The sequence below is a fragment of the Cucumis sativus genome, chromosome 4 (assembly GCF_000004075.3).
Source record: "Cucumis sativus cultivar 9930 chromosome 4, Cucumber_9930_V3, whole genome shotgun sequence".
NCBI classification, from domain to species: Eukaryota; Viridiplantae; Streptophyta; class Magnoliopsida; order Cucurbitales; family Cucurbitaceae; genus Cucumis; species Cucumis sativus.
The window spans coordinates 7,733,350-7,877,528 of record NC_026658.2 but is presented as its reverse complement, the minus strand read 5'-3'; the positions used below and the strand labels follow the sequence as shown (position 1 = coordinate 7,877,528).

Here is a 144,179-nt window from a genome sequence, read left to right as displayed (position 1 = left end):
TTCTCTTTCCAAATCCAACCACTTAACATCAGAATTAGCTAAAGCTTGCTTCATGAAATTTTGTAGAAAATGAGTTAACTTTCAAATTTAATAGGCCTCAGCTTCTGGTTCTCCTTATGTAGCGTGCAGTCAACAAAACATCAGAGATCTGTTTGTTTCCAATTTGGCAAAATTGTAACTTCAGCTTCAACTTCTCTTATCTTCTTCAACTTGATTCGCCCCAAAATCTTATCTTCTCCCTCTCACAATATTCTCCTAAAAATCTCTACCAAAATGGATGAGAAATGATAAAGAATGGTTCTTGGCAGAGGAGATCCCAAGTTTCTTTCTTTTTTCCCTTTGTATTCTCTTTTAAGTAAATAAATAAATAAGTATATATAGATAATTTACATAAATGCAAAAAATCCTAAAAATATTTACGCTCCCTATAACAATAAACAAAAGTCATGAAGCCGATAAAATATGTTTATAATGTTCAGATTTGTCCTTGAATATTATGGATGATTTGTCACTTCTCTTTCTTTTTCTTCCTTCTTTGTGATTTCTTCTCTTCCGATTTTTTTCACCTCATCTTCCATTTCTTTCTCATCTTTCAGATTTTATTTATCCTTTCTCTTATTCGAGAATATCATATGATCGTTTAAATATCATTTTAAATTATCAACACGATTGTTTGTCATTATTAACAAGATCATTTACCATGGTCAACACGACCGTTTAAATTTGAAGTCTTTTCCCATTGTTTAAAATGAACTACACGATCATGTTGACATGATCTAAATGATCGTTTACCATAGCCAACACGATCATTTAGCATGGTTAACATGATTCTTTACTATGATCAACACGATCATTAGATTTGAAGTTTTAACGATCATTTACATTGGACTACATGATTGTTTATCATAATCAACACGATCGTTTTTCATGATCAGCACAATCGTTTTTCATGGTCAACATGATCGTTTAAACTTGAAGTCTTTTTTCTTATCGTTAAAAAAAACTATACGGTCTTGTATTATGACCTAAACGATCATAGATAATTCATTTAGATTGTAATACACGATGGTTTAAAAGAATATGACTCGAGCGTGCATGAGGCTGAGTAATCGCATGTTAACTAGAGTATTTTTTGTATTTTCCATTGTGCGCCTGTGAGCTTTTTCTATTTTCGAAGTTGTTCTATATTGTGAAAATATTTTTTCGGTTTATTATATTTTTTAAAAACCTCTGCATATATGTGTGCATATGTGTGTATATTCATGCTATCAAAACCTCTTTTTCAGTAAATTCCTTTACTTTATTAGTCTAGCTTCCAAATACTTTTGCCGACCGAACTCTACGTACAAATAATAATAAGAAAATTAACTTGAAACCTATTTTGAATAACTTACTATTAAAGCTTAAATGAATCAAAGTTGGTAGGAAGGTTCCGGGTTTACAGTTTTGGTTTCTCATTTGGGTTTCGGTATTTGATTTTTAGTTTGAACTTTTGAAAATTTTGGTGCGATGGAATACATCTTCTTCTAAATTCGGAGATATCTTGGAGAGGAGCTTGAGTATGCGTGAGGCACCAAAGGTAGATTTAATGTGGAATATAATAACTGATAATCAAGTATACTAGAAAACTTTTGTCGATCTATTTGATTCTGATGATAATTGAGATTTCTATTCTATTTGTGCCAATTGCACATGAATATTACAATGCTAATATTAATTGTAATTTGCAGTTTATGGGTTTGAGCCAAAACAACTTTAAAATACTTTTCCTTTGATTGTGTAGGTCATAAGCAAACATGTCTGTGAATGCTAATGTTGCAAAGGCTAGCAGAAGAAGGTGGAATTGATATTCTTGTACGCCTTGCAAGATCCACGACAGCCTAGTTAAAGAAGAGGCTGCTGAAGAATTGTGGAATCTCTCTGTTGGCGAGGAATACAAAGTGATGTCTACACTTACTGTTTTTCTCTCTCTCTCAAAAGTAGCATTATTGGAGACTCTTAACCTCTAGTTTTGACGATGGATTTTAAAATTGAAATAGGGTGTGATTGTTGAGGCTTGTGGAGTTACAGCTTTAGTCGATTTCATATTTAAATGGTCTTCTAGTGAGGATGGAGTTGTTGTAAGTTTCACTATTTCATTATTTCTTTTCAATTTCCATATGTGTATGACTTGTATATTTCTGTCTTATCTTTTAGTTCCTTATTCTTCTTTAGCATTAACCTTTTATAAGTGATGAATTAAAATCTTCAGAAATCACGACTTTTAATTGTGTTTTACAAGTATTTTCAGGAAGGTGTAATAATTGGTGGTGTGCATGTTTTGGTGATGCTTGCTCGCACAACTTCAAATTTGAAGGAGCAAGGACAGGTGGCCACCTTGTTTCAATAACAAGGATTTTTTTTGCTCTAAAAAGATTTTGCACACTAAAACTTCGGTAGTTTGATAAATTCATATGAGCTAGATTGGGGATGGCTTCATGTCAAATAAATATTATCGGATCATACACGAACAACTATTCTTACGACAAGTTGGGTCGAACTCAGAAAGCACGCTAATTTCTTAAACAAACTAATTTTTCAATCGAGGTAACCGAGGAAGGGAGAGGTTTTGAAGTTGTTTAGAATTGCAAGAAGACTAAATTGCATTAAACAAAAGTGTGAATTGTAAAATTCATTGAATAAAAGATCCTAGCTTGGGTCTAAAGCCTAATTGGTTTTCTTTGATCACTTGTTTGCCTCGGTTGTTGTTGTTTGACTTTGTATTTTCTCGATTAAGCTCCAAAGTGGTGTTAACACTACATTTCATCCTCGAATTGCTCAAAACATAACTTATAAGTACATAAAATCATGGAATGATCTTGATATAAGCAGAATAAGATAACGTATTTCCAACGTTATCATCACCTCTAAGTTAAATCTTGATTGTCTCATGCAAGGTAGAATAAAGCACACAGTAACACACAATAGCTTGCCAATAGGTCAACATGATTTTCTCATGCCTTAGCAGTCAACAAGAATCAAACATGCGAACAATACAATCTGAAAACAAGCAATCAATTTATGCACAAACTAGAATTCTTTCTTCATATCTAATATGTATAAATAAGTCTTAGAACCCTTATACTTAAGCCTAAACAAATTTTGGAAGAGATTTTAAGAAAATCATCATTTTACTTTCTCCCTATTCTGGCAAAAGTAAGATTTAAATGCAACTCCCTTATGCAAAGTGGTAATGTCAAGTAATTAGGAAAACCAACTTCAAGTCCTATTCCCTTTTCGTTTTTTTATTGTTTTTGCTTCTTTTTTTTTTTTATTTTTCTTTTTGTATCAAGTAATATTTTCCTCATTTAGATTTCGAGTTAAGATTTTAGATAGGACCCATTCAAAGTCCAATTCATGCTAGGCTTGATTTCCTTGGCACTAACATAAAATTGGTTTATTTTCATATTTTTTTAAAAGGGTTTTTATGAAAGATGGAAAAAATGGTTAATTTAATCCTTACACATGCATTAATAAATTAACTCTAAGAAGGTATTTTTGAGTGACAACAAACATATGGATTCAATACACGACTCTACGCATGTTAGACCTAGGATAGTGAAGCTAACGACTCAAGCGTGCATGAGAGATGGAAGAATTTTTTTTTTTTAAATTATGCTTAAAATCATACTTATTTTTATCATGCAATGTTTCACACATGTTAGACTCTAAGAGTATATCATAGGCACATTATCAAAAAGCACAAAGCAACCAATCGAACTACAAAAGAATATGCAATAGCCTGAGCTCAGATGCTCAAGGGCTCCTACCAGAACACATACAACCTACCCCAAGCTTAAAATGATCCATAACCTCCAATGTAATAAAAACAAGAGACAAAAATGAAAGGGAAATAGAAAACTTTCCTGGAATTTAAGCACAAATGAGGATGAGTGTTTGGCTTGACAAAAATATATTCTCCCAAATTTTTCTGAAAGCCAAGAATGATAGGAAAAGCTAGATCCAATAAAATAAAAATAACTGAAAAATGAATCTATACTGAAAAAGCAACAAGTCATTGACAAAGAATTTGGAGAATTCAAGAAGCTGTCAACTGAATTTCAAGGACTTGGGACACAAGATTGTTGATGAAAACATTCATTTTGCTAAACTCACTTCTAGATGCATATAAAGAATTCAAAATGGCTCTCAAATATGGAAGACAAAATATCAGCACCGATGATTTCATTTCAGCAATAAAAACTAGAGAATTAGAGATAAATTCACAAAGTAGAGATCAATTCATTTGGTCAAGGACTGTTTTCAAAGTATAAGAACAAAAACAACTCTAACCAAGAACCAAAAGAACAAATCAAAACTCGAATGCACATTTTGCCACAAAAGAGGACATCTTCGACAATATTGTTTCTTTCTAAAGAAAAAGCAAAATCAAAAGAAGAAAAAAGAAAAACAACAAGAAGAACCATAGTCAGAAGCTTTAGTTGTAGATCAAGCACCTTTTATGTATTCAAATGCCTTAATTATCTCAAAAAATTCAATTAAAACAAAAGATAATAAAAATTTGCAAGATTGAAGGGGGGAGGGGGTTGTTGATTCAGGGTCTTCATTCCAATATGACACCATTAAAGGAATGATTTACAACGTACAAAGTTTGGGATTAAGGCCTAGTATATATGGGAAATGACAATGTTTGTACGATTGTAGGTATTGGATCTATTACACATAAATTCAAAATGGGACAACAAAACTTCTTAAAAATGTGAGGCATGTTCCATCCTTCAAAAGAAATCTATTTTTCCTTGGTATGCTAGACTTTATTGGCTGTGAATACAAAGGTTCTATAGGGAGGTTTGAAATATTGAAAGACTCGAAGATTGTCTTTGTTGGTATAAAAATTAAATCTATGGACTCTTTCTTGTCAAAGAAGTGTCCATGAACCATGTTGTCCTAATTGCTTCTAATGATAAGCTAATTACTGAAGAGGACTTGTGGCATAGAAGATTGTCCCGTATAACTGGAAAGATATTTAAAATACTGCCAGAATAGGGCATTGTACCTAAATAAGTGGCTGAAAAGCTCTCTTTTTATAAGCATTGTGTGGTTGGAAAGTCCACAAGGCAAAGTTTCCAAAAGGATGATCACAACACCAAAATTAATATTCTAGACTACATTCATTCTGATATGAGGACCCTCACAAACAATAGCTTTAAATAATTTCATTTATTTTCTAACTTTTACTAATGACTATTCTAGAAGAAGAATAATCAACACAAGAAATCTTTTAGATTCAATTTGTATTTTTAAACTAAATTTAAAAGAAATTCATCTGGAAAATTATTTGTAACAACTCAATATAATCTCTTCTATAATAGAGTTTCAGAGGATAAGAAATCTAACCTTCTATCGATTGCTAAAATTTCTCTTAATAAAATCTTGCTCCCAAGTACACTGGATGTAGGTCATTGTTTATAATCGAACCACTTTAAGATTTCATGTGTTGATACCTCCTCTTCTTCTTCTTCTTCTCCTCTTCCATCTTCCATCTTCATCATCATATTTATCGTCAATAAATAAAACTCTATCAAAAACCACAAAATAGACATAGGCAGTAGAGAGAGAAAGCTTGAGTATTTCTGTTAAATTTCTGGCGTAGACGTTTCCTTGAGACGCCAACTTTATCTCCTTGGAAAGCTAGACTCTTTAATCGCCTGACTCTCTCTCTCTTCTCGAGAAGCAACAAACATTTACTTTCCTCAGCGGGTTGTCTAGTCAGCTCAATAGGACACCTACTTCTTTGCCACACCATCTTAGGCTTAGGTATTTCTCTCCACATTACTATGTTAAATGCCTAGTTCTTAGCATCAAACACATGCTTCTTCCTCGCCAACTATTCTTATAACGTCGCTTTCCATAAGGCGATAGAACTTAGATTTAAAACATTTCTCTTTCCGTCACCTTTCCTCATCCCGCATCCTTCCCCATAGGATGCCCCATAACTTAAACTTATCCGAGATAGCTTCCCAGCAAGGCTCTTCTTCCACATGACTCTTTTTCTCCTTATCAGGATCTCACAAAAAGACGTCAAAGTCACCTTTCTTGATGGTCAAAACCATAAAAAAAAAAAAAAAAAAGTTTTTGATGACTTAGTTTAACCATAAAAAAATTTGTTATCTTGATGGACTTATCCATATTCTTGATGGGCAAAACGCGTCAAGATGATATGTTTTGTTCATCAAGAAAATCGCAAAAACATCAAAGTCCCTATTCTTAATGACCGATACTATCAAGAAATGGTTTTTAATGACATGTTGATGGTCGAGCTTTTTTGATGTCTACCTACTTGATGTACAAAGACCATGAAGGTAGACATTTTTTTACGTGCTTTGCATATCAAAGAAGTCCAAATGTGTAGTAGTGGTAACTCCCTCCACATTCAACACATTGGTCATATGTCTTAAAGATACCAATCTTTAGTGGCTATGTAATCCACCTTATCTTATAAATTTCCATACAAATGGTAGACATATAGAGAACTTTTTGTGCAAACAAACCAGCAATGTATTCTAGATTTCAATCCCCAGTGATAATTATGTGAAATATGACCCTTTATTTCAAGAAAATTAACAAAATGGAAAGGTTCATTAAGAATTTATTTTCTAATATTATTAATAATAAAATTAAATTTACATGAAAAGAAATATAGAGAGAGAATATTTAGAAAAATTAATATGATAATTAAATTGGAAAAAATAGTTTACAATAGAAAGAGAATGAAGTAACCATGGAGTTGAAATAGTAATAGGGTTTAGGAAGCCAAGGCTTGACCCCCAAATAAAAGTTTGGGCTTAAGATGCTAAGTCCATTCCAAAATTAAATTAAGTGATAAGTGGTAAACATAGTAATTAGAGTACATCAATTTATTAATTTATTAAAAAATTATAAATATAACAAAATTTATCTCTAACTTAAAATTAATATGTTACAAAAATAAATTTTTTTTTCACGTGTACATAATTAGGAAATTTTTGTTCTTATTTTCCTTTCATTCTATTTTTCTTTGTTTTGAGTATATATAGTATTAATAATTAGTCATGTTGTAAAATATACACATATACTTATGAATTTTTTGTTGTCTAATTTTTATTGGATCCATATGTTTAATTAATATTACAATTCTACTCTCTTGCCTTTAATTTAGTTTCTTAAAATTTTACACTTTTATCCTTTATTATTAGGTGATGATTAGTCATTTTTGTTAATTTTCTATCACTCACTTTCAAATTTTAAATAAATTTTCATTAATATATTTTTGTAAAATTATTGTAAACGATAAACCATTAAAAATTAATATTTACAAAATATAATATAGTAAAAATTCAAATTCTATTAATGATAGATATCAACAGACACTAATAGAAGTCTATTAGTGTTTATTAATATTAGTGATAGTATTTAGGAATGATAGATTTCAAATTTTGCTATATTTTGATTTATTCTTTAAGAAAGAGTTGTTCTGTTCTATAATCCTTTTGTGTTCTTCACTGTATTCTTGCTTGTTGTCTACTCTACTATGGTGCAAGTTTTTCTTCATTCATTGATTGCAACATTCTAAGATATATTACGTCGTATATCACCGAACTAAGTTATACTAACTTTTGTGTCTCTTTCACTTTTACTCGTTGTTAGTATTTTACTTGTTTTTGTTGTTTGTGCTTTCGGTGAGACATCCACGAGTATGTGAAATCATCTCTTGGTTTCTTTGACAAGCATTATTCAACAAATCAAATACTAATTACTACTAACTAAAAAATCAACGATTTGTTTCTTCTGATAGCTCGAAAAGTAAATATATAAGGACATGAACCGTATATAAATGTTTGGCCCAATCCTACAAAAAAAATTATCCCCCAAGTCCAAAGTTGATAAAGGATGGAATTAGGAACCCACAGATACTAATTTGGCCTAAAACTGTCCTTATCCTTTTAAATTTATGTTGTTGGAGGAGAAGCAAAGGAATAATGGAATATGGAAGCAAGTTGCTAATTAATAACAGCTTTTCTTCACTAGTTTAAAGGAATAAAATGATATTGGCTTTCATGAACCATTCATAATCCAAAGTATGAATATTATTATATTATATGTAAGAGAGATTCCCTTCAAACTTCTTCTCTTTCACTTTTTCCATATTGGGCAAATCATTTTCAAGACACATGAAGAAGAAAGTTACACCAACAGGGAATTTAGCAATAAAAAATATCAGGAAAGAATATATTTTCTTTTTTCTATTTACTTTTCCTTTTTATTTAATACTAAAACTTTATTATTTTCTTTTTGTTTGATTTGATGTTTCGACATTTATAGAAACTATGTAAATAGCCATTGCAAATCTACATCATAGCATAAGTTGACTGTAAATATATATAAAAAAACCATTCTCACTTGTTGAAGTTATGCATCATAAGAATTTATTCTACATTATTTCATGTGCTGGGCCAGTTTGATAATATATTTTAATGGTAGAGTTTCATATGTGAACCCAAACGAGATTATACAAGTCTCATGTCCATGTATACTAGCTTGTATATGTTTTCTGAATTTTTTGAATTCATTACCTATTTTTTCTAACATTAAAAAAAAAAACATTCTCTTATATTTTAACCAATCCAACTAGATAAAATATGTTAAAACATTAGTAAAATATAGATAACAAATTGAAAAATTCAAAGGTGGCAATGGTTTATAAATTGATTCTTAATTGAAAAACAAAAATGCATAGTCTTGGATAGTTGGTTCAAATCCTTCACCCTCAGCTGTCGTACTAAAAAAACTATCAACCTCGAGTTTTTGTATAACGTTTTGATATATAAAAGTGTGATAATATATTAAAGTAGTTATGGAAAGAGATACTACCAATATATGTATACATAATATTGTTTAAGACAACTCGCATGGGACCGAACCTACGAACACTCATGACTCAACTACAAGGAAACACATTAATTTGGAAAGGAGCGAGAGAACAGGCAAAGTAGGTGAAGAAAGAAAATTAGAAAGAGGGACCATTCAGAAAATATATTTAATTTACTATTACTCATCAAACCTCTACTACTAAACTTCTTTTATGCATTGTAGATGCCAATCTCCCACCTCTCACTCAAATATTTTCCGAGTTTCACAACTTCTCAATCAACTCAAATAGAACCAAAGTTTGAATTTTCTTTCATTAAGTTATTATTTTACCGTTGCATGAGCTATTTTTATGTGATACATAATATTTTAGTCACTACTAGTGATGATTTATTGCAATTTTATAATGATTTTTTTAAAAATCATAACAAACTAATAAAATATTTACACCATATACAACAATATAGAAAAAGAAAAATATCCACAGGTCTACAATGTGAAATACGAAAATTAATATCCCAGTCAACACACGATTAATCGATCATACGCGTGCGAGTAACCTTCTTCTAAACAATCATGTACCACACTCTAAACGATGATTTAGATCACGATTGGACAACTTGAATATTAAAAAAAATGGACAACTTAATGGGCCTTTTCAGTTTGTTACACGACTCTAAATATTTTTCCGGTTTGTTATATTTATGAAAATTAACCCTTTTAAAAGCTACTTTTTTTAATTTTCATTTTTTAGCTTGAAATTTCAAAGGATTGGTAAAAATGTAAATAATCAAGAAAAAGTTGAAGGTAGAAGTAGTGCCTAATACATTTATTTTTAAATAGAAAACAAAATAGTTATTAAAGGGGGCTATAGCTTTAATAAACTTGTTGTTTTTGGAATTTAACTAAGATTTCAACTCTTGCACTTAAAAATGATGCATATATTGGATTTTATATCCCTACAACTCGTGATATGTGAATGTTAAACTATTATATTATTTCATAAAATTGTTATTGAAATATGATTCAATAAGCTATTATTGAATAAGAGATTTGTTCGCTATAAACTCATAATTCAATAAAAAAAAAATAAAAGTTCTTTGACTATCGTATGTTGTACTTGAATTTTATGTAGTGGGATCAAGTTCAAGTCCATAGTATAAATGGCTTATAGTTTAAGAATAAGGTTAGAAGCCTTATTCTAAGGACACTATAGATAAGGTCCACTTTATATTTAGTAAAAGCGATGTGATCTTGAATCGTTCATGAAGAGACATGTTAATGGAGGCGTCCAATATAAAAGAGTTTACATAAGATCGAACCATGAAATAGTCAATTTTACATCATAACACCATTTACTATTTAAAAGTTACTACTTTGATTTTAATTACTTAGGTAACTTGAACTTAATCCTGAGCTAACTAGGAACTCTCATTTACTCCATATTATCTTTACATTTAAATAGATGAGGGCATCTCAACAACACCGATCAATAAACTTTCAATTTCAGAGGTAAAACCAAGTGGATCGCTGAGGACATAGGGTGTAAAATGGAATTCATCTCTACTTGCTTCTAGGGTTAGTAGAAAAGTTGTCCATTAAGTACTAACTTCAGGTCTTGAATAATGGGACCCACTCTTTTTGGCCCAAGAGAGATTTGGTTTATAGGTTGGACCATAAACCAAATATTCATTAGATGATTAGCTGAGGCTTTAGGAACAAGATATAATCCTTGAGGTAAAATGGTAATTTTACCCAGCCAAGATTACGAACAATTTGTAAAGGGTCATCAACTTACCAATTGTGGTTATATTATGTCGACACAAATATGTCTACAATGAGAAAAGTGCAAAAGGGCTATAGTGGATAGTTTCTATTAGTTAACAAATGTTTATTAACTCAGTTAAAAGAATTTAGCTAGTTAATTTCAGATTGTTAGATCTCATTATCTATAGGTTCATTAGATCCCTCTACTTGCTTGTTATGGATTTAAATTTATAATATTGTGATAAAAAAACATTAAAATGCTCAAATTAGTTGAGAAAATGTATAGTTGGTAATATTCGATATAATTAACGATTACAATTTGAGAGAGAAATGATATTTAAATAAGATTTAAATATAAAAATTCAAATAAGAATTTGAATTAGGTCAATCGTATATTAAGTGGTTTTTCAATTAATTAAATAGTTTGATTAATTTTTAATTTAAAATTAACACATCAAGGGAAAAAAGGGATTTTTTTTTTAGTCAAAAATCAAGAGTCAAAATGTATGACCCGTTCCTAAGTAAAAAGTGATTTGTTTAAACAATCGTATAAAAATGTAAACGGTCGTGTAAGAAAAATTAGATGATCGTGAAAGACAAGCTAGACGATCTTAGATGGTCGTCTCAACTTGAAGTCCTAACTTTAGGAGAGTTAAGAATATTGGACTTGAGCCTTGATGAAAGCCCATGGGTAGATAAGATTTATTTTGCCCAAATTAGACTCATGTTGTCTATAAAATTTTCCTCTTTTGTACCTTTATGATTATAAAAAAATAATAAGAAACATATATATATATATATATCTCGTGGTTTTTCTCCTTGTATTAAGATTTTCACGTAGATTTTATGTTTTTTTCTTCGTATTGATTTTTCAATAGTTTCATAGCATGTGACTAGAGTAGAATTTAAAATAATATAACTACGTCCTGGTCACGGTGCCATGCAAAAGGTGAAACTCCAAATTTGAAAAAAATAAAAATAAAATAAGAAGAAGAAGAACAATAATAATAGTAATGCTAATAATAATACTAACAATAAGAACGATAATAATAATAATGATAAGAAGGGTAATAATAATACAACAACAATAATCAGAAGAACAAGAATAAGAATAAGGATAATGCTAACAATAATAATACTAGAAATAATAATCGTAACAATAATACTAATGCTTAATACTAATACTAATAAAGTAATAAAATAATGAAAAGGTGTGTTTCCTAGAAGAAAAAAAAAGTTAAAAAACTTTTATTTGATAATTATAATTTTGTGCTGAAAAGTAATAAATTTATAGTGATGTCACATGTATTCCCTTCTCTAATATTTAATATTGAAGGGTATAATTTATTTATGAAACATATGTACAAAACCCACATAATTTTCTTTACATTTGATTTCAGTGTCTTAACATCACAAGTTTAATAAACCATTTTAGTCGTTTAAGTTCATAATCAATTATTTCAATGCGATAACAACCCTCTTTTTTTTATGTTGTAATGTAATAATATGTCCATATACATTTTTCTTGGAATAGTTAATTTATTTGATGTTAAAAAACAAATAATGATTATTTATGTGTATTTCTAAAAACTAAGGTCCAAAGAGAGAAAAAAAAGAAAAGAAAAAGAAAAAGACCTTGGATTACACGTAGTAGGGTAGGGACCATATTATGGGCCAAATTCGTTACAAATGGATTAGAAAGAGATCCAATATTGGAGTACAAAACCAAAAACACATTGGATTGATGGATATGAGAAAATGGTAGAAATCATTGTACTAAACTTTATTAAAAAGGAGAGAAAAAAATATTTGATTTATGCATCACACCACTATCATTCAAACTTTTGTCTTCTCATTTGAGTGTCAATAATTTTATGGATAAACTTTAGTCTCCTAAGTTTGAGACAACATCACAAATTTTGGGACGTATAAATGTTGGCCTACTATTCCATTAAACGATACAAAATCTTTTCTTTTCTTTTTATTATATTCTTAAAGTTATTCCTTTTTTTCATAAAAAAAAAAAGTGATTTTTCTCGTTATTGTAAAAAAAAAAAGGTTTTAAATGAATTTGAAAATAGTATAGTGGTACGAAAATTAATATTGTAATTCATTAGGATTCCATTTATGGTGGTCCAAGTTATAAATAATAAAAAAATGTAGAATATATTTATATAAAAAAGAATGATATTAGTAGTAGGATTTAAAAGGAGCACATTGTTAGAGAGGCTTCAACATAAATTAATTAATTACACTAATATCAACATCATTGAGAGCAAGATAATCCCATTAACCAAAGTCTTTTGAAAATGATCACGTAGGGGACGGTCTATATGGACCACAAAACGCACATGCTTTTTTTATATATCATTCACAAAGACAATAACTATTTTATTTTGTAAAATAAAAAGGAAAAAAGACAATTGTTTTTCTTTAGCTGTTTAATATTGATTTTTCTGCTTGAAAAAATCTACATTGCATCTAAATTTGACACTTAATTCATGAAATGAAGTGGGATTTGTGGTGACATTAGAGCCTAAAAAACTTTCACCATTCAACCACCTTATTCACCTTTGCTCTTTGGCCCAAGAAATCCACTAACTTTTGTATACTTTCACTTTCACGGTTAATTTTTCTTTTTCTTTTTTTCTCAAATTTCCAATTTTCTCATTTTTCTTATTTAATTAAATAAATTCATAATTAATCAAATCTATTTTAATTAAATAATATACAATAATAATAATTAATTGAAATCCTTGACTAATTAAAATTTCATATTGTATGTTAAATTATTATTTTAATCACTCATTTTCATCATTTAGATTTGAACTAATTTGAATCCGTGTTCCAATTTTTAATATTTAAATGTCATTTTCCCACAGTTTGTAATCAACGGTTGTATCGAATATTATCAATGTTTTTATCCTCAAATGAACCCAAACAATTTGAATTCTTTGACATACTGTTTTAGTTTAATTCTGTAGCGCGCTAGTGAGAGGACCTAATGAACTTCTCACCATGAGCTCCATGTGTCCGAGATTAACCAGCTAAACTCTTTAACCTAATTAACCAACATTCGTTAACTAACAGAATTGTCCACTATATAGCTCGTAGATGCACTCTCCTCACTATAGATATATTTGTGTCCATCACTACAAGAAATTGGGATTTTTCCGACGCAGACACATTAGCGTCGAAACTAGCTGTAATGGGTTTAGGGTTCCTCCGATGCGGTACGAGGTACGTCGGGAAATGGGTAGCTATTCCTTATGTGGAAAGTGTAGCGTCGGAAGAGGGTGGACAATTAATTGTATCGTTTGGCCTTCCTCTGATGTGGTGCCAAGTGCGTCGGGAAATGTGCACCTATTTTCGACGTCTACAGTATTGCATCGGAGGAAGGGCAGATCATTAATTGTACATTACGCCTTCCTCCGACGGGGTGTCAGCAACGTCAGAAATAGGTTTAGGGATTCCCGACGTGTCACTAATCGCATCGGGAATAGGTTTAGGGATTTCCAACGTGTCACTAATCACATCGGGAATAGGGCGCTATTCCTGACATTTTCGTTATGCGTCGGGAGTTCTCCGTATTTTTAACTTCATTCTTTACATAATGGAAACAAAAAAGAGAAAGAAAACTGAGAGAGGAGAGGGAGATCGAGAAGAAGAGGCATTCATCATGGTTGTCGTTCTCATTACCGTCGCCGTCGTCATTGTCGTCCCCGTCGTTGTCGTCGTCAGTAAGTGGTTTAGTTTAGGTATTGTTTTGTTTTAGTTAATTAGTTTTAGTATTTAGATTTCAAATTAGTTTTAGGTTTTAGATTTTAGGTTTCAAATTAGTTTGAGTATTTAGATTTTGAATTAGTTGTAGGTTTTAGGAATTTGAATTTGAAGTGTTGAAGTTGAGATTGAAGTGTTGAATGTTGAGATTGAAGTGTTAAAGTTTAGATTGAAGTGTTGAAATTGAAATTGAAACGAAGATGAGTTTGAATTTCAATTTCAATTTAGGAATTAATGGAAGGTACTTTTTAAAAAATATATATATATAGGAACTCCCGACTTGTATCCCAACATATATTTATGTATCGAAAAAGGCTTTTCTGATGCTTTTCATATATCTTCCAACAATTTTGTACGTCGAAGAGCCTCCTTTTCTTGTAGTGCTTCATGCTGTATAGATATTGTATACTACTTGAATGTAAACTCCGATTCTCGAGTCTTTAGAGAATTTTTATATTCTGTAAATTTCAAAATTTCCAAAGATCTTAAAAATACACGTTGGTGAAAAGGAGTAGAAAAAGGAATTTGTACTAAGATTTTTAGTACCTACAACTGAACTAGAGACAAATATAGTGATTTTGGACTAAAAACAATTTTTTTTTTCAAGATTTTGGTTAAAAAGGACATTTGAGTAATATTTTTCTAACATTATAAAAAGCATGTTGTTATAGGATTGAAGTGTCATGGAAAGTTAAGAGATAAAAAAGCCAAGGAAAGGGGCTAGATGAGAAGAATGGATGGGCATGGTATGGAAGGAAAGGAGAAAGTCAAGGAAAGAGGCTTGGACAAAGACAAGAAGGGATGGCCAATGAATAGAATGAAAGGATGTTTTGTTATTATTAATTAGGACTTGGAGAACATGAAAATAATCTAGGTAAGGGTGTCAAAACCAGGACATGCTAGCAAAAAGTAGGTGATAAATGTCAATCTCGAGCTATCTGTACAAGGTGCACTTCTGAAGGGTACATAGCACATCCTTTGGATTATGGAGTTCAAACTTTGAGGTAAGACACTTAAGATAATTCTAAGCAACTTTGTAGAAAGGAAGTTTTGTCATTTTAGTTCTTGATTATGAGATATTAGCCTCTAAAGTTGAAAGAAGGATACTAACCGAGAACCCAGTTTTTGCGCATGACACAAGAAGACCAAGCATCAGAGCATGCATGCGCTGCACCAGGCGCACGACACCATGCATGTGGCTTAGGGCCATGCACGCACGCCAGCAACCCCTACCGCTCATCAATGCGCACCAGCCCCCCATGGTGCCCATCAGCGCACGCTAGCACCCTTAACTACCCATCCTCGCATGAAGCTAATGCTTTAGGGCATTTTTTGGGCTATTTTTTTTATATGTTTGTCATTTCTAAGTAATATTGTGATGTTTTTATGATTAAAGGAAATTAAATGGAACTATTTCCTATTAGTTCAGTTTAAGAGGAGATTGGGCAAATTAACAAATTGATGGTTTATGCTACCATCTCTTAGTGACAAAATGATTTCTAAATATGTTTACAAGCTACCGTTTAAATATGTTTTAAAATGATTACTGAGTTTTAAGGATTATGATATTTGATTTGCAAAGCGTGTTATGAAGATTTGGCAAGATAGTAAGACCAAAGGTACGTTGCTATCTTGACCAAGATTTGGCAAGGTAGTAAGCAAAAGGTGGTCTGCTATTCAGACTGAAATTACTAAATTAGGCATAGTAGGTTGAGCTAGTTACTTCCATGACCGAGTTTTCTGGTATATAATAAATAGAGATAAAAGAGTATTTGAAAGATTAAAAGAATTTAACACAAGGAAGTTCTTACGATTTTATATATTCTTATGTCAAGCATTATGAATGACTTATGTAAAAGATTAAAGTTTGTTTGTTTTAATAGTGTGTTTTACAAAATTATCATTCACCGGTCAAATCTCACAGTTCTTAAACTTCCAAGAAACAATGAATGCGTCATAGCTCGAGCCACGAGTAGTCTTGTCAAGTTAATCACGCCACATTTAGTTAGACATGACCATTAACCTTTAGGTAACCAAACTCTAACCGTGGTTAAGAATGTCTATTTAAACTTTTCAAAACTCTAAGTCCCAGCTTTTAGCCAAACATAGCATGTCACAAAATCAAAGGTTTCCATCTCATTTGAAACACTACCCTCCTGAAATTTCTCATCATGTTTCTTCAAGTTATTTCTTCTATCTATCAACAACGAACACTTCCCTTACAAAACCTTTCTTACGCATATACAAAGTTCTAAGAATTAGTTAAACCAAATTCTCATCGCATTAGGTAACAACTATACGATAGATGAAGTATTCATGTCTACGAATACGGCTGTCATGCCATGCATTCATCTTTTCTTTGTAAATCTTGGCGTTCTCAAAGGCTTGAGAACACCACTCTTGAAGCTCATTCAACTGCAGTAATCTGGCCTCTCCTGTAGCGTGATGAACAAAGTTTAACTCTTTGCATGTCCATAACGTCTTGTGTTCCAACTCTCGAGGTAAGTGACAAACCTTTTCAAAGACTAACACGTAGGAAGGCATCCTAATAAGCATCTTGTACGAGGTGCGATATGCCCATAACACAAAATCCAGGTGATCCGCCCAGTCCTTGTGGGATGAGTTTACCACTTTTTCCAATATGTTCTTAATCTCTCCGTTGGATACTTCCGCCTGACCATTTGTCTAGGTGTGGTAGGTGATGGCAACTTTATAGGTTATATTATACATCGCGAGCAATTTAGCTATGTTGCGATTAATAAAGTGAGATCCCTCATCAGTGATAAGTGCTCTAGGTATCCCATATCGAATGAAGATGTTTCTCTTTAAGAATTTACCGATTGTAATCACATCATTCTTTGTGCAGGAGATGGCTTAAAGTCACTTGAAGACATAGTCCATAAAGAACAAGATATAGATATGACCACCAGACTAACGAAATGGTCTCCTAAAATATATTCCCCACACATCATAAAGTTCAATTTCTAAGATGGGATGATGAGGCTTTTTATCGCGATGAGACATATTTTTTGTCCTCTAGCATAGGTCACACTTGACCACAAAGTTTGTCACATCTTGAAAGAGAGTAGGTCAGAAATACCCACTCTGCAAATCTTTTACAATCATCTTTTGTCCACCAAAGTGCCCTCCATAGGGCGTTTCATGGCATTGAGCAAGTATCACAGTCGTTTCATATTCAGGGACAAACCATCTCAATAGCTAATATGGCCTCAATTTATAAATATCTTCTTTGTCTCCTGACTTTTGAAGTTTTGCGGCCATGTCTTACATACCAAATAATTGACTATGTTCTCATACAAAGGTTCCTTTACTTCAATGCGGAAGACCTGTTCATGAAGAAATCCATCTTCAATTTCTCTCTTCTCTCGTTGGAATGTTTCATTGTTATGATATGACAAGTGATTTGCCATCTAGTCTACAGTACCTTTGCAGTCTATAATCTCCAAATCACACTCCTTTAGCAATAATATCCACATAATTAATTGTGGTTTGGCATCTTTCTTCAACATAAGATATTTGATCAGAGTGTACCGTAACTTTGGAGCCCACAATATAGCTCCTAATGTTTTCAATCACAAACACTATCGCGAGCAACTCTTTCTTTGTAGTAGTGTAATTCTCTTGGACCTCATTGAAAGTCTTGCTCACGTAGTAGATACGGTAGATCACTTTGTCTTTCATTTGACTCAGCATAGCCCCTACTGCCACATCACTCGCGTCACACATGAGTTCAAACAGTTGTGACCAGTTTGGTGTGATAAGGATAGACGCTAAGGTCAATGCATCTCTTATTAAAGTTATAGGGTTGATCGGCGCAAAACAAATTAGTAAGAGGCTTGGTGATTTGGGAGAATTCTTTGATAAATCTTCTATAGAATTCCACGCGTCCTAAAGAGGTCCTTAATGGTTTTACAACTAAAGGTGGAGGCAACTTACTCACCACATCAATCTTTGTGAGGTCCACTTCTAATCCCACGTTGAAAATCTTGTGCCCAATCACAATTCCCTCTCTGACCATGAAGAGACACTTCTCCCAGTTTAATACGAGTTGTGTCTATTCAAATTTCAATAAAACTTCTTCCAAACTGCCCAGACATTCTCTGAAGGAGTCCCAAAATACTGAAAAAATCATTTATGAATATCTTAACTAAACTCTCCAAGAAGTCTGAGAAGATAGCCATCGTGTACCTCTGGAATGTCCCTGACACAATGTATAAACCAAAAGGTATGCGGCGAAATGCAAAAGTGTCGTGGGGACATGTGAACATTATCTTATGTTGATCTTTTGTTGCAATTTTGATATGGTTGTAGCCAGAATAATCATTCAAAAAGCAAAAGAATTTCTTTCCAGCAAGCCTATCCAACATTTGGTCTATGAGAGGCAGGGAGAAATGGTCTTTCTTCTTTGTCTCATTTAGCTTGTAGTAGTCCATACAAATCCTCCATACCCCGTGACTGTTCGCATTGGGATTAGTTCACCGTTTTCATTCTTAACAATAGTCATCCCACCTTTCTTAGGAATACATTGGACTGGGCTAGGCAATTCACTGTCCACGATTGGATGTATCACCACTCCTCAAGCCATTTGATGATTTCTTTCTTACAACTTCTTTCATCGTGAGGTTTGATCTCTTTGGAATTGAATGGTGCCCACTTGACCCCCTTCCAACTTGATCTTATACATGCAATAGGATGGGCTTATGCCTTGAATATTTGCCAGTGTCCATCCTATCGCCTTCTTGTGGCGTTTCAGCATTCTAAAAAATGCACGTTCTTTTGTAGAATTCAAGTAGGCAAAAATGATGATAGACAGAGTGTCGATCTCCCACAAATATGAATAGTTCAAATGGTTGGGTGAAGGCTTGAGCTCTAACTCTTGTGGTTCTTCAATTAATAGCTTTGTCTTCTTCTCGACTTTGGTTTACAATTCCAAAGACTCAAACATCATTTCACATGACACAACGTTTACTTCTTCCAGCATATAATTTGGGTCCTCGTCTTCAAAGAACTTTTCAGAGCTGGACAGTTTGTGATATGCTTCTTCCTCGCAATAGCTCATCCAAGGAACTTTATTGCATTGAAGTTCTCATCATCCGCGAGGAACTTTCTCGTGTTGACAACGTTGAACTTAATCTCTTTGTCACTAAAACGCATTGTCAACTTCCTTTAGTGGACATCTATAAGGGCATGACCAGTTGACAAGAATGGTTGCCCCAAAATGATTGAAAACTCCCGATCAGCTTCATAAGCCAAAATAACAAAGTTGATGGGGAACAAAATCTTGTCCACCTTCACAAAACACACATCTTCAATTTTTTCCCTCAGGTTTGGCAATGGATTCTATCAGCAAACTGGAGGATTGTGTGATTTGGTTGAACCTCCCCTATCTCTAATTTTTTAAAGATAGCAAAAGACATTAAATTGATGCTCGCCCCAAGATCGTATAGAGCACAACTCTGATCCATCCCGCCTATTGAATAAGGCACCATGAAGCTTCCAATGTTTGTCATTTTCTCGGGTACCCCATTTTTTAAAACGTCAATTGTCGCCTACGTTAGAGCTATTGTCTCACAATCATTCAACTTTTTTTCTTCGCCAAGATGTCTTTCACAAACTTGACATAATAAGGCATTTGCTCTAACATATCAATAAACGAGATATTGATGCAAAGCTGCTTCAGAATATCCAAAAAAAAAGTAGAATTGTTGTTCGTCACCTTTCTTCTTTAGGCGACCAAGAAATGGATGAGGAGGCAAAGGATTTGAGCTTGTTGCCTTAGTAGACGCTTCGTCACATTGTTCATCTCACCTCGTGCTCTCCACTTTCTTATTTGGTATGTTGTTATTATGCGAGGAAGAAACATCATTAGTTAAAGAGAAATTTAAAGGTTTAGAATTGTTACTTGAACTGTCGATCTCAGCAGTAGAGGTAGAAATGGGATTTCTATGTTTAGAGAGTTTGTGGATGGTCAAATTCCTTTTTCTTCGCAATGTCACTACTTGACACTTCTCTTTCTCGAATCCTCCAGTCTAATTATGGGTGTTGCATGGAAGTGTTCCTTTCGGTCTTCTAGAGAAATCGCTAGCTAGTTTCCCTAACTATAATTCCATATTTTTTATGGATGAGACCTGACTCTACAGAAGGGCATCATTCCTCTGCATGTAGTCGCGGAGTAGGGCTTCCATTGATGAGGATGGGGATGAAGTAGTAGTGTTGGATTATTGATGGTGTGGGGCTGAGTGATGTGGCTTATCATTGTAACCTTTGGCAATAGTCAGGTGCTTCGCTACGTAATTCCCTTGGCCACCTTGTTGCCTCCAACATTTTGCTCTTGATCCCACGATATGCATATCTAAACGCGTCTTCTCATGTAAATGTTATATCATTGAGCTTTGCTTGTTTTGCCTAAAAATCCTATGATTAGAGCACTAAAAGACAATAAAATAGGAATGAGGTTCTTTTGTATCAAATTATTCACATATTAATCAAATCGCCTGGTTTTTCCCTTGTTTTCTTATATTCTCATGCGATTAGACTTCATTATTTTACATAAAATGCTACAATAACTTATATTTTTACAAGTTATCATTAACGAATATTGATTAACATGGTTCATGACTTTACCCAATTAATCTCATATTGTGTAGCTTCTAATGTGTACGTCCATTAGGTCCTCTTGTTAGCTCATAAAGGGTAATAATGTTAATATAATCTTGGATCGATGAAATTTGAAATGTTTCATTTTTCTTGTATAATTAATATAAGGGGTCTTTTCAGAAATATAACAAAATAGCAAAATATTTACACCATATAGAATAATTTCAAAAAAGGAAAAAGTCCATAGGCTCACAATGGAAAATACCAAAAATGTCCCATGATTAATTGTCACCCAGCGAACGTAACATATTCGTTAAACAATCGTGTAGAACTATCCTTTAAATTTGGTTATTCTACACGATCATTAGATTTTGGTAGACAAATCTAAACGATTTTTTTTTCAAGATTCTTTGTTACAAGATCATTTAGATTTGGCTATTTTGGTCCATGATCATTTATATTTAATCATTTAAATTTGGGTAGCCAAATCTAAAGAATTTTTCAAGATTTTTTGATACACAATCATTTAGATTTGACCGTTTTAATTTGGTAGCCAAACCTAAACAATATTTTTCAAAACATTTTGGTACATGATCATTTATATTTGGTACATGATCGTTTATATTTGGTACACGATCATTTAGATTTGATCGTTTAAATTTGAAAAATCAAATATCAACTTTTCAAGATTTTTTGGTACACGATCGTTTATATTGTTTAAAAGAAAAATGATGAAGAGAGAAAAACAAATCTAAACGACATAATAGGAAGAGAAGAAAGAAAACGAAAATGAAGAACAAATCTAAAATATTTTTAAAAAAATGGTCAGCCTAATGGACTTTATCATTTTGTTACACGGGTCGTAAATATTTTGTCAATTTGTTATATTTATGAAAGTTAACCTTAATATAATGTATGTTATACATGATAATATAAAATATAAATTTTAATTAAACTTTATCGTATAAATTTAATTTTTGGATATGATTCAAAGTTAATTTATGAGAGAATAAAAATATGAGACATTTTTAAAAATAGCAAAATAAATTAAAATATTTACAAGCTATAACAAAATTTTGGATTCTATTCATGATAATATAAAACTTTTAAATTCTATCACTGATAGTCTCTGATATACTATAGTGATAGTAGTCTATTAGTGACTATCATTGACAGATACAAAATTTTGTTAATAACTTTAAATATTTTAATTTATTTTGCTATTTTTAAAAATGTTCCTTAATTAAATAAGAAAATTATTTTGGACATTGTATAGGCGTCAAGATAAATGTACTTGATATGTTATAAATATCAAGTTATCAATCAATTGACGTGTATTACGTGTGAAAATTTTGTTTAGTCTTAACATTTATTATTGGTCAAGGATATTTAATCTTGATACTTATTACTTGTCAAATGGACATTTTTCTCGAAAAATTGACAACTTAGTTAATACCTGACATGTTTTGCATGTCAAGATTTTTTTTCAAATAAAAAATTATATAATTTGAAATACCCATATAATTATATTGCACCTGTTTTGAAGTCCAACAATGGTATACAACATGATCAACTCAGACAACACATAAGCAAGAATTTATGCTTTCCATCAATTAAACTATTTAAGTTTCTTGAATCAACCCGAACTTTCAATAAATGAAATAACAAATTACATAACATACATATAGTTGATCATTACATATTTACAAATAGGAACATCATTTTTATTCATATTACATAATGAGTTATGATGATGTGTCATTGGATAAGGATCATTGCATGCAAAAAAAATTCCAATATTCTCTTCATCATGTGAGTGGACATGACCATTGCATGCAAAATGCTCCCATTGTCCCCATCACCTATTTCCAAGTCTGCGTTGTGCAAGGTTTCCTATTGCTTGCCCAAGTGTATTGCTTGTCCAAGTGTAAGCGAAACGGTTTTTCCAGATGAACCAGAGTTGAAAGTAGGAAATTGATATCATAGCTTAGTTCTAGGATCTACTTATAAGCTAGGCGTTATGACAAATGAGTTAAAAGAATATAAAATGAATCATAACTACCTAGTTCCACCTAGAGACTCATGCACAGAGGAATAAATTATGGCAAAATGGAGGAGTGAGCAAACTAACTTGTGTTAAGGAATGGGGTGAAGGAAGATCTAAAAATAATCAGGTGAATAAGCTATACGACCATCTCAATGCGATATAACTTGCTAGACTAGTTTATGATTAAGGTATGCTCTTCTCAGAGTCATCGAACGACACACTTGGTCTACTTTCGGGATCCAAATGACTAAGCCTATTTAAGCAAGATATATCTAGAAATATTTACTTATATTACTTATAGAGCTTCACGTTTAAGGACGACAACCTCTCGTCTCCTATTGTCCACACTTGTTCACCTTTTGAGATACAAATAAGCGAAGTCATCTCACCACGGTCAAGAAAACTCTTCCTTGTGTATGTTAGCCACATCCTTATTTGCTACTTATCCTCTCGGGCAGTTAGCGACATACACTGGCGAAGTGATGAATGTAGCTCGACTAACGCAATAAGTATTATAAGCAAAATTTCTTATCAAGTTTGAATCATAAAACTAAACTATAAATAACACAAAGATGGATGAACAGTACAGAGATGAATGGATTGAAAAAGATATAAATATACATTGTCTTAAAGAATATAGGCCTTTGGCCACTGTACAATACAAATCCAACAATGTAAAGAAAATATAAAAATGAAAAGAAAAGAAAAAATACTATAAGTTAAGGGGAGATAGGAATGGGGACTTCTTCACTCAGACTATAGACTTTCACTCAGACTATAGACTTTCACTCTACAAACTTATCGAAAAAGATGAAGAAATGCTTCACAAATGCTAGTAAGGCTAATCCTTGCTACCAACTCTCTAGGTTTTGGTCCATTAAGACCTTTATGACCTATATAGGCCTCTCATTTTTCTTGGTGTAGAAGGAGGCTTTTTATAAGTAGCTTTTAGGCGGAAAACTTCTATCCTTCTAAATATGTCAGCTCTCCACGCCAAAAGCAACCTCTGTAAGCAGGTCACATTGCTTCAACTACCACTTTCGTCTTTTAGCGAATGATCATTTGGTCTTTTCGCCTAGTCTTTTTGCGAGTTCCCTTGCGATTCACCAGCTTCATCTTTTTGGTTTTTTAGCTTGCTTTAAAACATTAAAAATACAATAAAACAAGCATGGGAACTATGTAAAGTGCATTTCTGTATAGTTATGGATTTTCAACATATTATACGCTTTTTAACACTTTTGCTATGCGTTTTGGCTGCATTGTTTACCTAAAAGACTATAATAACTTGTATTTCTACAAGTTATCAGTTGCTCACATAACTATCAAAAGAATAAGAGAGAATACATGGGATGTCATAGTTCTTAGATGCCTTTTTTAGAAGAAGAAAAGACTATTTTAAACAAAATCAACAACTTGTTTAAGAGAACATAGGCTAAAGCAAATACAAAAGCAAACACAAACTAGAAGAATAACTGTAAAATAAATGCAACAACAAACACAAATATAAGGAACTTTGCAAACCAATAAACAATAAACAAAGTCTAATAGAAGGAACCAGAATGACTACAAAAATCAATAAATGTAATAAGAGAACAAACCACGGGCTATAATGCTAAAATGGAATGAATTAAGTACCTATGGGATGTCATAGTTCTTAGATGCTTTTTTTTCGAAAAAAATATTGTAATGGAGGTTGGTCTTATAACAAAAGATATACATCATATAACTTCTTATGTTGCTTTCTGTACATTGTTGTCCATGTGAGCTTAGAAGGCTTCAGTCTGTTATGGAAGTGCCTCTTGCATTTCGAGTTTGCAAATAGGAAAACTTAGTGAATCCAAACAACATTACAATTTAAACAACAGGTAAAATGATACCAAAAGAAAAGAAAGAAATAAAAATTATCCAGTTACAGCTCCAACTTAATCAGTGGTTGCGCAGGTTAATACCTATGAATTAACAGAGTAAAATATGATTCCTTTACCGGGATATATCTTTACACCACTAAATCAACAAAGCTCGATCCTACTAAAGCAGATAACATCTTATAATCAATGAATAACAAAATACGTATATCTACCACCACAAGTCATCACATTCTCATAGTATAAGCCACTACTTCAGAAAACTCATTAATCGTAACAAGCCTATTGACCTACATATAAAATTCACCTAAGAAAAAACCTACAAGTTTCAAAGATAGTATCACCAATCCAACTCAATATACAAAATCAAAGTTCGGTTGTTTTTCATTAGAAGGGAAAAGAAGAAAAACAAAATAGAAAAATGTGAGGTTTAGATCCAAATAAAGAAATCCTATTGAAGAAGAGAGGTGTTGAGGAGTGGAATTATCCTTCTAAAATGTAAAGATTGATTATTTTGACGTTAAAATTCAAAATGAAAAGAAGGAAGATGCGTTGAAAGAAGGCGACGGAAGGAGATTTGTCACGACGAAGAAGTTATATCACGAGAAGAGTTAGGCAATCTAGTAAAGTAACGCAAAGCAAAGTCAGAAAAGAAGTGGACAGTTGTGGTCTGTCACGAGAAAGAGAAGGCAAGGAAGAAGAAGGTAGGAAAATGAGTTTAGTTTCTCAAGAAGGAGAAGGCGGGGAAGAGTTTAGCTTCTTGAGAAGATAAGGTTGACATCTTGGGGAATGTCTAATCTTGAGTTAATTGTTGGCTTACGCGTCGAGCTTGAATTTGGCTTCATGGTGTGGCAATGCGGTACGGCGACACGTGTAAAGTGATAATTTGAAAATTGTGAGTAAAGAAAGTAACCGAACTAAAGGATTAGTATCAATAGAGGTGAAGGCCCTAAGAAAAGTGCTGTTATTTGGAGGTTTTGCCTAGAGAGAGCAAGAAGTTTAGTTGCCTCTAAGGAAGTTCTAAGTAAGAAGAGGCATTTGGGGTAGAAAAGGATCAGACACTTGCGTGAGTGACTTTATAAACTAAACACTTCTGGGTGAGTGACTTTCTTAAGCTAGACACTTCTGCGTGAGTGACTTTCTTAAACTGAATGTTGTATAAATGATTTCTTAATAGATTATTTCTAAGTCTAAGTTATGCATAACATATTATATATCTCTGTGTGCTACTGTTGTTGTTGTTGTTGTTTGAAAAGAGAAAATTATTGTTTTCTATATGTTGATTGTGATGAATGTGTGCAAACCATTAGCCTTATTCCAACCAAGTGAGCAGTAATTATGTGGTGTGCACATAATGTGAATGGCATCATGTAGACGGTTGGTGTAACAAGAAATGAATTAGGAAACTTCCAGAATGTTGTGGTTCAAGTAAACATCACAATAGCTCAATCGCAAGATACTAAATGAATAACAGTATGCTTGGTGAGGGGAATGATTCATGTTCTTGGTGGAAAGGAATAAGAGAAGCTAATGTGTGATTTCTGTGATGTATGAAATGAGGTATTGAAAGATATGTCACACCCTACCCCGAGCACCTGTTTGTTTGGCCTGAGATGTGGCATGAAGTTAACTGATGTCGCTCACTTCAAGAACGACACCAACTGACCCTAAACGTAAACCCATAAACAGTAAACAATAGTGGAAACTAACACATAAAATCTAAACACAACTGGGTAAATCCCTTTTTGTCAAACAACTTTATACAAGTTTTACACGCAGAACATAGCCTTAATTACATAACCCAAAACAACCTTTCCAAAAATCTAAGTCTAACATCACAAAAGCTAAAATGAACAAAAGTACAAAATAACATGACACATACAATAACAAAATGAAACCCTTCAACAGATTGATAGCAGTGATTCAGGCTCCAAGGGCACAATCTCTTCTTGTAAAGTGGGAAAACTTGTTGAAAAGTGTAAGCTAAACGAGCCTAGTGAGGATAGTTTTCTAAATAACTTTCATAAACTTTAAGAAACAATAATTCATAAATCCTTGAAACAGTAAACGTTAAATCATAATATGAAAGCTTAAACCTTAAAGCATTTAGAAATAGTAACATAAAGTCTTATTTTTTCTGCTCAGAACCCAAGTATCTACTCCTGGGAGGTGGTAGAGATTACTCAATACCAACTCTAAACCTCAAAGATGGGAATCCCCAATCCCTGTTCCTTGAAGATAGGCGTCGCTAGCTCCAATCCTAGAAATAAGGGCCCTTACCTCAATTTCTCGATGCCCCTTAATCTTGCCCCATTTAAGGTTATTTTGAGACATTTGGTTTCGAGAAAACATTTATAAAACCTTTAACCTTAAACTTTAAATTCCTTCAAGAGTTCTCTTACATAACCTTTCAATTCATTTCTTAATCATTCCTTAGTAATCAATAATCTTGAATAAATACCTTTAACAATAACATGCTTGAAAAACTATTCTTTAAACATCTTTAACATTTAGTACAAATCATTCATAAATCATAGCTTAAGAACATGCTTGAAATCACTTTAAATAGATCATTTTTCACTCATAGAAACAAGCACAAATTCTTGATCTATAAATTTGTCCAATCTCTTTTTTACCTTAAAATTTATCTTCAGATTCCAAAGGATGAGCTCTACAGCCTTCTGGAAACCCACCTTGCTCAGATTCACCCAAAACTTTACCTTCCTCACTTTCTTCAACTCAAACTCAACCCTTCCTTGCTCAAATTTGTCCAACAACCCTAATCTGGAAACTAGACTCAAGTTATGATCTTTTGATAGTAATTTCAGCAAAAGCGTACAAGTGAAATGGAAGACATATTTATCTGAAGTGATCTACTTATACTGCATGAGCCTTTATTGACACCTCTTACTAACTGAAATCTAAATTAAGCATGCAAGGACACTTGTAAAACACTTTACCGACTCCACCTCTTTATAATCTTGCCCAACTAAAACGTCTAATGTCCAATGTCAACTTCAAACGCCTAGTGTCAAACCATTGCTAACCTCTAGACCTTCTCGAATGATATGCTCCTCGCCCAACATCTTGTTGCCTTGTCTTCTCAATTAACCTCTCAAGACCTAAAATAACCTCTAAGTGATAGCCTTCCTCACCTAGCCAAACATACTTAGCCACTCAGATACCCTTTTAGAGGTTTTCTCACTTAATGTCTTTCTATCATGCCTTAGCCATTTTGCCAAGCCTAAACGCCTAATGACACTCCTTTAGAGGTTATTTCTTTTCTTTGGCTGCCTACAAACCTCAAAATAACCTCTAAAAGCCTGATACTTCCTCCTTGACACTTTAACTAAATTTTCCTCTTTTTCCACCAATCATGACATACTTTGTATGAAACTTTTATCCTTAACTCCATTCAACACCTAAACTTCCCACCATTTCAAAGAACTTAATTTTTCTTCAAAGGTTTGAGGTTTACAAGACACGTTTGAAAAATGAAAATGTTTTTGTTTTACTTAGAGCATAGGTTTTACTTTTGTTCCTTACAAGAGAAAGAAAAAAAGTAAGGGTTTGTGTATGAAGTGGCTAGTAGGTCGAGGAGTGACAAAAAAGGAAAAAAAAGTTGATTTTGCTCAGTTGAGAGGAAAGGACAAAATACTTTTATGTAAGGTTCTCAAGCAGTCATATGAAACTGAAGGTTGTCTTTGGGGTAATGTCGGTGCTTGTTCGACCAAGATGAAAGATATAATGCCTAAGAAGTTGGGAACTCGGATAATCTCAAGGTTGAGTTCGACCGAGATTGAACGTAGAGAAGTAAGCCTAAGGATCTTGGACCATCTCAAGGACGAATCTAGCCAAGATTGAAGGTAAAAGAGAAAATTTGAAGAATCTTAGGGTTATCTCAAGGTTGTGTTTAGTTGAGATTGGAGGTAAAAGAAGTAGGTGTTTTGATGTAAAGTGATAAGAGAGAGTCGACGAAGATAAGGTTTACATTTCAAGAGAATTTCCAATCTTGAGTTGACATGTGTAAAAAGTAAGTAGGGTGTGGCAAGCTAAGAGAGGCTTAAGTGGTGACTAATCTAGTATAAATAAGATTGAAATGGTTAAAGAAGGTGTTGTTATTCTTTTAGTTATTAAGGTTGAGTTACTTGCTGAGGAAGTGCTAGGTGAGAAGAGAAAGTGAACTGGGTGTTCTAAGAATGATGGAATCAAGTATTTTCGTGAGTGACCTTTATAAGTAAAAGAAGTATTTGGTAAGTGACTTTCACAAAGAAAATATGTATTTTGAAAGTATTTTTTCTGAATCTGTAGTTATGCATAACACATTTTGTATATCTATATATTGTTGTTATTTGAAAAGAGAAAACTATTGATTTCTATGTGATGGTTTTAATGCTTGTGTGCAAGTAAACCATTAGTCTTATTCCTATCAAGTGAGCTGCTATTATCTAGTGTGTACATAATGTGTAAAGGCGTCTTGTGGACTACCTGTGCAATGAGAAATGAACCATGGAAATTTCTGGATGCTATTGATGGAGTGAACATTTGATAACTTGTAAAAATACAAGTTATTAGCCTTTTAGATAGAATAATGAGACCAAAATGTATAGTAAATGTGTCAAAACATGTAGCTTATGTTGTAAATTCATAAATATTCAGAAAATACATTATACATAAGCCTTTATGCCTTTTTCACCTTGTTTTTAGTGTACTCTTACCACAGGAAAAGAACAAAAGAAGGATCTGGTGAATCGCAGAGGAACTCACATTAATACTATGCGAGAAGACCTTACCTAGCAAATACAATTCCTAGGCGCGATCCACACAAGCATGCGAGAAAAGATTTGCTAAAAGACAAAAGTGGTAGATGGAGTTGATGTGACTTGACAATGGCTGCTTTCGTCGTTGACATGCTCAGAAGGATAGAAGTTTCCCGATAAAAAGCTACCTATAAAAAGGACTCCATCACCACCAAGAAAAGTAAGTCTGCAAAAGCCAAATAGAGGTCGATTTTGAGAGAAATCAGATGTTTGAATGAACTGGCCAATCCCTAGAGGAAGGTGAAAAGGAATAGCCTTTTCACCGTCTATAAAGTAGTTATTCTTCTTCTTCGTCAGTCTAATAGGTAAAAGCTTAGAGTCCGAATAGAGAAGAGACCATCTTTATATTTTTTCTCTAATTTGTAATGTCATTTCTATTCTTTCCATTTTTGTATTTGTTTGTAATATATTTGTCCATATTGTACAGTGGCCTAAGACCCACATTCTTTAATACATTGCATGTTTATACCTTTTCAATCCATCACATCTTTACTATTCATCTGTCAATTTTCTATTCTTAGTTTATGATCTTTGATACGTTTTCTATAAGAAGCCTAGCTTATAACTCTTATCGCATTAGCTGAGCTATATTCATCACTTGATCAATGTTCATCCCAAACTACTCGAGAGGGAAGTAGTAAGGATATGATTGACGCACGCAAGGAGGAGTTACACTTAAAAGAGAAGCTCTATAAGTCTTGTAAGTGAAATCTTCTAGATATAGCTTGCTTGACCAAACTTAGTCATTTGCATCCCGAGAGGCAAGCAAATGTGGCATTTAAAGACACCGAGAGGTGCTCGTCTTAATCATGAGCTAGTTAAGTAAGTTATGTCGCATCAAGGCTTTCATATAGCTTAATTTCCTTATAACGCGTAGACCTTCCTTCAACCTTTCTTATGTGCAAGTTAGTTCACACCTCCACTTTGTCTCCATCTTAATTTTCCTTTACAGATTCTCTAGTGTAGATAACTAGATATAGTATAAACTTACACTTTGTCATACTGTATAGATAATTCTTTTATACCGCCCAAATGAAGAGTAATCCTTAGAGCTAATGCTTTGATATCAATTTCCTGTATTCGACCCTGGATTATCCAGGAAACCTATTGTTTCGCTTAGACTTCGACAAGCAATAGAAAAACTTGTACTCAACAAGAACTTAGTCATTGTGCAATGAAGAGAGACATAGTGAACATTTTGCATTCAATGATCATGACCAATGACTCACAACATAGAATTAGATACATATATACACAACACACACCAACATTACCCCCTAAGTTCGTATCTTTAAAGCAACATCACAATAGTCTAAATGTAAAATGCCAATGAGAGTGAATACATATAGTCCTGGCGTAGAGAATGGTTTATGCTCCTTGTGGAAAAGAATACGATGAAGCTAATGTGATATTTATGTGATTTATCAAATGAGGCGTTTAGACCCTGTGTTTATCAAATGAAAATGAACTTATGTGATTTATTTGTATTCCCCAAAAGGTATTTCTAAACTCTCACTCACTAAGTCTTTGACTTACGTTTTAAGTTTTCCTTTCCCAGATTATCAAGCGTTGAGGCCAAGTAAAGAACAGTAAGGTGAGTTGCTATGTCTTGAGGTGAGCAAGCAAGGCATTTGATTGAAGAGTTGTGTTAGGCATGGGAGAGACTAAAGTCTTTATTATAAGTGTTGTCGTAGAGAAAGCATGAATTCTGTTTGTATTTGGTGTAAAGTGTTAAGTTAAGAAAGAGAAGTTGTTCGTTATTATTTTCGCTCCATTGTTCTATGCATATTGATTAGTAGTTAAAGAACTTGAGTAAATCTAAGTTAAGTGTAAGTTGGTTGTTTAAGTTATTTATGCTACGTTGTGTTGTAAAAGTCTATTGAGTTTAATGTTGAAGCTTTGAATTAAAACTAGTTTAAGAAGTCTTTTCGCTTACTATGTATTTAGTGTTATCTCACGAGGAGATGCGCGTTGAGTGTCTAGGAGACACACCTCTATGTCACGCCTTGCTCTAGATGCCCCTTCATGTGACCAAGTGGAGGTGTGTCACCTAGACATTTAACGCACCTCTCCCCTGAGATGGTACGCTAAATGCCTAGTAAGCGAAACAACTTCTTACAAGACAAAGTTGAATGCAGAACTTATACTTTAATGAAACAAGAAAACTTTATTGAGAGACAATTCACGAGAGTTCATAGACTCCTAGTACACAAATCATTTAAAAGAAATACATACTCAAATAACAACTTGACTTTTCCCACCTATCATCTATAGGTTACATAAGATAACAATTGCCACTACCAAGACAATGTGATCTAGGAGGCATAATAGGCAATCAAGATTTGGTACTACTAATAGTGGCCACTACCAATATCATTTAGATTTGGTACACAATCATGTACCAAGAGTTAAGCGATCATGTACTAAGAGCTAAACGCTCATGTACTCAAGATCGACTAAACAATTTTTGTTCAAGATTGTGTAGTACCAAGATCTTTTATATATATATTTGGTACACGAGCTTGAACCAAGATCATTTAGATCTTGATACATGAGCGTTTCGATCTTGAAGAGAAAATATATTTCGATCTTGAAGAGAAAATATATGAGAGATGACGAAGAATTAAGGATGAAATTCTTGAGGAAATGAAGAAATTACGAACAAGAACAAGTGGGAATATGAAGAGGAGATGAATAAATTTCAAAGAAATAGAAAAAAAACAAAAAGAAAAAATCGTCTGCAACATCAAATGTAAATCTAGAATTTATGAAAATATGTATTGGCTTTATTGACTTTTGTATCTTGTTACACGAGTCGTAAATATTTTGACATTTTATTGAATGGATGAAAATCAATCATTTAAAAACAAAAAATGGAAGATATAATTTTAAAAATAAGATGATTTTTTTTTTTTGAATTGGTCGTATTTATTTAGCTTACACTTAAAATATGATATAATAATAGTGAAAAGTAATGTTGTTGTTATTATTATTATTATTATTATTATTATTATTATTATTATTATTATTATTATTATTATTATTATTATTATTATTATTGAAAAAAAGTGTTATTATATTTATGTATAAAAATGAAAGAAAATAATATACTAATTATTTGAAAGATGATTTGAAATTAGGGTTTGTGAGATAACAAAACATGCATTTGACCAATTACCACTGTGCTCAAAGGATATTTATTGATTTTTGTGTAATGACTGTGATGTTAACGAGATGTATTCTGTCTTTTTCCCCAACTTTATCGTCAAAAATCTAAGTCATAAAAATAAATCATTTTGGAAATAATATATTAAATGCAATATTAACTTTAGTTCTTCTAATTTGTCTTCCTTTTTTAGGTACAAGAGTGTCCAAACCTTCTATTGTACAATAGAAATAAAATAAAAAATTAAGAATAACACAATAAAACTAACACCACAAACATTATCCTAAAAAACTCTAAATAGGAGAAAAAACTATCAAAAACAAAGATGGTACAATTGGATACAAATCTTTTTGAAACCTCTATCACAAAAGTAATCTTTTAAAACGTTTATATATTCACACTCTTTATTTTCAAATTTTCTTATTTTCAAATCTAACGAGAGTTAACTCATCAAAACTTAAAATGGTTATTTTATAGTATTTTTCATCTTATCATTTTCTTCAACTTTTTCCTTACAAAACAAATCACACTTGTAAGTTTGTAAAAGTTGAATATATAAGTAGTGAATTAGATTTGAATTAATTAACCACTAAAAATTCAAAACAAACCACTAGTTAGAAAGAAAGGAAAAAAAGAAATTTATAATTTAATTTGAAAAAGAAAGAATAGAAAACAAACAAAAGAGAAAATGTGAAATAGAGTTATTTGTTTAGGCCCCCACCACCACAAGAACACAAACTTTCAACTCTCAAAATCTCTGAAATTATAAATTTAGCTGACAAAAGATTTCAGATATTAACTACTCTTTGCTTCTTCACCCAACCATTTCTCGACAACTCAAATTGTACTATTCCCCCCTCCTATCTCTTTTCTTCTTTCTTCTTTCTTTCTCAAAATAATCTTTTTACTTTTATTTATTTATTATATTTTATTTCCCTCATTAGCAACAATCTCTCCTCCCAAACTCCAACAGAATCACTTCCTTCATCAGCAATTGTAGAAACAACAATAATAACAATTCTCTCTCAACAACACCCTCTTCTTCTTCTTCCTTTTCTTCTTTTCCCACTATTCCATTATTCTTTCCATAGATGCTCCTCTTCTTAAGAGAGAAAAAAAAGGTAGAGGTCTCCATTTTTGTTTAGGGTTTCGTTAGTTTTGTTTGATAAATCCCAAAAGGATGGGAAGAGGGAGAGTTCAGCTGAAGAGAATAGAGAACAAAATCAGCCGCCAAGTCACTTTCTCAAAGCGTAGAGCTGGTTTACTCAAAAAGGCTCATGAGATCTCTGTTCTTTGTGAAGCTGATGTTGCTTTGATTGTTTTCTCCACCAAAGGAAAACTCTTTGAGTACTCTTCTGATTCCAGGTTAATTCTCCTCTTTATCCCTTCTATCTCCACTTTTTCTCAATATGATACCGCAGCCAATAATCCAAACGTGTTAGCTTCAAATTAAAATTCTTACATAACTATTTATCTTTAAAGAAATTAAAAGTCAGATGAGGTTGATGATTTGTTGGGTTTTCATTTATCTGTTTTTGTTTTCCACTGTTTTTCTAAAATAATTACCCTACCTTTGCTTCCCTTTTTACATTACATCACATTAAGAAAATTAACTATTAATACAACATCTTACCAAATTAACAATGAAAAAATCCCCATCTTTTTTCCTCAGAGATTTCTTCTCTTCTTAGGTAAAATTCTAAAGTGGAACCACAATGAAAATAATGAAGATTTTCTTTTCTCTTCTGTTTTTTTATCCCTAGATCTTTTCATATGGGCATTTGTTAGTTTCCTTCTTTCTTGCAATCTTTTTACTGTACAATATATACTTATATAATCTGCATGTATTAGACAAGACACATAGACGACATACAGTACATATTACATTTATTTGATTTGCCTGAAACAAGGGAAAAAACATGGAGTGTTCCAGAATAATTTTGAGTGAGCTGAAAATATTGTATTTGCCACTTTTTGTTTGATTAACAATTTAATTGCTTCCTTTATTTATTTATTTATTTATTATTATTATTATTAAAAAATGAAAAAGAAAAAAAAAAAAAAAAGGGCATTCGATTGGGGCTTTGGACACAGGTGAAAAACCTAGAGCCACGTGTCGGGAGACCATGATTTTTTGTTTTTCTTCTTTTTCATGCTTCGTAGCACTAACCTAGTATTTGAATCTCTCTATGCTTGTTGTTAGTGACCTCGATTCAAGTGCTTTACCACTCTTTGAATCATATAACTTCATCAAAAGAGCTGCACTTAAAAACGAAAAAAAAAAAGAAAACAAGTACTCAAATTTTGATCCCTTCATGATGAAATTTGGTCTATGCTTAATTAATTTGTTTCAATTACTAGTACTGTTCATGAGATGAGATGTAAATGCATGTGGTAAGTATATGCATGGAAACAATTATTTATATCTTTTTTTCTTTCTTTTTTTTTAGTATTGAGATAGGGCTCATGAGATCTAATTAAGAAATGTGTAAGCATAGTAACCCTTCTTTCATCTTATAAGTCTTTTAGATTTGTTTTTAAAAAACAAAATTATAGGGTTTGAGATTATTGTATAAATCATTTTGATCTGGTTTGCTCTGTTTCTTAAACACATTGTCTGTTTCGACTTCACACATATAATAATTCTCCGACTGTGTATATCATTTAACTTCAGTACCATTTGACATATTGATATCAGTAACGGTAGATATCAACATCATTTGACTTACTCTTATTAGCTAGTATTAGTAGATAATAGTAACATTTGACTTAGTGATATTAGTATTAGTAGATATCAGTGTGATTTGACTTATTGATATTAGTTTAAGTAGATAGGTGACTTACAAAACATATAACTAATAACGTATTTAAGTTTATATAAATCAAACTGCAAATTGTTTGTTCTTCTAAGCTTTCATTTTTGCGAGTCATTTCATATTACTGCTTTAACTTTTTAACAATATTATTTGTTTCAACTTCACACATGAAATTTGTCCAAATGTATATTATTTTATTCACTTCAAATTATTATCGGATGATGCTATAGAAACTCATAACCTCGATAATTAATTTGTTTTATGCTTTAATTGTAAGTATCATTTATTGGAAATAAAGAAAATAGTTAATTTAGGCTTTGATTTGGTTTCCAAGAACAGCATGGAGAAGATCTTAGAGAAATATGAGAGATATTCTTATGCAGAGAGACCGTTGGCCCCAAATGGAGATTCTGAATTACAGGTAAATAAAAATATATCTAAGATTTATATTTGGGCTTTAATTACCTATTTGTATGTCTTGTCCTTCTATATTGACACCCAAGGTAGTTCAACCAATCCAAAGTTCATTTTATGTTAGAAAGTTTGTCTTTTAGATTTTTTAGAACATTCTTGCTGTTGACTGCAACAATTTTAATTTGTACAACAAAAGAAGGGTAGATTTACAAATGGTTTGAGGGTCTAAAATCTGTCTTGGATTTTGTTTGTAGTACAGTTTCCTAGCTGTCTTGTCTTGTCATTTCATTGATTGGAAGTTAAATCAAGATCTCCAGCATTTGCTAAAAGATAGAGATAGTTCAAAGTATCATATGTCTTAAATTTCTTTTTTATCTAATTTTTGTAGCTTGATATAAATAGGGATGGTTTGAATCATACTAAAGTTTTCATGTTGAGTTTTTTTTAGCATCATTAACTATTTTGTACTTATTCATAGTTCAAATCAAACGCTATATTGTGATTTATAAATTATACATCATTAGTTAAATTTTTCTTAGTCCCATTCACTCGATAAAGTATTAATATTTTCACTATTATTTAAACAAAAGAATTATTAAATAATCCAAATAATCAAAGATTGAGTATATCATTCAACCTTATATATTGATTAATAATGAAAGGAATGTGCCACCTCAAATGATTATGCAGTGTGTTTAGAGAACCTCTCTAACCCAACCTTTTAATACTGCTAGTTAAAATTGAGGTCAAGTTCCTCGAGTTATAATCAATAAAGCCATGATCTTAATTAGTAGATAATAACATCAAATATATAACGAGGATTAAAGGCTGACCTTTCATTATTTAATTGCATTTCATGTTATATTTATCTTTTTTCAAGTTCATCCAATTATTCATACTAAAAGACATAAATTTACTATGTTTGCATTACTTTATAGTATTACTGTAGCTTAGTTTGGCTGCAATTTTGGAAGTGTATAGTTTAACTTTTTAAACATGAAAAAATAAATCATTTTAGAATCTATATATATAGTCAGCGTGGTTGGCAACTATTTTAAAATAACTTTTAAAAAACTAAGTTTGTTTGAGACCCATTCAAAAGATATATTTTCTTTATTTATAGACCCTAATCATTTTCTCTCTTCTACTTCTTCTTTTAATTTAACTGCTTTGACAGACAAGTTGGTGTCAGGAGTATCCAAAACTTACAGCCAGATTGGAAATTGTACAGAAAAACTTAAGGTACGTATTTGAACTGTTCTTATTCAGTACTATTCATTTTTGAAAAATATTGTTTCAATATCAATGAACATTTTATATATATACATATAGCTCTTGTTATATCTATTTATAGAGTCAGAATCATCTATTAATAACAATGTCGAACATGATATTTAATTAATTAACTTTAACCAAAAATGTTTATTATTTGTATTAATTAAGATAGTAAAGGTACTTGAGCCTAAAATTATACTTCCTTCTCACATTTCGATTCTATTTAGTTGTGTTCACATATGAAGAATAATGTGATGTTGTATTTTAAATCAGAAATATTACCTTGTAAGAAGCTTTATCTTTCTGTAAAACTTTATATTTTTTTAATATAAATATACCTGTTTTTATCCCTAGCAATCTATTATTGTTGATTTTCAGCTTGATTAATATTAGAGAATGAAACTCATAGGCATGACTGACTATAAACTATGTTAGTCTCATTTTTGTAAGTTTAGTTTTATAACTTTGACATGAGAAATGGTACGTAATTAATGTAAAAAAAATTCAAGTATTAATAGTTAGATATGTTAAACAATTAATTAATACAAATTATACATGTTTATATATTATTATTATTGGTTTAGGCATTATTTGGGAGAAGATCTTGACCCTTTGAATTTGAGAGAACTTCAAAGCTTAGAGCAACAACTTGACACATCACTCAAGCGCATAAGATCTAGAAAGGTCTGCCTTAATTAATGCCCTAATTTTTTTCTTTTCATCTTTACTTCATTTCAATTCATCATCCTTTTTTAAAAAAATTTATTCACATTTGGATTGATTATTACTTCATTAAATGGCTATTGATATTCAAAGTTTGTATAATTTCCTACCTATCATTTGTTTCATACATCAATTTGGGACGAACTAACTTTACTCTCATTACATAGATGTAATCATCGATAATTCAAAAAAGTTATTTATTTAATACTTAAAGTTTCCACCCTGATTACTTCATGAATCTTCATTATTTAGGAATATCTATATATATTCATGTAAAATACTTCTTTGATATATTTATCATTTTCTTTATAAAGTTTTTTAGAGTTCTTTTATATATTGCATGCTCATATATAATAGATGCAAATGATCATTGTGGGGTTACATTGTTGCAGAACCAACTAATGCAAGAATCTATTTCAATATTGCACAAAAAGGTGAACAACTTAGTTTTAATATTAATGTTTTGGTATCATTATTTATGCATATAGGACTATGATTTCTTTCTTCCATTATGTGTAAAATTTGGTTCATAAAATGATTGTAGGAAAAGGACTTGCAAGAGGAGAATAGGCAGCTAGCGAATAAGGTATAAAATGAATGTCCTATATATTTTCAGTGCTATACATTGAAGTAATTTCATATTGTTGAATAGCCTCTAAGAATGTAATATGTTCTTATGATTTGAAAATTTTAGGTAAAGGAAAATGAGAAGGCTTTGGTTGAACGTGGACAGTGCGATGTTCCAAACTTGGTTCATAATAATCAGCCAATTTTTGGAATGACACCACCAATCCCTTCTTTATCATTTGGGTAAATTTCTCTTCTTTCTTTCTTTCAACTGAGAAATCTTTTTTCCGCACATTCATAGATACATACTTATTTGTGAGCCATTTCATTTCCTTAAGTTTGACCATATAGAAGAGTTTTTTCTTTTTAGTAAATGGAAAAATACTCGTGGCTAAGTTGATTTAGAAGTATTAAAATTTAAGAGATCAAAAGACACTCTGAAATATTAGATTCACGCATTCATAACATCTTCATCATATCTTTAACAAAGATGCATTCATAAGAAAAATATAACATCAAAAAACCTCGAGGAGAGCTCGAAAAAGCTCATAGAAAAGCTTGCTAATTGATTTAAAGTTATATGCAAAACGAATGAGTAGATTTGAATGTCTAACATTTAGGACAAAATGGGATGTACAAACACTTTTCACAAGAGTTTGTTTTGATTGGTTTGGTTGGTTTTTGTTGTGAATAATTAATTCAACCATTTAAATGTGTGAAGAAAATACATGTTTGATGTTCTATTGATTTTGAATAAAACTTCAATAAAACCCAAGTACCATTTTGATTTTGTTGTATTACAATGCTGGAGAGGTCATATAGTTATAGAAGACACATAAGCTAGATTCCTTAACGCCCCCTCCCTCCAGCAAAAAAAAACAAAACAACGAAAAAAAAAAAAACTATTGCCAACTTCATCAAGAGAATGTAGAAACCCTAGGGTTAAAACCAAAGATTACAATAATAATGATAATTATACATTTGAATGTAGAGCGAACTTGAATGGGAGAGGATCAAGAGGATCAGATGAAGATGAAACAAGGCCAACCAGCATCAACAACATCCAAATACCAGCGTGGATGCTTCGCCATGTGACTGAAAATTCTAATAACTAAAAAGCAACCGCATCGTGTCGTCTTCGCTGTTGCAGGGAGGCAGGCGCAAGTGGTTGCCACTGCCCAGCTCACTGGCACCATAATTGTCACAAATAAAAAGGCCATGGGGATGGGGGCAGAAAAAAGAGAAGACAACTACAAACGTTTGGTTTTTGACGATCATGTGGGAATAATGCAAACACCCCAAACATGCATTCTATATGACATCTCTTCTTTCACACCCAAATTGGGTCACCCCAATCCCAAAGCCTTTATTGTATTATGTAGATGATAATTTCTCAGAACTCCGAACCAACTAATTTAAACTTTTGGAAGAAAATTGAAATGTGGATACTTCCATTTCTCTGTTTTTACTGTTTGAACTAGTGGCGGTGTAAGTTAAATGTGTTTAATTTATTGCATGCATGCTTGTTTGTGTTGACTAACACTTCTTATATCACTGTATGAGGTTCTTGTAAGAAATATTAGGTGATCATTCAAGAACTAGAAGATGTGACGTAAAAAAGAAATCTAGACTTTTTTATTTAGAATCATATGTAAAGATCAAACAAAACAAAACATGATGGAAAGCAACAAAATTAAAGAGATGCCAATTAAGAGTAATGCATCCTAATTATGGAGAAAGCTTTAATTTTAGCTGACCATAAAACAATTGAAGACAATGGCAACATACATATCTTACCAAATGTTGAACAAGGAAATGCTTATAACATTGTGTCACACTCCGTCCCGAGCACCTGTCTGTTTGGCTCGAGACGTGACGTGAAGCCAACTAATGTCGCTCACTTCAAGAACAACACCAGCTAACCTTTAACCTTAATCTTTTTAACAATGAACAACAATGGAAGCTAACACGTGACTTATAAATAACATAACCGAAGAGACTCTTTTTATTTAACAAAACCTTAGGAAAGTTCATATACAAATAAAACATAACTTTACGTACGAACAACTGAGTTTTTTTATAACCTAAATCTTGACACAACAAAGAACTAACTAAACATAAATATAGCAAGACACATCAAATAATTAAAGAAAAATCCTTCAGCAGACAAATAGCATCGATTCAAGCTCCAAGTACCTGGTCTCTACCTGAAAAATAGGAAAACATTTTGGAAAGAATGAGTTAAACGAGTCCAGTAAACGTGATAGTTTTCTAACTACCTTTCTTAAATCTTTAAAATAATTAAATCCTTTAAACAATGAACAATAAATCTTTAACATGAAAACTTTAAAGCATTTGGAAAATAGAAACATAAAGTCTCACTTTTTTTACTTGGAAATTCAAGTATATTTGTTCCTACGAGATAGTAGAGATTACTCGATACCACCTCGTCCATAAATATCAGAGATGGACATCTCCAATCCTTTTTCCTACGAGGTAGGCGTCCCTAACTCGTCCCTACAAGATGAGCGTCCTTACTCATTCCTACAGATAAGTGTCCTTACCTGTCGTGACACGTTTAAATCCTGTCCATTTAGGGTAACTTTGAGATACTTGGTTCTAACCAAAACCTTTGTCAACCATAAACATTAAATCCTTTTCAATAAGAAATCTTAAACTTTTTTTTAATTCTTCGTAAACATACTTCAGTAAACAGTAATTATGAATAAATACTTGTGAATAAGAAGATCCTTTCAATAACTTTCTTAACTTAACTTCAAACATTTATTATAAATTATGATTGAAAACATGCTTTAAATTACTTTATCAAAATCGTTTTCCACTCACAGATCGTATATCAAACCTTGGTTGATATTCTTGTCCGATTTCTTCTTGTCCAAAAACCTCTTTGGTCCAACACGCCACGCTCAACAACCTCCATTGCCTAGAAACTCATTTTCGACTAGAACCTTTCTTCCAATTTAGAGCTTAATAACTATAAATTCATAACTCAAATGAAAATATTTTCTTCTATAAAGTTGTTGTCAATTGTCTTAATAGTCTTACCTCAAAATTTCAGCTTCAAAGTCCAACGGATTAACTCCACAACCATCTGGAAGTCCACCTTGCTTAGAATCACATGAATTCTGACATTCCTCTCTTTCTTCAACCCAAACGCAATCCTCCCTTACTCATACAGAAAATAAATTCAAAAAGAAACTTTTGGGAGTAATTTTACTCAAAACGCTCAAGTGGATTGTGAGAAAATCAATATTGAACCTGCCCTATTGATATAGTTCTTTGCATGAGTACAAGTTGACACCTCATCCTTGCTTAAATCCCCACCTTAAACCTTATTAAGACACCTCCTACTTACTTTACATCTTAAAATGCATGCTAACAAGGCTTTGACACTTCACTAAATCCTTAAATTGATTGCTTTAATCATGTCAAATAGTTATCCAAAACGCATAGCTAGCTTCCATGACCATCTCGCCTAATTTCTTGCCTAGACTACATAACCTGACTTAGAAAAGTTGTAACTTAAAATCTTTAACTCTTTTGACCAAACTTACTTCTACAAAGTTGCTCTAAAATGAGTTATCTTTCTTACCCCAAACTTTTAGAGTAAAACCCTAAACGATGCATTTTTTAGCCTTCTAGGAGTGCACTTTACTTAGATTCACTCGCGAACTGACCTTCTCACCTTCTCTTATCAAAAAACATCAATCTTCTCATATCTAAAACACCCAGCAACCTTCCACAATAAACTAGACTCAATTTTTGAGCTTTCAAGACCAATTTAATTGAAAATACCTAAGTGAGTTGTGAGAAACTCTTTTCTGAAGTCAGCTAAAACGCCCTTTTCTAACTTCTATAGCTATTTCACCAATCCAACCCAAAACGCCTGGACACTTCTTTAAATGCCTAAGGAGGTTTTCCATCTTCTTTTTGCTGCCCATGACACTCGTTTAGAGGTTATGTTGTCTTCCTTATCACCCATCCTAACCTTTAAATGTCTAAAACCATACATTTTGACATTTTGGAGCGATGCTAAGATGAACAAATTGAGAAAAAGAAAACAGAAGACGTTTATTGTTTTAAAATTTATTATTTTAAAATGTATTTTATTTATATATATATATATATATATATATATTATATATTTAAAAAATATATAAAAAATGTGTATATTTTTTATAATATTTTGAAATATCATTATTCATGTTATTTGCTTTTATTATTCTAAATGTTTTTTTAGGGGTGTTATCAAGCATCAATTTCACTAAGCATCAGGAACTCAAGCAAACAAAAGAAGTATGGGGAAAACATACTTTTTTCTGCAGAGGACGAAGATGGAATCTTTTTGATGAAGAAGTTGATCCTCCGCAAGAAGAAAAACCTAAATACTTCCATGACTTGTGCTGAATGTATAAAGAATTTGAAGAGGATGAAGCAGGAAGCTGAAATTGTTTCTGCAAAGGACAAAGTTGGGATCGTTTTGGGTTTGAAGAATTTTTTTCGGTGAACCTCTTTTTTGCTGAACATTTAAATGATTGAAGGGTTTGAAAGGTGTGAAAGATTTGAAGGGTTTGATAACGTTCTTTTGCACACGAGTTGAAGAAAATATGAAACGACTGCCTAAAATTTGTTTTGAATTTGGAGTCTTGATGAAGATGAATTTTGGCTTTTGGGGGGAAATTAGGATTTTGATAGGTTTTAATTGATTTGATTTTGTTGATAGGAAAAATTAGGAGATAGATGTTTTTTTGGAGTTTGAGTCAATTATGGAGTATATGTGGTTTGTGGAATAATTATATTTGGGATGCTAGTTTTTTCACTAGATTGAGGGCATTTAAGACATTGTTGCAGCAATTTTTTTTCATATTTTTCTTTCTATTTTATCAATTTAAATTAAATTTGGCTATTTATCCAAATTAGTAAATATTAGGTTTTGCTATTCTTCTAGCCAACCCTTAATTATTTTAGATGCAACTAAATATTTTTATTTGGGTTAAAATTCAATGGAGCCCAAAAACAAACTCAATTTGTTAAATAAAGCTCAAATCCATATAGTTGTACCCAAGGGTTACACCTACGAACCAATTAAGCCCAATTATACTTGAGAATTTTATAAATACAAGGGTTCTTTTCATGTATGGTATGAGAAAAGTTAACTCTAGAGAGCCTAGAGAGAATTTTCACAACCAGAAGACTACCCAACTCTTGAAAACTGAATTACCACACCTTGAAGTTTAAATTCATTGGAAAAATTCCAATATCCTTCCAAGATTTCAACTTCAAGAACAACACATGCTTCAATTTCTCAAATCAAGTATACACATTCAACTAAGAGGGAAACAAATGATCAAGTTTTAAAGATCGAACCACACATAACATTAAAATCTAAATAAACACACAAGTTCAACTTCACAAAACACATTTCTCCAAAAACCTTGTGCAAACAACTACACCATTGATGCACCTACAGTCACACACTCACACATGTCACAAAGATAACACAAACAACAATTGAAACAATTAAAGCACCAACAACAAGATTAGAAAGAAGAGGCATAGAAGTTGGTAACTCAGTTTGGCGTGATATACAATTACTTTCATAGAGCTTAACTACATGAACACCTAAACTCCCCTAGACGTGACTCTCCTATTGTATCTCAGTTATATAAGTTTCAAATTTCATGTAAATAACCTCATAGTTATTCAAATTTAAGACTTAATATAAACTAACAAATTATTTTACTAATAATTAGTATATTGTTTATTTATTTACAAACCACAACTTTAGGACATAAGACACCGCGGTTGTTGTTTTGAAATAATTCCAATGGCTAATGGCTAAGAGATTAAAATTAAAATTTTGAATGTAAGAATATGATTGAAATTTTCTCAATGTTCAAACGGTATAATTAAAACCTACCACGTATCACACCTCTACCACTATTTTATAATAGGTCATTGTCAATGCAACCTTTTCATTTTTATTTTAATGAAAAAGTTTACTATATATAAAAAAAAAAATGGAACTATCAAAAGTTCATGAACATTATTGAAGTTTACTCTAAAGTTGAATGGCATTTTCTAAATTTAGCAAATTTTAGGATTACATCTCAGTCTTTCAACCTTTAAAGAATAGTTAATTTTGGTTCATTAGTTTAAAAAATGCATATTATGACTTTTGAATCCTCCAAAACTTAACCATTTGAACTTAACTTTCAAATTTTCAAACTTAGTACAAATGTATAAATGCATACACTTCTTAAAATTTAATTGTTTTTGGTAGTATTCACTGTAAACAGCAAATGCTAATGCTTAGGATGAGGATTAACTTTTTGTTGTTATCTAAAAGAGGAGTATATATATTTTAATAGTTGATATATATTCATGTTAGTTTTCTAATATTCACTTGTTAATGTGTATTGTTTCATACTTTCTTTCATCAACTTTTCTAGTTATACCATAACTATAAAAAGGTGCATATCATCGTATCACTCACGTTAAAAGAAAATATCCTCAAGAACTAAAATGATTGTTTTTTAATATAAGATATAAAAACTAAAATATAAAATCAAATTTACTTGGAGAAAAATGAAAGCAACATAAAAATTGAACGATCCAATAAAATGTAGCAGTATCTAAATGTGAAGGTGAGCATATAACCTTGAAAAAATTATTAGTTTCAAATTCTTACATATCATCAAATACCAAGAAGAAATCAAAAGAACCTAAATATGATTTCTCTCTTAACCTTTGGAGTACTTAATAAACTTTTAAATTTTCAGTTTTGTATATAATAGGTCTCTCAAATTTTAAAAGTGTTTAATAGTAATCTTCTCAGATTTCAATTTTGTGTCCCAATTTCTTAAATTTTCATTACACAAAATTGGAAGTTATGAAAATTTATAAGGTTGTTTTTAAATATATCAAAATAAATTAAAATATTTATAAATATAACAAAATGTTATTATCCATTAGTGGTAGACAATAATATATATAGATAAACATTGATCGGTATCTATCTATACAAAAAGACATTTATTAATAAATATCTACTAATGTCTACCATTATCTATCATTAATAGATAATGACATTACCTAGTTTTGTGATTTGAAAAATGTGTCTTTTGAAAAATATAACAAAACGGTAAAATATTTACACTATTTAAAATAATTTCAAAAATAGGAAAAAAAAACCAGACTCATGATGAAAAATACCAAAAAAATGTCTCGCGATTAATTGATTCAGCACACGTAATATATTCGATAAACACTTGTTTAGATTTAGTTATTTTTTCCTACATGATCATATAGATTTTGCTACCAAAATCTAAACAATTTTATTTTATGATTGTTTGGTACAATCATTTAGATTTAGTTGTTTTTTTTTTTACATGATCATTTAGATTTAATTGTTTAAATTTGCGTAGTCATATCGAAACGATTTTTTTCAATATTTTACACACCATTGTTTAGATTTAGTTGTTTGAATTTGGGTAGCTAAATTTAAATTATTTTTTTCGATATTTTTGTACAAGATCGTTTAGATTTGACACACGATTGTTTAAATTTGGATAGTCAAATCTAAACGAGTTGTTTTAAAAAAAAAATGGTACACGATCATTTATGTTTGGTATATGATCGTTTAGATTTGAAACACGATCCTTTAAATTTGATCACCCAAATCTAAATGATTTTTTTTAAAGATTTTTTGGTACATGTCGTTTCAATTTGACTATTTTTTATACAAAATTATTTAGATTTGGCAATCTAATATCCAACTAAGAGAAAAAGACGATGGGTATGAAAAAATTGCAAAAGATGGAAAGGAATGGGAAACAAAAATATTTTTAAAAATTGTTTTAAATATTTGGTTGGTAGGTTATATTTTTGAAAAAAACTGGTTTACTTTTATATGAAATGATTTAAGTATAAGATAGAGATATTAAGTAGGGAGTAAACATTTAAATAGAAGACATTTATGAAATTTAAGAATTTTGTTGAGAGGAGAAGTTTGAAGTTGGAAAGATTGAATGTGTAATTTCATTTTTTTTTTCTTTTTCTTTAATCTTTTACTTATGGGGAGAGATGCAAAAGTCAAGTCGTAGGTGTTAGGTAGACATTGAAAATGGAGACGCTAAAAATATCGCCATTCTCCGTATTCAACTGCCACTGCGGTTCGTTTCTCCCAACAGACTCCCGATTCCATCCTCTCAATTTTTCCAGGTAAATTCCCTTTTCTTTCTCCACAAACCTTCAATTTTCCTTTTAATTCTGTCATATTTCCATCTTCTTCTCATTCATCCTATCAATTCAGTTTCCATATTTCAAAATTATAGATGAAATTTTGAAATATCAAATTTAGAGAAAAACCTTCATACAAATTCTGAAATTTAGAGCCACAATTCCTTTGATTTTGACTTTTCTAATGTAGGCAAACCCTTGAGGGTCGTCTAATTTCAATTGGGTTGAATTTAAAACAACGTGAATCTAATATTTTCATCACAAACTTGTCTCATTTACCAATTCCTTTAGACATTTTGATGATAGCTTTAACATTATTATGTTTTAGAAGAGTTTTAAATCTTCAATATAGAGTGTCTGAGAAGAGATAAATTAAGTGTTGTCCTCGCTTTTGAACCCAATTGATGACTGGTTGTATTTTCAGGGAGAGTGCAAATTTATCAGGATCATGGCTGAGTCAGTTGGGAGTAGGAACATGGATAAAAAGCTTATACAAATCGATATAAGCTCCGACACGGTTTGCCCATGGTGCTTTGTTGGCAAAAAAAATCTTGACAAAGCAATTTCTGCTTCTCAGGATCAATATGATTTTGAGGTTGGTTCTTACTCTCTCTAGTATTTGGTTCCCTCTTATCTAGTCTATTGTCATCATATGTATCAAGTTTTGGTGGCATTGACATATATTCATTGGAGCAATCCATTAAAGAAAGGTGTATTAACATATGTGTGATGGAATGCATCAATAAAAATATTCCTCTTCTAATCTATGTTTCTCTCTTTATAGAACAGAGAAAATGTGTATTCTTATGTATACATAATTAGAACTGCCCTCTATCATAGTTGTATTTTGTCTGGAAATGTCTTGAAAATGTTATTTAAGTTCCTTTTTCTGCAGTCTACAAAGTTTGGATATTAGGACAAGTATTAGCGCATGAATGTATAGTGTGAAATGGGGTGACATAATGTTGCAATTATTTGGACTTAAAGTTTTTCTATTAGAATAACATGTTGAATCATCATCAAATGTAAAGGTTTGAGTTATTGAGTAAGGTAATTTACTATTTTCATGGAAGATCCAATGACTGTAATCCTGACATGTATTGATTACTCTAATTGTCAACCTATGTCACTTCATAGAGTTAGACCAAGAATCAATGCTCATCCACCATATGATGAGAACTCTAATTCCCTCATAGTTTGTTGGTAGTGTTCTTATAACTGTTTAACATAATTTTGTAGTTGAATTGGCATCCTTTCCAGCTCAACCCTACTGCACCCAAAGAAGGTGTTGTTAAGACGGAATATTACAGGAGTAAGTTTGGAATTCAATCTGAACAGATGGAAGCTCGGATGGCAGAGGTTTTCCTAATGAACAATTATGAAAGCATCTCATTTGTGTTCTTTTCTAATCAGCTTGTCACCCTTGAATGCTAAGTTGCTATGAAATTTGGGTATCTTTCAGGTGTTTAGGGGTCTTGGACTGGATTATGATACTTCTGGGCTGACGTAAGTGTGAAGCATCTAAGAATAAACTTTGAAAGTATGACTTTTGCTAACACTTGCATTGTCTTTTCAGGGGAAATACTCTAGAAAGCCATAAGCTTATATATTTGGCAGGTCAACAAGGCTTAGGCAAACAACATGATCTTGTGGAGGAGTTATGCCTCGGATACTTCACTCAGGGAAAATACATTGGTGACCGGTATGTGGTAGGAATTTTGTCGACATATGTAGATTGTTGGCTAAAATTTTCTTCCCATATTAACTGTGGTGTAAAGAAGCTGATCACATTGTCTAATTGTTGTAGGGATTTTCTTTTGGAATGTGCCAGAAAGGCAGGGGTGGAAGGAGCAGCAGAGTTTCTCGAGACCGCTGATAATGGAGTTAAGGAGGTATTGATACAAGTCATAGACTCCCCACTTTCATCACTTTATTTGGTTTCCTAGACCTAGATGTGTTATTCTTATTCTACAAGCCTTAGCAATCTCCCCCACTTTCTTCACCTATGTCAACAGCTATTTTTTCGTTGCAAAATGAAGTTCTGTAGTAATTTTTTGGGCAATAGCCAAGGGGAGTGATAATCCTGTGGTAATTACTGTAATAATGTTTCTATTCTCTTATTTTCTGGAATTTATTGGCTATCAAGTTTTCGTGGGAGGATGAAGAACATATCAAGGAGTATAGTAGTAGTTTAGGGAATACTAAACAAATTTCTTCGATTGTGGATTCAGCAATATTTTGAGCCAAGTTGAATTTTCTAACTAAACGCCAATTCTATAAACTTGTCTTAAATCTATTCAATCATATATAATGAAATCAGTTCCAAGTTGAACCGCAAAAGCCAAGTTTCGAGTTTTCTGACATTCTTGTGTTTAACCACCAATACTACTATGATTCACTGTAGGTCAAGGAGGAGCTTGAGAAGTACTCGGGAAAAATTTCAGGAGTTCCCTTTTATGTTGTAAGTGAAATGCAATAAACTTTATCCATAAAGGTTGGGAAATTCTTTCCTGTTCTCATTTTTGTTTTTCTCAACACAATCGTATGGCAGATCAATGGGAAGCACAAATTGAGCGGTGCTCAACCCCCTGAGGTTTTTCTAAGAGCTTTTCAAGTGGCAGGGAAGTGACCATCAATAAGAATGTAACTTTATTTTGCTAAAATCAGTATACATACTCTTATTCCTGTATTTACTACCATAATGGAATGCATTTTCAGATCAAACTGCTAATTATAGTTAGAAATTTGTTTGCCAAGTAATGAAATACTTGGTTGTACACTATTAGTATTAATACATGTTTGAGATTTAATTATTTTCATCTTGATGACTCATTAAACAATCTAATATGATTTTCAATGTTTGGTCCAGCCTAAAATAGATTTGAAAATTGAAATATCCTTTCAACTATAATTTATCTGTCTGAAAATAGGACCAGAATTCGAATGTTACCAAAATATTGCAAAGCAATTATACGGTTGATTCATATTATCTGAAAATTGGTTGTCACGCCCCATCCTGAAGTCACTTTGTACGATCAAGGAAAGATGTGACCGCCTAGACATTCTGCGAAAACCTCTTCGAGAGATACCACATAGAACATCTAATCAGGACTTCATGAACATTTGATCAAAAGTACATTAAACATTAGTACAAATCTCTTCAAAACTTCAGAAGTACAATATTCTAAAACAACAGTGTGACTCTTTTCATCTAGCTCTATATGCTATCAAATTGAATTGACAGTCGCCACTATCAAGTGACGCGTTCGTAAAGGACACAACATGCAATTGAGGCTGCAAATTCAACGTTGAATGTTCTTCGTTACCTGTGAGGAAAAAAAAAACAAAATATCTAGAAAGGTTAGACAAAAACGTTTGGTTAGTGGGATACAAAAATGTTTGGTTAGTGGGATTTTTTATTAATACTTTTATAAATCAAATCTTTACCTTGACGTGTTACAATTATTTTACCAAATCATATTATATAAATATTTTGCATTTCAATTCTAGATTATTGAGTTCAAAGCAAGTCCTTTGAATGTGTTAGCCAAATAACATAATTCAAATCTTATTACAACATTTACAAATCACATGGAATATAATTTCCTTTTAAAATCAAGTTCAAGCTTATATCACATGGAAACACGTTCGTTCTTATAACATCATCATTATATTGTAGAATCATTCTACATATTAATTATATCTTTGTACCATTTTCTCAACTTAAGCATTTACCACACTCTTTTTGTCACACTCCGTTCTAGGTTTTCTCTCTTAACCTAGATCATGGTATAATATATTTTTTTAACCAACATTATTCAACTTAAACTTTTATAGAACAAGTAATATAAAATTCTGCAAAAATTTCACTGCACTTCCTCTAAAATATGGATTAGCCAAACCTGAAGGGGAAAGAAAACTTCACTTCTTTATGCATATATACAATCTTTAGATTCAACAACACCTAAAGTCTGTCTCACCACACACTAATCCAAACTAGTCCAGAGTCCCAATTAGAGTTTATATTCAACTACGAAATAGTTGAAAAAGAAATACGATCTAATAAGAGACCTCTTAAAACCCAAATACTCATAGTGACTCCGCTACTTCCAATCACCCAAATAACAATACAAAACTTAAGTATGTACATACACAAAAGAATAAGAATCTATAATTAATGACGGGAAGCTCAGCATAAGCTTAGTCCTTGACTGCTACCTGGGGGAAGAAAACCTTTAAAACATGAGCTAAAAACTAAGTGAGTAACAAGTTTTTAAAAGTAAATGCTCGTAAAACTTATTTTCAAACTGTTTAAATGTGACATTCATAACGAAATAATAATTAAAACGTTAAAATTATATATTACCATAATCCACAAGTGATACTAACAAACTTGTGCCAAAATCCAACTATGGCAAGGCATCTAAATATACGGCCAAGGATAGCTCGCACATGACCAAAAAATCATGCGGCCAAAACTAGCTCAGCATATTTAGTACTTGCCACGATAGCATCCTTCATCCAATCCGACCATGATAGAATACTAAATACATGGTTCGAAATAACTCACGCATGATCCATATCTACAAGGAAACATATGGCCAAACGGAGCTTACGAATACTTAGCATCTATCACAGTAACAATCTTCATCCAATCCAATCATGATAGCATACTAAATACATGACCGGGAATAGCTCACACGTGATCCATATCCACAAGAAAACACACGGTCAAACGGAGCTCACACATACGTAGCACCTACCACAGTAACAATCTCCATCTTCGCTTCTATGTGAACATAGAGCCACCCACCATGAGTTAAGCTAGGCTCGAAGCCATATCACAATCCCCCATCCATATCCTCACCTAGGCTCAGGTTCTCGAATCTTCGGTCACAACCTCTTTCAGCTTCAGAACCCCCTGATAACCATAGGTGGCGCTATGAAAACATATTCACGTAGCCTTTAGGGTAATCACCAACCATTTATAAAAATCACATATTTCATGCAGTCATTTCCAATCCTTAACGATCAACACATATCTTAAGAATAACCTTTCATTCAAACCATCCAAGTTTAATGACAGATCAATAGGTATTCTTTCAATTCAGTTTTCATCTAAATCATGATTAATAAATTATGGTTCAACCATGTTTCCAAAATATAAAAGTTCATGGAAACCATAAATCATATTTTGAAAACTTTTCTAACATATATTCACAAAACAATCATAGTGGAAATTTTCACAATCATTACATATTATAATAACATATATAGGTTTATAATGAAATACTTGAAATAAACCACTCACAGTTAATAACTCGATCCCCGTGATCATACGTTTTTTCCATTTCAATCTGGCTTGAAATAAAAATTAAGGCCTCTTGGTTATCTTCACTTAGCAAAACGACACAACAATCTTTAAGAACGCTCCATTATGAGCATTCAAGCTATTTTATATTTCTAGAGTCCTTAAATTCTCAAAACTCCTTAGACTATACTAAAAATCCACTTTCAAACCTTTAAACCTTAAATTTAAATCCTTAGTAAAATCAACGTCCAAACTTAAGTCGTCTTTTAAATTCATACGCTTTTATATCTAATATTCCTATCTTAGAGGTTTAGATACATTAACAATCCCAAAATCAATCTAACGAGTCAAATACTTTAGAACTTACCTAAACTTGTCTTAAACAACCTTAAATAGTCTTGTCTTTCTATAAAAACTTAAGATGACTCACAAACTGTGGAGCTCATGAATTCTACTACTAAATAAATAAAATCATAATTCATACTTTTCAAGAAACTTCCAGCTTAAGTAGGCTAACTTCAACTACTCATAACTTCTTCAATACTTAATAAAAATTAATGTACTTTATATCATACTCTTCATTTTGGAACCCTCTACAACGAGTTACATCGTTGCCAGCTTGTGTCGTGACCCATGTGCGAGGAAGATGGAAGAGCATCAGCGTGAGAAATCTCTATAGAAATGGAGGTGAGTTCCCATGTAGAAGGATAAAGAAGAAGACTTCTTTTATTATTTTATTTTATTCTTTAATATATATAAAGAAAAGATAAATAAAATTTACCATGTTGTCCTCACTTCAATTTTTACTTCCATTTTTGCCCTTAACTTCATTCTTTTCAAATGCTTAATAAAATTTCTAAATCTTTTTTTTCTTTTTGTACTAAATTTGTTTCAATTTCCTTATTAAAACACATCAACCTTAAAAGAATTTATTATTAGATTTACTTTTAGGAAATATTAATATAAAAGGAGAATGAAAGAGAACTTATACTTTTGCTAAGTTTCAGTTATGTGGAGTAATCGTGACGCATTTAGACGTATATTCCAATATTAAACCACACAAAAAGCAAAGGGTATCACATACCATATCATACAACAAGTATGAGATATTTTATTTCAGATCCCACAATAAGAATAGAGCATTTTATCTCATATTACACAACAAGGATAAGACATTCCACTCCAGAACACATAGCAGGTATGAGGTATCTCATTGCATAGGATACAAGGATCATCTCATTCATCATTTCAATTCACATCAAAATTTATATCACATGTCTTTGGAAAATGTAATGGAAATCATGTTTCTCAAGGTTTCAATAGAACGTACTGAAAGATCTAAACACATTAATTTTTTTTTTTTTTGATTTTTTAAAAACATTTTAAAGAAGATTCACTCACAAATAAGTTAGTTTCTTTTACCTACTCCTTAGTCCCGAACCCTCTTGCACTTCCTTATACTGCTCATCGGATTCAAGCTCCTGAAAATCTTTGGAAATTGTGGGAATTCTGTTAATTCTTTCATGGATGATCAAAATGTAAAAGCAGTTTCACAATGGCTAGATTTCACCTGTTTAGAAACGTTTCTGATGTCATTCAAAACTAATGGTTACAATTTTTGAACTCTCTTTTTTTTTTTTTAGTTTTAGTGTATTTTTGACGAAATCTAGAAGGTGGTATTTGTAATTTAACCTTATTTTAAACACCTAAAAGGAAGCCTATATTTAATATGTTATCACATTGGTTGTATCCATCTTTCAAAAGCAATTTCATATATGATACGAGCGGGACCTTTGATTTGAACCCTTCAACCGAAAAAGTGAGATTATTTTCTTGAAAAAGGAGGGTTAAAAATTGGGCTTCAACAGACTCCCCCAGTTCGTACTAGATTTGAAATTTGTTCTGTTTTGTCTTTGTTTGTTTAACTTCGTTAGCAATTGCTTCAAAACCCACTCTTAGTTTCTGAGACTGAGTATCACTGCATAGGGAATTCTTCGGGATTTTACTCCATTGGAGGTACCTTCTTCTCAGAATTGTCGAGTTTTTGGTTCGGACTAAAGGGTCGATCTGGTTTAGTTATTTCTCCTTAATACCACAAAAGCTATGAGCTTTACAGAGCTCAGTTTTTGTTAGTTGCCTCTCATATAGTCGGTCTGTTTCGCTGGAATGCCATGGGGTTTGCCTTACAGAATTGATTATTTCTCCATTTCTGCATAATGGGGTCAGCACAATTAGGATTTTGATGACTCAGTGAATGGCGATTTAGTTTGCAGAGTCGATTTGGAACCCTAGAAAGTTCCGTAATATGCAGGGTTCATCTAGCTCAATGGCCCAGCCGGAGGCCATTCTTGACTGGCTTCAGAAGGAAATGGGATATCGCCCACTAGGTTCATATAGCGCATCGAGCAAATCGCAGTTGCCATCAGTAGATGCCTTTCGCAAGGTTTGTCGAGGAAATATGATACCCATTTGGAATTTTTTTATCACTCGTGTTAAATCGGAGAAGACGGTGGATAATATTAGGAGAAACATAATGGTACATGGTGGTGGTGGTGGAGCAGGCGAGAGCAGTAGTGGAGGGTTAGCTAATTCAGGGAAAGAAGAGGGCAGGGTGGTGAAGGGCAGGAGGAAGGATAAAGTGGCTGCAGAGAGCCCAAGTGTGGTTGAGACTCGAGAAGTGGCATTGCAGGAGAGGGAATTGGCGGCCAAGGAGGTGGAGAGACTGAGGAATGCTGTTAAAAGGCAAAGGAAGGATTTGAAAGCCAGAATGTTGGAAGTATCTAGAGAGGAGGCTGAGCGAAAAAGGATGCTTGATGAGCGAGCAAATTACAGGTTTGGTTACTGCTTTTCTTTCTTTCTGCTTTAGGAACCATGGGACATTTATTTGTCCTTCTTTGTTGACATGCGTGTTTGGATTTCAAGAGCTTTCAAACGGTCTTGGTCTCATACAATCTAATTTCTGAGGCTGGGCGAGGAGACTTAATTTGTCCATTTTTGAGTATCTGGTCGTGTTCACTAAAATTCAGTGAAGTTTTTCTGAAGAACCTGATATTTCCTACCTTTCTTATTCTATGTAAAATGTGGCTAACTTACTTCAATCGATGTCTGATTAACCATTTCATGAATATGGATAAATGGAGTCCTCTTCTAACAAAATTGTAGCTCTTTATGCCATCTTTTTGGATGGGTTTCAACATATTATAACTTGTTGAGTCATTCAAATTTTATATCTTGGATTGGTCAATGGGGATCTCTTGAAGGTCTAAGTTATGGAAGTTGAGGTCCATCATTTTGGCTTGGCTTCATGAAGGGTTTGTTGATAGAGTCCTCCTTGTGACAGAAAATTTGTTGGTCATGTACACTGCAGCTCTGACCTTTTCACTCCTACAACTTGTCTCTCAAATTCATCAGCTAAATAATGGCACATTAACATGGTAGGTTTCTAAATAGTGTTTGGATCGGAACTTTTAGATAAGGTCCTCAATAAGGAAGGATTTGGATACAAATGAAGGTTGTTGATTTTGAGTTGCATCAGAACGGTTATAAGCATTTTGTACTCATGAATGGATGACCTAGGGGGGAGGATCCAAGCTAGGGGGAGGCCTTAGGCAGGGTGATTCTCTCGTTCCGTTCTCTCCTTGCTTGTGGTGAATACTCTTAGCAAGAATGTCTTGAGAGGGTGGAGGGAAGTATAATTGAGGGCTTTGAAGTGGAGAAGGATAGAAGACCTCTTTCTCATCTTTAATTCACTAATGATACTGTTTTATTTTGCGTTGGGAAGGAGAAGTCCTTCCTCATTTTGAACCATATCTTAGGCTTTTTTGAGTCCATGTATGGGCTTAAGATCAATAGTGAAATTGAAAAGTGTCCAATACTGGACTTAAATTTTGATTCGGTTAAGGTGGGTTGATGAGACAGTGAGATCGTGTATTTCCCTCAATCCTATTTATTTCTCTCTCGTAGCTATAATTCAAAAACTCTTCTTTTTTGAGTTCCTGTTGAGCGCAAGGTGTGTAAAATACTTGCTCCCTGGAAGATGGTTTTTTTTCCCAAGATTGGTAAATGATTCTCATTCAATAAATGATTATCTCTATTGATTTCTTCTCCCTCTTTATAGCCCCTTGAACAGTTATACTATTCATAAATATTATAGAAGCTTACGAGGGGCTTTTTGTGGGAAGGGGTTGAAGAGTGGAGAAGCACATTTGGTGAGTTGGGAGATATTGTGGGAAACTGAATCTTGGGGTCTTGAATTATGGAATTTAAGCACTCACAATAAAGTTTAGCTAAATTGCTCCACCAATTTTCTCTTGAGTCTAATACCCTTTGATGTAGGATTATAGTGAGGAAATACAATTGTAATCCATTTGAGTGGATGTCGAGTAAAGTCAAAGGCACTTATACAAATCCTTGCAGAGACATTTCCAATGAGCTTTCTTCCTTTCTTGATTTGGTCCATTATTTTGTGGGTGATGGGAAGGAGGTGTACTTTTTGGAAAGCAAGTGATTGGGGGATAAACCTTGTTGATCTGCCTTTCCCCGTTTATATTATTTAATCTTTATGAAAAAAAATGTTCAGTAGCTATTTTATTGATCATTCTAGGAGTTCTCCCTCTCTTTCACCTGGTTTTCGTCATCTATGTGTCATTATATGATAGAAAAATGCCAAACATCTCGGCTCTCTTATCTTTTATTGAGGAATTTGAGCCTAGACCAAGGAGATGAGATATTTGTTATTTGAAGTCGTAGCCCTACTAAGGTTTTTTCCTTTCTTTCTTGCTGTTCGTTCTGTCAACGTTTGTTGAATCCCTCTTTAGCCATTGATTTTGTTTTTCATCTTGATGGAAGGTTAAATTTCAAATAAGGTTAGTTTCTTCTTTTGTTAGGTCATACAGGAAAGTATTAACACTTTAGATCAATTTTTGAGAAAAGCTCAATTTTAAATGGGTTTTTTTGTAGATTGCACTTTTGAAGAGTTGAGGAAGATCTTAATCATATTCTTTGCAGCTGTGACTTTGCTCGGATGGTTTGGAGTCTCTTTTTTGGCATGTTTGGCTTTTAGTTTGTTAGATATGGATGCTATCGGGAGATAGTCGAGTAGTTATATGGAGAGGCAGTTTTTGTGACAAGCAAGAGTTTATGCTGTGTTGTGGAGTTTGTAGAGTGGGAGGAATAATGACTCTTAGAGGGATGAAGATGGATCTTAGTGATGTTTGGTCCTTTGTTAGATTCTATATTTCTCTTTTAGAGTTAGTGATGATTGACAGGCTTTTTGTAATTTTTCTTTAAATAATTTTTTTGTAATTTTTCTTTAAATAATTTTTTTTCTTGATTGGAGTCTCCTTTCTTCAATTGACGTTTCTTTTGTGGGCTTGATTTTCTGGATACCTATTTATTTTTTCATTTTTTTTCAATGATAGTTCTTTTTACTATGATAATTTAGAATTCAGAAACGTATATGTCTTATTCTCATTGAGTCAAAGCAATGTTACATATTTATATAGAGAATAAACTAAACCCTAGAGACTATGTAAAATTACAATAAAGGACATATGTATATATATATATATATATCATAACACTCCCCCTCAAGCTGGAGCAAATATGTCGATCATGCCCAGCTTGTTGCACAGATAGCTTATCCTTGTTCCATTTAAAGCTTTAGTTAGAATATCTCCCAATTGTTCTCCGGTCTTCACATATCCTGTGGACACCAACCCATCTTGGATTTTCTCACGAATGAAGTGACAATCCACCTCAATATGTTTAGTTCTTTCATGAAATACTGGATTAGATGCAATATGAAGTGCAGCTTGATTATCACACCATAATTTAGCTGGCACGGTAATACTGAAGCCTATCTCAGATAATAGTTGGTGAATCCATACTATTTCACACACAGATTGTGCCATAGCTCTATATTCTGACTCAGCACTCGAACGAGAAACAACATTTTGTTTCTTACTCTTCCATGAAACTAAGTTTCCACCTACAAAGACACAATATCCAGAAGTCGATCTCCTATCCTCACGAGACCCCGCCCAATCAGCATCAGAAAAACATTCAACTCTCGTATGTCCATGATCTTTGTATAGGATCCCACGTCCAGGAGCAGCTTTTAGATAACACAAAATCTGCTCTACTGCAGCCCAATGATCCACTGTAGGGGAAGACATGAATTGACTTACAACACTTACAGAATATGCAATGTCTGGTCGAGTCACTGTTAAGTAGTTCAACTTCCCAACTAATCTCCTATATCTCTCAGGATCTTTACATAATTCTCCTTCTTTAACAAGTTGCTGATTTGGCATCATTGGAGTGCCACTTGGTTTGGCGCCTAATTTTCCTGTTTCAGACAACAAATCAAGTACATATTTTCGTTGAGACAAATAAATACCTTTCTTGCTTCTCATCACTTCAATGCCCAAAAAATATTTCAATTGGCCCAAATCTTTTGTATAAAACTGACCCTGAAGGAAAGTTTTGAGAGACGAAATACCCAATGCATCATTTCCAGTAATAACAATATCATCAACATATACAACTAGTAGAACTATACCCTTCTCAGATCGGCGATAGAAAACTGAATGATCAGATGTACTCTTCTTCATACCAAAGCATACAAGGGCTTGACTAAACTTACCAAACCACGCACGAGGACTCTGTTTCAAACCATACAGAGATTTTCGAAGGCGACATACTTTATCACTCTCCCCCTGAGCAACAAACCCTGGTGGTTGTTCCATATAAACTTCCTCTTGAAGATCACCGTGAAGAAAAGCATTCTTAATGTCAAGTTGATGCAACGACCATTTATTGGTAGCAGCCATGGAAAGAAATAGGCGAATGGAAGTTAACTTGGCAACCGGAGAGAATGTATCTGAATAATCAGTGCCATAGATTTGAGCATAACCTTTGGCAACAAGGCGAGCCTTTAAACGAGCCACTGTTCCATCAGGATTCATCTTGACAGCAAACACCCATTTACAACCAATGGCCTTCTTTCCTGCAGGACGAGATACCAAATTTTTTATGTCGGCCATATTGAAGTCACACGTTGATTGTAGTCCACTCGAACAAAGAGAAAATCAATCCAAACAGCTGCAAAATTGGAAAAAGAGACAAAACCAATCGTGTAACCTTCGGTTTTCGTCAAACCCGAATGTTATTTGATAGACCCAATGGTACAGACTGGTAGGAAACAATGGTTCGAGATAAGCCCAGAAGACAGAAGACAAATCGGACTTCTCACGCGCTCTCACGCGCCGGCGCGTGGGTGAAGGTGACGATGATTCCGGCGGCGCGTGAAGGTCACGCGCGGTGTTTTCCGGCGATCGGCGAAGACAGACTTGGGCGGACGGAGGTGGTGCTTCTTATGGTATGGGCGGTGTCGACAAATGGTCACCGGAAGGTAACCCAAACTCCAAACCTAATGGAGGTTGACAAATGGTCACCGGAAGGTAACCCAAACTCCAAACCTAATGGAGAGCTCTGATACCATGTAATTTAGAATTCAGAAACGTATATGTCTTATTCTCATTGAGTCAAAGCAATGTTACATATTTATATAGAGAATAAACTAAACCCTAGAGACTAAGTAAAATTACAATAAAGGACATATGTATATATATATATATATCATAACACTTTTTACTATAAAAAGAGAAAAGGTATTCATTGTTCCTTGAATGAATTTCACTACCTTATATTCCCCTCTTGTTAATGCTGGGGACATTTGTAGAAGTAGAACTAGGGCCCTTATCTCGATAGGGATAAGGAAATGTTAAGGGCTCCTTCACACTAGAGGATACTGAAGCTAGTTTTTTAGCTTTGGAAACATTTATGTCCCCAATCCTGACAGTTTCACATTGGCTTTCTTTCAAGGACAAAGGGTGATTTAGGTAATGTTCAGGTAATGTGTTTCAATGATTCTGTGAGACATTATTCATTCCATCCTGCCATGAACGAGACTGTTTTAGCCTTGCCATTGGCCTGTATAAGGTCATTTCGAAAGATCTAGCTAAAAGATACAGGAAATTCTTCCATAGCACTATGTGGGAATATTAAGGAGCCTTCACTTCATGGAGACAAATTCTAGATTTTACTTTTATTGCAAATGAGGAATTCAATGATTATAAACTTTGCAAGTTGGAGGGTTTTGTATTTCAGATTGATTTTGAGTTTTTTAGGCTTATGATCATGTGGATTAGGGGTTCATGGATAAAGTTGTGGAATGAGACGTGTGCAAGGCATTGAAATCCCTTATCCACTCTCCTTGTGGTTGTTCATGTCCTTAGGGAGAATTGTGGCATTTGGAGTCGTTAAGGATTTGATTGAGGGGGGTTGGATATTTCAGATTCTAAATTTCTTTATGGTCTAAGATAATTGTTTAGCCAATGCCAACCATCTGAGAATCCCGTGTCATCTCTTCCCCTCCCATCATCTTTCTCAGTCCCTCTTCCGGCGCTCCTCCCTTTTGTCCCTAACCACATTCCAGCTCCCTTTTCCTCTTTCGCCGATTTCTCCTAATTCTCCAGTGAGTTCCTAGAAAGCTTCAATTTTTTGTCCATCCTTGTTAAGTCACATTCTGGATTTTGCAATAATGGAAGTAGAAAGTTGCAAAGTTGTGAACTCCTTTTATTGTATTTGGTTTGACAAAGAATACTTTCTTATTGAAGACGTTAAAGTATCAAAGATTCTACGTTATCAGACTTTCACATAAGATGGTTGTTGAAGGAGAATTTCATAATTCTTCTGTGGTTGGTGACCCAGAGAATGTATTTCCCCTTGGAAACGGTTATGATGAGAATGGAAGTAAAAGGCTTTTAAAACTTATGTCAAGCACAGGTTAGGGTAATGAGGTGTGTAGCTTGGAAGAGGAACAAAGAACAATCCTTCATATGTATTTGTTTGGGTGTCTCACAACAGGACTGGAAATCCTTTCAGGAAATGTTGGAAAGTTTTTTGATGAAGCACGATCATTTGAATTGGTACCAGAATCACCTCCATCGTATAAATTAGCCTAGGCAACAACTCCAGATCTCTACACAGCTTTCTTTTGAGTCGCAAAGGGCAATTTATGCTGACATGGTGAAGATTAAAAGTAATTATGGATCCTCTGTTCAGAAGATGGCAAAACAGAGCACTTCTTTCCCTTTTTTGGCCTCAATGAATCAAAGTGCAACTCAACATTAGGTGATAAAAAATTCGAAAGTTTTCAAAGAGGACTTCAATAATCTATGGATGATTTCAAGATTATTTGTGTTGAAACCAAAGAGTCTTTTATGATAAATCATCGACTTGGATGGAACGCTATGATTCTGCTCGTTTGAATGCATCTTCATGGTGCTCATTATCCAAATATTTTCAGGATTACTCTTTGCAGGAGATTGTTTTAAATTTGCCAGCCTTTATAGCCTCCCCACCTTGAAGTTCTAGATTATCATGCCTTTCAAATCAGCCTTCTGCTCCGATCAGTTTTTGCTCAATCAAGGATTATTATTTTTTGTTTTGTATTCGGCCCTTGCTTTATGATTCTGTTTTGGATAGATTTTTCTTTCAAGGGGGTGTCAACCTAGTTGAGATGCTTAGGTGCGCTTGCTGATCCTCCTCCCCTATTGCTCTATGTATAACCCTCATTTACATTGAACTTTGTCTCTCTATTTTCAATATTAATAATAGTGAGAGGCATATCCTTTTAAAAAAAATTATTGTTATTTTGGAATATTAACTGTAAGTTCTCTAAACTTGACAGGTGGGCTTTCCTCAGTGGTGTTGAAATTGGTTCTGTTTGTTTTAATTATTTGGGTCTTTCTTTGAGGAGCTATCCTAACTATTTGTCCGTTTGGAACTAGGAAAATGAAGGTTAAAAATGTCTTTAGTGTAGGAAGACTGCTTTCTTTCCAAAGGTTAAAAATGTCTTTAGTGTAGGAAATTATGAGGGATGATGAGAGTAAGTCGACTGTGGGGACCAACTGAGAGCTCTATGTGGGGGTTTGGAGCATTTCCTGTGGGTGTGGAAGAATTGAGTTGTGAAACATGAGGAAGGAGAGAATGGTGTTCTTGAATCCAGCCGGAGTGTTATCTTTGTTATTTCTGTATTTCCATATTACCGTTGTTGCTCTGTTTTATTTCTTTCTGTTTACGATATTACTTTGTTCTTCATTTCATGCTATATTCAAGAGTACCGAGAGGAGTATCCTCTCTGTTTCTTGACTTGTTGGGTTTTTCTGAGTGCACTGAGGTTACTTAGATAGATACCTAACAGAGATATCATTTCATTCCTCTCTTGTCGGGGGGTTGCCCTTTGGCTTGCAACATTGCTTTCAACCCAATCACATGAAATATTTGGCTTGAGAGACATATGAGGGTTTTTAGAGGTGGGAACGGTCTTAGACAGGCCTTTTCCCTGGGCTAGGTTCAACTCCTTCCATTTGGGTAGCTACTAACTAGGATTTTAGCAATTGTCCTTTACCTTTTATTCTTTTGAACTGGAAATTCCTGTAATTTCTTGATGTAAATTTTTTTCTCCTTTGTCTCGAGCTATCTTTTTTGTAGCACCCCCATGTGTACACTTTCATTATTCTCCCTGAAAGCTGTTTTTCCCCATAAAATTTTAGTTTATTTGAGTGCATTTGAAAAAGAAAAATCCTTTAGGTCGATTAGAAATTCAATTAGAAGCAATACTTGCTGAAATCAAGCCAACTTGCCTTGGAAGAATTGACTCAAATTTTGGAGTCCCTAATATGAATCAAATGCATGATTAATAAAACGGCATGGCTTCATTAACCTTAAAAATTAAGCTGGCATACTCAATACTCAGATACTGACAAAAATGAATTTTTTTGTTACGTTATTATATTCATTGATGTGACCTACCGATTGTGCAGGCATAAACAAGTAATGTTGGAAGCTTATGACCGACAGTGTGATGAAGCAGAAAAAATATTTGAAGAATACCACAAACGTCTACGTTTTTATGTGAATCAAGCAAGAGAAGCTCAAAGGTCAAGTGTGGATTCTTCCGGTGAAGTGATTAATAACTTTAGTGCAAATATTGAGAGGGAAGCTGTTTATTCAACTGTTAAAGGTAGTAAGTCAGCAGATGATGTGATTCTTATTGAGACTACTCGTGAGAGAAATATCAGAAAGGCTTGTGAATCTCTTGCATCCCTTATGATTGAAAAGATACGTTCTTCTTTTCCTGCCTACGAAGGCAGTGGTATTCATTTTAATTCACAATTAGAAGCTTCGAAATTGGGTATTGATTTTGATGGGGAAATACCTAATGAGGTTAGAACTGTTATTGTTAATTGTCTAAAGCATCCTCCTCAACTGCTTCAGGCAATTACATCGTACACTCTACGGCTTAAAACTCTAGTTTCTAGAGAGGTGGACAAATTCGATGTCAGAGCTGATGCTGAAACCTTGAGGTAAATATTTTCTTATTAGATTTCTATTATTTATTTTAGGCCGATAGGTTGGTCAGTTTGCATCCCACAGTTCCCTTCTTTTTTCATTAAGAGGTTACTGCTGAGTGTGTGGATGCTTTTAATTTAAATTTTACACAAAATGAAATGTGATTATTTTTTATAGATTGGATTAGGCTCTGTTTTATTTAAATCAAAACATTAGGTCAAGGTCGTTTTACTTTATGGTAACTTTGCAGACGTTATCACTAAACAGAGTATGATCTTAACAATTGGATTGTGTATATTGCTACTTATTCAAATTGGGTGTGAAGGTTTTATTAAAATGAGGAAAGATTACGATACATGTGGAAAGGGTTGGAGAGTTTTGCTTGCTCTCCCAATGCCAACCAACTCAGCTTTGTTTTGCTTGCGATGTTGCTTGAATAGCAGTAGAAAAGCTTACTTTTCTACTTCTTTCTGGTCTTAGCTTCAAAGATGTATTCCAGTTCTTGTTATCTAATATGGTTAAAGCTTTGCTTTGAGGGGATATGGGTGGAGAGAAACCCAAGAACTATGTAAAAGAAGTATGTAGGAAAGGAAAAAGTTTGGCTTTTAGCTAGATTTTTGGCTTCTAATTCTAGATTGTTATTTAATTACAGTGCCTTTCTGATTTTTAGTCAAAAGAAATCCTTTTATGTCAACTCATGTCTTTAAGTAGATAGCGTTAGTGTATTTTTCTTTTTATACAAACAACTTTCATTGAGGAAAAAATGAAAGAATACAAGAGCGTTCAAAAACACAAGTCACAGAAACACTCCCTACTAAAACTAAATAAAATGTTACCAAGAGAATTGTTACAAAAAAACTTAGAAACTGAAGTCCTAACCATCTGGTCGATCTTCTCTTCTTATGATATGCGTTTCTGATTTAAAAAATAACTATAATCATAAAATAGAGGTGGTTCTAACATCGACTTGACTTAACCTGAAGGCTGGTTGCAAAAATTCTTGGGCTCATCTTTCTAGGATTAAACTATTTCAGACCTTTGCAAACTATCATATACTGAGAAGTGATAAGTGAAGTACACTTTCAATTTTATGACCCAAAAAAATGGATGATCCCTAAGTATGACAAATAAACTTAGCTAAGGTTGAATTACATCTTTTGTCCCCATACTTTCAAGTTTGGGTAATTTTGTCACCAAAACAAGTTTAAAGCAGCTGACCGAGTACTGTGTTCATTAATGGGTTTTAGAATATTGTTGACCTAAGAAGCACCGATACTTCTAAGATGGCTAAGTGTTGGTGTTGAACACATGTCCAACACTGACACGCCCTCAACATGTGTCCGACAAGACAACTGGTCTGTCAATTATTTTCTTATTATTTTTTAATTTCGGACACGCCTAGACACGGTCGGGACACTTCTAGGACAACCTGAAGATTTGGGAAGAAAAATTTACTAAAACAAACCTTTTAAAAGCCCAAAGGCAGACCATCAATCCCACATTTTAGGGTTATTATTATTGTCCGTCCTTTCCTTTTCCTAAAAAACCGACCTCCCACAGCCACAATATCACTCATTTCTCCACGTCCAAATGGTCACAGCCAACATTCACGTACAAACCTTCACACATAAATTCATGAATTCTATGGTGTTTAACTTGTTATTTTGATGTTTTCAAATGAAATATTTCACAATATGTTTATATGCAAGTCATATGTAATTTTTTAATAAAAAAATAATGTGTCCCCAACGGTGTTCTAATTTTCAAAAAATTGGGTGTCCCGTGTTGGTGTCCATGCTTCCTAGTTGTTGACTACATCAATGTCATGTTTATTTACCATACTGTTACCCTACAACACTCATGCAAGGGTAAGGTGGTCTTCTCCCATTTTCATTTTGCTCTGGTAATGTTAATTTGTTTGTCTTTCTAAATCATATTTCTTGCCTTTTCTGAGGAGATGTCAGGTTGAAGATTCATGGGGTAAGTCTAATGTCCTGGGTGAAATCTGAGGAGGACTAGATTAAAAGATGTGCAGATTAGGTTGGGTGCAAGGTGGGGAGTCCTCTTCTTACCTGGGTCTTCCTCTTGTCTAGGATTTAGGAAGCACGAAGCATATGTACTTTTAGTTACGTAGAAAATCGGTATCAGATACATATCAGATATGGATACGTCCAGATATGTGGTAGATATGTGTAAGATGCGTTATTTGAAGTATATGATTTTTTTTTTAACTTTTAGATGCATGTATCTGCTTCTAGATACGTAAAGGGGATACTATGGGTCATTTTGTTTTCAAATTTTAGGCCAACCACTTTAAAAGCCCAACCCACAACCCATCTTATTCAAAAGACCACTTAAATCTAGCAATCCAAAACAAAATAGATTAAAAACGATAAAAATAATAAACAACAAAAACATAAAAAGACCCGAAACATAATTAAATCTTCATTATTCCCCTCTTTCTTACTATCTAAATCATGATTCACATTCCCCTCCATCCTCAACTTCATTCTTCAGTCTTCATGTTCTACTTCCTACTGTTTGCTCTAGTCGCTCAACCACCACTCGATGCTGCTAGATTTTGTTTTTTCTAAGTTTTCACTCTTCTTAATCTACTTTAATCTAACTTAAAATAAGCATTATAACCATTAATTGGGTGTATTTATATATGATAACGTATCTTCAACATATCCATATTTGTGTCTGTGCTTCTTATCCTTTGGCAATAACCCGAAAAATGTCTCCTTATGGGATCTCGTGATAGATAAATGTTGTAGTAGGTTGGATTCTTAAAAGAAGGTTTTTTCCCCTCTAAAACTGGCCGTCTTACTTTGATCAAGTCTGTCTTGAGTGACATTCTGGTTTATTTTTGCCTGGTGGAGGTGTGCAAGTGTTTGGAAAGAATGATGTGCGACTTCCTTTGGGAAGGGGTTGATGAAGGAAAAGGAAGGCTTGCACCTTATTAGATGGGAGGTTGTCGAAAAACCGGTTTGTTTGGGGGACTTAGAATTTGGGAACCTTAGGATTCGTAACAATACGCTTTTAGCCAAATGGCTGTGGCACTTTTCTGTTGAGCCCAATTCTCTTTGGTGTAGGATTATCTAGTAAACATGGCCCCATCCTTCTGAGTGGTTGGATAAAGGGACTAAAAACACCTATTAGAATCTTTGGAAAGATATCCAGAAAGAGCTCCCTGCCAATGCTCTTTAGGTTTGGTGTGTGGTGGGGGAAGGGAGGGAGACGTGCTTCTTGGAAGATTATTGAGTGGGGAAAAGAACTTTTTGTAAGCTATTTCCCTGGTTGTATCATCTGTCTTCTTATAAAAACCATCTTGTAACAGATGTTCTTGTGTGGCTTGAGATCTCTTGTTCGTTTTTGTTTTGGTTTCATTGTGCTCTTTCCTACAGGGAAACCATGGATGTGGTGGCTCTTCTCTCTTCTATGAGAGGCACCCTTTTTGTCGTGGGAGGAGAGATGTGAGCGTTTGGAGCCCTAGTCCTTTGGAATGGTTTTTGTGTAAGTCTTTCTTTTAGTGTTTGATTAACCATTCCTCCACCAGTGAGTCCGTCTTTTCTTCGTTATGGAGGATTATGGTTTCTAGAAAGGTCAGATTATTTACTTGGCAGGTTCTTCATGGTTGTCTTAGAACGTCGAACAAGTTTGTAAAGAAGTCGCCATCGATGGTTGGGCCTTTCTGCTGTATTCTGTTGAAAAGCGGCGGAAGACTTCGACTTCTTTGGCGTTGTGATTTTGTGAGCAATGTTTGGGATTTTTTTTCCTGACGTTCGGTATATTGTGTGCCTGCCAGGGATGTTGGACATATGATCGAAGAGTTCCTCCATCTGCCTTTTGGGAGAGAGGCCGGTTTCTTTGGCGTGTTTGTGTTTGTGAAATAATGTGGGTTATGTGGGATGAGAGGAATCGTAGGTTGTTTAGAGGGATTGACACACAGGGATGCTAGAGATATTTGCTCTCTTGTTCGTTTCATGTTTCTCATTAGGCCTCAATTTCAAAGGCTTTATGTAACTATGTTTTAGATATGCTTTTTTATAGTTGGGTTCATTTTTTATATGCTCATGTATTCTTTCATTTTTTTTCTCAATGAAAGATGTTTTCATCAAAGAGAAACAAAAAAGAACAGCAAGGGTAAGGATAATTAAGATTAATAGATAAAATTCTTAAAAAACAATGAAGTACAAAGAAGAAATTGAAACTCCTTCGGGATCCCCCTCTTTACCCTTGTTCTCTAATTTTTTACATCAATGACATTGTTTCTAATAATAATAGTGTTCAAAAGAAAAGATGGACTTTTTTAACATTCAAAGATGAAATACATGAAAATAGGAGATTTTATGGACAAAATATGGGTTTGCCATAACCTTAACGGTTTAACTGTGCTTGTACGACATTATGTATGAGGTACTTGTTTTTTTGCAATGTCTAATTAACATTTCTGTTTGAATAATTTGATCAGATACAAATATGAGAATAATAGAGTTACGGATGTCTCATCTTCTGATGCCAACTCTCCACTTCATTATGAACTGTACGGTAATGGCAAGATAGGAGTTGACGTACCTTCTAAAGGAACACAGAATCAACTTCTGGAAAGACAGGTCCTTTCCTTTATCCGTTAGCGCTTCCATACCGAATTAGTATAGTTTATAAAACCATCTAGTTGACTTTTGTTCATCAATTTTTCTGCGTACTTTTATTCAGACTGGTTTTTTCTTATTCGATATAATTTCATATTATTATAGTTTGTAGTCTCTCTTTTATGTGTCTTTAAGGTTTATTGATATCTCCAAACAAATTTCCATAGAAAGCACACGTGCAACAATTTTTGGCCACTGAAGATGCATTGAACAAATCTGCCGAAGCTAGGGACATGTGTCAAAAGCTATTAAATCGGTTACATGGAAGCAGTGATGTAATTTCTTCTCAATCGCTTGGTGTTGGAGGGACATCACAAAATGTCGGAGGTCTTAGACAATTTGAGGTAATTTATCTATCTGCTTGTCAAAACAATATCCTGTGAACCTAGAAATTGTAATTCTACTTCCGAGATTTTACCTGGCTGGCAATTGAAATTCTGAACTCCCTGTATTTTTCTATTTTGAATAATATTTGGTCGACAGCTATTTATACATTTTTTTGAAAACTTTGAATACTTGTTCTCAAAGCTGTTTTTCTTGGTGCAGTTGGAAGTTTGGGCTAAAGAGAGAGAACTTGCTGGTTTGAGGGCTAGTTTGAATACACTAATGTCAGAAATACAACGCTTGAATAAGTTATGTGCAGAAAGAAAAGAAGCTGAAGATTCTTTGAGAAAGAAGTGGAAGAAAATAGAGGAGTTTGATGCACGCAGATCTGAACTTGAAATTATATATACTGCTCTTCTGAAAGCTAATACAGTAAGGAGTCATATATTCTTTCTAAAGTTGCATATCATTCGATCTATTTTTTTGCTCCAATTTCTATTGTAAGACATATTGGTAACATCACTTGGCTTCTCTCTTAATCCTGTAGGATGCCGCAATATTCTGGAACCAGCAACCTTTAGCTGCAAGAGAGTATGCTTCAAGCACCATCATCCCTGCATGCGTTGTTGTCTCTGATATTTCAAATAGTGCAAAAGAGCTTATTGATAATGAAGTTTCAGCCTTTTATAGAAGTCCTGATAATACCATTTTCATGCTTCCATCAACACCACAGGTTCATCAACTAATTTAGTAGACTTTAGGATATGCTCTGTTTTTGCTAATTATTAGTTTGCAAATTTTATCTGTGAAATTCTATCATGCACCAACTACTTCGATTATTTCATATCAGGCACTGTTAGAATCCATGGGTGTAAATGTTACTTTAGGACCTGATGCAGTTGCTGCTGTGGAGAAGAATGCTGCTATATTGACTGCAAAAGCTGGCGCCAGGGATCCATCTGCAATACCTTCTATATGTCGTGTTTCTGCCGCCCTTCAATATCCAACTGGTGAGGGTCCTTTTAAGAAATAGAGCTACATAATCTAGCCTAGCTTTAAGGGTATTGAATTTGAGTTAGATATGTTACATTTTCGTTGATATTTGATATTTCCACATGCTCATTGGTTTGGTTTGTATCAACATAACAGATGAATAGGAATTTTCTTTATATCGCAAAAATATCAAACATAAAAAGGAAGCAACAAATGAGTGTTTAAGTGATTGTAATATAAATGATAAGAATTTTGATTTATTGAGAATCTGTAAATATTAATTTAGTAATTTCAATGAATAGAGTAGAATATTTTTTAGAAATATGCATCGGCATCGACATTTTATCAATACTTTCATGTAACATTTCCATGAAATCGAGACCTTGACATTGACATTTAAACCTTAAAATGAAAGTGCTACTTTTCCTCCTGCTTACTATCAGATTTTGTAAAACTTGTTGCCAAATATATATGATTAATATTCCTGTTGATGCTTGCCAATGGTGCATAACTTAATCCACACCCCAAAAATGTGTCGAGATGTAGGCATTGATCGTTCAGGCACCTTAATTAACTTCTTATGTTGCCTCTATCATTATCATTTTATCCCATCATTAAAGATGATGTATATGACTTGTAGCATTTGTAGTATATGCTTTCTAACTTCTTGGATGGTGTGATCTATTTGGTGTCTTATTCATCTTTACTTTACGTGAACTGAACTTGTGTTATTAGGTTTGGAGGGCTCAGACGCTAGTTTAGCATCAGTTTTGGAATCTCTGGAATTCTGCTTGAAACTTCGAGGTTCTGAGGCCAGTGTATTGGAAGAGTTAGCTAAAGCAATCAATTTGGTCCATATAAGGCAGGATCTAGTTGAAAGTGGCCATGCACTACTAAAACATGCTCATCGAGCTCAGACGGATTATGAAAGGTAACCAAATTATACTACCATGAGAAAATTCACCCAACTGTTAGCACTCACTCAGTGTTGGGCTTTTATCCCTTATTCTTATGGCTGTCAAAATTCTCTCCATCTTTCAAGCTAGTGCATTTTTGCCGTGGGAACTGCTCTACATTCAATATCTTCACGAATTAATTTCTGATTAGCTTGTTTCCTTTTTTTTTTCTTTCAAAACAGGATCATGTCTTCCTCAATAGCTTTGTCTTCCACGACTCACTTTTTCTCCTTTGAAATAGACTTTTTTTTCTCACTGTTAAGAAACAGGGAACGGAACTTGAATTCTTGTCATCTTCAACCATCATCTGGTTCTTTTTTGCAATAATTCTCTTCATGCAGTTTTCATGCAGTAAAACTGCATCAATTCTTGCAATTCTTTTCTGGATTCTATTTCTTTCTTTTTCATCTAGAGCTGATAAAATCCTTCAAGTCCTTCGGTCAGCTTTTCAAACTCCTTATTTTCATCCATTAGTTATTGAACCAAAATGGGGAAAGTCTCTAAGCTATACTGCTAGATTGATCAGAAAGTGATTCTATACCAATCCTCTCTCCAACATCATGGACTTTGAAAGCAACCAAACCATTCCGTAGAAACCAAAATGTATTCCACATGGATTCATTGGAGTATCACACATGTTGGAGCCCGTACATTTTTCACCAGCAAGAGGAATTTCTGGGGACCCAGATTTATCAAGTATCAACCAAGTAATTAAACATCATGCCCTAAGCATTTCCTCCTAGACATTGAATCTTCACTCGATCAAAATTATCTCCTAGATGATCAATAAAAGTTTAATTAGACATTTAACAATCATGAGTTTGTCTTGTGTTAAAAAGGAAGACATAGTCTCAATTACTAACTAAAAGGTCATGGGTTCAGTCCATGATGACCTCCTACCTAGAAATTAATTTCTTACAAGTTTTCTTAACACCCAATGTTGTAGGGTCATATAGGTTAGGTTATCCCGTGAGATTAGTCGAGCTGTATGTAAGTTGGCTCTGACACTCAAGGATATATAAAATAAAAAAATTAATTAAACATTTAACATTGAAATCATCATTAAACTTGGTCAATTCATTTTGTTAAACATTTTTTTTAATCTTCTATAACAGGACAACAAAATATTGCTTAAATTTAGCCATGGAGCAAGAGAAATGTGTCACAGAGAAGTGGTTACCTGAACTTAGAGCTGCAGTCTCGAGTGCGCAGAAGAACTTGGAAGATTGCAAATATGTCAGAGGATTGGTAAGTGACTCAAATGGTTATATAACTCTGCACATTCTGGTTACTTGTTCTTTTCTTTTTGTGCTGTTGCTGTACAACTCTTCCTTTTATTCTTTACTTTCAGCTTGAATTGTCTAGCTTTCTCTTTTTAGTATATAAACGTAGTTGTGTTTAGTTAGTTTCATTAAGATGCGATTAGCTCTATCTTTGTGATTTTTTATCTGTCTAAATTTGCTTTGGAGCATCTTTCTATTAAATCACGACTTTACCTTTAAATAAGTTTATAGAACCTGAACTATCTCAGCTGTGTTCATTAGCGTAAGCATTATATTTGGCTGTTTACTTTTATCATATGTCAATCTATTAGTTTTATGGAAAATAGCTATCACGGTCTTCCCCTTAAAATTAGAATGGCTGCACTCTCGAAGTTCATCGTCAAATTGGAACTTGAAATTTGGAACTTGAAATTCACTATGCTTTGCTCCATTTTTCTCACTTAATAGATCATAAAATTCAACACGTTTCTTTCTCTTTTTTTCCTTTTGCCAAATTGGAAATTGGTTTGTTTCATACTACACCATTTGAAATACCAGCCTTTGAAATTCTTTCTATTCTTATCAATTATTTGCTCAACTAATTTGAGTGCCTTCGTTAATTTGAAATGTGTAAAGCATCCTAGTTTGCTACTGAACATTTCTCACAATTTCTATCCGTTGAAATTTCATGTTGGTGCATGATTTTCCATTTTAATGATTGACTAGTAGATTAGAATGGATAATGGACCACATAAGTTCTTTATTTCTATCATCTTGTAATTATTTTTTTTTTTTTGAACTTTTAATTCTTTTAACCTTTTATAATATTTAAATCTTGAAACATGACATGGTTGGTGATGCAGCTTGATGAGTGGTGGGAACAGCCTGCATCAACTGTTGTTGATTGGGTTACTGTTGACGGGCAAAATGTTGCCGCTTGGCACAATCATGTCAAACAACTTCTTGCCTTTTATGACAAGGAGCTCTTGTAGTACAAAAGCATTGTTGATTCAATTGAAGCTGAATTGGTCAAATCATTCCCTTTGCTTGTATTTCTTTGTACCACTCACGTTAAAATTCATAACCACGTAAACGGCAAGCAGGGGGTCTGGTAATTGCGGTGGGAAATCTCTTGTGATCTTAGTAACGGAAAGGTGTATACCACCAGGGTGAAGAGTGCAATGGTCACTATTTTTAACCATTTTATGGTTGGCGTGCAGCTAGGACTCCCTCCTTTCGTTACAGAATCTGAATGTCATGTTTCTTCCAATATTGTGTTACAAGAGACATGTGCAGTCAATGTATGGCTTGAGTTTTTGCTGCTGGTGTTGTTTTGCCTGGTGCTTATGTTGTATGTAAGGTAGTGATTCTTTTTCATAACGATTCTGATTGTAATTCTACTCATTGTGTGATTAATGGTCGTATTTTAGAGCTGGTTGGCGGGAGAAAGTAGAAATCTCTATCTTCTGATTCCATTTTTTAACATGTTTAACACTGACTTCAAATACGCTCTTCCAAAAAACATCTACTTCAACAAAGATTTCTGATTACCTGTGAAGTTCTGTTGTGTTTTTGGATGTGGTTTCATGATGCAGGTTAGCAGCTTTACATTTTGGTCTCTACCATTATGAAGTGTGAGGACCGACTCGAATTATGTGGCAACTCTACAATATGCCCGAATCACGAAGGCTAACTTTAATGGGTGGTAGATGCAAGGTAACAATGGTTGTTGAAGCAGGTGATGCTGTGAATTTGAATTCTCTTTTTGGCACTTTATATTTGTGACGGCCATGACAAATATGCAGAACTTTTAAGTCTGACAATAAAGAACTACTTTGTTATTGGCTCTCTGATGAAATGTCAAATCTTTTGAATATTTGCAATGAGACGCTAACACGATTTTATTTATCAGAAATTTGGGAATTGGTTCTAAACTGTTTGATTATTTGCTTGCTCAACCTTGCAGCTCGGTTTTGGGGTGTTCTTGTAACTGTGTGGATGTAGTAAGTAAAACACAGAAAAATTAAGTGCAAGAATGTAAAAGTATGAAAAATGTTAAGGGCATAGACTAAGAGTTTGATTCACTCAATTGTTCGATTGATCATAGGACGTCTAAAATCAAATTCTCATTGATTCAAGTAATTATCCTACTTGCGCGAGAATATCATAAGAACCCAAATCATCAATTAAAAATTTAATTGAAATAGATGTTCGATTGATTAGGTTTGGTAACATTTCACAACATTCTCACATTTGCTTGGTTTCTAAGGATCTGTTTGGTAACGTTCTTATTTTCTGTTTTTCGTTTCTTGTTCCTTCTTCTTTTAAAAAAAAAAACAGAAATGTGTTTGATAATTGTTTCTTGTTTTTTGAAAAAAGAAACAGAAACAAAAAATGTGTTTGATAATTGTTTCTTGTTTCATAATTTTAAATTTTTTATTTTATTTTATTCACATTTAATTCAATAAAAATATATGTCTTCCATTAAACATAAAAAAATAAAATTATCAAACCTAGATAGGGAAGTTTTGTAATCTAATTGAGAACGAGATGAAGATTGAGATATGAAGAATAGAGTCGACGAGAGGAAGATGAAAACCCATGACGAAGAGGAGGATCGAAACCCACGACAAAGAGGAAAACAAAAATCCACAGCTAAAATACAGATATGACAAAAACCTACAAATTCGGTGAAAACCCACAGCAAAAACACAATTCACGCAAAGAGGAAGAGAAAAAACTCAGATCCAACGAAGAGGAAGGCGTCGTGTAGAGGTAGACGATGTGAAGCGAAGAGGAAGGCGACGGAGACGATGAGAGGAAGAGGAAGATGATTATTTAGGAATGACAGTGAAGATAAGAGGAAGAAAAAGGAAACCACGTGGAGAGTGGTTATTTGGGGAAGAAGATGGAAATAAGTGAAAGAAAAAGGAAATCATAAGAGGAAAATGGAAAAAGAAAATGAAATAGAAAAATAATTGAAAAGAAGGAAAAGGAAGCCAATAAAAAGAGTTGAGAATAAAAGAAAAGGAAATCAATAAAAAGAATTGAGAAAAAAGAAAATAAAATCAATAGAAACAATTGAGAAAAAGAAAAAACTAATAAAAATAATTGAGAAACGGGAACCAGAGAAACTACTTTTTTTGTTCCAATAATTCCTTATAAAATGAGAAATGTTTCTACTTTTATTGAGAACAAGAAACAAGAACGGTTACTAAATACCTTCGTTTCATAGAAAATGAAAACAGAAATAGAAAACATGAAACAAAAATGTTACTAAACGAGCCTTAACTGATTTTGTTCTTAATCCAATGAATCGTGCAATGCCGTAAGTTGGACTATTCTAAACAACTTAGTAATTAAAGTCAGATAGCTAGCATTAATAATTGACTACATGTTAGTCTACCAAAATGATTATATAGAGATGATCAAATCTAATATACCACATAACATAGAAACAAAAATATAACATAAAAACGAAAACAGGACAAGAACAAGTATTTATCAAGAAATTTAGAAATTTATTATTTTTTTTAAAAGGTTTTTTTAAGTACAAAATTGGGTGGTGCTTGAACGAAGCATTGCAATGTTGGCGTAACATTTCCAATGTTCGATAGTTTTTAGTGATGTTAGGTTTTTTTATATTGTAGCAACTTCAGGTAGCGTTTTAGCTTTTGCCTTCTAGTATTGTGAAAAATCAAACCTTGTCATTCTAATACTATTTTAGTATGATGCTTTGATCCAAAAGGGGGTCTTGTTGAAGAAGAGCTCCACTAAGGAAGATAAGTTTGACTAAGTGTAAGAGAGAGACGGCCTGTGAGGAGGGATACGATTGGACAAAGGACGATGCGAAAAGAAACGTGCAAGCCCAAGTGCTATCGCGATTAAGAAAGCGATGCGATGAGATTTAGTTGGCGATGGAAAGGCACACGACAAAAACTAAAGGTTAGGCATTGGGCGTTGTGATGTGAAGAGAAATACCTGCACCTAAGTCTAGTCGCGATGAGGTAGACGTACTATTGAAAAGACAGACTCACTAAGATGAAGTTAATGTTTTGTAGCTTCTCGAGAAGAGAGTCTGACGATGGGAAGTTTATCTTTCCAAGTAGATAAGATTGGCATCTCAAGGAAAGTGTCCATTCGTAATTGACGTTGGCTTACGTGTTGAGTTTGGGTAGGATGTGTAGTACGGTAAAATGAGAAGGTGACACGTGTAAAGCGTGAAAATGACCCATGGACGTGAAAGAACACTATAAACAGGACCAAAAAGATCGAAAAAAGGAGTGTAAGATATTATCATTATGATAATTCATTGAAAGGGAGTTCCGAGAGTTGAACGACAAAGAGAGTTGAAAGTAAAGAGGAAGGAGTGGAGTCTCCAGTATTGTGAGTGATTCTTATAAACAAATGATTGCTTACGAACAATCTTTTTAAATGGAATTATGTAAAAAATTCTCACTCATATACGTACCTGTTTTGCAGTAAATGGTTTTCAAATGAATGATGAATATCCTTGTGAATGATTTTCAAAATGTCGAAGTGTTATATTATGTTCCTTACATTTGTAAGAAGTATCTTCTGAGTATTTGTGTTATTATATTCTTTCATAATCTTGCGATCTGAATGATGTTGTGTTGATGTGCCATTATGTGTTATGGAGCTAACGTTTGTTATGAAATGATATTGGATATCCCCAAAGGTGAAAAATGATTTGTAAAATGTGTCCTAGGTCTAGGTGAGAGGAGAAACCCATTCACATGAGACGAAAAATTATTTGTGAAATGATAGTGGATATCTTAGAAAACTCGTAGGAAGCTGGTTGAGATGTGTCCTAGGTGTAGGCGAGGGAAAAATTCTGACCCATGAGGTGAGAAATGATTTGTGAGACACCAGTGGAAATCCCAGGAAACTCGCGAGACACTGATTGAGATGTGTCTCAAGTCCAAGTGAGGGGAGAATTTCAGGTCTCAGTGATGAGTAGTGATTGCACGATGATGTGAATCGTATGGAATCCTTTGTGATGCTTATGGTTGTACTTGATGCGATAAAAGTTGTGATTGTGAATTGATGAGTTGATATGTATATATATATATATATATATATGTATATATGTATATGTGTTTGCGTTTTGGCAGTGATATTATTACTTATATCTGATTTGGTGTATTCCATAAAAAAAAATGTGTTTTCTAAACTCATCACTCACTAAGTCTTTGACTTTCATTTGAAGTTTTTCTCTCCCCAGGTTGTTAGGCATTGAAGTCAAGTAAGGAATGAGAGTTAGGCGTAGAAGTCAAGTAAGTGAGAAGAAAGAGAATGGTTGTGTAGACTTGTGTGGTGTGCAAGTCATGTCATCCTATCTCGCGTTTAAGGAGTTGATTGAAAAGTGCATCGCTTCTTAACGTGGATGGCTTCAGCTCAGACCAAGGAAATTCGTTCAACACGTCACATTTGTGGGGCCAAAAGATGACGAGTGTGAAGGAACTGAACCAGAGAAATGAATCCCTAAAAAATGTCCTTGAGTTGGGTTGTTGGTGATTCAAGGAAAAGGATGAAATCAAAGGTCTTATACTCCTGAAAACCTCTCCACATAGAGCAATGCTAGGCGGTGGACGAGAAAAGGTGGACCAAAGTCAACTTTAGTTTTATGTTCCGCGAGAAAAAAGAATGTAACTTGTAATGCATAAACCTTATAAAGGTGTTAAAATAGTAAAGCGAAGTAGTTATGTACGGGGCGACAAAGCAAAGTTAAAAGTTATAAATTTCCGTTGCAATAAGAAAGTCTAGATTCGAGGCAAAGACTTTGCAAAAGAACAAGGTAAGTAAGATGTTCCACTTATTAGGCATTCAACACGTCATCTTGTGGAGAGCTGAGCGATGAATGTCTAGGCGACACGCTCTTATATGGCGATACACTCTTATCTGGTCGCAAAGAGTGATACTTGGGACAGAGTGTGACATCTAGGGTATTGCCTTTGCCTTTTAGTATTGCAAAACATCAAGCCTTGTTCGTTGCTGTTCTAGGGTATTTTGATAATTTTCTTTCTTGGATTCCAAACGATTCCAAACGATGCATTTAAAGCTCAATTTTCACCTCCGACACTTAATTCTATCTTTTAGATGCTCAAAACCAACAAAACCATAGAATACACATTAAACATTAGAACAAAGTTAAATTACAGTAAGTAACCAAATACATTTCAAATGCTACTAGTAACCAAAGTGTCTCTAAATTATGAATATCATAATAAATCAGAATTAAAAATATATTTTAATCTTCCAGCTGTTTCACCTCAATATTTTGGAGAATTAATACCTTTTTGATAACTCTTTAGAAGAAAGGAAAAGAGAAAAAGCATTACCAGAAACACATTGGCAAGTTATGACAAAAGAAAAAGGGTAAAAGAAACTTGAAAATATGAATACGAATCTATCTTACACACAGCAGAATTAGACTCAAAACATATAAGAGAGAAAATAATGACAGAATCTGGAATGCGATGGTCGGTTTGGTAGAAAGTAGCCATCTGTCATTCTAATTTCCAATAAGAAACCAAAAATGGATAAAGTTAACATTAAATGAAACCAAACAGAATTCAACAAAGCGACGCCGAGAAGGTTCGTATTAATCACATAGATATCTGTAAAGGAGCCCCGTGACGATGAGACAGTAACATACACCATTTGTGTTTCTTTGACATTGGCATTGCTACCCGTGAAACACTGAAATCAATATGATTTTGTTGTTTTCTACCTCTTTTCTTTTCTTTGTTTTTAATGCCTTCACATCATCTGCTAAAATATTCCCCTATCCTTTTTTTCTTTCTTGTGTCACTCACTCATTTATGTCAATTTGTAATGTAAATGCTTCTCTACTTCGGAATGCTCTTGATTCTTCTGTTATAATTGTTCTTTTTGTTTTACATTTGTCTTATATCCTTTAGCCCTTGCATTTTTTAATTTATGTAATAGGATTTTAATTGGAGTTGGAGCTGTGGATGCCAAAAAAAGAAAGAAAAAAAAAAACCAAAACCAATCAACTTGTTTTACAGAAAAAAAATGGTCAAAAACTGCTTGCAAGATGAAGAAAGATTAAGCACAGTTAGATATGTTTCTGAGTAGTTAGACAATAGTCAAATAGTAAGGTATTTTGATTAAATCGAGGTGGAAAGTATGTGGATTTAAGATTCCAAGACTATTTGATAGAGCACGGAATTCAGTTATAACTCTTTGTATATCTAGTATGGAACGATGTATTAGAAAGAAGAAACTGAGTTTTGTTGGACATGATTATCTTTATGATGAGCTTTGCTTGATGATCCTAAAGAAAATAAGAAATTTGTATCGACAAATACTACACTCTTGGAGAAAAATCAAATTAGGAATCTTCAAACGATGTAGTAAATTAGTATTATATAGGATTTCCAAAACCGTTATAAATAAACCTAGTTCATCCACTAAAATAGTTGATAAAACTAGAAAATTTGGTTAGTCACATCCTTCTCAAGAGTTCAAAGTGTCTTAAAGTAGTGGGAGGGTTGTTCATCAGCCTGACCGTTACCTGGCTTTATGGAAAACAAAATTGTCATACTTGATGATGGTTTAGAGGAATCCATTAACTAATAACATAGAAAATGAATGATGTAGATTGTCTAGCTAACTAACGTCAAGAAATTGCTAGCTATGCAATTTCAAATAAAAGATTTGGAAATGTGCAATGTGTTCTCAGAATCCAAATTGTTTGGAACCACAAGAACAAAATAATAGTCAGTCTCAAGCATCTTATATAGACAAAATATTGTCTAGATATATAAAATGTAGAATTTCAAAAGGGATGAGCGATTGTCTTTAAGTATATTCTAAAATAGTTTAGAAAATCAAAAGATTACTTGCTCGTGTATAATGCTAAGTATCTGGTCCTTATCAAATACATCGATTCTGATTTCTAAAGATGCTAGAAAGTGTATATCAGAATCAATATTCACTCTATAAGAAGGAGGAGTAATGTGAAGAAGTGTAAAGTAAAATTGTACTACCTTATCTGGGTAATTGTGCATTGTATGACGTTTTAGTAATCTCGATACTTGTGGAGCAAACAATGACTGTTTGGTTTACAAAGTCCTTCATGGATAAAGTGTTTGAAGGCCTAAAGAGTTTAAGTCTATGAAGTTCGTGCACTAGAATATGTGGGAGAATTCAAGTGTATGCCCTAGTTTATTGCATTCATATGCTTATTGTATTCATATGAATAAATTCTCTTATGGTTAAATTTAACATTCTTTTATTCCACTAGCACTACAACAAAAATGGTCTACGATGACAGTTATTTTCTGTCACGAATAAAATCAATGACAGTTATTTACAGTCATAATATCGGAAGTCATGGAAAGTCCTTCAATGACAGTTTACGAAAACTGTCACAATAAGTTTTTTCATGACATAAAATAAATGTTGTTAATTACTATTTTATGACAACAAATAACTATCATAATTTATATTATGACAACAAATAACTGTTATCATTTGCATATTAACGACAGTTAAAAAAATGTCACAAATTCGTTTATTGTGACATTTTTTAAATGTCAAGGATATGTCAATCGTGACAATTTTTTTAAAAATAAATTTCATCGTTTTGCTATTAACGACATTTTTTTCCCTGTCAAATATAGGACAATCATGACAGTTTTTTTTATAACAAAAATGTCATTGTTTTAATATTGACGACAATTATGGAGTGTAACGAATTCATATATTATGACATTTATTTTCTGTTGCAAATTCCTTAATTACTACCGTTTTTCCCTGTTCTCCTTTTCGCTTCGCCATTACACGAAGCATTTGAATGACAATAATGTTATAATACATAACACCTATATAGAAAAAAATGGTTGACACTTTAATATATACACACTATAATTTTGTAATATTCGTACATTTCCAATCAAGTTTGAACAATTTATAATTATGAAATTACAACTCTTAATCAAAACCAGTGTAAATACCATCATAATACATATAACATAATTTTTTGTACAATCATAAACAACCAACTGGTAATCCTTCACCTTTGAATTCTTTGTTGCTTGAACCATGGTCAAATCATTCATTTCTAAAAACAGTCAGTGTATTTTGATGACCCTGATTAGCTTTTTTAAAGGAAATTTCATGAACTTTGTCGACTCCATTAGAAACTACAAAGACAACATGAATATAAGGAGTTTTAGTCCAAGTAGGAGTTTGTTGGAATGTATATCATAAAACTCATAGTTTGTAGTTTAAATTATATTATATTCAATAAAGTGGTTATTGAGGACTTATTATTGTAAATTGAATACTATAATCTTGAATCCAATAAACTAACGTCCCGAGGCTATCTAATGTAGACTTGAACTTTATATAGAGACATAAACGTATATCAAGTTCAAATATATAGCCCAAACGGTCTATAGTGTATGAATAAGGTTGGGTGCCTTTTTCTGGGTGATGGAAAGCATACAAGCAGAATTATGGATAAAAAATTACTCTAAATACATCTAAAGTCTTTAGAGATTAACATGTATAAACTACCCTAATTATAAAAAAATTAGAGTTAATCGGAAACGTACCTTTGAAGCTTTATGAAATCTTCGATATCTCCTTACGAACTCAAACTGGGACCACCACTAGAGTTGACCCGCTATTCTTTGGACTTAGAACCGGGTGGTGAGACATGTTAAATGAAGGAAAAATGAGAGAATGATGGAAATTGGAGGTGAAGTATGGTTGAGATTTTAGAGGAAAAAGTTTGGTAAACTTTTTGTAAAAACCAAAATACAAAATTGGCAAAAGATCTTCAAAATAATGAAAAGTAGTCTTTATATAAGCTAATTATATATAATTAGTTTATTAAATCCACTAACTATTAGTGGAACTTAGTGGGCTAGGTGTTTATATCTCATGTAGCCACCTATCTTACTAAGTATTAGTGGGATTATCAAACAAAATTTTGTATTTTTTCACTAACTTTAGTCCAAGGGTAATATGGTTATTTGACTATTTAAATCAAAGTAAAAGTCAAAAGTCAACATTTTGACTTTTTACCATTTTGTTTATGTTGACTAATTTCGACCTCTTGAGCATGAATTTACATTTATTTTTCTGAAATTCAAATCACATTTGAATATCTCTGGTCAAATTTTTATTTTTTTCAAAGTCAAAAGTCAATATTTTAACCTTTTACAACTTTGACCATTTTCATCTATTACGAGCTTCCGAATATGAATTTGTATTCATATTTTTAATATTTAAATTACATTTAAACATAAAACTCTATTTCAAACTTGTAACCAATGACTATATCACATATGTTCGTCAGTTTCTCTCTCTTACCGAATTTGAACAATTCAAAATAGGTAGAAGTCTATCTCGTTGAATGATAAGACGATAATATAAGATTTACAAAAGAACGAATGATTATCAACATTTTTTTATTTTGCTACGAACGTGAAAAAATTCTCTTTCAATCATGTGTACTAAATTTATGAAATAATTTGTAAAAAGATGGAAGGAAAGTCACATCCATCCATGTATAAAAAATTATTGGCACCATGTGAAATTATGGGAATGCTTAAACATTAACTTGTTTATAGTTGTATAAGTCAACAATAATTTTAATCCAATTATTATAAAAAAAAATATTATCTTTGAAACTTTACTTTATTTCAATTTTTAGGCCTCTAAAGTTCTAAGTTTATTTTGGTAGTGAAACTTTTTAAAGATATGATAACTTCCACACAGAAAGTGAGGACTATAAATTTATTGGAGAAACATTTTGAACATTGTGGGGCAGTTTTAAAATGAAAGTTGTTGTCGTACAATATTAGGTTGTTTACACGAAAATGTAATTCGTAAAATTGAACTTTGTATACAAATCGACAATATTAGGTTGTTTACACGAAAATGTAATTCGTAAAATTGAACTTTGTATATTGATTTGTATAGTTGATACAGTCTCTAATATTTACTCATTTGATGTTTTCTCTCAGATATAATATAAAACTTTGAATTTTTTGATCTTCGATTTTGAAGATGTCATAGTTGCAAGTCTATTTAGGTTTCAGTTTTCTAGAATTCAAGGAAAGTTTGATATTTCAAGTATTCAATCTTTCAAAAGATAATCTCGAAGTTGATAAGAACTTATATGTGTTGAAAGCTTTACAGAAGTTTGAATCTTCAATTCTTTATAGTTGTATTTCAGGGCTTCAATTCTTTCCAAAACGAATGAGAATGTCTCTGTTTATAGAGAATCTCCATGGGTTTTAGATGGACTTAGACTCATTTTGCTTGGTAGCTTGGGCTTGGATCCATTTGCGTGTTGAGTTTGGACATGGGTCCATTTGGGTGTTGGATTCGGGCTTGGGTTTGGGCCCTTTGTTTCTTTGGCTTAATTTTTACGTTGGAGGCTTGAATTGGATTGAATAGAAGAAAACTTAACTACTCAAACTCAATCAATTTATAATTATTACAATGTTTGGTGTGATGATGTGACGAAATTTAATTACCAAAAATTTTTATTCAACCATATGAACACAATATATTTTCGAAGAGTAAATCTAACAAAAAAAAAAGTTTCTCTCTTCAATAAAAACTAAAGGAAAAACACACACACCAAAATTAAACTCCCAAATAAATATTTGATAAAAGAAAACAGCCATTTAATTGGCGAAAAATAACTGAAATAAAAAAAAAAAAAAAACAATATTTAAAAAGAGTTATTGAGGATGAGAAGAGAAAGAAGAAAGTTGTGTGGCTCTTGTAATTGTCTCGTGAAGGAAACTGAGTCCCTATCCCTATCCCTATCCCCAATCCCAATTATGTGATTCTGTCTTTAACATGAAACTCATAAATTAATCAATCTCTCTTTTGCCGTTATTTTTTAAAAAAATTATATTGTTATAGTTAAATTTATTTTTGATTTTGCACAGTTTTCATAACAAACTGCGTTATGGGAAAATTTAATTTAGATAAGGATACACAAACACATATATGATGCTCTTATCCTGGAAAGTATAAATAAGTGTAAAAGGAGTATAACCCTCAAACTTAATTCTTTCTACTTCTTACTATCATTACATTATGAAGAAGGGTTGGATTTTACTTCTGTTTTTTATGTTTCTTAACCTTACTTTTTATAATGGTTTCTCTAAGCCTCTTCTTCTTCACAACAACAAACTTCAACCTGCTGTTGTTGTTGGTACGGTCTTCTGTGACACTTGCTTCCAACAACATCTTTCCAATTCTCACCATTTCATCTCAGGTTCTTCTTTTTCTTCTTCTTATATCATATAATATTGAATCAAGAAGTATTGTATTCAATTTCGGTTACGAGTGTCTTATGTTTTGTGTTTTAACCTTTGCAAAGTTATTTGTATTTCAAGATAGAAGATGTGAAGAGTGAGTGTCAGCGAGAAATAAATGATTTAAAAGAATCAACCATCATTTCATCCCATGTTGCATTTTTTTTTTTCTCTGTTGAGAATGATTTGTGAGGTTATACTATTTGTTCGCAGGTGCTAGAGTTGAAGTAGAATGCAGAGATGAAAAAACCCCCGAAGCCAGTTTCAAACAGCAAGTTAAAACCAACAAAAATGGAAAATTCAAAGTTGTTTTGCCGTTCTCAATTGCTAAACATGTTAAGAAAATTGAAAGCTGTTCTGTTAAATTGATCAAATCCAGTGAACCCTTCTGCTCTGTGGCCTCCTCTGCATCTTCCTCTTCTCTCCAATTAAAAAACTCAAAGAACAAAAATGGAGTCCGCATTTTCTCTGCCGGATTTTTCACTTTCAAGCCTTTGCAACAACCCACTTTGTGCAATCAAAAGTCTAACCCACAGCTTCCCTTTCCGCCGCTTGTTCCGCCCGTAATTCAGCCACCCTCGTTTTTTCCGCCCAACCCCCTGCAGCCGACGCCACTCGTTCCCAACCCCTTTCAGCCGCCGGCGCCATTGATCCCGAACCCATTTCAGCCGCCGGCGCCAGTGATCCCAAACCCATTTCAGCCACCTACTCCGGTGATTCCTAACCCATTTCAGCCGGCGCCAGCAACGGGTCTTCCTCTGCCGCCTCTGCCGTTTATCACTCCGTCGCCGCCTCCACCAACGTTGCTACCGCCATCGTTTTTGCCACCGTTTCTGCCGCCCATCCCTGGGATTCCGCCTGGTCCGCCTAGAGAGGAAACTTCTTCACCCATCAAACAGATCAGCCCATGAAGGATGATTTTTCATTATAGTTAATCATGGTTAAAGATTGTTTTTTCCTTTTTGATGATTATGATCTGCATATATGATTATGTGTTATGGATTCGTATAATCTGAAATAAGTTTAGCGTAATATTCTGGTTTTTTATTTCAATAATATTGTTTGAGTTTGAATTAGAAATAAAACTGGAGTGCTTTATCACATCCGTATTACTCCTTCACCTTTCTCGTTTTTGTTTATTGTCTTCTAAGAACTAAACGTGTTTGATCATTCTTTTCTTCTTTCTTTTTTTTATATTTTGAGTATTATGTATCTAAAAGTTGGACAAATTTTGAAAAATCATGCAATGTAATTTTTCCTAATTCTCTTTCTATTTGTTTTTATCTCACTATTTATATGCTATCAAAATTTCCACTGGCCTCAATGGTACCCATAAATGTTTAAAACTATTTTTGGTCTATAATGATTCAATTTCAAACTTTGGTGATTTCATTTTTCATATTTATAATTTTAATATTTCTTGGTTTTTTTATTTATTTTTAAATCCTTGTTAGTTTTTCATAATTATATATCTTCCAGCAGTGTCTAAAATATAATTAAAAAAGTTATTTACACTTCATCTATAAAAACCACAAAAATTCTTTGCAATTCATTTTTGAATGAAATGTAAATATTTTAAGGGTCTTTTAAAAAATGTAGTGAGAGAACTCAATTTTCATAATTTTTTTTGTCATATATTTTTTGTTACTTTTTCAAATGCCCCTAAATAAAATACTACAATTGATTATGAAATATAAATATGATTTGACAATTATTTTATTGGCAAAAACTTAATCTTACCATTCTATATTTTCCATAATCAACAATAATTAGCTTCAGCATCTGAAGTCAACTCACACATTAGAAACCATTCATCACCAACACAAAACCCTACACTGTAAACCTATGCCTCTCACTGACATACAAACAAAGAGACAAAATCTAAAAGTAAATAGACTAAGAGCGTTATGGATTGACTAAGCACTTATTAAAAAATGGTAGATTCCAGAAGAAAAAAGAAACGAACACATAATCTAGAATAGCAATTTAACCATACAACCCCAACAACGAGGCATCAATGAAGCTAAGATATCAAGCTTGTTACAAAATATAATGCAAAATTATATATATTGATTAGAAAAGAAATGGCAAAACTGACGCTACATTACTTGGCCATTTCAGTAAGAGTGCCAGAGAAAAGATTCATACACGATGAAATAATGAAAAGGATACAAAACTTGGACAGTATCTCAACAGTTAATAGCATCGTAATCATCCAACTGATCATTGTATTGTAAAATCTTTCGCTTTATCTTTGATGAATCAACCCATGTTATGAAGTCCTCCATATTCCTTGTAACTAGAAATGCTGGGTCAGTAACTGTCTCTGGACCAACTCTAATATGCCCTTGTTCAATGTATGTAACAGCTTCCCTCAAATGCTCGGCAAACTTCAAACGTACCAACACTGTCGATAGCCTCCGTCTGAAAACAGAAAGGGAAAAACAGTCTTGAGATAAGAAGGATGGGCAGCAAAAAAAGTGTTCACAACTGCCTGGGCAATTGGACTTGCTATTTTGAGAGCTAAAAGCATTGTTAATATTTAGGCTATCAACAGTAGAAAACATGAAACAGTGCGATGTAGAAATGAATTCTTTTCTGCAAACTGTTTCTTTGACCTGCAAAAGGATGAAACTGACAGGCGATCGCATAAATTCAAGCTCTGCCGGGTTGGTATCACGCCCATATTGTACCTGTCATATTGTTTTCAGGAGAGAAGTAGGAGAGAAAAGGTGAGAGCATGACAGACAAAGGCACGTTTAGATTGACTTTCTAAGTGCTAAAAATAGTATTTACAAGTATAGCCCAAAATGATAATAGAAATGGTTACATATAACTGACTGATTAATATTCATCTCCATTTATTCAGATTAACATGTCATTATTCGTTCAGACTCGAATAATCTAAATAAAAAACAAAGAAACGAAAAGCAAGAAGCCTTTTATCGAAAGATATACATCACCCATAATAAATATTAATAGTTTCTTGTCCAACTATTAGTTCAGAACCTTAGACAACTCAAAACGAAGTGCCAAAAGACTCCGGGTTTAAGATTTCTTTAGTTGGAAATTATGGAGAAGCCCTCTCAAAAGGCTAGAGGTTAGCCAGTTACTTGTTCTTATGATATTATAGCACATTCTCAATATGTTTTCCGCAAAATTCTATAGTGTTCTTGAGTATTTTCTTGTTAGGTGGTATCCTAACAAAACCCTTGATATTTTCTTTAATTGGTATGCGTAAATGTAAGATTGAAAATGGGGCTTAAGGGTGTGTTTAGACTGACTTACTAAGTGTTTAAATAAGTTTTTATGAGTGCAAAAAAAAATATTTACAAACAGTTGAAAAGGTAATCCAAATGGGCCCTCATCTTCACACAGGAACTAAAAAAAAGACCTTTCATTCTAGAAATCCTAGTAGAAGATTTAAGAGAAACACGATACCCAAAAAATTTGTTGGGCAATAAGAGAAACGTGATCAGCAATTTGTCTATGCTTTTCCCAAAAATTAGCAAACACCAAAAATGTAGACCATTTAATTATTCAAAGGTAACTGTGGCAGGAGAATTTGACTCTAAGATGGATACTTTAAACCAACTAAAATAGACAGAAGAGTTGTTTAATGGCACACAATGTGCAAATAACGCAGTCTTTGGCTTAGCAACCATTTTGGTCTTTTTGTTTTGCATTTTCACTGCTGATATTAAACGTAATGCAATTTCTGAAAGTCATAAGTTAGCTTTTTGTATTGTTAGAACGAGGTTTCAGCAGTGATCAAAATGGGCAGTAATACAATACCTATAAGTTTTTTCTCATCACTAACATTGTGAACAGCGATCACAAGATCCATAGGAAACACAAAAAGCCAATCGTTTAAACCAGGAGTAAAAGATTTCAAAGTATAGTTATTAAATAGAAAACAACACAGTTGGACAATAAAATGAAATGAGGCACACAAGAAAAGTAATTATACACAAACAGGCAAGAAACTTGCTTAATGTATTGAAGGAAATTTAGATTCTCAGAAACTATAATCAGAAGGAGGAAAAACTCACAGCTTTTCGAGGAGCTTCTCGGTCAATTCCAATCGAAAAGGGTCTTTCTCGTTCATCTTCTTCAGCATTGTGACCAGCTTCTGAACACCACGGCACAAGCTCGAATACCTAAATGAAATCAAATTAAAAGCGATAAAAGAAAGAGAAGGGAAGAAAATAGAAGAGGATATAAGAAAGGGGGTTACTTCTTGTAATCGTCCCGTCCAGTAATGTGATAGCGATGCATTACTTGGGCTTCTCTATGACCTCCTTCTCTCTTCCACTCCAAGAAGTTAACCTTCTTCAAAAGCTTCTGCTCGTGAAACTTTAGCTTCCTCATCCTTCTGTTTCACCTCACAACACTTTGAAGCTGAAGAAGGTGTCGGTATGGTTCGAACAAAAAACCGCTGTGTGGAAGAGTCAAGATAGAGGATTGAGATGAAGATGGGGGTTGTTTAACAAAAGAGAGAGAAAGAGAAGTGGACCGGCGGCGATGGCGACGGCGACTGGGCGACTGGGCGACGGCGGAGACTTAGGAGAGAAAGTAGATTTAGCGTTAGGGTTTAGAAAATTAAAACTAAGAAACGTAAGTGTGGAGGGGAAAGTAAAGGTACGTGGTTGAGGCCAAGTTTAAGTGGGTGACCTAAGTAACTGGACCCAGCTTTATTATAGTTGAGGCCGTAGGAGTGGCCCAATTTAAACCCAATTTGTAAGGGGTTGTTTGGCTCCAGTTTATCACTCTTGTATATTAGATTACATAACCCTAACCCAACCGTGGGTGATGTGAAAAAATGAGGTGATTTTATATTTAAATTGGGAAAAAGGGTGGTTTTAAAACAATTTGGGTAAAAGGAATTGTTTTCTTTTTGTCATTTAGTGGATTCTTTTTTATTTATTATTTTTAAATATCACTTCATCACTTATTATTCTCTTCTTCTTTCTTTATCATTATAATTTTAATAATTTTAATAATTTTAATAATTTATTAACCAATTAAACTTAATGATTTTGTAATAAGTGATGAAGTGATATTTTAAAAATGAAAATAAAAAAGAATCCACTAAATGACAAAGAAAACAATCCCTTTTACCCAAATTGTTTTAAAACCACCCTTTTTCCCAATTTAAATATAAAATCACCCCTAACCCTGGTTTGGAATCCAATTTAGTTTAGGGTTTCCAAAAACATAAATTTTAGCTTATTTTTTAAAAAATAATATTTTTATTCAATAAAATGTATATAAAATTTATGAGATTTTATCTAAAAACACGTTATCTTAATTTATTTTGTTGAAAAAAATAATTTTAAAAAATAAATTAAAATGTAATACAAAAACTAATTTTAATTTCTAAATTATCAACGTTTTGAAGATGCTATTTTGAAAAAGGATGAGATTTAATTTTTAACAAAATAGTGAAATTTAAAAAATAAATAAAGTTGTTGATATTTTTTAAATCTCGAGATATTAGGAAAAAGTTATAATAGGGTTCTCTGCATGCATTATTAATACGTCGAAGTTAATTACATACTCATCATTGCATATCACAAATTAATTATACGACTTTTGATAAATTTATAATTGTATATCACAAATTAATTACATAGATAAGACTTTTGATAAGAACGCAATATATTGAAATAATTACCTTAATTACACTTTTAAACCAATATTGATATAAATTTTAATTTAATTAATGTTATTAAGTCAAATGAATATGTTTTGATTTAGAAGTTATTATAAACACAGTTAATTGTTTTCTTAATTTTAATTCATTTTCACCATAATTAATGGCATTGAACTAATGATATATATATATATAATTAGAATTTAATAAGAAACCTTGAAAAACAAACAAATAAGAAAATTTCCACTTAATAAAAAAGAGCATAAGAAAATTTTAATTCAAAATAATAATTTGGTTATTTTTGTGATTCAGCCAATGAATGTGACTCCTCAGATATTAAGAAAAAAGTCATGATATGGATTACTAAATGCAGGACAAGATCAATTGCAATGTATAAACAAAATAATTACAATTAAGGAAGGTGGGTATTTTGAAATTTTATAAAATACTATGCACGTGCAAAAAATGTTATTTGCTAAAATTTAAAAGAAAAAATGGTTTTGCCATTTTTCAAAATGGCTCTTAAAAATGTTGTTATATCTCTTATTATTCTATTACATAACTCTAACTGTGATTTAGAGTCCAATTTAGTTTAGGGTTTCCAAAATCCCTTTTACACTTCTCTTCACTCCATCGTAACCCGCGTAATACCCCCAATTTTTTGCAACATTCGTCCCTCCTTGTTGTCTTCTTCCTCTTTCCCCTTCCTCTCATTTTCCTCTTTTCCATTCCTATGTCCATTGTCCTCTTTCCCCTTTGTCTCTTTATTTTCCTCTTTCCATTTCCCCTCTCTAATTTCCTCTTTCCCCTTTCAATCTATGTTTCCTATCTGGGTCGTGATTCGTTTTTCTCTCCTTCCTTCTCCTTTTTTTAGTTTATGTTCAAGTTTCATAGCTATTATCCAAAACTTGTACTCTGTTTTGTGCCAAATAAACGGTAGTGACTAAAAGAAGAGCGGTTAGAATAGTGAGAGTAGCTCGAAAAGTGGTTTGTGTTGGGATTATCCTAGTGAGATTTGGATTTGGGGTTAAATGAGATTTTCTTGGCAATTTTATTTATGAATTAGAAGCCATTTAAAAAAAAAAACAAAGAGTGAGAGAGATGCTATGTTTGGAGTTGTTTTTGGAGATGAGATTTTGTTGAGATTATTGAGTTTTGAATATTCATAATGTGTTCAGTTTTGTGGTTGGTGAGAAATGGGTATGATAGGAATTTGTTTTCCATATAGGAATCTTTTAGTAGAGTTATATTTCTGTTTTGTGACGAAAAATATGGATAATATTTCACTTCACATTTGGATTGGATGTCTATCTATTTTAAATCTTTTTTGGTTTCTTTAGTATAATTGATAAATGTATAACTAAATTTCTCTATGTGTATATAAGAGGAGGAAACCTTTGTTATAATTTATAATTAATGTTTGTTATTGATGTTTAATTTGTAAGAATGAGACAAACATGAATATTCATCTGAAGGGATAAAAGTCAATGGCAGCGGAAGATTTTACATAATCATTCTTTAAATTAATTTGAAAATTCCAAAATACAGTACATTGTCAAAAATAATTAAGAAACTAGTTTTCTTATTAAGACTTAAAGAGCAAGCATGCTTTCTAATTATATATTAGAGAAAGAAAAACTTAATTGTTTATGTCTTTGAACTAAAAATAAAATCTCCAAATTGGGATACCACTGGTCGATACCTTCCTATCATTTGGGATGAGATTGGTTTGTGGGAACCAAGTGGGAGGAGAAAAATGTATAGAGAAAAACTTTTTTTTTTTGCAAAGAACAAAAATATTGGTTTTTTTTATTAATTTATTGAAGAAAATTATTTTCTTCTATATACTTATAGTTTTCTTTCTTTTTTGGAGTAGAAAAAAGAGTATGAAAGAATTATGAGATTCTATAATTTAAAAGACATTAAATAGAAATTTCAAATTTACTAATTAATTAACCATTAATCAATTAGATAGTAATTAATCACATCATATTTAATTAATATTTCGTTTAAATCTTATTTAATGAATATCTCTCAAACATCTTATAGTTTTATAGTAATTTAATTAAATCATATTTAAATAAAATAAAATTAAAACTATTAATTAATTAATAGATAAATTAAATATCTTATTAATTAACTTAAATTAAATTCGAATCATATTCAAATATAAGTTTCTCTCCTAACCAATAATTCTAATATGAATCCAATTCATTCAAATATTTTATCTCTCATAAATTAATTTTGAAACATATCCAAAATTAAATTTATATAATACAATTTGATAAACTTTATATTATAATGTATTACCATACATTAGACTAATTTTCAAAGTAAATTTGAACATTTCAAATTACAACCAATATAAGTAGATCTTATTACCATTTATGAGTTAGAAAGGGGACCCAATGAACCTACATATCAGAAGTTACAACGATCTGAGATTAATTGGCTAAACTCATTAACCACATTAATCAATATATGTTGACTACGTGTGCACTTCATTAAAAACTCACAGCTGAACTTTTCTCACTGTAGATATATTTTTGTGTCCACAAATATAAACCAATAATAGAAAGTTAGTCCTTCAATAGTATTCGTAACACCAGCTACGTCAAATTACATTTTACCCATAGGTCTCTAATCCTTAAATATTGTGCTCCTCTAATGAACAACATGTTTATGGTCCTACCAATAAACAGAAACCCCTCTCGTGCCATAGAGAGGGTATGGTTCTTTGTTCAAGTCCTGGAGACATTATTTAAGAGAACACTCATTTACTTACCTAAAGTAGAAAATAAGTGAATTTCATCTTATGTAATTATGTTTCCAGCTCCACACTCGATCTTGTCCCCAAAATGATAAGCTTATTGAGTCGATGATCTTACCATTCTCACCCATACAAATCAAAAGATAATCTCTCGCGAACAGAAGTTCAAAATACACTTAGGATTAAGACTAAGTTACCTAGTTCATCCTAATGAAATAGAAACCTAACTAGTTAATGTAGTTACATCTAGTGGTTACTATTTTTCAGTCTGATCTTATACAGACTTGTTGCATAGGATACCCTCTCTTGCATGTCAACTACATGAACGCGTTGGATCATTGCGTTTTATCAAATACAAAGTGAGTTGTATTCATGATGTTACCAAGATAAGGTACCTAACTTTACCCCTATACTATAAACTCTTTAAGTTGATCTCGAACATTGATTCATGTATGTCTCTACATATTATTGAAGACTCATTAAACAACTTAGGATGTTAATTTATTGGATTTTGGTTATTAAGACAAAACTAATAATATAATCAATAACAATTATTACAATAATAACATTTTATTAACAATGGTCAATGAATTATATTTACAATCCAAGTTTTAGGACATAAATCCCAACAAACTCCCACTTGGACTAAAACTCTAGTCAGTATGTAATGTAAGTAATAAAATAATCCTAAAAAATTGGAAATGGTAAAATGTACAAGTATGTTGTATAAAACGTATATATACAAATACATAAATTGTGGCATCCTCATACCCATTAAACATCTCTCACTTGTCCTAGATTACCTAATGTATATCTTGTAGACCTAGACTTTCTAGATGACCCTCAAACACTTTAGCAGTGAGAATCTTTGTAAATGGATCAGCAATGTTGTGCTCTGAAGTGATCTTTGTGACGATCACATCACCTCATTGCACAATCTCCTGTATCATATGATACTTCCTTTTTTTTTTTTCCTCGTTTGTGGCTTCAAAGCTCCTTAGAATTGGCTACCGCCCCACTGTTATCACTATATAAAGTGATGGACATGTTCATTTTTGGAACAACTTCCAAATCATGCAAAAACTTTCAGAGCCAAACTGCTTCTTTTGCTACTTCACAAGCAGCGACGTACTTAACCTCCATAGTAGAGTCTACAATGCATCCTTGCTTGATGCTACACCATACCATAGCTCCCCTATTTAGGGTGAACACTTATCCCGACATGGATTTTCTAGAATCCTTATCAGTTTGGAAATAAGAGTCAATGTATCCTATAAGGATCAAATCCTTAGCTTCATATACAAGCATGTAGTCTCTCGTTCTCCTAAGATACTTGAGAATAATTTTAACCATCGTCCAGTGGTCTATCCCTGGGTTGAACTGATATCTACTGACTATTCCTACTGCATAACAAATGTCTTGCCTAGTGCAGAACATAACATACATTAAGCTACCCACAGCTGAGGCATAAGGAATACATCTCATCCTCAACTTCTTGAGGTGTCTTAGAACACTATTCCTTAGACAAGCGAACCATGTGCCTGAAAGATAATAAATCATTCTTAGAGTTCTGCATCGAATATCAAACCAACATTTTGTCAATATAGGTTACTTGAGACAGTGCTAACGTTCTGCTGTTATGATCCCTTATGATTTGGATCCCAATAACATATTTTGCCTCTTCCAAATCTTTTATTTGGAATTGGGATGCAAGTCAAGTTTTAACGTCAGTTAGGTATCCTACATCATTTCCAATGAGAAAGATATAGTCCTGGAATCTCAAATCTATTTTACTCTCCACCTCATTAGATCGAAGTATTTAAATCTTTTTACTTAATAGATTTTTCAACTTTAGCCTTATACTTCTTGAAATTTTCCAAAGCTTCAAACTTATGCCTCATTAAATAAACTAGACTCAATTTCTGAAATTTCAAACCAAATTGAGTGCAAATGCCCAAGTGAGTTGTGAGAAACTCCTTTCTAAAGTTAGCTAGAATGCCTAACCTCCATGATTCTTCTTTCTTGCCAACCTTAAATTGTCAAAAAGCCTAAGGCGCTATTTTTCTATACTTAACCAAAATTTTCCCTTCTTTCTAACCTCTTTAAACTCTTTGAAAAATGTACACTACCTAAAGTTTGGGTCTTACACGAGTCAACCAAGCCGACTGCACTCGAGTCACTAATCGAGCCTCCAAGTTGCGTTTCTCCTCTGGTGCTGACATCACGTTGACGTCATGCGACATCAGCCCTATCTTCAACGCGCAAATTTTTTTCATCTCGTTTTTTGTGCTATTAGTAAATCCTCCCATTGAAGCCTTTTAGTGGTCCGTTTTGCACGAATTTGGTACCATTTTTCTAAGAATAATGCCATGAATCTAAAATTGGATTCTAATTTACAAGATTTACAATTAAAATTGCCAAAAAAATGCAGGGGACTTGACATGATTATATAAAAAAAATTGTAAATTTATGGCCAAATTTTACAGAACACATTCAATTGCAAGCTACATTCATAATGCAAAAAATTCCACAAAAAAACCAATGCAAAATTTATAATTTCCAATTAAAATTTGAGATGACTCTAATACCAATCGAAAGGATAAAAGCCCATGGTAGTGGAAGATTTTACAAAATCACTCCTTAAATAAATTTGGGAATCCCAAAATACCAGCACATTGACAAAAATAATTAAGAAACTAGTTTTCTTATTAAGACTTAAAGGCTAAGCATGCTTTCTAATTATTGATTTGAAAAAGAAAAACATACTTGTTTAGGTCCCTGAATCTATAAAGTAAATCTCCAAATTAGGATACCGCCCGTAGGAGACCTTCATATTCTTTGGGATGAGATTGGTTTGTGAGAACCAATTGAGATGAAAAAAATGTTTAAAGAGAAACTATTTTCTTTTTGTAGGGAGGAAAAACATTGGCTTTTTCTTCTTGATTAATTGATTAAAGGAAACTGTTTTCTTCTATATATTTATAACTTTCTCTCCTTCTTGAAGTAGAAAAGGAAGTAGTAAATAATCGGGGTGAAATCGAGTTGGGTTGGGAGACATTCTCAACTCAACCTATATTTTTGGGTTATTTGGGTTGACAATCTGAATAACCCCGAATTTAGTTTTCAACTCAATCCAACCCAACCCGTAAAATATGGGTTGGGTTGTCGGGTTGTATATGTTTTTTTTTTTTCGTTTCTAGTTACATTTAATATGGGTTGTATAGGTTTGTTACATTTAAATTTTAAACATACATAATTCAAAATTTCATATAATAAATTCAAAGTTACAAACACAACTAAATTCAAAATTACAAACACAAATAAATTCAAAGTTCTTAAAATACATAAATCCAAAAATTATCCATAAATGTTCATGAAGTTCATTTTTAATAATAAATGAATAATAAAGTTCAAGATAAACCACAATCTAAACCTAAAAAACTAAGAAACCTAATTGTTTTTTATTAAATAATATATTATTATTATTTATATATATTATATTAATTCACGTTAGATTGGATTGAACCAAATTTCTCAACCCTCCAACCCGAGACCCAATCCAATTCGAAAGAATCAATTTTTTTTAATTCAACCCTTATAATATGGGTTGGGTAATTCGGGTTATTCGGATTCAACCTGTATTCTTACCCCCCTAACTTCAATGCCGAGTCATGGACCTGGTCTATGACTTCAAAGTCGAGTGTGTAACAAGTACACAACTTCACTACTCTACTTTCAACAATATATCTCAGCTAACCCTTTTTTTACAATATATTTTAAAAAATATCGTTATTAGAAAAAATTCTAGTATTTGTATTTGTAAGATGGTAAATAATTTAAACGTGAGACTTATGTTTGTATTTGACCAAAGAGGCTGATATATTTTGATTAATCCAAGCTTTTAAGATGGCAATGTTGTTGCACATAATTTGGTGATGGGATTGACTGTGTTCACTTTCTATTTTAATTCATAGTTCCTCTCATCATTTATCAAATATAGGATTTTTGAGCAAAATATATCTAAAACAAAAGTAGTTTGAAAACTGTTTGAAGTAGTAAATGGAGGTGTTGAGTTGAGTTATGAAATCTAAGGTTAGTGTGTTAGATTAGATGGTTAGTGTGTTAGATTAGATGGTTAGTGTGTAAGATGTATACTTGTAAGATGAGGATCATCAGTAAAGTGACTATCTACTAAAAAGATGAGAAAAATAATTTTTTTGGATAAGTAAACTTACATAACATAACTACTAAAAATGAAAATATCTTAAATTTGGTTATAAAAAATACAAATCATCCAAAGAAAATAAACTTAATTTTTAAGCTCACACCTTAAAGTGACTATCAAGCCTAGTGAACTTCCGCTGCAACATTGTTTATACTCAAAATGCAACAAAGTATATACTTCCAAAAGGAAAAAGAAAAAGATAAAAGATTGTCACTTGTCAATGCCATGGCGACAAAAAAAATCCATTGAAGTAGATAATCTTTACAGCTTCAGTTCATCCATGACCATGACCTCTTCTTTCTCTCTCAAATCAACGCCTCCTCCTTGATTTATGGCTTTTTATCTCACATTCTCTCTATTTCTACTCTCCCCTTCTCCCACTCTCTCTTTCTCAAGAATTCTCAATCTCACTTCCCATTTCGTTCTCTTTTGCATCCCAATTCCTTTCAAATCCTCCATTTTTTTGTCCTATTCCACAACTTACTACCGTTCAGACCCTAAAAATGCAGTCCATTGTGTTAATTAACTTCTGAGTTCCTTCCCAATTTCAGGATGGAATCAATTTTCTACGGAATTATTTCTACTTAAAATGGGGATTCACTGATTGTCGTCATTCTTTTTCGACTTTCCATTTGTAATTTCAAGCTATTTTGACAAGTGGGGTGGTTTGGGTTTGTAATTCTCAATGTGTAAAATGAAGGAATCTGATCACAAGAGTCATTATAGTCATGATTGGGAAATGGGGTTTAGATTTTCTGATGAAGAGAAGGTTGATAAGTTTAAGAACTCGATTACTGTTTCGAGGTCCAGAATGAAGCTATGGATGACGAGGGCTATTACAACAGTGCTGCTATGGACTTGTTTTGTTCAGCTTATGGCTTTAGGGGAACTATGGCGGCCAAAGCTCTTCGTTACTTGGCCTTCTCGTTGTTGCCATTTTGATTCTCCAATGCCTCTTCAGTCTTCATCTTCTTCTCTTCCTTACAAAGTTTTTCTTCCACCAAAAAGTAAGCTCCAAGTTCTAATGTCTTCCCCATTTTTCACTTTTTGATCTGTTCCTTAAAAAAAATTGGTGTCTCTTTTTCGCAGGGGTTTACAAAAGCAATGGCTATCTCATGGTTTCTTGCAATGGAGGACTCAACCAAATGAGAGCAGCTGTGAGTTTGTTTTTTTCTTATACCAAATGATCGACACTAAGAACTGTTGATTCTCTGTTTTCTGATTGTTTGTGAGAACTTTGCCATCGTTTGTAGATCTGTGACATGGTTGCCATTGCCAGATACTTGAATCTAACTCTTATTGTTCCTAATTTGGATAAAACTTCCTTTTGGGCTGACCCCAGGTGTGTTTTTGGAAACTACACTCTATCTCTTATTTCAAATTTACCCTTTAGTTTGATTAATTCTATAGCTTTTTAATGTGTTTACTTTGTTTTGATAGTGACTTTGAAGACATTTTCGACTTAGAGCATTTCGTATTGTCATTGAGAGATCAGGTTCGAATATTGAGAAAGCTACCGCCAAGGCTTGAACGAAGATATGAGTCGAGAATGATTTACTCACTATCACCTATTAGTTGGTCAAACATGTCATATTACCTTAACCAGGTTGGATTCATGTTCATGACACGAGAGATTCTTGGAGTTTCTTCTGTTTAAATTTCTTTTGCTTGATCAATGATCTTTTGGTCTTGAACAACCGCAGATTCTTCCGTTGGTCCAAAAGTACAAAGTTGTACATTTGAATAAAACTGATACTCGACTTTCCAATAACGGACTGCCGATTGAGGTTCAGAAGTTACGATGTCGGGCAAATTTTAATGCCCTGAGATTTACTTCTCAAATTGAGGAACTGGGAAGAAAAGTTGTTCAAATGCTGAGAGATAAAGGCCCATTCTTGGTTCTTCATCTTAGATATGAAATGGATATGTTAGCCTTCTCTGGCTGCACCCGTGGTTGCACCAATGATGAAGTCGATGAACTCACAAGAATGAGGTATTGTCTCTTTTGTTCACTTGGATGGACTTTTGTTTTGTGTACCCTAAATAACTTTCTCTTGGCGACTTCTGCATTATCATTGTTTAGATATGCTTATCCGTGGTGGAAGGAGAAAGTTATCGATTCTGACCTGAAAAGGAAGGAAGGTTTGTGTCCATTGACTCCCGAAGAAACTTCGCTAGTTTTAAGTGCACTCGGGATCGATCACAATGTTCAAATATACATTGCTTCTGGAGAAATATATGGTGGAGAAAGAAGGATGGAAGCTCTGGCATCTGCTTTCCCTAATCTGGTTAGTTGATGAGAATAGAAATTGAATTGTGTAAATTCTGCATAAATTGGGTAGGCCCTTGAAAGTTTATGCAATCTTCTACAAACACAGGTCAGAAAAGAGACATTGCTGAAACCATCGGACTTGAGGTTCTTTCAGAATCGTTCATCACAAATGGCTGCATTGGATTACCTCGTGTCGTTGGAGAGTGATATTTACATTCCTACATATGATGGGAACATGGCAAAAGTTGTGGAAGGACATCGTCGGTAAGCAACAACTGCTATCTAGTAAATTTGTTTGTAAGCATTTCATGTAATTAAATCAGTTGGAATGGAATGATCTCAGGGTTCATGTTTGTTCAAAAATATATTTTTTTTTATCTTTCAGATTCTTGGGATTCAAAAAAACCGTGCTTCTGGACAGAAAGTTGGTAGTTAGCTTAATAGATCAGTATAGCAACGGGTTGTTGGGGTGGGACGAGTTTTCTTCAGCTATGAAGGAAGGTCACTCTGATCAAAATGGGAGCTCAAAGACACGAGTTGTCATTCCAGATCGGCCTAAGGAAGAAGATTACTTCTACTCGAATCCGCATGAGTGCTTGGGAGCATGGGAATGGCCATTGAGAAGCTCATGATATTGTCATCAAAGGAGATTTTTTACTTGTATAATTATTGAAGAAGGCAGCAGAGAACTGATATCCATGTAGTTTTAGGATGCAGAGGAGAGGCTTTTTGGTTATCATTGACTTGAATTATGAATAAATGAGTTATTTAAGAACATAAAGCTTCTTCTCTTGATGCAAATTTTTAGATGATCAAAAGTTGTAACAGAGGGAAATAATTGGATGATAATCCAAACCTTTTACTTTCTTCAACAATGTCAACACCAAAATTGATGGGATGACAATTGGAATGTAGAGGCCAAATATCAATGTAGAAATCTATTTGGTTTTCCTTAAACAAGTAATAAATGGTTATTACTAATATTTCTTTCCCATATTTATAGTATTTTTTGACATATTTGTTGTATTTTCATGTCAAACTCCTCAACTTGCATACACAAATGTTTAGTTCAATTTTTTTTTATTCAATTTGATAAACCACGTTCTACACTACAGTAATATATAAATTTGTTTTGGTCGAAATACAGTTTTCATTAGATTAACACCACCAACTACATAACGATAAACGTTGATAACATAATTAGTTTTCATTAGATTAACACCACCAACTACATAACGATAAACGTTGATAACATAATTGTTTATTCTAACCACTGACCCAAAATATTAAAATTTTATGAATTTTCAACTACTAGTTTTTGCATAAACTAACTTGAAGCATACGAAATTTTGAAAGAAATAATGATATTACATTTTCAATCTAACTGGTAAAGTACAAGATTAGAGGACAAGAATTTCAAATAGACAGATAAAAAAGCACTAAGAGAGGAAGTTGAACTCAGTCACTTTCAAGTTTTCTTTTTTCTTCTTTTGAGGGGTAAGTGAGAAAAAGATATATATGAAATATGAAGTGGGCAGCTATTCAATACTTTTGGCATGATGATAAAATTCCAAAATTCCAACTTAAAACCATCTAATAAAATATGTTGACTTTGTGTTGAACTCACATTGGCATCATATCACACATATATGAATATTTAATGGATGACATTATTAATGTCAACATTGCCCACTTTACACTCAATACCCCCATAATACAACTTCAACTTCAATTCCCCATTTAACCCATATTTCTAGAGAGTCCTTGCATTCAATTCAATTTTCAAAGAGCTTAGTGATCCAAGAGAAAGCATGTAATGATAATTCAAAGGAGAGAGAAATAAAGGGGAGAAAAATGTGTTGGTTGGGTGATCCAAGGATGCACTTTTCACAAGGCAAGTGTTAAATTAATATTGGTGTGTATACTGTATAGTAGTAGCAATTATTGTGGACTGAGTTTGGCCAAACCATAACTTTTGCACTACTCAACCACTGACTTCCTCACTACAATTAAGTTTCCAGAGAGAGAGTGTGCGTGATTATGTGGATTGTTTGTTATTTACCTAACAGAAGTTTCCATATTAGGATGATAGTGGAATAGGTGAAATTGCATACCTTCTCACATGCATCCAACCAATGTTTTTACTATTTCTTTACCATGAACCTACAACTTATTAAACTTTTTTCCCCCTCTTATTGTCATTTTATTTGGTTTAAGTTAGTGGTGAGAATGATAGACCGATAAATCAAATTAAATGGCTTAAACCGATTCAAACCAATAAACTAATTAACTTTACCAAAAATTGGTTTGCACTTTCAAAGTCGATGTCGTTTTGAGCATTGACTAATCCAACATAGTTGATTCGATGGCGGTTTGGTCGAAAATTGACTTCAATAGACTGTTGTACACCTTCTTTTGAGTTCAACAAAAGAAAGTAAAGACTCGTGTGGATTGACTTTGGCAAAATATATTTTCAAAAAACCCAATTTTATTTAAACTCTTTTGATAAACAAAAGTGTTTAAAATACATTGTTCACATCCGATTTCTAGAGAAATTTAATTCATGGAATATAATAATTAACCATAATTCTACCAACACGTAGATCTACTAATTAATTAAATATTCACTTAAACAAATACTTATTTAATTCTAATTTGAACAAAACCAAACAATTCCGGTTTAAATAACTCAAAATAACATCCAATAAACTCAAAAATAATTAAATAAAATTATGATGGTTAAATTAAAAATTATCCAAATTTTGGGGGCATTACATGTCTTTCCGAATGATAGCCTGTTGAAGCAAACCTTCGAGAACTTAAAATGGAAGGACCTTAGGATGTTTAGCCCTTACGTGGGAGTTATTAAGGAACTTTGGATGTTTTTCATGTACCTGAAAAAATTAAAGTCATTCACACCAAAATATTTTATAGAAACCTTAGATCAATTTAATTGAGAACTTAAAAATATCGTTACGTTGCAATATTTAGAAACAAAATTCTAAACGCTAAACATGATAATAAAATTATAGAGAATTGCTGAAAAAGAGTACTTATATCGTCATTGACTCTGAATCTGCCAAACATCAAACTTAGGGCACCACTACTATCTCCATATTTTCTGGGATAAGATTAGTTTGTGGGAACTAATTGGGATGGAAAAATTAAACTTTTGAGAGAACCTTTGAGAGAATTCGTAGAGAGACAAAAGCTCATATTTACACTAAAAAACCTATTTTCTTCTGCATATTTTATAACTCCCTCTTATTCAGTATCCTATTAATTTAAAAAATATTAAATTAATTAATTAATTATTAATTAAATCATATTTCATTTAAATCATATTTAATGAATATCTCTCACATATCTCATATTAATTTAATTAATTTAATCAAATTAAAATAAATAAAATTAAACTTAACTTTTAATTAATTCTCCACTTAATTAATTGCTAAATTAAATATCTTATATTTAATTTAATTCAAATTTGAATCACATTCGAAAATAAATTTTTGTGTATCATATACACATTAAATTTTAATCTATAGTTTTAATATGAATCCAATTCACATTGTATTAGTATTTGAACTCATTCAAATATTTTATTTCTCATAAATTAATTTTCAATATATCCAAAATTAAATTTATATAATAAAGTTTAATTAAAATCTAAACTTTATATTATAAAGTATCATCATATCTTATACTAATTTCCAAAGTAAAGTTAAACCTTTTAAATTACAAGCAATATAATAAATCTCATTACCTTTTACGAGCTAAGAATGAGACCTAATAAACCTACAGATCAGAAGCTACAATAATATGAAATCATTTGGCTAAACTCATTAACCACATTAATCGATATTTGTTAACTGTGTGTACACTCCACTAAAGACTCATAGTTAGACTCTTCTCACTGTAGATATATTTTTGTGTTCACAGATAGACCAATAATAGTAAGTTAGTCTTTCACCAGTGTTCGTAACACCAGCTAGGTCAAATTACTGTTTTACTTTTACCCATGGGATACTTCTAGTCCTTAAATACTAGTGCTCCTCTAATGAATAACATGTTTATGGTCCAACCAATAAATAGAAACTCTTCTCATGCCATAGAGAGGGTAGGACCCTTTGTTCAAGTCCGACATCATTTAACGGAACATCCATCTATTTACCCTAAAGTTGAGAATGAGTGAATTCTATCTTGTGTGATTATTCCAGCTCTCCACTCGGTCTTGTCTCCAAAATGATAAACATATTAAATTGGTAATCTGGTCACTCTCACCCGTACAAATCAAAGAACAATCCCTCGCGAACAGGAGTATCCCTCGTGAACAGGAGTTCATAATATACTCAGCATTAAGACTAAGTTACCTAGGTCATCCTAATGAAATGAAAACTCAACTAGTTAATAGAGTTGCATCTAGTGGTTATTATTCTGTGGTCCAGTCTTATGCAAACTCACTGCATAGGATACTCTCACTCGCATGTTACTTACACGAACGTGTTTGATCATTGTGTTTGTATCAAATACAAAGTGAGTCGTATCCATAGTGTTACCAAGATAAGGTATTCGGCATTATCCTTGTACTATATACCATTTAAGCTGATCTCGAACATTGATCCTTGTATGTCTCTACATACTATTCAAAACTCATCAAACAACTTAGGATGTTAGTTTATTGAATTTAGGTTATTAAGAAAAAACTAATAATATAAACAATAACGCTTATTGAAAATAATAATGATAACATTTTATAAATAAATAACGGCCAATGAATTATATTTACTATCTAAGAGTCTTAAGAGATAAAACCCAACAATATTCTGATATCTCTCCTCCTCCACTTTCAGGAAGTCAGTAACTCAAGGACTCTCACTATGCAATTGGATGAGCAAAGTTCTCAACATAAGCTCTAAAAAGAAAATTTTTCAATCCAAATTTTTGTTCCCACAAATCATCAATCTCAATCGCTCAGAGGATAAGAGGGTTTCCAATTGGTGGTGACTCTAAACTAGTGAATTGTACAATTTAAGGATAGCATTGAACGTGAGTTTTTCCTTCTTTGTTTTTTTTTTAAAAAACATGTTGAGCATTTATTAATTTAGTTTATAGTAAATTTGTTATAGTGTTTTGTGAGTATTTTTAATTCCCAATTAAATTGAGAAAAAGATTATGTTAAAAATTTTCAGTGCAAAACGACTATAATCTCTTCCGAAGAAACATACTATTATAGCTTAGTCAACGATGGAGTCAGAGGTGAAAGCACTAGTAACTGCTAGTGAATAAGCAAGTTGGCTTAGAAGTTTGCTATCAGAGATTCACTTATGAAAATTTTGATACCAACCATCTTGATCCACACCAATAAAAAAAATGTTCAGAATCGTTATTATAATGGAAAGAGACAATAAATCCGTTGTAAGCACAACGCCATTAGAGAGTTCCTCACTACTCATGTAGTTAGAGGGGATCATGTATGGACTAATGAGAACCTGGCAAATTCTTTGACAAAAGGAATGGCAAGAGATATGGTTATCAAAACCTCCAAAAGGATGGGACACATGCATATAGAAAAATGAATCACTTGTCAGAGCTACCTCCTATCGAATTTTGGTAAGTTTTCTAGAGTGTTCACTTAACTAAGATACATGCGATAGACCTTAAAGCATAGGCTTTCCAACTGTACCCTAAAAATGTTGGGTGTGAAATGATGTTAGAGGTAAAGTTCAAAACCAAAAAGTTACCCTAATATATCCTAAATCAACTTTAGTATGTAAAGGTTCAAGTCGTAAGACACCTTTGCTTATGCATAATATTACATATTGATATTGTTGTGATTGTTGCTGGAAATTATTAAAAACAACGAGTTTTCCATGAGTGGACGCGTCGAGGCGTAGGCGTGGTTAGGGAGAGGAATTCTTTTTGAGTTAAAAATCACACCATTATGAGGAACACCTTGCTTCTCAAGAGTGTATGACCATATTAACAAATCTTTACCCAACATATGCAATTTCACATAGCCATAAGACCAAAATACTTCTAAAAGAAGTATAATCTACTAACTTGAAACATATTATATATAATATCGTCACAGTACAATTTCAAAATAAAATAAAACAAAAACCTGCACACTTCTTCTAAGTTACCACTCTTTGGATGGTACATCCCAAAACACTATAAATTCTCAAATAAAAGCATCGTGAAGTAGAAATGTTTTGAGTTAACCTCAAACATGAAAACTAAAAATATTTTGGGCCTCTCATTAATCTAGAAAATTACAGAGTACAAGACATTACAATAAAACTCAAGCTTTTTCCATCATCTCAACCTTGTATCAAACTCAAACGCCAAAAACGTAACATTATATCGATGCAACTAGGACCAAGGAGAACATGTACAATCAAAGAAATCCCAGTTGCTAACAGACCATGACCTGGAAAAAAAATGGCCAAGATTAACTCCCCCACCCCATCTAAGAAAAAAGCAAAAAAATAATAATAATAATAAATAATATCACACTCAGGGATGGAAGAGAACAATGGAGGCACATTTATATAGAAGATTGCGCGACAAATTAAACCCCTGTTCTAAGCTTCTTGTGAGCTTGTTCCGAGTCCTCGCTGAAGCATCCATGTATACTCTGTCCCATTACTTGATTGTTTAAAGATTGTTGTTTGTCATCCTGATTAAATAATGGGGTAGGAGAAACATCATCACATCATCACATCAATAAAACTAGCTAGCAGAAGAAAAGACTTCAAAAGACCAATGTGCAGAATATGAACCTCTGAAAGGGATATCGCTCTATTGGCTCGTTTTCCAACATCAACTTTCACTGAGATGTTGGTCTGTGACAAATCAACGCCTGAAGCCTCCAGGGCCTGGGTCAAGGTACTTAGTAACCTGCTCAAATACAGAAACTATGTCAATCATACAATATAACACAACAAAACTAAAGAGCCAAAAGCTAACATGGATTGAATTACATTTCAGAACAATTCAAGCCTCATGAGAACATTTGGAAAAAAATATGGTTGGTAATTATCTACTCTTTCTCAAACCAATCAACTACCATCACAAGGATGAAATGAAACCAATAAACTGCCTCAACCACAATACACATTTTCACAATCTCAGCGAAGATACGTGAATTTAGGCTAAAAGAGGGAAATAGGCAGGCACAAACACATAAAAAACTCATGGCAGATCCTCACCCATGGGAATAGGCACCTGAGATACTCTCCAATTCACTTTCTGGGGTTAGATCGTCCTGATCACTAACAGCCTGGTTCAGAAAACCTGTGGTGGTACAGGTTCTACCCGGTAACAATTCAGCCTGGGTCCTGGAGGAGATGTTCTCGGATCCTGACACAGGTTCGTCCAAAGATTCGGTTGATAAACTACTTCTTCCAACCGGGTCAAATGCAATTGGTTGTGTATGCATGCTCATGGGGAGTCCTTGCGTAGCAGAGACAAGGGTATGATCCACTGCATTCAACACTGCGGTAGGACCCAAGTCAGCATCCATCACATTGGGCGCATTTGTTAGCATTGCTTGGGAGAAAACGACAGCACTCTCATGATTGGAACCCCGCTTTACAACTTGAGAATGATCAACATAACTATCAGCAGCTCTATAATTCTTCTGTCAGAAGTCAGTCATACAAATTACAAGATTTTTCGAGAGTATGGAGGCAAGCATGCCAGGGTAGCTTTTAAGAGTTTGTTCACAGTTTCATTCCATTAATAAGGGGAGTTACATGTTCATTCATGACTTTCATAATCTAAAAAGAAAAAGGATTGTGTAAAAGGATTTCTTACATGAAAAGCATGATTAAACCACCTTTCTAATCCAATTTCCAGAAAAAGGAAGCAAGAAAGTCACCAAGCCAAGCTGGTGAATGACAAAGTGAAAACAAAAGTCAATCAAGAAGATTATATACCCATGGCATCAATTTTGAAGGCTCCGAACTCCATCCTTGGCATGACCCTTCATACATATTTAACTTCTCTTGTAAAAATTGAATGTACTCGATCACCTGAAGTTTACATATATATCAAAGATAATTCATCTAACTAACAGGGGATCTCAAAACTAGAATATTTAGCATTGTCTCTAGCAACTCTCTACAAATACGTGAGACATACCTCTAACAAGAATGAAGCCTTATCTCTTTTCTGATCATTCTGAGGTATGAGTTCTCTCAAAATCTGAAATCTGCCCCATCAGAACACAATATTTCACAAAAAAGTGAGAATGTCACCAAGATCCTAAAAAGAAACCAACATCGAAAGGGCATATAAAACAGAAAAAAGAAAATACCCTGAAAACTAAACTATTAACTCTTCAGAAGAAAGTAAGCCATGAGGTCAAGCAAAAATTTTTTAATATCATTTTCAGAAGGGAAATACTGCAGCATCTAGAGGACTAAGAAAATTATTTTCATAAAATAACCCTTAGGTAAAGCAGGGATGTAACAAGTAAACATGCTACCATTCATACGACAATCCTCAGAGAGCAAAATTTTCAGGCTTCCCATAAATATTGAAACAAGACAAAAAAGTATTCAATTTGCCCTAACAACTTTTAAAAAATAAATACAAAGGGAACCAGAAACAGAAACTACATCAAATTTCCAGCCTCCTCCATATCAGTCCCAACAATTTGGTTAAGCCAGTTCAGAAAAGAAGTGATCCACCAACAACTAGTACCAGAGCTCAAGGCATGGGCTGCTAAATTATGGGCAGCTCGATTACAGTTTCTAGAGGCAAAATTTAGGCCCAAAATTCTGAGTTTTGTCATCAGGCGTATATATCAGCATATATGAATTATGACTCCACAAGTGGAGTGGGCAAAGTTTAAAGACTTAATCTTCTTCACCACAACTTCTGTATCTGATTCCACCTACAACAAATGACTCCCACAAACTGCAACCCCTTCAACAGAGCCATTACCTCACCTACTTCAGCCTCCCCGCACCCCATCTGAAAAGTAGCTTTAGCAGCCACTGTCTCCCCTCTTTTGTTTCTAATTATCGCACCCACACCAATACGCATCCCACTCAGCCGGCCAGTGACATCCACATTTAGTTTAAGACAATCTGCCAGAGGAGGAGACCATCTCTGGATATCCATCTGAATACCCATGATCCCATATATTTAGCTGAGAAACCATACAAATCCGCTTCACTTTATTTTCACCTAACCTAACAATAGGAGCATAAGACCACAAAAAGCGGGAAAAAAAAGGTAAAAAGGCCTTTAATGAACTCTAAAACTTGCGGGCGTTTCTTAAAGTCAGAAAATAAAAAATTTGAACAAAATGGTAATCTTATTAACCAATATCACTTCTAATTAAAATAATTTTCCTTTACAGCATTTACACATGATGACAAACAAGATAACAGAAATACATTTATCAGTCAGTAGGCTAAACCAACCAAAAAAACCGTTCATCTCAGCCCAAAAAGCGAAAGAGAATAGGAGAAATTTTTATTTATTCCTAAAGAAAGATTAAATAAAAACAGGATTACAAGGGTTAAGCAGCGGTAGTAACAAGATACCTTTCATTAATTTTACTCCTCCTTCGCTGTTCAGTCTCGGAGTGTTTAGACCGATGACCACTCGCCTTGCTCTCTCCACTCTTCCCCTCAATCTTCACACCCGATTCTTCAAACAAAAAAAAAAAGAACATCACAAAACACATTGAAACCCAGGAATATTCCATTTCTTTAAATGAACAAGATAAAAATAAAAACTACTGAGTATTGAATAAAAAAAAAAAAAACCCAGATATTAAAAAGAAAGAGGGGGGGATACCGTTGGCGTCGTCTTCGAAGCGTTCGTGGATGGACTTGGAAGTTTTCACCATTGGTAAAACGAATCCAGAGCCGAAACAGGGCCTGGAATTGGTCCAACAAGAAGGTGAAAAGGATAGGTATTTGTAGAGAATTGGGACAGCGCAGAAGCAGAAGAAGGAAGGTGAGAGTAGAGTTTGTGGAGGAGCCCTAGAACTGGAACTGGAGAAGAAGAGGGTGGAGAATTGAACTGTTTCTTTTTTTTTCTGTAATATTTAATTAAATTGAAATTATTGGGAGGGCTCTGTTGGTAGTGGCGGGAGCTAATATGCGCCCAATTAATGCCGTACACCTTTTTTGCACGATTTGAGACTTTGAGTTCATCGTATTGGGCCTCACTCTGGGCCTCAGCCTCTCTCTTTGACCCATATTTTTCCGATAGCCATATAAGAAGGGTTTTTAATTCGGATATTGTAAGATGGTATACTATACTACAACATTAACCTAAATTTTTTATATTTTTTAAAAATTTCCTAAACTAACTAATATTTTACACAAATATAAGATTTAAATGACCAATTTACCCATCTTTATTATTAATAATATATTTTTAAAAAATGGACTAGGATAAATATTTGCATTTATTAAATATCTTAGATAAATATGGTAATAGATTAATTCTATTATGTTAATATTATAATAAAAAAAATTCTTAATTATTTTTATTTTGGTGATTTTGTTTAAAAAATATTCTCTCACTCTTAAATCTCTCTTTTCGTCCATTTTTTCTTTCATTTTGCATTGTTTTTCGTACATTCTACCTAACTATAGTATATATTGAATAATACGGTGTATATTTTCTAAATGTAGGACTATTGATTTGTTTATAGAAGGTGGACCGGTAATGAGAGAAATCAGGGACATGGGTTATTGCAGTTTATAAATTTTTTTTGAAAAAGTAAAAGTTTCATTCTTCGAATATGTTGAATATTGATTCTATTTTCTTCACAAAAGACACTGAATAATAGAAGATTTGGTGAAGTATAAGCGGTGAAGAAGAAGAACATCGACGACCGACTAGTACAGTGATCTTTCGAAGAAGAAAAATTGGCAAAATTTTAAGATTAGTAATAATTTATATTTCGTATTCGAAATACATTAGGGTATATTTAGTATATTGAAGATAACATCATTTACATATCATTGAATATATAAAGTAGTATATATGTAGCAAATCACATAAAATATATGTATTATGCAGTAGTATATATGTAAGAATAAAAAAAACAATGGTCGGATGCATAATCTATGTATATAGTGGTATATAAATGCAGTAAGAAAAAATCATAAAACACGAAAAAAAAAAGCTATGTATGTATTATTGAATATATGCAGTAGTATATATATGTAGGAAATCACAAAACATAAACAAATTATTCAATAGCATATATGTAAGAAATAAAAAATATATATTTATTTAACAAACATGAACTTAGCTCAATTGGCACATGTATATTCCTCTGGACAAGAGGTCCCGGTTCAAATCCCCACCCCAGATGAACTGAAGAACTGAATAATAAAATGAAAAAAAGTATATGCTACAAAACGAAAGAAGAAAGAATATACGAAACGAAAAAAAAAAAAAATAATTTTTTGAAATACAAATCGAAACGTCAAATTGATGATTGTGAGAAAAAAGCTTTAGGTTTAGGCATGAAATTGAAAGTAATTATTTTGTACTATAATTAAAAATATTATTACCATATAAGATAACAATTTATACAATATTTATATATTGCAAAGGTAATAAATATTCTATTAATAAATACAAATATATATGTATTAATAATTAATGAAATTATCATTTACCTAATAAATTGAGTATATAAATAAGAAAATAATTTAATTTTAAATTAAAAAATTATATAATTAATAATTATGATAAAGTTACAATTGTCCTAAAAATATACGAAAACCTAATCAAGGAAATAAATCATAAATTAGGACATTTGTAAAAATTTCCATTATTAGATTTAGGTCTTTTTGTCTAAATCTTTCTATAAAAAGGAATTATCAACAAAAATAGCAAATTATGAGTTTTACTTTGAAAAAATAGCAAAAATAATTTTAAATTATTAAAATATAAAAATTAGAAAGCAAATAAGTGAAACAATCCCTCAAATACCTTTTTTCAATATGTAAAATACAATTGTTCACATAGACCTCAAATAGTCTATAATTGAAATAACACATATACTATACAAAAAATTGCTATTAATGGAAAGCTCCACCTCATATCTGCAAAATTTAAAATCTCTCCAGATGAGCATTTTTTTCTTAGACTTCTGCTGCTTACTTCCTTCTTTCATTCGAAACCCTAAAGAAAGTTTGAAAATCATTTGAAACTATCAATTCATCAAAGAATTCAAAATAAGAGCATTGTTGATATTATGATAAAGATGAAATCATGAAATTATACCATAAAATTCAAAACTTATATACATTTTAACAAGATATGCATTAGTGAGTTTATCCACTCAAATCGGTCAGTTCTTCAAGTTCTACATATATTCGAGATTCATTTGAGTTTTTCTTCTCTCTTGTTTCCCAGAAAAATGTTCTCTCTCATTGTGTTTGTCTCTTGTCGACTGCTTCCTTTTCTCAATCTCCTTATTTCCTTGTCTCTAATAAAACCTAAAAGAAAAAGATTCAAATAATTGCAAAAAATACTATTAAGGCATGATTAAATTTTAAAATTTAAATTCAAACCGTTATTAAAAATATATCTTAAAATTTAAATTCAAATTGTTATTAAAAATATATATTAAAATTTAAATTCAAATTGTTATTAAAAATATGTATTAAAATTCAAATTCAAATTACTATTAAAAATATATATTATGTATTATTTAATACATTGTTAATAAGTTGTTTAAAATATAACAAATTTGAAAATCTTGTATATAATAAAATATAATAAATTCAAATTCAAATTAGTGTTTGCCATTATTTCAAGGATTAGATTGAATAACAGTTGAAAATGTTTTAGCAATTTTTTAGAGGAAATATTTATTAAACATAAATTTTATGAATTAAATAATAAATGTTAATTAGTTTGATTTAAATTCTAAAAATAAAAATAAAAATTCGTTATGAATTATAGGCATATTTTCAAAAGATATTGGAGAAATCTTGCCAATTCCGAAAATATAATAAATTAGTTAATATTTTTCAAAACTGATTATAGTTTGCAAATACATTGTATTTGCGACTGTATGATATTTGGTCTTATTATTTGTATAATGCAGTACACCGTATTTGTAAATAATGTATCATTCTATATAAATGGGTATAAACACGTATTATACTTCTTGATTTAAACATACATAGCAAGGATGGATTAGAAATAAAATGTCACATACAAAATAAAATGTCTAATTAAAATAAATATAAATATTAACGTAATTAAAAAACACAATGTGAAAACATAATTATTCGATACAAGAAGCACAATAATTTTTTTTTTAATAAAAATAAACCAAAATAAGTGTATAATCATAATTAACACCAGCGTGGGGATGATAAAACTTTATTGTTAAATTATTATTAACCATATGTACTTTATTATTTGATAATTTTTTTTTAAATAACTTGAAATATAAATAATATTTTATGCTTGTCATTATTTTAGGGATACGATGTAATATTTGAAATCAAAATATTATGAAATATAGTAACTCGGGAATGGTTGAAATTCTCATAACCATTTCTTTTATTAACCATATGTACTATCTATTATCTAATAATTTTTTAAAAAGTAATTTGAAATATGAATCATACGAAAATATTGAATTAGTGATTGCCATTATTTTAGAGATTAAATTTCACAATATTTGAATTCAAAATATTATGAAATAATTCAAATAGGATGAAACCTAACAAATAAGGAACGGTTGGAAATCTTTTAGCAATTTTTTAGGAAAAATCTTTATTAAACATAATTTTTATGAATTAAATAAATAAATGTTAATTAATTTGATTTAAATACTAAAAATTCGAAAACTTGTTATGAATTATATGCATATATTTAATGAATGTTTCAGAAATTTTGTCAATCTCATTGTATCATAGTTAAATTTTTCAAAACTGATTGTAGTTTGCAAATACACTATATATGTGACTATGTGATATTTGACCTCATTATTTGCATGCAAATATATTGTATTTGTAAAATACGTATTATTCTACATGAAGGGTATAAATAGGTAAAAAAAAATTTAAAAATTCTGTAACCACTAATTTTATCAAAATTCTTAATATTTTTCACATTTGCTATTTTCTGATCTGTTATCTTAAATTTTGTCATTCTTACGTTTATCTCTATAAAGAAAGATTTTAGAAAAATTAGATAACCATGAAAAAAAGAGGACAAGAAAAATAGCAAAGGGTCTATAGACTTTTCTTTTTACTCTTATTAACAAATTATACCCCTTTCTATACGAAAATTCTTTTCCATCAGATACAATGTATTTATATAGATAAAAGATTATACATGATATCATAGATTCACAGATACAGTGTATTTGCAAAAACGATTGATTTTGAAAATATTAAATAGTTTTTTTATTTTTATTTTTGAACTATATAAGATTACGTCAACATGGATATTTATGCCTCCAATTTATACAGGATTTTCGGACTTTTAGGTTCAAATCAATTAATTAACCGTGTATTTATATAATTCATAATATATATATTAATAACTATTTGAGTTGAATTTTTTTGTCACCCTTGAAATAATGACTATTATAATTTGATAACTTCTATCACTCTCGGTTCATAAAGTTCTTTTTAATATTTATTAATATTTTATTATATAATACATAATACATATTTTTCATATTTTTCATATTTCTAATACCAATTTGAAGTTAGATTTTATAACCTCCACTAAAATAGTCAATTTTCATATCCCTAAAATACTGGCAAACATAAACTTAACATCTTCAGGTTATTTATATTTCATAATATTTATAAAAAACTTTTGAATTTAAATACCTCTAAAATATATATGGTTAATAACAATTTGAATTTAAAATTTTGTCAATTCCCTAAAATCTGCTAATTATGATTATCCACTTAATTTATTAAAAAAAAATCACTCCTAAAATTGTGTTATTTAGTTTAATGACAAATATAAATTCAACATTTTTGTATTATTTATGTTCCAAAATATCTATAAAAATTTGAATTTAAATACCTAAAATATGCGTATCGTTAATAACAATTTGAATTAAAAATATTACCATTCCCTAAAATCGTGCTAATTACGATTATCCACCTATTTTATTTAAAATTATATCATCCTCTAAAATCGTGTTATTTTGTTGATATTCCTTAAATAATGTCAAACATAAATTCAACATTTTTGGATTATTTATATTTCAAAATATTTATAAAAAAAATTGAATTCAAATACCTCCAAAATACGTATCGTTAATAACAAATTAAATTTAAAATTTTATCTTCCCTCAAATTGTGCTAATTGGTTGATTTTTATTTTAAAAATATTATTTTATTGTGTCAATTGTATTGAATAATTATTTTGAGACAGTGTTTTTAAATTATGTTAATATTCACATTTGTTTTCGTCTAGTAAGAGTCTCAAATACCTTGTAATTGTGATCCAGAATCTTTAAAATTTCATAGTCATTAATTATTATACAAACATATTTCAATAATTATGCATTGTGTCATTTTCATCATGTCTTCAAACACATATTGAATATTGTAATTGAAATTCACATCAGTAGGTTTAGTATGTCAAATACAATATATTTTACATGCACATTACTCAGTTCATAAAGTACTCAAGCCATAAACTATATAGAACTTAAATACATAGTGTGTAGAAATTTCAAGTAACTGATGTTAAACAGATACAAATTTTTTATAACAAAAATATATACATATCACTTATGACAATAGAACATGTTTGATGCAGTCAGAGTCTCAAATACACTGTAATTGTGATCCACAATCCTTAAAATCTCAGTCCTTCATTATACAAACATATTCCAATCATTTAGTATTATACCATTTTCATATTGTCTTCTTCTTCTTCTTTTTTTATTTCATCATATATAATTTTCTCATTAATTAACCTAATCAACCTGTTTATTTCCTCATCATCCTTTGTGCCCTATTACAATTATGTACACAATTTAGTTTCAAAGATGTATTCTGAATAGTTTCAGTAGGTTATACTATTCTAAATAGTTTCAACGGGTTGTGTCTTAATCTATATCATGATCACATATTCAAATATTAATTTTTATTTGCTCATATGATCATATATTTTTTCAATCCAAAATCCTTTAACATTAAGATGAATTTGTTACAAAACTAACAATAAGAACGATTTCATAAAGAGTGTCATTAAATCATAACCACAGTTGTTTAACTAACCAAACTTTATAATAGCCAATAGAATTAAGATTTCCCAAACGAGTATGAATGATGTTATAAACAACAGATTTGGGACCCACGCAAAAAATAAAAAATTTGGTTATCAAGATGTAGTATCATTCCCCTAGGTATAGGATAATTCACCTATTTCAAATACAGTGTATTTCAATAAGCCAAAAAATGAGACAGAATATTGAAAATGACACAAATTCACTATATTTTGTAAACAACATTCAAATTTAGTAAATCTGAACTAAATCAGTTATTTTGTTGCTCAACAAAGTTGGACCTCCCCTATAACAATGACAAATATATATACAAATTTTTTGGCTTTTTATATTTAAAACAATTTGTTAAATAATGCATAATATAATTTTAATAGCACTTTGAATTTAAATATTAGATCATCCTCTCAAATAATGTCAAACATAAATACAAGATTTTCACATTTTTATATTTTAAATAATTTATTAAATAATACATAATATAGTTTTAATAAAAATTTAAATTTAAATTTTAGATCCTCCCCTCAAATAATGTCAAATATAAATACAAGATTTTCACCTTTTTATATTTTAAACAATTCAATAATATAGTTTTAATAACAATTTGAATTTAAATTTTAGATCCTCTCCTAAAATAATGTTAAATATAAGTACAAGATTTTCACTTTTTTATAATTTAAACAATTTATTAAATCATACATAATATAGTTTTAATAACAATTTGAATTTGAATTTTAGATCTTTCCCTAAAACAATGCCAAGTATAAATATAAGATTGTCACTTTTTTATATTTTAAAATTTTTATTAAATAATATATAATATATTTTTAAAAACAATTTAAATTTAAATTTTAGAATTGTAATTGTGGCTCAGTGACATTTTTGGAATTATTTGAATCTTCTTCTTTTAGGTTTTATTCGATAAAAGAAAAGAAAAGAAAATCTAAAAGAAAGAGATTGAGAAAAAGGGGGCAATCGACGTATGAGACAAACAAAGTGAGGGAGAGTTTTTCTTGCAAACAAGAGAGGAGAAAAATTTCAACATCAGCGGCAAAAACCACAGGTTCTGTGCCATACCGATATTTCTAACCTAAAATCTGACAGCTATATCACATATACTTGTCGATTTCTTCCTTTTCCCCCAATTAGAACAATTTGACTTATTCCATCATATTGTTCTAAGTTTATTCCATATGAACTAGCAGAGGAACCCAATGGGCCTATAGATCATAGGTTCCAATGATTCAAGATTAACTGGCTAAACTCTTTTAGACCGAGTTAATCAACATTCGTTAACTAAAGGATCATTCCACTAAAGTCCCACAGTTGCACTCCCCGTATTATAGATATATTTGAGTCCATTTGATAAATCCATGATCAGTAAATTAATCTTTCACAAGTTGTTCGTAACCTTGGTTGGGTCAAAATACCGTTTTATTCTGAGACTACATCTTGCTCCTTAAGTCTTAATGATCCATTATTGAACAATTGGTTTAAGGTCCAACCTACAAACTGAATCCCGCTCGGACCAATGAGAGGGTTGGACCTCTTGTTCAAGACTTGGATTTAGTGCTAATTAAGAGAACAACCTATCTACTAACCCTAAATCGGGTAAGAGTGAATTTCGTCTTGCACCCTATGCCCCCAACTATCCACTCGATCTTTCCCCCTAAAATGAGAGACTTATCCAACGCTGATGTGCTTTCCTAACCTATGTAGATCTAAGGATAATCTCGTGTGAACATTTTCTTTATAAATTAGTTTTGAATCTTTAGTTTGAAAGACTTTTCGAATTTGTTAAAAAGTTTCAAAAATTATCTTTTACTACAAAAATTATTTGTCTTCACCTCTATCACACCAAAAGAAAAAAAATCTCTCCCTTCCAAATTTGATCTCTCTCAAATCTCTTTCTCGATTCCTTCTTCAATCGGGTCCCACAACCTGGTTCTTTGTTCAGTGGTGGACTACTAGTGGTGGACTGTTCGAATTCATGAGAGGTGTAGTCGTTCATATTTGGATAGCTACAAAGGTATAATTTTTCCTAAACCCTATTTTTTAAAAAAAAAATTAGGGTTGCATGTTAATTAGGTGCAATTAGAGTAATTTTCGATATCTTTTTCTGTTATGCATGTCTCATTCCTACACTTACTATGTACCTCTTTATCGTGTAACTACTAAGTCTTGTTGAATACAAGTTTTCCTACTGCTTGTCCACGTATAAGCGTAGCAATAGGTTTATCTGAATGATTTAGAGTCAAATACAGAAAATTGCTATTAAAACTTAGTTCTAAAATTTACTCATCAATTAGGCAGTATAAAAGAATTAATCAAATAAAGTATAAAGAATCAAAATCAGGATTAAAACTACTTATGTACGCCTAAAGAATTTGTAAAGGGGAATAAATGGATTCAAGATGGGGATGCAAACTAACTCATGATTAAGGCGAGTTTCTCTCAAAGTCTTTAGAATAAGTCACTTATAATGTTTATAGAACTTCACGATTAAAAAAAAAAAAACCACTTGGTTCCTAATGTTCACACTTGTTCACCTTTAGAGGCAAAAATGATGGAAGTTATCTCGCAAATTGGAGTTTGTCTCCAAACTCCTCTTTGTGTGTGTTAGCCTTATTCTTCCTACTTGTCCTCTTGGTAGTTAGCGATATACGCTAGCCAAGTGATGGACATGACTCAACTAACGTGATAAGACTTATAAGTTAAACTTCTTATCAAGAACTTATCACAAACCTAACTACTAATAACACATTGACAAGTGAGAAGCCAAGAAATGATGGATTGAAAATGTATAAACATGTAATGTATATAAAGAAAGCAGACCTTAGCCCATTGTACAATATGAACAACATATATTACAAAGAAGGATAAGAGTGGAGAGAAAAAAGAATGGAAAATAATACAAGTTAGGGGACAACGGGAGTATGGATTATTCCCTACAGAGTCAAGCTCTCACTTTTACAACTGATCGGAGAAGAAGAAAATTTTACAGACGACAAAAAGGCTATTCTTTTCCGCCACTGTCCAGGGATTGGCCACTCTATTCAGATGTATGGTTGTCTTAACCCATACAGGCCCTCCCTGATAAGGCAATGATAATCCTCAATCTAAAGATCGAAGCTATTAACGTAGCAAGAACCTTTGAAATAAGAAACTAACACCTCTTTATACTAATTTAGATCAACCAAGAGAGAGTTAGAATTATATTACCTCTTAGATCAAAGATAAAGAAGCAAGATTTGGAAATCTTGTTCGAAATTGAGTGACTCCACAATCAAACTTCATCAAGATTAGATTGAATGGATCGTATGCACTCTATCACAAGAATTAAAAATTAACGAAAATATCTCAAAAGAGATTCCAAATTGCATTCATCAAAAGTCTTGTTCTTACTATTAAAAGGATAAATACATTATATAGTCTTGTAGAGATTCTATCCTAATTTATGAAAATGCAAAAAAGCCAAAATAAAACATTAATAAAGCTTTTTATCTTCCAACCACCATCATTAATACTAACCTATTAATGGTAGTTACCTAACTTGTCAAATTAAAACAAATAGAAGTACAATAAAAAATGTGATATTGACTAAATCATGAGGTCTTCAAATTATTGGCTCCATGGAAGCTTAATTTCTATCTCATAGTCTGCTTCAATCGAGAAAACATTGACATTCAATACTTTAAATGGTCATTCGTCTCTTGTCTCTATATGTGACATATAAAATTGAGGATGAACCGCCCCTATCCATTCTTGTACATGAAGAACGAATGATTGGTTAATCTTTGATGCTTTCGATCTTGTAATTGGTTCATATGGAACATCATGATTCTTATTACCCATTTTCTTTGGTAAAGAAGGATACATTTTATAGGTAGCTTTTGATAGAAAACTTTTATTCTTCTAAACATTTTAGCGAAAGCTATTTGTGGCATGTCACATCATCTCTCTCTACCATTCTATTCATCTAGCAAATCGTTTCTCACATTGTAATTTAGTTTTCTCGCATATTCTTCTCTCGAAAGACTCTATGATTTGCTAACTTCTTCTTTTGTTCATAAACCTGCGTTTAGCATTGAAAACCGTGTAAACCAGACATTAAGCTTTATGTAAAGTATATTTCTAAATAATTATGTATTTACAACATAAGTTATGCATTTTAGCACTTTTACCCTGCGTTTTTGTCCCATTATTTTATTTAAGAAGCCATAATAACTATTTGATATGTATACCAATATCCCAACGATTTTTGTTCAAGATTGTGTACCAAAATTTTTTATATTTGATACACGATCTTAAAAAAAAAAACAAGACTTATGATTAATTGAAAATAAATATCATAATTTCAAAAAAATGTAAAAGAAAAAAAAAGAAGAAAGACGATGGAAAGAAAAAGAAAAAAAGAAATAAGAAAGAAGATAGAAAGAAATGAAAGAAATAAAAGGTTTTATGGGCTTTTTTATTTTTATTTTGTTACGTACATGGTAAATATTTTAGTATTTTTTTATATTTAATAAAATTAACCATAACATGTATATATCACAAAACAAAATTGGAAAAAAAAACTCATAAAAACAATAATTAAAAAAGAAAAGAAAAGAAAGTTTGTGAGTGAGGGTTCCACGTCAGATATGGGGTATTGTGTTGTTAAACTGCCACATATTTGATCGAATCTAAGTTGGGTGGGGCCAAAACTTTGTGGCCAAGAGAAAGCGAGTATTATAAGTTATTTGTACTCGCTAGCCTAAGCCGCAAACAAAAGACTGACTTTTTAGTCCCCAAATGCTTTCCTAAAAGCCAAAAGGGGAAAGGATGGGGATGGGAATGGGGATGGGGATGCTGATTCGGACAAAAATCCATAAATTATTTTTCAGTAATTACATACAAAAGGAAAATAAATAAATTTCTAAATATTTAAGAAAATATAGTATCTATTCACGTTCAGTTATTTCATATTTAACCTTTCAAATTTTCAATCTTTTCATATGAATATCGCATTCTTTTTTTTTTCATTCATATTCACAAGTCACGAAAAAATGTTAAGGATAAAAAAAAATCGAATCATGTTTTTCTATTATTTTCTAATTTTTTTGTTGTCTATTTTTTTACAAAAATAGAATTACATTTATAGATATGTTTATGTTCTTGATGTTTAAACAATGTGATATTGAGAATCTTTTTTTAACGTGACCATGAGAATCTTGCTCATATTTTTTTCTTCATTTATTTTTTTATTAAAGCTATTTTATTCATGAAATGATTGAGTGACTTATATTTTGATTTTATTCAAACAATGATAATGTTGTTGAAATTTATTAAGTATACGTAAACGTAATTACGTATAAAACAAGAAATATTAAAGTGTTTCTTTTATTTTTTATTTACAAAACCATTAAAAAAATATGATATAATAAGAATGAATGATTTAACTAATGACATTTTTTAGCAAAAAAAAAAAAAAAAATTCATAATATAAATTATGATATTTATTTTATTGAACCTTTTTTTTATAGTAACAATGTAGGCATATATGGTTGAAATATTCAATTTCACATTTGCATTAAAAACGTACCATTTCATTTCAAATTATTATTAAAATTAAATTAAATTTTAAAATAGTATGTTATGATGTTTCTAAGTGTACTATTCAATTTGTACTCATTTTAATATGAATATAAAAATAATATAAATATGAAAATATTGAAATGATTGTTTCAGTTTTATAAATTAAATTAAAACTATTTGTTTATGCGATTTTTATTTGCATTGCAAACATTGTTTACTAATTTTACTAATTCGGTGTGTCAGGAGCTTTTCTCTCTCAACACTAGTTTCCTTCTCAAAAAATTACTCCAAAATCTATACACATTAAATTTTATATTCAGCTTAGGTTCTGTTTGAACTTACTATAGTTTCCAAAATAATTGTTGTTAACTTCTGTGTGTTTTAGAGGTAAAGGTAAAGTAGTAGTAAATTTTATTTATAAATTATAAAATTTAGTTATACATATCTATCATATTTTAGTGCTTCGAGTATAATAAATATTTGTTTGACATGTACTCACTTTCAACACATATATATACTCACATTAACACTAGCATACACATAGTTAAAGTTATTAAAATTCATTCTCTAAGAAACAACAAAAGAAAAAAGAAAACAAAACACAAAGCCTATTTTTCTTTCCAAAATTCACATACCTAAACTATTCAGCACATTTACTTAATAAAAGTTGGCGTTAAGTAACTTAAATACACTAATTTTAATTTTAACATAAAACTATTACTATTTTACCCTAAAAAAATTGTACCTTACTACAAATCTAATATTTTATTAGAAATAAATATACTGTTCCAAACATAATTCTTAGTTTTGAGATTTTGAGTTCGACTCTAGGTGGTAAAAAGATTATTTTGTTCTTTATTCAACTGTCTTCAATTTTATCTCTCTCTCTGATATGTAACTTTTCAAAGGCCAACTCCATTTTGAACCTTTAACTTCATTTTGTTTCAATTTGTTTTTTTACCATATTTCCACAAGTTGTAACCAATATTTGGATATATATTTAATTTGTTACTATTTTAAAAGAATTATTTATGTGTTAGAATGGATACATTTATCAATTAAACCCAACCTTTCTAGATTTTTTCCCCTTTAATGTCTTATAATTTTAATATAAACAACTATATACTTTAAATACAATATCATAATTATCAACATTCTAATTTGAACCTGCAATCTTAGTCACCCTTAAAACTTAATTTAGGGTTTGAAAATACCCACACATTTTTAATTCAAAATATAGGAAAATGAAATATAAAATTGAGAGTAGGCCTGCAACGAAACATCCAACTCAAAACCGGGTCCCACCGGAGTCATCGGTAGCCATAAGATAATGCATTACCTTTTTAAAGCCACTAAATAATTGCCACGTGGCGAAACATGGATTCTAACCCCTTCACTCCAACTTCTCTCCCTTTAGCTACAGTTAGCAATCCCTCCCCCCCTCTCTCTCTCTCACTCTCCCCCTCAAAACCATCACAAAATCAAGAAAGAATATATATATATATATACATATATATATAACTCATACAGATAAAATAGTAATATGTTGAAGACAGAAGACGAGTACCGTGGGAGTGGCGGCAATGGATGGGGCGCCGTAATTTGCGAGGCATGTGAGAGATGTCCAGCAGAATTCATCTGCAAAGCAGACGCGGCATCACTATGTGCGGCGTGCGATGCAGAGATCCACTCGGCAAACCCCTTGGCTCGACGGCACCAACGGGTGCCGATCAGCAGGGGTGGAGCCATGTTTCGTAGCGTAGAAGAGGAAGATGAGGAAGAGGCGGCTTCTTGGTTGCTGATGAATCCAGGAAAGAACAACGACAACAAAAACAATAACAACAACAATAACAATGGAATGTTTTTGTTGAGTGGGGAAGATGAAGAGGATGATGAGTATTTGAAATTTGTGGAGTTCAATGGGAATAATGAAGAAGATGATGATGAATTTGAAACATTGAAGAACAACAATTATGGTGGAGGAGGAGACAGTGTTGTGCCTATCGATCAATTTGAAGGGAATAAGAATCACGATCATCATCTTCATCATCATCATCACGAACAGCAACAACAAAATCATGAGATATTGTTGGAGCAAAGCTATGGAGGGCTTGTTGATGCTTCTGAATTCTTTCACACTTCTTCAAAACCTTCTTTCTCCTACAATGGCTTCCTCACCCATGCTGTAAACACTCTTCCTCCTTAACTCTCTCATTATTCTTTTGTTTCTAAATTTAGTTTTAAAATATAAGGTTGGGAATTTTCTATGTTTGATCATTTGTTTTGAACTATTTGGAAAAATTTTCTTTTAATTTGGTTTCTTTTGAATATGCAAAAGGCTTAGATTCTAAATTCTTATTTGGTTTGGTTCTATAATCTTTTAAAATTTTCAATTTTTACTTTTTATTCTAGTTTTTTTTTTTTTTTCTTTTTGGTAAGAAAAGTTCAGTACCCATCAACAGTTTCTTTTCTTTTTGGTAAATAATATATTACGAGTGGAGATAATTAGTGTTTATAGTAAGCAATACAAGCATTAAAAATAAAAAAACTAAAATTTAAGATTTTTTGTAATATATTTTTTTATTTTAAAAACTAAACATATTTTCTATCAATTTTTTAGAACATTATTTGAATCACCCTTAAATGAGCTTAAATGAGCCTAAATATGAGCTAATTTTAAATTTGTTTTTAAATATAGTGAAATAAATCAAAATATATAAAAATTTTAAATCTATATTAATAAATATTTATAAACTTCTGTTGATATTGATAAACAAGTACAAAAGTATATAAGTGTCTATTCTATATATAATATAAAATTTTGCTATATTTATAATTTTTTTTAATCGTTTTAGTGTTTGCACTAGTTTGTTTTAGTTAAAATAAAATTTATAGTTTTCAAATTTTTATTTAACTTTTCCAAATCCAGAAATTGAGAGCTCCAATCAAATTCTCGTATCCTTATTTAAAAAAAAAAAAACAGATTATTACCAAAATAGTTATCCAACTAAATCTAACAATTTTGTTTTTGTTTTTCATTTTGGTAAAAAATTCAACTACTTCTACTGAATTTTCTAACAACCCAAGAATGAAATGATTTGGCCACGTATGAAGTACATAATCATTCTTATTTTATGATTTCTTTTTCAACTTAAGCATATTAAATGAGACTTAAAAAACTTTGAGATAATTAATTGAAACTATTTTGCTATATTTTCTTTTAAGGTTAATATACAAATATAAAACGAAAGTCGGACAATTCAAGATTTGTTTTTGAATATTGAAAACGATTCTTAACTTTTCTTTTTTTTTTTCGATTTGTTTAATATCAATTCTTGTATTTAAATCTTTCATTATTTTATCTTTATCATTTTCGACAAAATGTTTTGAAGTTATTTCACGATTGTTTCAATATTCTTTTTCATCTTATACATATTCGAGAATATTAAGATTATTGAAATTTTGTTTTAAACTATCAACAAGAATGTTAGATTTAAAGTTTTTTCACAAATGATCGTTTACATTAGACTACACAATCTCTTACCATAACCAATACGATCGTTTACCATGGTATGATTGTTAGATTTAAAGTTTTTAACGATCATATATCATGAACTACACGATCATTTACCATAATCAACATGATCATTTATCACTATCGTTTACCATGGTTAATACGATTTGTAAAGTATTTTATTTCACTACAAGATTATAAACGATCGTGTAGTTATGGTAAACGATCATGTATATGGATCTGATGATTGTTTAGATTATTTTATAAGATCGTTTATGTCTGAAGCTTTTTTGCCATCTATTCTGATTGTTTAAATTAAATTTTTTTCCATCATTTAAAATGAACTACACGATCATGTATTATGATCTAGATGATCATAGATCATTCATTTAGATTATAGTACATGATCGTCTAGAAGAAAATTACTCGCACGCCTGTGGTCGATTAATTGTATATTGACTAGGGTAGTTTTGGTCGTTTTCATGTTATCAAAATTGTTCTTCTAAAGGGTGTAAATATTTTACAAATTTGTTTTATTTTTGAAAAAACACCATTTTAAAAAATAGTTTCAATTTTTCTTATCCATAAAAAATTCTCTAATTTTTTAAAATTAGATTAAGTAAAATTGAGTTATGAAATTTGCACAAAAGGTTGAAATTATTTGTTTTTGTTGTAAATATAAGATATCGGTCTCCTCGATGGAGGTGGGAGTGGTACCGGAATCAACAGCAACAATAATGAGCGACATATCAATCTCCAACATGAGGCCACCAAAAGGAACAATCGATCTCTTCTCCGGCATGATAGCGGCGGAGCCGGCGGCGGCGAGTCAAATGCCGGCGGCCCAACTGAGTCCAATGGACAGAGAAGCCCGAGTTCTAAGGTACAGAGAGAAGAAAAAGACAAGAAAGTTCGAGAAGACCATCAGATACGCCTCAAGAAAGGCCTACGCCGAGACCCGGCCCAGAATCAAGGGCCGGTTCGCTAAGAGAACTGATGTTGAGGTCCAATTGGACAGGAAATACTCCAACCCCTTGATGCCGGATGCTGGGTATGGGATTGTGCCTTCCTTTTGAAGAAGATATGGACTAGAAACTATGAATTTTTTTACTTCTTCTAATTAATAATAAATACTACTAATTATAGGTGCATTTTAATATAACTTTTTTTTTTAAAATTATTATAGCATTTGTCTTAAGTGTATATGAATTTTGTATTCTCTGTAATTAATTACCTTTCACAATTCAAATATATTGTTTTTTTTGTTGTCTCCCCCTGTTCGCACTAGATTTTCAAAGAAATTTGATTCGTGGAATTAAACTTGAGTTAACATTGTATTTTTGTTGATTTGATGTGACGTAGTTCGATCATTTGATTCTTTCTCAGTTGAATGTCTAAACTTGATTTAGAATAATCGAAACACGTGATATTATTGAAGTTGGAGTCTTGAAAGAAACTTTGTATCTTTAAAGAAACTTTCATTTTCGAGGATGATCGACTTACAGAGTTAGAGAGTCTTCTAGCTCTTGAAAAAATTCTCTTTAAACTTTTTAGAGTAAAATTTTTTTAACTCGAGGATAATTTCTCTATTTATAGAGTTCTCTAGTGGGCTTGAGTCTGGTTAGTTCATGAACTAGACCGATGAGCTCAACCACATAGATTTGAGATTCTTTGCGAAGGGGATGCTAGTAACTAATGCGTGTTACGCAAAATAAAATGTTCATTTATGAAGTTGTTATGTTTTTATGAAAAGATAATGTGTGTGAATTGATATTGAGAAAGGTATTGCGAAAATGATTTATTACAACCTCACTGAGTCTTGTAAACTTAAGTTTTTAAAATTCATCTTCCAGGAAATAGGCATTAAGGCCAAGTGAAAAAGGTTGAAGGCCTTGCTAGGCGAGAAGGCTGCCAAAGCGTTTATATTGTTGTATTTTTGTTTATGTTTGTATAACTGTGGTAAGCATTTGGACAAAGATTAATAAAACTTTGAGTTGATTTATTTCTATTTTTGAAATTGTTTATATCGCCTAAAGTATAATTTCTTAAGTTAAGTTAAAGTGACTAGGTAAATAAGCAAAGCTTAAGGATTTTAAAAATGAGTGTCTTTGGCGTCTAATCGCATCAATGATACTCAAGTTGTGCTGTGTCTCGCAGGACAAGTAAGAGCGTATATGGGGCGAGGAGTGACATGTTCTACTTTTCAATAGTGGTTCTTCTTGGGGTTTTCAGTTGATTGTTCGACACGTGAGTCTTTAGTTAGAAGTTCCAACAAGAAGAAAAACCTAAAGTCTCCGGTCAGAGGAGCCGGCAAGAAGAAAATCAAAATATGAAAACTTTGAAGGGTTTGAAAGGGACGAAGCTAGAAATTCCAATGGTTTCTACAACTAATGGAAGAATTTACCGTTAATTTTCGGATTTTGGAGGAAATTAGGATGTTGATAGGTGTTAATTGTATGTTTGCAGTTTGATTTTAATTATAGGGTATTTATGGTTTCTTGAATAATTGTATTTATGATTTATTTTTTTCAGTTAGGTAAGGACATTTAAGACATTGTCTCAGCAATTATTTATCTATATTTTCCGATTTTTCTATTTTATCAATTTAAATAAAAATTTAACATTTATCAAAAAGTAAACCTTCTATTTAAATCTTATTTCCAAATGCTACTTCCAAATTTGCCATTTCAACTAACAATCACCCTTTAAACCAAGAGAAATTGTATGGGCCCAAGCCCAAATGTAGATCCATTTAGGGCCTTTCCTCTAGGGTTATTTTTCTATTTAATTTTTATTCGGCATCTGTTTTCTCTGTATATAAGTCGTTTCTCAGCTTTCCTCCGCCTCCTGCCGCAGCCTTCCTGTGGTTTTCTGCCGCCGCTTGCTTCCCTGAGTCTCTTTTCAAACTTGAGAGTAAAAAATGAAGACCATTCTTTCATCCGAGTCTATGGATATCCCAGATGGAGTCAAAATCAAGGTGCATGCCAAGATCATCGAGGTCGAAGGCCCTCGTGGTAAGCTTGTTCGCAACTTTAAGCACCTTAATCTCGACTTTCAACTTATAACTGACGACGCTACCGGCAAGAAGAAGCTCCGCATCGAGGCCTGGTTCGGGTCCAGGAAGACATCCGCTGCTATTCGAACCGCTCTCAGCCATGTTGAGAACCTTATTACAGGTGTCACTAAGGGCTATCGTTACAAGATGCGTTTCGTCTATGCTCACTTTCCCATCAATGCTAGCATCACAAATGGCAGCAAGGCTATTGAGATTCGTAACTTTCTTGGTGAAAAGAAGGTGCCCTTTTTTTTTCTGCTTATAATGTTCATCGTTCATTCCATTTTTTAATTCCTATTATTTACATTACTTCTTATACTCGTGTGGGCCTGTGCTGTTACTTGTTTCTAAACTCGCGCTGTTGTTTGATACCTGCATATTTTATTTGTTGTAGTCTTCTTCCTGTTACGACTTTTACATGATAAAACGAACCTTATGGTGCCTTAGTTTTTTTTATCAGGTTTTGATATATTTCTACCTGTATTGTTTTTAGTGCTCGTGTTTGATGTTTGAATTACTAGTTTTACAAATAGGTACTCCCTTGTTACATGATTTCTTATTGGAGATCTATGGAGCAATACATATAAGTTGCAGTTTATTCTGGGCAACACCCGTTCGAATCTCATTACCAGTTCTGTTAGAAATTCAAATTTCGGTTTAGTACTAAAATCATCATATCAAGAGAATCCTTGGCATTGATTAATGAGACCATCTTTCAAAGATGACGAGTTAACTTGGATGCTCATGAATATAGTAAAAAAAGAAAGTGATATGTCGTTCATACTATAACTCTCCGTGGCAGTGTTTTGTATGTGTTAGATAATCTGGACGTTTCTTCAATTCTCTGATTCTCGCTTACTTTCTTCTTATTATTGAAAAGATTATTTCTGGGATAAAAACAAGTTGGAATTACTATTGTTTTTAATTCATTTTTCTAGCGGCATGCATAGATTTTGTCCTTGGCTCAAATTTCATTGCGTAGGTTTGCACTAGATAGGATATTGCCCATGCGGTGTTGTAAATTTGTTATGAACCATGCTCATAATTGTTGCATCAGGTGAGAAAGGTGGATATGCTTGATGGAGTTTCCATTACCCGATCCGAAAAAGTGAAGGATGAGTTAGTTTTGGATGGAAATGATATTGAACTTGTGTCGCGGTCTTGTGCCCTTATAAACCAGGTTTGTCTTTTTTCCACTTGCATCCAAACTTCGTTGCACATGGAGGGAAAGAGAAATCATTCAGTGACTCATTATTCTTCTTTGCCTTATTTTGCAGAAATGTCATGTCAAGAACAAGGATATACGGAAGTTCCTTGATGGTATCTATGTCAGCGAGAAGGGAACCATAATTGGAGAAGATGAGTGATCCATACAATTGTAGGTTATATCTGCACTTAGTTTCAAGAGTCTGTTCTCTTTTGGAATTGTTTTTTTCATGACTTATATTGTGATGTTTCTTTTTGTGTCCACCCTTTGAAAACACATTACAGTTTTGTTTTATGACAGTTTTTTAGTTAAGGCACAAAAACAATGCTCGGTAACCCCTTTTTCACTTGATTTCTGCTTTCAAATCTAATAATAATGATCTAGGCCATCTTAGGTTCTGCATTAACATTATATTGATCCTGAATTCTTGGTTATGTGAAAGCTTAGATGCTCATTAACCCTTTATTTTAGAAAAACTATAGATATAGCTTCTTGGGATATGTCTATATAGAGAGGTGGGTGCACCCTGTAGAGTTCTTTATCCGTGTGATTTGCAATAACTCATTATAGTTCTCTCACCAGTCATTCTTAGGTATTCATATGCACCATACAAATATTTAAATATTATGTGTTTCCAATTGCATTGGGAAATAAGCAAATTTTGAAAGAAAAAAGAGTAACTACGATTTAGATGTAGATAGTACTAACGATTTAGATGCCTTTGTAACAAAAAAAATGTAATTTGGATACCATACAAAAGAGACTATATCGATGATTTGCTGATAGTGATTCTATCAGTCTAGAAGCAAGGACAACTGGTTCCTTGATCTAGTTCTAGACCAATTGGACTCGGATCTTCAAGATTACCCCTTGGATTGTTCCAGTTTACTCTGATGGATAAAAGGTCTTTGATTTTAAGTGGCAGTTGGACGTTATTTAAGTGGATCTTAAGTACGCAAGTCTGGTTGATGTAATGCATTGGGTGAAGCATTGATGTGTAAAACAACCACAAAGTGGGTTGAAGAATTTAGCATGCATTCATATTCAGCCAATGCCAACATCAAAGTTGGCTGGCGAATTGCCTAAAAGAACCATGTTTATGCATAGCCCGAGGAAAAATAATTCGCACTGTTTAGAAGACTAAATTTGCTCGAGTTTAGGAAGAGTTTTAAAAAATCATAATTCAATCAATATTTCTTTGCAAACATTGGTAAATATTAGCTTGACGTTTGGAGTGAGGAGTAAGGAGTGATGATTTATAACAATCTTACACTCACTGTACTTTGAGTTTTTCATTTTTTTTTTTTGAGTTTCACTATTTCTTTCTACATATTTACTGAACAAGAAATACAAATTTTTTAAATCTTGTTAATTCATTTAATAAATTTAGTAATTTTATATATATAATGAAAAAACTATCAAAATTGAACATGCATCTCGTGATTAGATTTCCAAATTTTTACTTAATTTCAGTTTATGTTTCTACCAATCATATCTTGCTTCTTCATAAATTAAATTATCAATTTTTATAAGTTACCATTTTTTAAATTATTTTTTGTCATTTTGCTTAATCACATGGACTAACCCCTTCAATTCTGTCGTTCAATAGAAGCAAGCAACTTTTTAACAGAACGATAAATACACATTAAGAGAATGACAAATACATATTTTCATTTTTTCATGTATCAATTAATTAATATCACTTAAAAGTACGTAAACTAAATATAAAGAAAAAATGGATGATTTCACGAAAAAATGGATGATTTCACGAAAAGATAAATGCACGAAGCGACCACCTACTAACTAAAAGTCAAAACCTACTGATACAATGATAGGAAGCAAGGATCAATGAATAAGGGCTCGAGCAGTCGTTTTGGTAGCAGAAGTTGCTATTGAAACTATCACATAGTTCTTTATGGTATAGATGAGTTTTCATAAATATAACAAAACATAAAAATTATTTCGACACGAACAATGTTGACTATATTTAACTTCTTTTAATTCTCTTCTTTGCTTATTTATCTCATTTTCATATTCTTTATTTTACAATATTATGATTATTTACGTAAATATTTACCAATTTTTTCATTACATTTTCCCGAATTTCTTTCTTCTTCATTTGTTTTTTTTTTCTTTTTGGTACAAGATCTAAACGATTGTGTACTAATATCTAAACTCAGTTGTCTATCTCACATAGACACCACTATCACTAATATATCGCTTTGATTTGATACACGATCGTTTATATTGAGTACAAGATTGTTTAAACAATGTACATGGGTACAAAATCGTTTAGACTTGCTATGAGATTTTTTAGACTTAGCTACAAGATCGGACAACATAGAAGGGTACAAAATCATTTAAATTTAGTACAAGGCTACAAGATCGTTTAGACTTGGTACAAAGATACAAAATCGTTTAGACTTGCTATGAGATCGTTGCTGAGAAATCGTTGTTAAGAGATTGTTGCTAAAGGATAGTTTAGACCGGGTAAAAAATCTTATGGCCTTTTTCCTTTTTAAAACTGTTCTATACATTGTGAATATTTTTATATTTTATTCTATTTTAAAAAAAACCTCAATTAAATCCAGACATTTAAATAAATTTTTTAAAATAAGCCATAAGATTAAGAAAAATGTGATCATCAACCAAAATATAAATAAAAAAATGTAGAAAATCATATGATAACGACCGTTATTCACTTCATCCACTAATGTTTTTCTTCTTGTTTTATAGTCCATTCTTTTCAAAATATTTAAAAAATAAATGAAACCTTACTCAAACAATTATATCAATTAGACGATACATAAATATATAATTGCAAGATTCATAAGTATATAATTACAAGATTCATATGTAAAATTAAACCTTATATCAAACAATTATATCATTTTTTTAATAAATAAACTTTCATACACACTGTCCATTAGATGATGGGTAGTAAAACACTCGTTTCCATTTCATTTATGCACAATCAAAAGTCCACTTTACAATTAAACTCAAAATCAATGATAAAGACGGAACAAGATCAAGAGGCATAATAATTTTTTGAGCCCATGATTTCATAAGAAGAAGCATTTCCAAAGCTCTTGTGAGAGAAACTAATGGTAGCAAGATCAATAAGGCCAATAAAATGAAACAACAAGAATACAAATTTTAAATTCGTCACAAATTACAAAAACCAGACCAGACAATAGAACAACCCCAGAACATAATCACAAAACATAAAATAGAATTAAACCATATGCTGGACATGATAAACAAGAAATCTCTCTGCAATGAAGAGTTGGAAGAAAGAGTGATTATGGGAGTAGAGAAGGGGATTAACTTAGGAAGAAAATAAAAGGGAAAAAAAAGTTGAGGAGTGGGTCCAAAGCAGTGTGTTTCCTCCTTTGTTCATCCCAATCAGAAACCCTCGGGCCAAGTCGATAGGATTTTTCCATTTTACCGCTGAGGAGAAGGGTTGCGCAGGTTGGTCATTCTTGACCTTCTCTTTGATGTCCTTAAGCAATGTAACTCATTTCATCGTTTTGCCTTAGAATCCTTAAAATATTCGAGTCTTCCATTTTCATTCACTGTCGGGTGTTTCCTCGCTCACCAGATTGGAATCCACCAACTCCAAATTCCTCAAAATGCCTCACAAAATCAACAATAATCTCACTGAGAGAACTGAAGAAGATCTAAACCCTTAAACCCTAGGGTAAAGCTTGGTCATAAGATGTGTAAACACAAAAGGAAGAAAGAGCAAAATTGATGGTGTCAGATGATGCACCTCTAAATATACCACTATGTCAACTATGAGTTATGCCTCCAATTGTGTCTGAATGTTAGGAAACAATCGTGATGATATCCCATTTGATAGATGAAAAAGATTGGTGTCAACCCATTATAGAGTATCTTGAACATGGAAAGCTTCCAAAAGATTCTCATCCTGAAACTAAGGTATACAAAGAAGAGCTGTGCACTTCATTTATTATAAAGGAACCTTATATTGTTGTTCTCTTGAAGGGCGCTCTTCCTTCGATGTCTGAGAAAGGAAGAGTTGATAAAAACTCTAAAGAAAGCGCATGCAGATGTTTGTGGAGCACATTAATCGAGACCAAAGCTTCAACTCCAACTAAGAAGAATGCGCTACTACTCGTCTAAGATGATTCAAGATTAAATGGATTATGCAAAGAAATGTGAGGCTTGTTGATAACATATATAAGTATCTATTATTATAGCTCATTTGATTAGAATAATGAGGTTAAAACGCATAAGAAAATTATAAGAACGCCTAACTTGTGTTGCAAATGCATAAGTATTTGGAAATACACTGTACATAAGTATTATGCTTGTTTTACATAATTTTAATGTCTAAACATCTCGCGCAAGGACTACATGATAGGAAACTCATCTGGTGGTTAACATCTCCAGACGAGGAACAACATTATCATGCGAGGAAGGGTCACTAGAAGACAAATAGTGGTAGTTGGAGCTGATGTGACATGCAACAGACACTTTTCAGCAGATGACATTGACAAGTTCAAAAGAATAGAAGTTTCTCGCCCGAATGTTGCCTATATAAATCCATCTCCTTCAACTTAGATGGGGATGCCTGAATGTGTGTAGTGCCTGAATAGGCCAAAATCCTAGAGAGTGACTGAAAGGACTAGTCTTTCCGTCGTCTGTAAACATTTTCTTTTACTTCTCTAATCAATTGTGAAAGCGCGAGCTTGAATCTTGAGTAGGAAAGAATACACATTCTTGTTGCCCCCTAACTTGTAATATTTTTTCCATTCTCTTTTCTCTCCACTTTCTGTACTTCTTTGTAGTATATGCTATTCATATTGTACAACGGCCTAAAGCCTACTTTCTTTATATATATATTACATGTTTATACCTTTTCAACCCATCATTTCTTGACTTTTCATTCGTCAAAGTATTATTAGCAGTTCAAGTTAGTGATAGTTCTTGATAAGAAGTCTAGCTTATAATCCTTATCACATTAGTTGAGCTATGTTCATCTCTTGGCCAACATCAAACGCCAACCACCTGAGAGGGCAAGTCACAAAGATGAGACTAATGCGTGCAAGGAGGAGTTTGGAGACAAACTCCACATTTGCGAGATAACTTCCATCATTTGTGTCTTGAAAGGTGAACAAGTGTGAACATTGGGCGCCGCAAGAGATATCGTTCTTAATCGTGAAGTTCTATAAGTTTTATAAGTGAATTCTTCTAGGTATATCTTGCCTAATTAGACTTAATCGTGTAGATTCTGAAAGGAGACTATGTGTGGCGTTTAATGACTCTAAAAGGAGCACACCTTAATCATAAGTTGGTTGAGTAAGTTATATTGCATCAAAGCTCTCACATTGCTTCATCGTCTAGTAGTGTATTGACCTTCCTTCAATCTTTCTCACATACAAGTTAGTCTGCATATAATTCCACCTCGCATCCATTTCTTCCCCGATTCTCTAGGCCCACATAAGTAATTTTAATTCTAGTTCTGATTCTTTTATACTTTATTTAATTAATTCTTATCGCCAAACTAATGAGTAATTCCCCAGAACTAATGTCTGTAAACAATTCCTAGTGTTCAACCCTGGATCATCCAGGTAAACCTATTGTTTCGCTTGCACTTGGGCAAGCAGTAGGAAAATTTGTAGTCAACGAGGACTTATGTATCACGCGATAAAGAGGTACATAATGAGCATCTCACATGGTATGGTCATGACCTATGACTCATCACCTAAAATTAAAGCATGTTATATAGAGAGTTACGGTGAGCGCAATACACCCAATGACCTGACTTAGTGACGTATTGCAATTGTGCTACACACACACAAAATTATTAAGTCCAAACCAACAAACACTTGTTAATACCATGCACTTCATACACCAATCTCCAGAGCCTTTTCATCCATTTGTGCCTTCCTGGCCGTTTAAGGCTTGGGGACTTGATCTGGTTTTCCCCATTACACCAAAATCATCAGTAGGACATTCTTATATCCTTGTAGGACGAATAAACCATTTTTCAAGATGGGTTGAGGCCATTCTCTTGAGAGAGGTCAAGAAGGAGAACGTGACAGACTTTATTCGAACCCACATCACCTATCGATACGGTATTTCTCACCGAATTGTGACAGATAATGGAAGAAAATTCTCCAATAGCATGATAGACAAATTGTGTGAAAAATTCAGGTTCAAGCAATACAAGTCATCCATGTACAACACAACTATGAATGGGCTAGCAAAAGTATTCAACAAAAGGTTGTCTAATCTTTTAAAGAAACATTTCTCCAAGTCGAAGAGTTAGGATTAGCAAAGAAAATGTTGGAGAAGCATTATGGACCTACCGAACTACACCCATCATACTCCTACAGGTGTTACACCTTATTCTTTAGTTTATGGAGTATAAATTATACTCCCACTAGAGAGAGAAATTCCATCCTTGAGAATGACAATTCAAGAGAATCTAACTACCGAAGACAATGCTAAATTACACCTTCAAGAGTTAGAAGCACTTGACAAAAAGAGATTAAAAGCGCAACATGAACTGGAATGTTATCAAGCACGAATGTTTAAGGCTTTTGATAAGCACATTAAACCTCGCTCCTTTCAGGTTGGTGATCTAGTACTTGCTGTAAGAAGATCGATCATCACGACGAGACATACAAAAAATAAATTCACACCTAAATGAGATGGACGCTACATTGTTAGAAGTTTACACAAATGGTGCATATAAGATTGTTAATCGAGATTGATTAAAAATTGACCCAATCAATGTCAAGTTTCTCAAGAATTTTTTTGCTTAATGTCGTTATGTAAAAAAAAAAGGTTGAACTATGTTATGACATGATCCCTATATTATAAAGGGTACGTAGGTAACTTAAAGAAATTTAAGTTCAGTCGTATATTATAAAAAAGAAAAGGCCTTGAGCTAGGCTATAACTAGAACGTCATTCATCACGAAGGAAACCAAACAATTTTAATATTAATGAATACCAATTAAATGAGAAAAAGGAACAACGAAAAGTTGCATTCAATATGAGGAAAATGAGAAGTTGAACGATGAAAGAATAAAAGTTTTATTACAAATTTCTGTCTTAAAAGTTAAAATAACAAAAAGGGATAAATAAGAGAAGGTCGTGAATAAAGGAGTCCATTTAAAGTTCTCCAGCTCCTCTAGTGTGTTTTCTAAAGATTCACGAAGTGCTGACATCATTTTAGTATCGACATCACCACCAATGGGGGTATATTTGAGTTTGTCAATTTTCTCGCAAGTCTTTGAAATCTTATATTGCTTCTGCTTTAACTCCACGACATTCATGGAAATTAGGCAAGAAAGTTTGGTAGACTCTATGCATACCACTTTTAATTTTGCTTCTAGTTTAGTCTCCTTGGTGGATAGGCGATTAAGTCGATGTTTGAAGGTGCTTGTCTACTCCAATATACGTTTCTTTACAAGTCGCAGAGTCTTCATAAAACCATTCACCTCCATTAACTGAGCATCCTTAGTTGGTTGCTAAAATTGAGAAATGAATTTGATTATGGTTCTCGACACCTTGGAAGTAACCATCCACAAACTCTCTAAAAAAGGTAAGGTTGTTTCTACCGCTGGTCATGATTACATTAAAGATCTTATGCATTTTTGGTTTAAGGCTACTTACTTCTCAAAAGGGTACGAATGATCTTTTGTCGTAGGCTTTCCCATAAAGTTATGGCAGTATGCTGGCGAAGATAAAAAATTAAGTTGTCTGCAAAAAAAATCAGAAATCTTATAAGCTACTATAAGCTTCATTCCTTCCACTCGTTGAGAGGACCTCTTGATCACAAGGGGATGAGCCAATGTGATAGTTGTACCTATATGTGTCTTAGAGTTCTCATTATAAGTAAGTGCAATGTTAGCCTTTTAGGCTCGCCATCGGCTTTGATGTTTCTTCGATGTGTAGGACATGATCACCTAAAGAGGATAGCAAAATAATGTTAACAATAAGAAATTAGAGTTAGAGTAAAGGGGTATGCCAAGAAATGTAAAACAAATATAGAAAAATAGGTAAGATGAAATGAAACTATGGAGGAGGTGATGTTAAGAAATTGTTCGACATCGAAAACTTCAATAGGAGGCTCTTCATCATCAATCGATTGTTTTTCAAGCCTCTTGGGTCTCTTCCAATGACGATCATCATTGTTGCTTTGGCTTTCTTCATATGTTCAGAAGGGCACTTGTCGATTATCAATATGTGGTTCCTTACCCACATTGTCATTACTATCTCTATCAAGAAGTTTAAATCGTTCAGAAGGGGTCAAATCATTCAACATACATTTTGTACCTTCCTCAATTTTTCCCATGGGTCGTTCCTCAGTTTTAAAAGAGCATATCTTTTTACTTCCACTACCAAAATTATTCTCAATTTTCTTGGTGGTTTTAGATTTGACATGAGGGGGAGTGAGGTGATCTATCACATGTTGCACTCCTTCTTGGAGGTAATCGCCATGTTTTGTAAGCCACCGGACCTTATAGTGTGAAGTAACATGGATGTTCGAGTTAAGGGCATGTGCAGAAAGATATACTTGGGAAAATGTGTTCTCGTGAACACAGATCATCCAATAATATCGTACATTGATAAAATCAACATTCAAAATTTTCTCATCTAAGTCATATGGGCACCTCTTGATAAAATCCAAGTTGCTAGCTAAAGTGACAAGGACTATAAGGTTCAATAACCATGGAGGATCCACATTGTGAGGATAGAAAGCAAGATCAAATACTTATAAAGAATGAAGCATTCCAATGAAGTAATTGTCCATCATCGTTTAAGAGTTCATCTTTATTCTTTGTTTGGAGGCACTCGTGCCACATCACATACTTTTTCTTATGAATATGTGTGCAAGCCTCAAGATTTTTATAGTATTTGGCCCCACCTTCACCAAGAAAATCAACCATACGTGGACCTCTAAGACTCATAAGGGCCTTATAATGAGTGTTGAAGTAAAGAGCAAGCCATCCCAAAAACATAGTGTAGAGGAAAACATGCATTGGAATAACCAAGAGATGAAGTAGAATCATGAATCTGACATAGACCGTTATAAATATTGGCTAGAACAGGGATAACAAAGCTAAAGGTATAGCCTTACGCTATGAGGCTAGCAACCTTAAAGACCTCTGGATGATGGGAAGTTTGTTTGTCAGAAAATACAAACACACATAATCAATAAGAGAGAAATGCCGCTAGGTAAGTTTTGTCCTTATGTTCATTTATAATGCTTAAATCAAAGAATAACTTGAGTTCCACTTCAGACTAGTCAGAACGTCTGATGAGAATTCCATCTGGATAATGAGTTGAGCAAGGGCGAGAAGTTTTTTTTTGGCTTTCAAGTTGGTGGTATGGGTACTTTACCTCAGATCGCGTAACCCAGAAAGTGATCCATTTGCTCACTGGGATTCGAGAGTGATCCATGGGTTGAGAGGCAATGTGATAGCTGTAGGTTGCAAATAAATGCTCACAACTTTTTGGATATGTGTGAGACAATCATAATAAGTCTCAATGACAGGAAATGCTTTCTTCATAAGTCCCATAAGGAGATGGACATCTCACAAGATGAGGTGTGAAGGGTGTTCATTGAAGAACACCATGCCTCATAAAAAGCTCGAACAATGTCGCTATTCAGTCATATGTGTATAGAGAGGCCATCACAACATTAAATTCGTAATTTCTCTTGAGTAATGTTGTATTTTGAGCAACTACAAGCTCTAACCATTCCCATTAATGAGAAAGATAATAAAATTATCCATAAATTTTGAGCATAGTGCCCCAACAAATTTTTGGGTCGCTTATAATTCGACGAGCCAATCTTGATTATAGATTCTCATTTGGAGCCTTGTTGTGGATCGAGGATTTGAGAAACCAAGGTGTTAAAGAAGAATTAGAGCTTACAGACCGTTCCTTAGACCATTAGGCAAAAAAAATAAAATTTTCCTTCGATAATTGGGAATCCGTGATTTCTCAAATGCTTAATCTCAAATGCCCCTTCAATCACAAGGAGAATAACCCCACTCTCTAAGGATTGATTTTCATCCTTTAGGATAATTAAACATCTTTCAGACGAATCAAAATACTCAATGAAGTACACTATGGTGAAAAGCAGAATTTCTGCATAAAGGAAGTGAGGGTCAGTAAAAAAAACAAAGATGTTCAATCGTTCCTGCTAGGAGGTGGATCTATAGGCAAATTCCTGATCGTCCCGTAGTAGAAGTTGGATCGCTAACAATGAAACAGAATGAAGATGCATGATCATTCCTACTAGAAGATGGATTGACGGCGAATGCTTGATCGTCCCCTAGTAGAAGTTGGATCGCTGATGACAAAGCAGAATGTAGATGTTCAATCGTTCCTACTAGGAGGTGGATCCACCGAAAAATGTTCAATTGTCCCCTATTAGAATTTGGATCGCTGACGACAGAGTCGCCGAGCAAACGATTGTGAAAAAAGAAGAAGCAGAAAAAAAAATCTTACCTTTTGAAAATATGTTTGAAAAAGAGGTGTGACAATTCTAGTTTCTGTAAAGAGATAAAAAAATGAAGTAGAAATTTGGAGAAAAAAAATAAAGAGAAACGGAGAAGAGAAGTTTTTTTTTCATACCTTTCTTTTGCTTGATGTGGAAGAATGATCAAAGTGTGGGTCTTTTTATAAGGCCAACAAGTCCAATTCCTAAAAGGATTTGGAATGATATTCAATTTTTTTTTTAATCATAAATAAAAGGTAATCCAAATATCTTATCTTATTTTAAAATATTTTACTTTTGGGATAAATCTCGAATCTCATTTTTTTTAGATAATTAAGATATTTCAAAATTTAAATATCTCCAATTTTAAAATTAAAATTTGAGTTCAAAATCCATGTCAAATTAACTTACACATATGACCTTCTTTTTTATCTTAAATTTAAATTAGAGCTATAAATTCAACTATATCTCAAGATTGAGGTCTCATATCTATCTTAAATTAAAATTGATCATTTCAAATTCTTGTGCATGCTAAGACAAATTAGAATGTGGTAGAAACCTCATCCTTATTTTAAATTAAAATTTGACTATGATCTAAATTTTACTAAAAAAATGGAAGTTTGCAAAAATAGCAAAAAATATTATGATAATAGAGCTCATCTCACTTAAATTTTCAAAATTAAAAACTTATCAAATTTAAAAGTAGATTACCATCATATTTACCAAATTTGAAATATGCAAAAATGAAGTGTTATGAGTAGTTTTTTATAATTTTTTGTCATCTAGTGCAATTTCCCTTAGAAAAACAAAAGTAAAAATTTTATCCTTAAATCAAATTAAATTACAGATAAAATCTTGAACTTTTCTCAAATCAATTAAGGTTTGGCCATATTTGGTTTCTAGATTTTAGGACTTAGTAGTTTCACATTTATATAATTCAATTGCAATACAGCACTAAGTAGGTTTATTGTGTGTAAGATGCTTATTATATGTTTCTGCATTGTGTGATTAATTATATGTGATAAGTTATGAGTCATGATCATGACATATAAAATGCATGCTATATCCCTCTTCATCGTGTAATAGCTAAGTCCTTGTTGAGTATAAAATTTTCTACTGTTAGCCCAAGTGCAAACGAAACAGTAGATTTACCTGAGTGATCCAGAGTCAAACACATGGAATTAAATCAAGACATTAGTTCTAGGAATTACTCATCATTTAGGCGATGCAAAAGAATTAAAGAATAACAAATGTAAGAAGTGTTAAACTAAACTCCATGGCTAAACTAAGTAGTGAGAGTCTGTAAAGAGGGGATAAGAAAGCGGTATGGTAATGCAACACTTTGACCAAATAACTAATGCTTAACTATTTCCAAAACGTTTGGGGTCATCTCGCCGCAAATCCTTCAACCTTCTTCTCTACTTGGCCTAAATGCTTGATCTTGGAAGATGAGATTTTTAAAACGTAAGTCTAATTAAAAAATTGACATCTTTCTCAAATTAAAATTAAAGACATAAATTGGCCAATTATGATGATGCCACATGTTTTCATTATGACTGCTGGATCAAGTTAATTATTTTTGTCCAATTAAATATTATTTACTTAGGAAAAAGTTCAATTAAGTCAAAAAAATAAGCTTAATTTAGCCTAAAGACTAAATATGACCCAAAACCATGTAGTTGAGTCCATAAATCTGGTGCACGGACCAACTAGACTCAAGTTCATAAAATCCACCAAAGAACTTTATGAATAGAGAAGTTCTTTTCATTTGTAAGGGTCGAAATTTTTTTAATCCAGAAGATCTAGAGTGAATACTCCCAAGAGCTACAAGACTTCCTAACTCCTAAAGCTCACCATCCCCTAGAACTTCAAGAACATCATTTAAACTTAAGTTTTAAAAATCTCATCTTTCAGGATCAAGCGTTTAGGCCAAGTAGAGAAGAATGTTGAAGGATTTGCGACGAGATGACTCTAGACGTTTTGGAAATAGTTAAGCATTAGTTATTTGGTCAAAGTGTTGTAATTATGTATCAAAGTCTTGCTCATAACCCTTAGGTTTCCCAAAACCATGCTCTGATACCAAAATGCCACACTCCAATCTAGGTTTTTCTCTCTAATCTAAAACATAGCATGATAAAATAATTTTGAAAACTACACTTTTCCAACTTACTTCTATAAAACACATATTAAGAAATTCTATGAAAATTTCGAGAACATCTCCCCTAAAATACAGGGTAGCCAAACCTGTAAAGTTGTAAGATTTTTACTTCTATAAATAAATATTCTTCACACTCAAAATAATATCGAGTGTGTCTCACCACACACCCATCCATCTAGTCTAGAGTCCCAATTAAATTTTATATTCAACTACGAAATAGTTACTAAAGAAATACGATCTAATAAGAGACCTTACAAAACTCAAATCCTTATCATGACTCTCGCTGCTTCTAACTATCTCATAATGCAGTACAAGACTTGAATATATACATACAATAAGAATGATAGTCTACAATCAACATAGGCGAGCTCAACCAATGATTGGTTCTTAATCGCTACCTGGTGGAGAACATTTAAAACGTGAGCTAAAACTCAACGAGTAGCAAGTTTCCAAAAGTAAAAAGTCGTAAAACATGCTTGTTCACACGAGATTTCTAGAGACATTTGATTCGTGGAGTTGAACTTAAGTTGATGTTCTAGTTTTGTTGATTTGATGTGCTGTGGTTTTATCTTTAGAATTTGATTCTCTTTCGGTTGAACTTCTACGCTTGATTTAGAAGAAGCAGAGCACGTGGTGTTCTTTAAGTTGGTTGAACGTCTACGCTTGATTTGAGGAAGCGGAGCACGTGATGTTCTTAAAGTTGGTTGAATGTCTATGCTTGATTTGGAGGAAGCGGAGCACGTGATTTTCTTGAAGTTGGTTGAACGTCTATGCTTGATTTGAGGAACCAGAACACGTGATGTTCTTGAAGTTGATTGAACACCTATGCTTGATTTGGAGGAAGCAGAGCATGTGTTGTTCTTGAAGTTGGTTGAATGTCTATGCTTGATTTGAGAAAGCGGAGCACATGATTTTCTTAAAGTTGCACGTGATGTTCTTAAAGTTGGTTGAACGCCTACGCTTGATTTGAGGAAGTGGAGCACATGATGTTCTTGAAGTTGGAGTCTTAGAAGAAAAAATGTAACGTCAAATGAGCTACAATCTTTGAGGGTGATCGGCTTTAGGAGTCTAAGAGTCTTCTAGCTCTTGTGAGAATTCTCTGTAGACCTTTTAGACTAAAAAATTTCCAACCTTACAAATGATAACTCCTCTATTTATAGAATTATTTAGTGGGCTTTATGGGCTTGAGACTGGTTGGTGCATGGACCAGACCCATTGGCTCAACCACATGGATTTGAGTCATATTTAGCCTTTGGACTCGATTAAGCTCATTTTTAAGCTTAATTGAACTTAACCCAAATAAATAATATTTAATTGAACCAAAATAATTAACTTGTTCTAATGGTTATGATGAAAACATGTTACTATAAATCAAAAGTGTGCATCAATATTGCAATCGTAATTAAAACGTTATAATCACATGTTACTATAAATCAAAAGTGTGTTATAATCACATGTTACTATAAATCAAAAGTGTGTTGCCATCAAACCTATAAGTCAATCCAACCATGGCAAGACGCCTAAATATACGACCAAGAATAGCTCGCACATGATCAAAGAATTATGCGGCCACAACTAGTTCACACATATTTAGTACCCATCACGATAGTAACCTCTATCCAATCCGACCATGATAGCATACTAAATACACAACCCGAAATAGCTCACACGTTATCCATATTCACAGGGAAACATGGGGCCAAACGGAGCTCACACATATATATTTTTTTTTTTGCAAAGGTATTGTAATAAATGCTGGGGTAGGGATTTGAATCGTGAACCTCCTGTCCACAGGAACATACAGGTGTCTGTTGAGCTAAACTCATATTGGCCTCACGCATACTTAGCACTTACCACAATATCAACATCCATCCAATCCAACCATGATAACATACTAAATACACGATCCGAAATAACTCACATGTTATATAAAACCACAAAAATTTATATAAAATGTAGATGGTTTTTAAATTTTAATTCATTTCCATAACTGTATGAATTAATGGAACTGAACTAATTATATATATGTATGTACACAATGCTATATTTTAAAAATAAGTTAATTTGAATTTAATAAGAAACATTTAAAAACAAATAAACTAGTTCTCACTTGAAAAGAAAGAGCATAAAAAAAGAAGTTTGATAAAATAAATAATAATTTTGTTATTTTGAAATTCAATTAAGGATATTTTGAAATAAAATCAACGGTTGAGATTCTTCCAAATTCTAAATAATAATTTGGTTATTTTGAGATTCAACAAATTAATATTATTTTTGATATAAAATTTATAGTTGAGATTCTCCGATTTTTAAAAACAATAATTTTGTTATTATGAAATTGAATTAAGGTAATTGGTAAATAAACCAATAGTTGAGATTCTCCCAAATTCAAAATAATAATTTGGTTATTTTGAGATTCAACCAATTAACGTCAGTTTGATATAAAATCTATTGTTGAGATTTTTCGATTTTGAACAATAAAAATTTTGTTATTTTAAAATTCAATTAAAGTTATTTTAAAATAAAATTATGGTTGAGGTTCTCCAAAATGTAAACTAATAATTTGGTTATTTTGAAATTAGTAAAATTAAATAAAGTTGTTAAAATGTTGAATCAATTAGTTGAGTCTCGAGATATTAGGAAAAAGTTATGATATGAGTTACTATATCGATCTTTACCATGTCGAAAATAATTAAAGGC

At 32.4% G+C, this 144,179-nt stretch overlaps 9 protein-coding genes and 1 long non-coding RNA gene across 14 annotated transcripts; 8 read left to right on the top strand and 2 right to left on the bottom strand.

Moving 5' to 3' along the window:
* The first annotated feature begins 33,873 nt into the window (after positions 1–33,873).
* LOC101218674 (truncated transcription factor CAULIFLOWER A) lies at positions 33,874–40,305 on the top strand. The gene is made up of 8 exons (XM_004137214.3): positions 33,874–34,335; positions 36,126–36,207; positions 37,378–37,442; positions 38,060–38,159; positions 38,591–38,632; positions 38,743–38,784; positions 38,893–39,008; positions 39,757–40,305. The coding sequence occupies exons 1-8, from the start codon at positions 34,151–34,153 to the stop codon at positions 39,878–39,880; spliced, it is 756 nt and encodes a 251-aa protein (XP_004137262.1). The 5' UTR covers positions 33,874–34,150; the 3' UTR covers positions 39,881–40,305.
* A 6,550-nt stretch (positions 40,306–46,855) lies between these two features.
* On the top strand, positions 46,856–49,846 carry LOC101208448 (uncharacterized protein YwbO). The gene is made up of 8 exons (XM_004137092.3): positions 46,856–47,009; positions 47,452–47,622; positions 48,267–48,386; positions 48,490–48,533; positions 48,604–48,729; positions 48,835–48,919; positions 49,432–49,488; positions 49,579–49,846. The coding sequence occupies exons 2-8, from the start codon at positions 47,476–47,478 to the stop codon at positions 49,654–49,656; spliced, it is 657 nt and encodes a 218-aa protein (XP_004137140.1). The 5' UTR covers positions 46,856–47,009; positions 47,452–47,475; the 3' UTR covers positions 49,657–49,846.
* A 4,265-nt stretch (positions 49,847–54,111) lies between these two features.
* LOC101208689 (AUGMIN subunit 5) lies at positions 54,112–73,507 on the top strand. The gene is made up of 10 exons (XM_004137093.3): positions 54,112–55,170; positions 63,231–63,773; positions 68,234–68,375; positions 68,582–68,758; positions 68,961–69,170; positions 69,286–69,471; positions 69,589–69,748; positions 70,467–70,662; positions 71,803–71,935; positions 72,813–73,507. Exons 1-10 carry the CDS (start codon positions 54,644–54,646, stop codon positions 72,939–72,941), a joined length of 2,403 nt encoding a protein of 800 aa, XP_004137141.1. The 5' UTR covers positions 54,112–54,643; the 3' UTR covers positions 72,942–73,507.
* Positions 73,508–76,022: 2,515 nt separating this feature from the next.
* On the top strand, positions 76,023–78,049 carry LOC116403249. Of its 2 annotated transcripts, none has more exons than XR_004215915.1 (2): positions 76,023–76,335; positions 77,180–78,049. It is a non-coding gene; the product is annotated as an uncharacterized LOC116403249 (long non-coding RNA). The 2 variants fall into 2 exon arrangements; XR_004215916.1 differs by having other exon boundaries at positions 76,033–76,335; positions 77,195–78,049.
* A 5,708-nt stretch (positions 78,050–83,757) lies between these two features.
* On the top strand, positions 83,758–85,407 carry LOC101209177 (amyloid beta A4 precursor protein-binding family B member 1-interacting protein). The gene is made up of 2 exons (XM_004137094.3): positions 83,758–84,247; positions 84,501–85,407. The coding sequence occupies exons 1-2, from the start codon at positions 84,067–84,069 to the stop codon at positions 85,196–85,198; spliced, it is 879 nt and encodes a 292-aa protein (XP_004137142.1). The 5' UTR covers positions 83,758–84,066; the 3' UTR covers positions 85,199–85,407.
* An 831-nt stretch (positions 85,408–86,238) lies between these two features.
* Positions 86,239–88,953, bottom strand: LOC101205153 (U3 small nucleolar ribonucleoprotein protein IMP3). The gene is made up of 4 exons (XM_004153495.3): positions 88,525–88,953; positions 88,340–88,447; positions 86,906–86,980; positions 86,239–86,711 (listed from the first exon to the last, which is right to left on the bottom strand). The coding sequence occupies exons 1-4, from the start codon at positions 88,656–88,658 to the stop codon at positions 86,477–86,479; spliced, it is 552 nt and encodes a 183-aa protein (XP_004153543.1). The 5' UTR covers positions 88,659–88,953; the 3' UTR covers positions 86,239–86,476.
* An 8,172-nt stretch (positions 88,954–97,125) lies between these two features.
* Positions 97,126–100,204, top strand: LOC101209424 (rhamnogalacturonan I rhamnosyltransferase 1). Its single transcript, XM_004137095.3, has 8 exons — positions 97,126–97,945; positions 98,028–98,095; positions 98,192–98,280; positions 98,379–98,544; positions 98,642–98,931; positions 99,022–99,226; positions 99,317–99,474; positions 99,596–100,204. Exons 1-8 carry the CDS (start codon positions 97,624–97,626, stop codon positions 99,840–99,842), a joined length of 1,545 nt encoding a protein of 514 aa, XP_004137143.1. The 5' UTR covers positions 97,126–97,623; the 3' UTR covers positions 99,843–100,204.
* A 5,235-nt stretch (positions 100,205–105,439) lies between these two features.
* On the bottom strand, positions 105,440–109,295 carry LOC101209670 (transcription factor BIM2). Of its 4 annotated transcripts, XM_011655104.2 has the most exons (8): positions 109,030–109,293; positions 108,774–108,879; positions 107,359–107,428; positions 107,154–107,249; positions 106,425–106,855; positions 105,996–106,113; positions 105,759–105,892; positions 105,440–105,643 (listed from the first exon to the last, which is right to left on the bottom strand). In XM_011655104.2, exons 1-7 carry the CDS (start codon positions 109,079–109,081, stop codon positions 105,785–105,787), a joined length of 981 nt encoding a protein of 326 aa, XP_011653406.1. In that variant the 5' UTR covers positions 109,082–109,293; the 3' UTR covers positions 105,440–105,643; positions 105,759–105,784. The 4 variants fall into 4 exon arrangements, 3 of the variants coding, with proteins under 3 accessions (XP_011653406.1, XP_031740676.1, XP_031740675.1); XM_031884816.1 differs by having other exon boundaries at positions 105,444–105,892; positions 106,425–106,852; positions 109,030–109,294; XM_031884815.1 differs by having other exon boundaries at positions 105,444–105,892.
* Positions 109,296–122,497: 13,202 nt separating this feature from the next.
* Positions 122,498–125,843, top strand: LOC101219152 (zinc finger protein CONSTANS-LIKE 2). The gene is made up of 2 exons (XM_004137215.3): positions 122,498–123,242; positions 125,255–125,843. The coding sequence occupies exons 1-2, from the start codon at positions 122,601–122,603 to the stop codon at positions 125,645–125,647; spliced, it is 1,035 nt and encodes a 344-aa protein (XP_004137263.1). The 5' UTR covers positions 122,498–122,600; the 3' UTR covers positions 125,648–125,843.
* A 1,530-nt stretch (positions 125,844–127,373) lies between these two features.
* On the top strand, positions 127,374–129,244 carry LOC101209916 (60S ribosomal protein L9). Its single transcript, XM_004137097.3, has 3 exons — positions 127,374–127,866; positions 128,684–128,806; positions 128,904–129,244. The coding sequence occupies exons 1-3, from the start codon at positions 127,492–127,494 to the stop codon at positions 128,991–128,993; spliced, it is 588 nt and encodes a 195-aa protein (XP_004137145.1). The 5' UTR covers positions 127,374–127,491; the 3' UTR covers positions 128,994–129,244.
* The last annotated feature ends 14,935 nt before the right edge of the window (positions 129,245–144,179 follow it).

What these genes read in the sequence shown, in the direction of transcription:
- LOC101218674 (XM_004137214.3), top strand. Translation starts at nt 34,151, where the DNA reads ATGGGAAGAGGGAGAGTTCAGCTGAAGAGAATAGAGAACAAAATCAGC. An exon ending in ATGGAGATTCTGAATTACAG is followed by an intron (nt 36,208 to 37,377) that starts GTAAATAAAAAT and finishes CTGCTTTGACAG; the next exon opens with ACAAGTTGGTGTCAGGAGTA. An exon ending in AGCGCATAAGATCTAGAAAG is followed by an intron (nt 38,160 to 38,590) that starts GTCTGCCTTAAT and finishes ACATTGTTGCAG; the next exon opens with AACCAACTAATGCAAGAATC.
- LOC101208448 (XM_004137092.3), top strand. Translation starts at nt 47,476, where the DNA reads ATGGCTGAGTCAGTTGGGAGTAGGAACATGGATAAAAAGCTTATACAA. An exon ending in GGAAAATACATTGGTGACCG is followed by an intron (nt 48,730 to 48,834) that starts GTATGTGGTAGG and finishes TAATTGTTGTAG; the next exon opens with GGATTTTCTTTTGGAATGTG. An exon ending in CAGGAGTTCCCTTTTATGTT is followed by an intron (nt 49,489 to 49,578) that starts GTAAGTGAAATG and finishes ATCGTATGGCAG; the next exon opens with ATCAATGGGAAGCACAAATT.
- LOC101208689 (XM_004137093.3), top strand. Translation starts at nt 54,644, where the DNA reads ATGCAGGGTTCATCTAGCTCAATGGCCCAGCCGGAGGCCATTCTTGAC. An exon ending in GCTGATGCTGAAACCTTGAG is followed by an intron (nt 63,774 to 68,233) that starts GTAAATATTTTC and finishes TAATTTGATCAG; the next exon opens with ATACAAATATGAGAATAATA. An exon ending in CTCTTCTGAAAGCTAATACA is followed by an intron (nt 69,171 to 69,285) that starts GTAAGGAGTCAT and finishes TTAATCCTGTAG; the next exon opens with GATGCCGCAATATTCTGGAA.
- LOC101209177 (XM_004137094.3), top strand. Translation starts at nt 84,067, where the DNA reads ATGAAGAAGGGTTGGATTTTACTTCTGTTTTTTATGTTTCTTAACCTT. An exon ending in TTCTCACCATTTCATCTCAG is followed by an intron (nt 84,248 to 84,500) that starts GTTCTTCTTTTT and finishes ATTTGTTCGCAG; the next exon opens with GTGCTAGAGTTGAAGTAGAA.
- LOC101205153 (XM_004153495.3), bottom strand. Translation starts at nt 88,658, where the DNA reads ATGAGGAAGCTAAAGTTTCACGAGCAGAAGCTTTTGAAGAAGGTTAAC. An exon ending in GAGAAGCTCCTCGAAAAGCT is followed by an intron (nt 86,981 to 88,339) that starts GTGAGTTTTTCC and finishes ACAATATGACAG; the next exon opens with GTACAATATGGGCGTGATAC. An exon ending in TCAGTTTCATCCTTTTGCAG is followed by an intron (nt 86,712 to 86,905) that starts GTCAAAGAAACA and finishes TTCTGTTTTCAG; the next exon opens with ACGGAGGCTATCGACAGTGT.
- LOC101209424 (XM_004137095.3), top strand. Translation starts at nt 97,624, where the DNA reads ATGTGTAAAATGAAGGAATCTGATCACAAGAGTCATTATAGTCATGAT. An exon ending in TCCTTTTGGGCTGACCCCAG is followed by an intron (nt 98,281 to 98,378) that starts GTGTGTTTTTGG and finishes TTGTTTTGATAG; the next exon opens with TGACTTTGAAGACATTTTCG. An exon ending in GTTGTGGAAGGACATCGTCG is followed by an intron (nt 99,475 to 99,595) that starts GTAAGCAACAAC and finishes TTTATCTTTCAG; the next exon opens with ATTCTTGGGATTCAAAAAAA.
- LOC101209670 (XM_011655104.2), bottom strand. Translation starts at nt 109,081, where the DNA reads ATGGTGAAAACTTCCAAGTCCATCCACGAACGCTTCGAAGACGACGCC. An exon ending in AGGCTTCATTCTTGTTAGAG is followed by an intron (nt 107,250 to 107,358) that starts GTATGTCTCACG and finishes TGTAAACTTCAG; the next exon opens with GTGATCGAGTACATTCAATT. An exon ending in CTTCAAAATTGATGCCATGG is followed by an intron (nt 106,856 to 107,153) that starts GTATATAATCTT and finishes GACTTCTGACAG; the next exon opens with AAGAATTATAGAGCTGCTGA.
- LOC101219152 (XM_004137215.3), top strand. Translation starts at nt 122,601, where the DNA reads ATGTTGAAGACAGAAGACGAGTACCGTGGGAGTGGCGGCAATGGATGG. An exon ending in ATGGCTTCCTCACCCATGCT is followed by an intron (nt 123,243 to 125,254) that starts GTAAACACTCTT and finishes TGTAAATATAAG; the next exon opens with ATATCGGTCTCCTCGATGGA.
- LOC101209916 (XM_004137097.3), top strand. Translation starts at nt 127,492, where the DNA reads ATGAAGACCATTCTTTCATCCGAGTCTATGGATATCCCAGATGGAGTC. An exon ending in ACTTTCTTGGTGAAAAGAAG is followed by an intron (nt 127,867 to 128,683) that starts GTGCCCTTTTTT and finishes TTGTTGCATCAG; the next exon opens with GTGAGAAAGGTGGATATGCT. An exon ending in CTTGTGCCCTTATAAACCAG is followed by an intron (nt 128,807 to 128,903) that starts GTTTGTCTTTTT and finishes CTTATTTTGCAG; the next exon opens with AAATGTCATGTCAAGAACAA.